The sequence below is a fragment of the Terrapene carolina genome, unplaced genomic scaffold (genome assembly GCF_002925995.2).
Source record: "Terrapene carolina triunguis isolate 2854851 unplaced genomic scaffold, T_m_triunguis-2.0 Scaffold42, whole genome shotgun sequence".
NCBI lineage: Eukaryota > Metazoa > Chordata > Testudines > Emydidae > Terrapene > Terrapene triunguis.
Window position 1 is genome coordinate 46,332,404 of NW_020664393.1, and position 144,179 is coordinate 46,476,582.

The 144,179-nt window shown below is 40.1% G+C and overlaps 1 pseudogene; it reads right to left on the reverse strand.

Annotated features, from left to right (window-relative positions):
• Window positions 1–134,220: 134,220 nt before the first annotated feature.
• Window positions 134,221–135,677, reverse strand: LOC112126043 (annotated as a pseudogene).
• Window positions 135,678–144,179: the final 8,502 nt, after the last annotated feature.

The following is a 144,179-nucleotide window of genomic DNA, read 5'->3' on the forward strand; positions in this document are numbered from 1 at the left end:
AGACAGACTCTTTCCAGGGATGGTCTAGATAATACTTAGTCCTGCTCTAAGTGCAGGGGACTGAACTAGATGACATCACAAAGTCCCTTCCAGTCCAACAATTATATGATTCTATGAACAAAAAGAAGGGCTTTATTTGCTGAATAAATGGTTCACAGTGAGTAATGCAACTAGATCTAAATAAGATACACCAATAAAAGGCAGTAAAGATGGGCCAGATGGCCTTTTCTTAGTCCAAAAGTTTTGTACATTCTTATTTGCATTCTCAAGAAATAGCCATCCATTGAGTCTAATTTCTCTGGGAAATAGCATATGGTGTATGACACATCTTCTCAGTGGTCAGTACTGTGTTTTTGCAGCTTACTAATATTTTTCTCTTATATAATACTGTATGCAATGGATTCCCAGAACAAATGTTTCTTGTATAATTCATATGATCCTCCCTAGATTATAAATAGCACTGGTAGGATACAGTTGTCTGCAAAAGAGTGGTTTGCATAATTCATTCCCATAGAAAATGTAATTAAAATATTATGCAATAGAATAGAATTTTTGTGCATGTGTCCTATTGACTATAATGGCAATGTAAGGCATCTTTTTATTTATTAGAGAAATGTGCTGAACTATGATCTTTGTGATAATGTACATGGGAATAATGGATATTTTGCTACCTATGTCATCTGCTGTTTAGAAAGTAAAATAACTTATTTCAGTTTTACTGGAATGTAATGCAGAGCCAGAGTACTTTAGTTTGTGTTGACTCATTGCAGACAGCATACTGTATGATGGGAAGTGTTAAATTATCCAACATAATGTACACATACTTTAGAAGCATAAGAAAGTTCAAGGCATTCCCTTCATTTTTTTACGAAAAGTAATAAAATAAATTTTTTGCATTTACTACTTGATTGCAGGACCTAACATTTTTTAAGTATTTTTTTTTTTTACATAATTGTCTTGAAAATCAGAGTTAATACTTTATATACAATATACATTATTGCGGGTGATGAAACTCATTTTTGCACTTTGGTTACAGTGCTGAGAAAAGGCCAGGGTTTTGAAGTTATATGGAACTCGGGGGGAAAAAAACTGTGTGTTTGCACCTGTATGATACGGGGAGAAAGGGCAGGGGGGATGCAGTGATTGCTAGGCATGACATTACAGGCATTAAGTCATTAGGTGACAGGCATTAAGATTACAATCTGATTTTATACCAAATTATAGATTTAAAGTTTATAGAGATAAAGTATGGGAGGGAAATTTTATTCTCCATATACCATACTGTATGTCATTTTTATGGGAAAAAATTCTAATACCTCTGATTTCAGCATTGTAGCTAAATAAAATCTGTTGGCGTCTCCCGAACTGCACTGTTACCTGTAATCAGGCCCTATTCGTCTATTTCTGCTGGGTATCAGGGAGGCCACTGGTTTGCTATCCTCTTCCAGTGTCGGTCTTTCCCTCTGCCTTTCAACATAGGCTTGAGTCTTAGTCATCTTGAGAGGTAAGACAAGTAACTGGCTCCTATGTTTTGTTGCAGCAGGACTGAGTAACTCCTCCACTAGTTCTCCTTAGCTTAAAATCCACACTACAATGAGTAGACCATCTGAGGTGATTTGCTGAAGGGGAACGAGGCATGAGCTGAAAAGAATGTGTTGCCCAGCCACCTCCTGAAAACTAACACTGGAAGGGTAGCAGAGTGCCACCGTGTGTGTGTGTGTGTGTGTGTGTGTGTGTGTGTGTGTGTAAAGATTCATTGCCTCTCTCCATCATCATGTAACCCTAAGGCACTGCACTGGAATACCTGACCATCTTTACTTCTCATCTCTTGGATTTTAATTTTGACAGTTAAATTTATGCTGTGACTGAAGTCCAGCTTCTCCTTTGGACACTTAGTAAAATCATCCAATGTACAGTGATGCACAAATCAGATTAAAGATCAAAATAACATCATTTGTATAATTTTGTACTGTTGGGTCCACTAAGCACTCATATTAGGCCATGTTCATTCTGGGATTTTGCCAAGGAATTTGCAATGTTTTGGGCAAAAGAGAAAACAGATGGTCTCAGCAAAACTATAATTTTTAAGCACTGAATAGATCGAGAGAATGAAATTCCCACCTGTGTGTAGAGAAGATCCAAATGATTGCAGGGTCAGTGCCTCACATACCATAACAGTGAGGAATGTGTTTTAAAGCAGGCACAAGCATGGTTTGGCCACTTGAGCTGTGCTAGTGAAATCATGTGATTAGGGTGGGTTCTCTCACTTTGGCTGTGTGTGTACAACAACAACAAAGAAGTTTTATTTCAGAGGACTGAGTCAATTAAAAGAACACCTGGTCATTTGGATGGCATATTAATGCAATTTAAATAGATGTGCTCTATGACAGCTCCAGTGAGTGTCAAATATGGAATTAAAATTATTCACAGATAATGGAGAAAACTTCAGAGCAGGTATGACATATCTGTAGAGTGCAGAAGTTTGGCTAGAACTGTCAGTGAAAGGGAGGTTTTAAAAATATTGCTATTCTTAGCTGGACTTGATTAAATGTGATATACTTGAAAAACACACACAAATTAAGATTCTGGGTTGGATCAGATCTTCATTATCATGATTCTGGTCTCATCCAGCATCCAGACCATTATTTGTTTTGGAGAATCCAGCTCCAATTACTGGTGCATGTTCTTGTAACTTATCTTGTGATTTCAGCATTGTATTTGTTGTTTGGGGGAAGTTGGAGAGAAAAATCAGTATAAGTTCTTTCAAGGTCAGAAATTGGATGATAGTATAAATAATTTGTGGAGACTCATTCTCGGTGGAGAATTCTCAACAGAGGAGCTCCACTTGTAAAACTCACTCTTTGCCCCTCCATCAGGTTGTTAGCTCTCAGAGTGCAGTGCAGGTCCCAAACAAAGCTATTGTGCTTCTTCTCAGACTTTTCTCTATCTGTCTTTCTCCTCTGAGTTGTATATGGAAATGAGGCTTTGCAGTTATGCACCCAAATATCACAGTGCGGGAGGGGGGGAAGAGGGGAACTCTCTGGCTGCTGACATTCTCCAGAAACAACCAAACCTGCCATGGCAGCTTTATATTCACACTGGACGAGGGGGCGGGGGTAATTGAACAGAATCCTGTGGCACCTTGCATGGGAAAAATCTTGTGGAAGATGAGCCTTCACCCAAGACTACAACCTGCATCTTCTCAGGGAGGAGAGAATAGAAGAGAATTCAGAGTTGAGACACTAACTTTCAGTGTCCCCCCTTCGGTGTCTGTGTGGCTGAGGTGCCACTTTTCTATTAGTAATTGAACTAAGATCACCCTCTTATTCCACATAGGCACCAAGAGAAGCTGTTAGATGGTAACTGTTCCCTGATAATAAGGACAAGATGCAGAAACTGGAATGGAGAAACAGTACAGGGTGATGGTGAAATCTTAAAATCCCCTTCTCCTATTGCATCCTTCCCATCCAGTTCTGGCCCATTGGAGAATACAGAGAGAATAGTATTTGTGTCTTTGGAAGTTTGTCTACTGTATTCTAGTTTTCTCCACAAGACTTCAACATAATTAGGCATAATGGGATGAAAGTAAGGAAAGAAAATGTAGACTCAGTATCAGAAAGCTACATCCCTGTGATGATTCTATTAGAGTATGGAAAAAAGTTCAGAGGGAAGTCATAGAACCTAGACATTAAGTTACTTAGAATAAAACTGTTCAGAACACTAGAAAATATAATGTCAGGAACAATCCTCCCTTAGCAAGGGATGTATGAGATGACCCTGTCTTCAGCTGTAATAGCTATACATTTCCAGTTGTCATTTTTTGTGTGTCTACCTATCTTTCTTGATACATAACTGTCACTGCCAACATTTCCTCTGCTTATTGCGCACAGCCATGAAAATGTCAGGTTAATTTGTGATGAAGAAATCTATTTAAACAATTTTTAGTGTTCTGTAATATATAATAGATGTCCAAGTTCATCATGAAATACATAATTTAGTCGTTCCCATTTTCTTCTACCCCCCAATTAGATTTTAATTTCTTACCTGCTTGCATATCCTTTAGGCATGCTCACAAAAACATTTATTTGTTACGCAGCAGATGCCCAAATTCAGATAGCCTTTTATCTTTGCTTGATCAAGAGCTTTGTTCTGTATTTGTACTACCATCTTCAAAGCATATGAAAAAAATTGGTGATAATATAAATGGTGGTGTAAATGGTTTGGAAAATAGGTGTAAGTAACCGTAAATGGTAAAGACAGTGTAAATTACACTAGTAAGCTATGCTATTCAATAGACACGCAACACAGGAATCTAACTATGCCTGCCTCAAAAGGGAGATAAATAACTACAGACCTCCATGAATTGCTTAAAATAGTTTTCTATACATGATTTTTAGCTATGATATTTTACAGCATCCAGTGCCAGAAATAAGTCATGTGTCACATTAGACAACTGTAGGAACTCCCCTTTCCAGTAGTATAAAGTTCCCTAAATCTTAAATCTGTCACTGGTTTGAGACTGCATATTATCCATCTTGGGCTTCTGGCCAGTGGAAGAGGTAACATTTTCATGCATGTCAAGTATCAGAGGGGTAGCCGTGTTAGTCTGGATCTGTAAAAAGCAACAGAGAATCCTGTGGCACCTATAAGACTAACCGATGTATTGGAGCATAAGCTTTCATGGGTGAATGCCCACTTTGTCGGATGCACTCACCCACGAAAGCTTATGCTCCAATACATCGGTTAGTCTTATAGGTGCCACAGGACTCTCTGTTGCATTTTCATGCATGTAGACTTTTAAAAAATTAATAAATAGAAAAGATTTATGATGGTAGCCAACAATTACAGAGCATGTTACACAAAAGAGAGTGGAAGGAGAAGCTTTGGCCATAATATTGAGGCAAACACATTCTTTTAGCAAAAGTGATATAAAATCTTTAATGTCCATGTAGAGGTGACAGGAACTTGATGTTTAATGGGTAATCTGAAAGACACTGACCAATAAAATGCAAAATAATCAATTTGCCAACTTCAAAAGGATAAAGAGTTTAGTTAAACTTGCATTTTCTATTAAAAATACTTTTCAGTGGATACAACAAGGAGTTCTTGTGGCACTTTAGAGACTAACAAATTTATTTGGGTATAAGCTTTCCTGGGCTAAAACATTACGGGGGGGGGGGGCAGTGCTAAAGAGCCAATTCAAAAGGAGTGGAAATCACATTTGTAGTGTTAATGAGGCAATGTAAACAAGGTTCACCTTGTTTACATTGCCTCATTACCACCACAAAAGTGATTTCCACTCCTTCTTGTCAACTGTTGAGAATTACCGACTTCCAACTTAAATTGAATTGGCTCATTAGCACTGACCCCCTACTTGGTAAGGCAACTCCCATGTTTTCATATGCTGTATATTTATACCTCCCTACTGTATGTTCCACTGCATGCATCTGATGAAGTGGGTTTTAGCCCATGAAAGCTTATGCCCAAATAAATTTGTTAGGCTCTAAAGTGCCAAAAGGACACCTTGGTTTTTTTGCTGATACAGACTAACACAACTACCACAGAAACTTTTCAGTGGATGTTTTTATTCCTTTGTAATTATTTTGTTTCCCTTTGATGTCTTTTACCTTGGTAGTCAACAAATTATCTAGTGTGTGACAGACTAAGACAACTGTTACCTGTTTTTTTTTCTGTCTCCAGTTCTTGTTTCCATATCACGGATACACATTTTTGCTATCCTGTTAATATTGATGCCATTTTTAAACTCTTCTTCATCAACTTACATTGATCTGTGACTTTCTTTCATCTAAGTACATAGTAAAACTCCCTTTAAATCTATTGCTACATTTTGTACAGGATAGGCCCAATCCTGCAGCCCTTACTCAAGTAAGTAGCCCTCATGAATTTAAGATAATTAGGTGTAATGAGAAGAAAGTCTCCATTGGCTACTTGAGTGAGGGCTGCGGCTTGTTCTATATGTTCTACACTGTGCTATTAAGAGTTACGCTCAGCAAGAACCTTTACATTGCCACAGGTCTTTTAGAACAATGGGCTTTCCTACACTTCCTGTTGACTCATTCAGATGCTCTCTGTTTTTTACACACATTCATTCATGAATTAGAAGAAAGGCCTTGGTGCTGTTATGGCAAAGTTCAAGTTATTTGTAGGGAGAGCTTTTAAATCAAAGTTTCTGAGAATATCATCATCTGAGATAACTATGTCCACTGGTTTAAAGATCGGGTTAGAAAACAAATTGCCTATATCTACCTATAAGTTTCTAAACAATTGCAGGTCTAAAGGTCTATCTGAAGTTCAATAAACCAATTCAAACTCATAATACAGAGGGGTAGTACCTTAGTCAATGATAAAACTGCCATAATCTGCAATGGCACCAGGATTTAGCCCTTAGGATTTTCTCCTGTGACTGGATGGTCCTACACCAGTTCAGTCAATAGTAGTTTTGTCATTAACTGCAATGGGATAAGGATTGGGCCCCTGATCTCCAGTTTGCAGCAATCTTTAGAATTCTACTTGTTGCCAAGTCCTATCATGAATAGTCTAGCTGATGTTTTTCCATCTCAAAGCAATTGTATTCTACACAATGCTTAGTTACAGAATGCTAGTTAGTATTTTTTGATAATTTCAGTTATACCTCAGGCAGTGAATTGTTAGTTCAAAGCATAATAACTTGTTAGCATTGTCTATTTCCAATAGGTTAATGATGGTATTAATTGGATGTAAAGCTGAAAATTCATTATGCATGTTGTTCTGCCAACTGGGGAACATAGAATTTGCATATGTGTATTTCTTTGTAATAACTAGAAAATGTGTAAAAGTGCAAAATAAGATTGACAGCATCTCCTCTTCAAAATTAAACATATAAGCCAACCACACAATTATTTTATGGCTATCATACTGAACATAAGAACGGCCATACTGGGTCAGACCAAAGGTCTATCAAGCCCAGTATCCTGTCCTCTGACAGTGGCCAATGGCAGGTGCCCCAAAGGGAATGAACAGACAGGTTATCATGAAGTGATCCATGCCCTTTCACCCAATCCCAGCTTCTGGCAAACAGAGGCTAGGGACACCATCCCTGCCCATAATAGCCATTGATGGACCTATCTTCCATGAATCTATCTAGCTCCCTTTTGAACCCCATTATAGTATTGGCCTTCACAACACCCTCTGGCAAGGAGTTCCAGAGGTTGACAGTGCATTGGGTGAAAAAATACTTTCTTGTATTTGTTTTAAACCTGCTACCTATTAAGTTTATTTGGTGGCTCCTTGTTCTTGTATTATGAGAAGGAGTAAATAACACTTTCTTATTTACTTTCTCTATACCACTCATGATATTATAGTCCTCTATCATATCCCCCCTTAGTCACCTCTTTTCCAAGCTGAAAAGTCCCAGATTTACTAATCTCTCCTCATACGGAAGCCGTTCTATACCCCTAATCATTTTTGTTGCCCTTTTCTGAACCTTTTCCAATTCCAATGTATCTTTTTTGAGATGGGATGACCACATCTGCATGCAGTAATCAAGATGTGAGTGTACCATGGATTTATATATAGGCAATATGATATTTTCTGTCTTATTATCTATCCCTTTCTTGATGATTGCCAACATTCTATTCGTTTTTTTGTCTGCCGCTGCACATTGAGTGGATGATTTCAGAGAACTATCCACAATGACTCCAAGATCTCTTTCTTGAGTGGTAACAGCTAATTTAGACCCCATCATTGTATATGTATAGTTAGGATTGTGTTTTCCAATGTGCATTACTTTGCATTTATCAACATTAAATTTCATCTGCCATTTTGTTGCCCAGTCACCCAGTTTTGTGAGATCCTTTTGTAGCTCTTCACAGTCTGCCTGGGATTTAACTATCTTGAGTAGTTTTATATCATCTGCAAATTTTGCCACCTCACTGTTTACCCCTTTTTCCAGATCGTTTATGAATATGTTAAATAGGACTGGACCCAGTACAGATCCCTGGGGGACACCACTGTTTACCTCTTTCCATTCTGAAAACTGACCATTTATTCCTACCCTTTGTTTCCTATCTTTTAATTTAACCAGTTACCAATCCATGAGAGAACCTTACCACTTATCCCATGACTGCTTATTTTGCTTAAGAGCCTTTGGTGATGGACCTTATCAAAGGCTTTCTGAAAATCTAAATACACTATATCCACTGGATCTCCTTTTTCCGCATGCTTGTTGACCCCCTCAAAGAACTCTAGTAGATTGGTGAGGCATGATTTCCCTTTACAAAAACCATGTTGACTATTTCCCAACAAATTATGTTCATCTATGTGTCTGACAATTTAGTTCTTTACGATAGTTTCAACCAATTTGCCCAGTACTGAAGTGAGGCTGACTGGCCTGTAGTTGCCAGGGTCACCTCTGGAGCCCTTTTTAAAAATTGGTGTCACATTAGCTGTCCTCCAGTCATTTGGTACAGAAGCTGATTTAAATGATGACAGTTAGTAGTCCTGCAATTTCACATTTGAGTTCCTTCAGAACTCTTGGGTGAATACCATCAGGTCCTGGAGACTTATTACTGTTTAGTTTATAAATTTGTTCCAAAACCTCCTCTAATGACACCTCAATTAGGGACAGTTCCTCAGATCTGTCATCCAAAAAGAATGGCTCAGGTTTGGGAATCTCCCTCACATCCTGAACTGTGAAGACCAATGTAAAGAATTCATTTAGTTTCTCCGCAATGGCCTTATCGTCTTTGATTGCTCCTTTAGCATCTCGATCGTCCAGTGGATCATCCACTGAATGACCTTTACTTTTCAGCACTGGATTATATGTGAAATATTTTTATCTGGTGGTTGTTTTTACTAGTTTGTCTTTTTAGAATTTTATTGCAGCTTTTCTGTGAAGACGCAAGTAGCCCAACTGTAGATTGTACATATTTCAGCATTATGGATTAAGAATCACCATCTAGTACAGCTTGTGCTGGAGGCATCAGCGTAGTGATAAACCTGTAATATATTATTTTCTCTGTCACAAGTTGTGCATGAGTGTGTTAGAGCATCAAAGTGTTGGAAAATAACTAAAAAGAAGGGGAACAAGTAGGCTTGCTACAATGAGAAAAAAAACCAGGACTTCTACACAATACCAAAACTGGTGACAATAAGGACAAGGCTACAAGAATAGATAAATATAACAAAAACAGGACCATGGCTAGGACGATAACAATATGAGTGGAAGAATGTGTGACCAAGTGTGCTAAGAAAATGTAATCCAATCAGGAAAAGTGTTTTGTGTGATTATGAAAATGCAGCAGGTATATAGCACGAAATATACCAAATATAGGTCAAGGTATAAAAAGAGTGCTAATTACTGACCATAAGTGGAGCAAAACGGGATCTACACAGCTGCACCAGTGTGGACCTGATATGACAAAAACAGTCTATCTGTGCCCCAGGACTGGGTAACTGATTGCTATCCTATCCTGCTCTACCTGTTTTACTTATGCTTTATGCTTGATTAAGGTGATGAAATATTGTCTTGAAAATGATCAGTAAAGCTTTAAAATTCATTAAGCTCAATAATGGGGTGTGGACTATGCACTTTGCCTACTAGCAGGGAGGAGAATTTGAAAGTGGCCAAGTAACACTGGTGTTCAATTATAGACACCTCATCAGTAATTAAGGGGCAACAGATTGTTCTTTAAGTTTAGAGTACACTATAACTTATTTATACATGATATAGATTTATTATAACAAATTAAAACAAGACTATGTACAGAGTTTATATTAATTAGCATGTCAACACTAAACTGTAAGTTGTAAATCTAAAATATATCTAAGTGCTATATGTTAGGGCTCTGATGCAACATTGTATAATATATGTACATTTCTGTTTTGCATGGATTTTCTTCACAGCAGACTGGCTTTGCTTGTTGCCCGCCATTCAACTCTTAGCTTTTAAAGTTCTTGACTGGATATGGTCAAAAGTGGAAGAATCACTCCATATTTTTAAGTGGGGTCACTCAATATCAAATCAACTGTCTCTCCAGCTGACAGGGCCAACAACATAGGCACAGTTCCTGTGAGGATCCTGGTTACTCCTTCATGGGGTATAAGGTGAATTAAAGTGCCTGCTAGTTTTCCTGTTCTCCTACCCTAAATATGATTTATGTGCAGGCACCCTGAATCAGGTGTGCGTGATTCAAATGGAAAGAGGTAGACGCATCTTGAAAGTATTAGATCTGGAAGACAATATTTCCAGGAATAATGTCTTAAGGACTAATTCTGTGCCCATTGAAATCAAAATAACGAAGCTTCCAATTACTTTAATAGTGCAGGATCAAGTCCATTGTATCTAGGATAGTAGATTCTATGGGGATTAGCAATTTATAAATGAGGTTACGATCTGTAAACCAGAAGCTTCCTACCCTGCTTATTCTCTCCAGAGGAATCATTTTTGTAATGGAATGCTAAACTGTATTATACTGTTCTGCCAGTAGGTGGCGATGTGCCTGTAAAATGCCCTATTTAAAGTTAACCTCAGCCATACCTGGCAGAGCATTAAAGGATCTCATGATGAACACATCTGGTGTGTATAAGCAAGCTCTGTGACCAGTACATATAATTTTCAGCGATTCAGAGATAGGGAAGATACAAAAATATGCAGCTCACCCTTTCAGCGCTTTGGTCACACCTGTATTCTAAGGTACCCTATATGGATGAACCATTTTAACATTTATCCGTAAGTAATGTTTATCTTAAACAACTGTAATACTGTAAAAATGTATAGGTATGGAGGCATTTGCATTTCCAGAGGTGCCGACTTTCCCAGTTCCTGGGGGATGCTCGACCCCTGCTGCGCCCCATGCCCCGCCCCCACTCCACCCCTTCCCCCAAGCTCTCGCCCCCACCCTGCCTCTTCCTGCCCCTGCCTCACCCCTGCCTCTTCTTACCCCTGCCCCAATTGTTCCCACCTCCACTCTGCCCCCTCACACTGCCTCTTCCTGCCCCTGCTCCTCCCTCTCCTCCCCCAGTACTTCCTGCATGCCACTGAACAGCTGATCGTGGTGGGCGGAAGGCACTGGGAAGAAAGGGGAGGAGCCGATGTGTGGGGCTCACTGGCGGGTGGGAGGGGCTGATCCAAGTGGCTGCCAGTGGGTGTTGAGCACCCACTATTTTCTTTTTTCCAGCCCCAGAGCACCCATGGAGTCGGGGCCTATGTTCATTTCCTAAAGATGATTGGAAGATTTTTACATCATACACTTGATTGTTGAGAGTCATTTTGTCAGACAAACAACCACCATAAATACCAAATATTAAACTGAAGGGAAGAAAGATAGTCAAGTACAAAGAGAGAGTTTGCTGTAGAAATGATGTGATGTATTAGCGTAAGTATGTGACTTATGTAATCTGCCCTTGTCAAAGGGGTTGTATAGGCATACTCAAGGCTAATTTTGGCCATTATGAAGTTAACAGTGCAGTTGCATCAGTGATGAATTTGTCCGTCGACTTTGTGTCTAAGCAGAAACATAGTTAGTAGAGTGGAAGGAAAATTTTAATTAAATCTTTTTTTCAAAACTGCAAATTTGTTGAAACAAAAAACATTTTTCAGGAACATATCAGTTTGATAAAACTTTTGTCGAGATGGTTTCTTAGGCCCAGGATGGAATTTCTGGTTAAAACCTGAAAAAGGGAATGAGAAAAAGACTCATGACAGGAGAGCTGATGAGGAAGAAAAAAATTCTGAAACCTCAAAATTTTTCGTGAAACAATACTTTTGTTTTCCAGCCAACCCTACCCTAAGTTGTATGATGTAATTTCCTTAACATTTAAAGAAACATTGCATAAATTATAAATTGTAAAAATTGCATAAATTACACCATAAATCCTAGCCTTTTCTTCCATGCTGCTGACAATAACTCAGTCTGTACATCTACTCGAAATTGTCAGGTTTGTTTAATCTATTCTACCACTGTTCCCACAGAGACATTTTTCTTGTACTGTTTGTCTCATGAACATGATGCCTCATATATAAATACAGTACCAGGTTTAAAAAGTTTGACTTTTCTTCTAGAAACTTTAGGCCCTGTTACAGTCAAGGTTTCTTTCTCCTTTGAGAAATCATGTATGTCTTAAAATCAATACCAAATAGGAATTCACTTAAGTATACTGTTGAGAATCATCACAGATGAATTAAAGATTATCTGCTTTTACACTCTGCCTGCACACCTAAATTTTCACCCAAGTTTCTGTTGCCCTTTCTTGTTTCCAATATGTCCCTGTCAAATAAAAGGTAATTGAAGTTCTTTTTGCAGGAAAGCTGCTTCATTTATTAAGGTGTTTAGCAGCTCTGATTATGCCTTTTCATTTGCTAAAGGAAAGCTTAGACTTCTAAGAGATGGTTTGCTTGTTTACAAAGCAAACTTCAAGCTGTACTGGTTGCTCATTGTCTCATAATGAACAGTATTTTCAGTACTGAAGTCTAAGTATTGAATCACACATTAACAAGTATATGAAATAAAAGTGTTATATGATGCTGCGATGATGGTAAATATTTTGCTGTCAAGTGCAAACAAAAATCTGACTGAGCTTAGTTTACAGTATGCTTGTAAGGGACCAGAGCATAGGCAGTCTGGGCTAGCAGTCACAACTGGACTGGGGTCTGCACATCAGAGAAGGTAGTTGCTGAGCAGGAGTCAGAGGAATCCCAAGACCAGGTTTAGTAAGCAAGCGACAGGGTCAGAGTCAAAGAGGGTTGCCAACTGTCTAATCGCAAAAATCCAAACACCCTTGCCCCGCATCCTGCCCCACCCCTTCTCCAAGCCCCCACCCCCCGCTCACTCCATCCCCCCTCTCTCTGTCACTCGCTGTCCCCCACCCTCACTCACTTTCACTGGGCTGGTGCATGGGGAAAGATGGCAGGCTCTGGGTTGGGAGGTGTGGCTGAGGGGTACGGAGTGTAGGAGATGGCTCTGGGCTGAGCCTGGGGCACGGGGTTGGGGTGAGGGAGGGCATGCGGGCTCTGGGAGGGAGGTTGAGTGTGGGATGGGGCTAAGGGCTGGGGCAGGAGATGGGGGTGAGGGGTGCAAGCTCCTGGTGGTGCTAACCTCGAGCGGTTCCCAAAAGCAACTGGCATGTCTGTCTCCTAGGCTGAAGGGTGGCCAGGTGGCTCTGCGCGCTGCCCCTGCCTGCAGGCACTGCCCCCAGGCACTGCCCCCGCAGCTCTCATTGGCCGCAGTTCCCGGAGTTGGCGCTTGGGGCAGAGTGCGGGGGAGCGCATAGAGACCCCCTATTCACCCCTGTGCCTAGGAGCTGGATGTGCCGGCAGCTTCCAGAAGCCACATGGAGCCAGGGTAGGCAGGGAGCCTGCCTTAGCCCCGCTGTACCACCGACTGGACTTTTGGCCTATTAAAATCTCCTGGATTGCTTTTAATAGTCACTAGGAGACTGAGGCTGATTCTGGTAGACTCCTGGCCAATATGGGAGGGTTGGCAACCCTAGAGTCAAACAGGGGTGAGAAACCAGATGTAGTACCTGGCTGGAATCAAGAGGCAGAAATCAGAGTCAGAATCCGGCTGGAGTCAGAGGCCAGAGACTACAGGTAGTACCAGGCTGGAATCAGAGTCTGATTCAGGTGGGAGTTGAAGACCAGAGATAATACCAAGCCAGAGAAAGAACGCAAGAATCCAGGTCAAAGTCAAGCTGGGATCAGAGACCGGAAAACAGGATACAAGACAAAGTCTGGTGTCACAGCAGACCAAAGTTTGTGTAGTTGTCCATACACCTTCCTGGGTTAAATAGGGTGCTTAGACAATCAGAAAGCCACAGAGTACTGTCACCGTGGCTCCCTTGGATAATACTTCCTGCAGCACCTACATGCTCCCTGGAAGTAGCTCGGCATGGCATTGGAAGAACATCAGGTGTCCCAGGCTCTGCAGGTCCAAACTCTAGTCCATGGGCTTTTAAAAAGCCATATTATCTCTTCCTTTCTTTCCTTGCCTATTTCCAGTCCATGTCCTCCTCTTTTATCTAGTTTAACCAACCTACTATACTCATCCATATGCTATTCTTTGCTACTCATTCATTTTTCCATACTGGCATACTAACACTTTTGAACAGAGTTAAATATTATTGTGATTGACTTTAGGCCAAATTTTGCTCTTAGTTAGAATGACATCAATGGCCTTGCCTGGGTATAAGTGAGAAAAGAAATTGACCCTACATGTCTGAGGTATTAATAAAACTTGTATCTGTTCTGTTTATGTATACAGTACATGTAGAGGACAATGTGTTTCTTGTATTATTTTTTCTCTATTCATAACTGTAGGTCAACATTGTGTAAAAAAAAAAAAGTCAGTGTATAAACTTGTAAATAAAGTTATACTTCCCTGAGATTGTATTCTCTAGTGTGCAGAGCATAGATCAAGGAAAATAAGTGCTAGGAGTTTTTTATGTATGTTTGTTTTTGTGGCAGGACCATCAGGTGGATGGAAAAAACAGCTGGTGAGTTATTGTTCTCTGCTTTACTGCCTGCCAATATACTGCAAACAGATTATAATGTACTGCGCCAAATTAGTAAGGATGTTAGAAATGAGTTTCTGGGGAATTACACAAACCCACATGTGCATTGAACTGTCTTTAATCTGTTTGTACATTTAATGCTAAAGGAAGGAAGAGGCTTTTTTCCTACCTCCAACATTTTAAGGATATCCATGTAATTGATATGAAGAAATGTGGAGTGTGAAAAGGACTGGGAGTTGCTGTAAGCTATAGTGGCATCAGAACATGAAACGTTCTTAGAACAACCATAGTTCTGACAGTAGCATAAGTAACATAGCCTGATGTTGAGATCATTAATACAGAGGGTCCTAAAGGAGAAAGCTGGGCCTGAAGGATGGGAAAGGGCCTATTGCCCGGGTCTTGATGTGAAAAAGGATAAAAACAACTACACAAGAGATGGCAAACAGATGAAAACTTTGAGTGGACATAGACGAGGCAATTGAGTTCATCAGACTACGGACATAATGCAGCAGTGCTTCTTCAGATAAAGCTTCAACTGATATGACTGGGAGGTTGCTTTTTAAACAGGCAAGATCTTCAGGAGTAGGCACAAAGAGCAATGGCTGAAAGGAGTAAAAGAGTATTTAAATGATAAAAGCAAAGAACAAGGATAATGTATGCAACCCTGAGAGGTCCAGAAAGAGCTGCTGAAATTAGAAAACGTTATGGGCTAGGGTCCCAGTTCAGAGAAGTACTTATTCATGTGCCCAAGTTTGATAATGTGGGTAATCCCATCTCTATTCAGCAAAATATTTAAGTATCTGCTTAACTTTTTATCAATGGAATTTAAGCATGTGCTTTGAATATGGATAGGGTTGTTTGTGCACTTCAATTTAGAGATGTGATTAACTACCTTGTTCCCTGGTTAAAAGACAGGGAACAAAGGGTAGGAATAAATTGTAATTCTCAGAATAGAGAGGGGTAACTAGTGGTGTTCCCCAAGGGTCAGTCCTAGGACCAATCCTATTCAACTTATTCATAAATGATCTGGAGAAAGGGGTAAAATGTGAGGTGGCAAAGTTTGCAGATGATACTAAACTGCTCAAGATAGTTAAGACCAAAGCAGACTGTGAAGAACTTCAAAAAGATCTCACAAAACTAAGTGATTGGGCAACAAAATGGCAAATGAAATTTAATGTGGATAAATGTAAAGTAATGCACATTGGAAAAAATAACCCCAACCGTACATATAATATGATGGGGGGCTAATTTAGCTACAACGAATCAGGAAAAAGATCTTGGAGTCATTGTGGATAGTTCTCTGAAGACGTCCACGCAGTGTGCAGAGGCAGTCAAAAAAGCAAACAGGATGTTAGGAATCATTAAAAAGGGGATAGAGAATAAGACGGAGAATATCTTATTGCCCTTATATAAATCTATGGTACGCCCACATCTTGAATACTGTGTACAAATGTGGTCTCCTCATCTCAAAAAAGATATACTGGCACTAGAAAAGATTCAGAGAAGGGCAACTAAAATGATTAGAGGTTTGGAATGGGTCCCATATGAGGAGAGATTAAAGAGACTAGGACTTTTCAGCTTGGAAAAGAGGAGACTAAGGGGGGATATGATAGAGGTATAGAAAATCATGAGTGATGTGGAGAAAGTAGATAAGGAAAAGTTATTTACTTATTCCCATAATACAAGAATTAGGGGCCACCAAATGAAACGAATGGGCAGCAGGTTTAAAACAAATAAAAGGAAGTTCTTCTTCACGCAGCGCACAGTCAACCTTTGGAACTCCTTACCTGAGGAGGTTGTGAAGGCTAGGACTATAATAGCGTTTAAAAGAGAACTAGATAAATTCATGGAGGTTAAGTCCATTAATGGCTATTAGCCAGGATGGGTAAGGAATGGTGTCCCTAGCCTCTGTTTGTCAGAGGGTGGAGATGGATGGCAGGAGAGAGATCACTTGATTAGGTTCACTCCCTCTTGGGCACCTGGCATTGGCCACTGTCGGTAGACAGGATACTGGGCTAGATGGACCTTTGGTCTGACCCAGTATGGCCGTTCTTATGTTCTTATGTACCTTGCTGAACCAGAGCCTAGATCCTCAGAACAATTCCAACAGTTTCAAATCTAAAATATTGAGAATGTGAAAACTATTAAAATTATTACAATATTTTGTAAGTATTGGAAACATTTTATTAAACAACTCTGGGTTCTCAGTTCTGAAAAGACAACTAATTTGTTAAAGTGCAATTTAAGGAAATTGTCACACAGAGAAAAATAATATTGACTGGGGGAGAGGGAGAGGCAGGGAAGATACATTTTTCTTCTAGAGCAATTTTATTTATTTTACCAGCAAAAAAAACCTACTTTTCAATTTTAGAAACCAAAAACTGTTGTGGAAAAATTGGGAGAGTACCTTGATCAAGCTGAGATTGCTCTGTCAGTTGATCTCTCTCTCTTTTTCCTATATGGGTAAGGACAACATTTGAAAGGAAAGGCAGAAGTAAGAAACAAAATAAGGTCTAAACAGTTAATGCTTGATAGGCTAATCTACCTTTAAATCATTCAAAATTCAGGGAATAGAGAAGGAAGGAGTTCAGTTAGTCTAACCAGAATTTTTCTTTCTTCGTTTTCTTTAAAATTAAAGACTAGGAAGGTGAACATTGTGAGGAGGAAAGTGCAGGCTTTAGAAATCATGGGGAGAAGAAAAAGGCTTACAAAATAAAAGCTGTATGCAAAGAAAGACAAACAAGTTAAAGGTGTCAAAGAAAAATCAAAGAGCCCAAATCTACAACTGATGAATCTGATAATGTTGCTGGCAGGCTGCACTGGAGAACTGAGCCCAGTTTGCCAGTACATTCCCAAAGTGTCTCTGCAAGGGGAAAAGAGTACTAATGGGAAGAGGTAATGGCAGCAATTGTATCACATTAAGAGGAAAAAGGCATTAAGTATGATGATTCTTAAAGAATAAAATCCTCCTGGATTTACTGGAACCCACCAATATTTCATTGCATTTGCCCTAGCAATAGAGGAGTATAGGCCAAGTTAGAAGCCAAAACAACAGACCCCTCATGTGAAGTTGGGAAAAATAAATACTTCATTTTAGCTTGCAGAAAAACCAGACAACAGCGAGCAGCGGTCAGTCCTCCAAAACACCCTAGTCCATAGTTCTTTCCCCGGAGAACCATAATCAGCCTCATCCTATCACCCAGTGGTCAGTCTATAGAAGTGAAAACCCAGAAAGAGTTTGTCCTCAGGTTTTCTCTCACCTCTGGGACACCTGGACAGTCTTTCCCATTCCTTATGTAGTTAAAGATGCCGTAGAATGAGTCTTCCCTTCACTAGGCAAGAGCCCCGCCTTGCCCACTGGCAGAAATATCCAGAAGGACTTAGCAGGGGAGTAGACCTAGTGGCTTTACCTCCTGTTCCTGTCCCAACTATTCTTTCTTAATCATGGGTCCTCTCTGTAGTATGTCTACAGCCCCTGTTTGCAAGCCAGACCCATTCCATCTCTTGTATTATATATGTAACTCACTGTTCAGTGTGTGCAACACACTTCTCTCTGTGCGTGATCCACACAGGATATGAATCTGTTACATCTTCCAGCGACAGCATCTAGTCATTCAGTAACTTAGTCATCAGAGTTGGGGTTGGTGCCTCTTCGCAGTTTAATAATTTCCCAAAATAAATATATTGTTGAAGTGGGTATAACAATGCAGTTAGCCAAACTGCTGTTAGAATTAATACAACACAAGTGTGTCTTACCTTTTAGAGAGGAAGAATAGTCTTATAGTGGTGCCAGCCTGAGAAGCTCTGGGTTCAGTTCCTAATTCTGCCAGAGGCTTCCTGAGTGACGTTGGACAAGTTGCTTAATTTTCTGTGCTTTAGTTCCCCCTCTGTTAGATGTGGATAATAATCCTTCCTTTGACTTTTTTATCTGATTTATTTAGTTCTTTGGGGCAAGAACTGTGTCTATATATCAAGTGAACTGGGACCCAAATCTCTAGGCTCTACTATAATACAAATAATTAATAATAGCAGTTTACCTCTAGCTGTGGTGTCTCATGCTTTTAACTCTGGAGGTCCCCAGTCACAGCCACAATAACAGTTGTCACCTGTACATTCCATCATACTTTCATGTGAAAGTTAACTATGCTATACATCAACAATGGCAAAGGAAACCATAAAAATATTTATATCAACTGGTGTGCTGAGCACACCTTGTAAGGTTCTGATTGCTTTTATCTTAGCTCCATTCACTTCAACAGAAATTCAGGACATTCTGCACTTTGAAAGATTGGGCCTTTAAATTACTCAATTATAAATTCTTGAATCAAAATGAATACATAAATAAGAAACAGAACAAATGTGGTCATATTTTGGCTGCATATTTCTCCATCTGTAAAATACTCATTAAAATTAGTTTTAGTATGTGATTAGAGTACAAAAACAACAACTAAGAATAAAGTTCGACTTTATATCATTGCCATTGAGTTACTTTGGAATTTTCATCCTGTATGCAGTGATCTTTTATTAATTTCTACCTTGACCCTGAAAAGATTCACTCATCTGCTTAACATTACTAATGCATACTGTCCCAGTGAAGTCAAGCTAAGGACATGCATATGTCTTTACAATTTTGGTGCCTTGGCTACAAATTTGATTTTCATATAGAATTGCTACCAACATTCTTGGTGAAAACTGAAACAAAGAAGTCATTAAGCACCTCTACATATCAAGTGGAGTCCCACAGGGATCAGTTCAGGGTCCGGTTCTGTTCAGTATCTTCATCAATGATTTAGATATTGGCGTAGAGAGTACACTTATAAAGTTTGCGGATAATACCAAGCTGGGAGGGGTTGCAAGTGCTTTGGAGGATAGGATTAAAATTCAAAATGATCTGGATAAATGGTCTGAAGTAAATAGGATGAAATTCAATAAGGACAAATGCAAAGTACTCCATTTAGGAAGGAACAATCAATTGCACAAATACAAAATGGGAAATGACTGCCTAGGAAGGAGCACTGAGGAAAGGGATCTGGAGGTCATAGTGGACCACAAGCTAAATATGAATCAACAGTGTAACACTGTTGCAAAAAAAATGAATATCATTCTGGGATGTATTAGCAGGATTGTTGTAAGCAAGATACGAGAAGTAATTCTTCTGCTCCACTCTGCACTGATTAGGCCTCAACTGGAATACTGTGTCCAGTTCTGGGTGCCGCATTTCAGGAAAGATGTGGACAAACTGGAGAAAGTCCAGAGAAGTGCAACAAAAATTACTAATGCTCTAGAAAACGTGACCTATGAGGGAAGATTGAAAAAAATGGATTTCTTTAGTCTGGAAAAGAGAAGACTGGGAGGGCACATGATAACAGTTTTCAAGTACATAAAAGGTTGTTACAAGGAGGAGGAAGAAAAATTGTTCTCCTTAATCTCTGAGGCAAGGACAAGAAGCAATGGGCTTAAATTGCAGCAAACAAGGTTTAGGTTGGACATTAGGAAAAACTTCCTAACTGTCAGGGTGGTTAAGTACTGGAATAAATTGCCTAGGGAGGTTGTGGAATCTCCATCTTTGGAGATTTTAAAGAGCAGCTTAGACAAATACCTGTCAGGAATGGTTTAGATAATACTTAGTCCTGCCATGAGTGCAGGGGACTGGACTAGATGACCTCTCGAGGTCCTTTCCAGTCTTATGATTCTATGATTCTATAATTCTGTGCCCTTCCAGCTTGATTGTGTACCATTGATACCTACTCTCTGGGAACCAGTTGAGCACCCACCTTTTAGTAGCCCTACCTGGGCTGTATTTCCCTAGTTTATCAGAAGCTCATACAAGACAGTATCAAAAGCCTTACTTTTATATACCGCATCTACCACTTCTCTCCTATCACAGACAGGAAATGTGGAATGTGTTATTATGAAAAATTGATTTTTACAGTACCACTAAACAGTCATTAGGCCTATATGTTTGTGTAATTCTGGCATGTTAGTAAAACTGATTATGTTCAATGGGCCTTAAACTCACTTTTGAAGCTTTCTGATGGTTAGTATTGGTATGCTGCTGGATTGTAACTTGCAATGTGAGTGACCTTAGGCTGCCTAAAGACTTGCTAACAATTATGTAGACTATGGGTGTGATTTTTAGTTACGTTACCTATAATTCATACAAATTTTTTGTCCCTTCATGTCTATTGAAATTAAGGTTATAAAGTGATTTCCATTTAAGAAAAAAGTCCCCTAGTATAAATCACCTGCCTACATTAATAATATATTTTTGATCCTTGTTTTGGATCTTTGTCACATATTCTGTGCCATATTTGGACCTTGGCAATTTTAGAGAGATCTATCTATATTATTTCTTACCACCTGCTGCAGCTTCAATAAAAAATATGGACAAATACCGGTAATTACATATGTCTTTATTTTTCAACCTGAGCAGCATTTGTTGTATAATCTAATTCAGTGCTTCTCAAAGTCGGGCCGCCAATGGGGGCTGCGGGAAGAGCGGCCAGTACATCCCTCAGCCCACGCCGCTTCCCACAGCCCCCCTTGGCCTGGGACGGCGAACCGCGGCCAATGGGAGATGTGATCAGCCGAACCTGCGGACCCGGCAGGTAAACAAACTGGCCTGGACCGCCAGGGGCTTTCCCTGAACAAGCGGCAGACCGGCTTTGAGAAGCACTGATCTAATTCACTTTTGCTTGCAGGTCAGCTAATGAAATTGTCTATCCCTACATATATCCTTTAATTGGTTGTCAGCTTGGCCATTAGCTTTCTTCTACTTGTAGTCAAATACCTGCTAGACAGCCGCATGTAACTGATAGATATTTTCAGGCTGAGAGTAAGATGGCAACAAAGAGCAGTCCAAACACCTATTGTCTAGAGATTAAGACTAGAACATTTTCAATCAAATGAAATTTCATCAATGCCTAAATGCTTCACAGAGATGTGTCAGTTTCTACACATTTTCATCGAGAGTTTGAGGGAGGCTCTTTTGCACTCTTTGGCCCAGTGATGTGCGATGCAGATTCAAGTCTGTGTTCTATATGATTCAGAGTCACTTGCAATGAAAAACCCTAGTCTGATTCTAGCACAGCAGGAACTTGAAACCAGGTTTCCCACCTTGTAAGTTAGCACCCTCACCATTGAGCTAGAGAGTGACACACAGACACATATGTGCATGTTTTGGCTTTGTTCCTGTGTGTAATTTAACCAATTTGAAAACTTCAACATTGCTTCAAAACAGAATCATTGTCCTCCAGTCAACCCCACTGAAATCAGTGGCAAAACTCTTATTTACATCAGTGGAGCCAGGATTTTACTCAGTAAATTTTACACTCAAAATCCAACTTTTTTTTTAATTAGGGAAATGTTAGGTTAAACAACCAAAAACAAAAACAAGCAAGCAAACAGTTTGTTTATTAATGATTTTCAATATTAAGAAAATAAGAACATGTTGAAGTTGGTAAAAACGCATACAGTAAATATCTGTTAACAAGAGGTCAGTGCATGTTAAAAATAAATGAGATTATGTAACTGAAACTATGACCCTTACAAAAACAGAAATAATTAATAACACACATTTGTTATGTAAAAAATTGAACAAATGGTTACGATATAATATATATGTAATTTAGAAATTGCTTTCTTCCAAAAATTTGTCTATATTTTATGTATATTAGATTCTAGGGACCATCAATGAACTATATGTATTGTAGAAACATATTTGCTAATTCATCAAAGTGACCTCCAATTGACCTCATTTAATTTTGTGTTTTCATCAGGAGGTGATGGGAGACGACATTATGTTTTAAAACTCAATGGAAATGGAGATACAGATAGATTAGTGATATTATTGACATTTCAACTCTTCCATCAAAAAAGTCAGATATAAAATAGGGCTGTCGATCAATCGCAGTTAACTCACACAATTAACTCAAAAAAAATCATGATTTAAAAAATTAATCGTGATTAATCACAGTTTTAATTGCACTGTTAAACAATGGAATACCAATTGAAATTTATTAAATATGTTGGATGTTTTTCGACATTTTCATGTATATTGTATTCTGTGTTGTAACTGAAATCAAAGTGTATATTATTTTTATTACAAATATTTGCAGTGTAAAATGATAAACAAAAGAAATAGTATTTTTCAATTCACCTCATACAAGTACTGTAGTGCAATCTCTTTGTCGCAAAAGTGCAACTTTCAAATGTAGATTTGTTTTGGTTAAATAACTGCACTCAAAAACAAAACAATGTAATACTTCAGAGCCTACAAGTCTATTCAGTCCTACTTCTTGTTCAACCAATCACTAAGACAAACAAGTTTGTTTATATTTACAGGAGATAATGCTGCCCTCTTCTTATTTACAATGTCATGAGGAAGTGAGAACAGACATTTGCATGGCACTTTGGTAGCTGGCATTGTGCAAGTGCCAGATATGCTAAACATTTGTATGCCCCTTCATGCTTTGGCCACCATTCCAGAGGACATCCTGATGACGCTCATTAAAAATGTGACTGAACTCCTTTGGAGAGAATGGTATGTCCCCTGCTCTGTTTTACCCGCATTCTGCCATATATTTCATGTTATAGCAGTCTCGGATGAGGACCCAGCACATGTTCATTTTAAGAACACTTTCATTCAGATTTCACAAAATGCAAGGAAGGTACCAATGTGAGATTTCTAAAGATAGCTACAGCACTCAACCCAAGATTTAAGAATCTGAAGTGCCATCCAAAATCTGAGAGGGATGAGGTGTGGCGCATGCTTTCAGAAGTCTGAAAAGAGCAACACTCCAATGCGGAAACTACAGAACCAGAGACACCAAAAAAGAAAATCAACCAGTCTGCTGGTGGCATCTGACTCAGATAATCAAAAAGGAACATGTGTCGGTTCGCAGTGCTTTGGACTGTTATCGAGCAAAACCCATCATCAGTATGGACACATGTCCCCTGGAATGGTGGTTGAAGCATGAAGGGGCATATGAATTTTTAGTGCATCTGGCACATAAATATCTTGCGATGCCAGCTACAAGAGTGCCATGCAAACACCTGTTCTCACTTTTGGGTGGCATTGTAAACAAGAAGCAGGCAGCATTATCTCCTGCAAATGTAAACAAACTTGTTTGTCTGAACGATTGGCTGAACAAGAAGTAGGACTGAGTGGACTGATAGGCTCTAAAATTTTACATTGTTTTATTTTTAATGCATTTTTTTACATAATTCTACATTTGTAAGTTCAACTTTCATGATAAAGAGGTTGCACTACAGTACGTGTATTAGGTGAACTGAAAAATACTATTTCTTTTGCTTTTTTACAGTGCAAATACTTGTAATCAAAAATAAATATAACGTGACCATTGTACATTTTGTATTCTGTGTTGTAATGGAAACCAATATATTTTAAAATGTAGAAAACATCCAAAAATATTTAAATAAATGGTATTCTTTTATTAACAGTGAGATTAATCGCGATTAATTTTTTTAATCAAGCAATTACTTGTGATTAATTTTTTTAATCACTTGACAGCCCTAATATAAAATAAAACTAATGTGAAAGAAGATTAGTGGAAACATTCCCTGCATCTTTTTGAACAATCTTTTCCATGTTTAAACTCTAGGGGCCCAATCCTAAGGTCTCTTATTCAATTTTTACCCAAGCAAACTCCAGTGCAAGTTACGACTCGAGCACACCATGTATACTGTATGCAATAGTACAAAGTGCTATATGATACATATAAGGATATGAGAAAAGTTGCAGGTTGTACATAAATCACAACAATAAACACATTATTTATACAGCCCTCTTGGAGGAGTATACAGCTTTAGGCACATACGATCTGGGGTGACCAGTTCAGCACCTTAACAACAAGACAATCGTTCCTGCTTTCACCAGGTTCCTCCTCCACCAAATTAAGTTCCAGCTTCTCACCTTTGAGTCTGATTCTCCATATTTACCCACCCTTCATTCTTGTCATTGCATGCTCTTGTTTCCTCCACTCAATCAATGATGAAAATCTTGACATGCAGTTTTCCACTTCTCACACAACCAATGCTTTGTTTTTCTTCCACACTGCTCCTTATGCAAAGTTTCCCTCTTGAGCGGGTCCCAAAGGACATCAACCTCTTCACAGCCAAGACCATCTTGAAAACCCAGTTCTATCATGATATCTACAATAAATTAGCTGACTAACTGTAATAGTGCAAGGCTGAGGGCCATTGTTAAAAATCATCATGAAGACATGGCTATTCACCACCTTGACAACTTTACTTCCTGCAGCACATGGATGTTCCTTGGGTCATCAAAAGCATGATGAGGCAAACACACACTTCAGTGGGTCTAGTCACATGCCTAAAGTTAAGTGTATCAGAGAGACAAGGTGGGTGAGGTAATATCTTTGATTGGCCCAACTTCTGTTGGTGAAAGAGACAAGTTAAGTGTGTGCATTAGTGTTTGCAAGATCAGACTTGCCAAATCCTCCTCTTCTTACTCATATGAGTAGCCTACTGCATTCAAGTACCTGAGCAGTCTATCTGAATTTTTAAAAGGTTTGATCTTGTTCGGAAAGCTATAGGTGGACTATTATGTACCAGACAATGTGTCTGACTACTTGCTACTCTTACTAAAATAAATAGTTATACATACTTGCTCTCCAAATTTACAATGCATTAACATATGAATATTCACATGCATTGACAAACAAAACAAAAAAATACCATATACATCATGTTGGGACCATTTTGTTTTTAAGTAAATATAATCTATTGGTAGATTGCTAGTTAAATTTTAACAGCAATTACTCTGGTGAATAAAATATGCAATAATTACATGTTGATATAAATTACTTGGTAATTATACTTAAAGCTACCAAGTAATTTAAAAATTAAGTACTAAGTTACTTTTAGTTAGATCTGATAACCATGCTGCCTAAAAGACTGTAAATTGTCATTTCCAAGACTGTTCTTTTGAAATTTGAAAATTTGAAGTAGATTTGCATCTGTGAACACCCAGTTGTCATTAGCTGACCCTCTTTTGGATGGGAAAATGTTTTCTGGCAGCAAAATATCTCTATCACTGCATTTTTGTTCTAGACATTCTTTGTAAAACTCATTACTGTGCAAATGATATCCCAATTATTAGTTTGAATTATCAAAGTTCTGTAATAACCTGAGATTGAATTGGATTTATATGGTCCTAAACCAAGTGTTGAGGTCTTCCTGGAATATATACACATGCATCTTTGCACCTGCATTTATGCCTGCAGGGTATCAAGTCTGCAAATATATTGGATGTCTGCATATGAAATAACTCCTAATAACAATCACCAAAACTCATGAGCTCCCCGCCCTGTTTAATCCACCTTTTAAATCCTATTTTAAGGCATTTATTAAGAGAATTAATCTGTGTTTACTGTACTATATTATACAATTAGCAGTTCTCTATCCCAGCTATGCACTCAATGCTGAACATCTTTTTAAAAAATCCCTACTTTTCATTACATTTTTGCAATATAAACAGCAGATTTTTCCTCAAGGACATTCAGTATTTACCAAATAACTGGAAGAAAAGAAAATATGCTTGAAAATATGTAGTATATTAAGCACTGTCACCTATTCTGCAAAAGGCTGAGTTTAATTACAATTTTGCTTTCCATTCCCAGCTCTGTGCGAGATTAATAGAGATGAGGAGGAGAAATTATGGGGAAGCATTGCTCTCCCAGGCCAGGGCAAGTAGAGGGAGCCTGTCCTCTGCTTTTGGAAGAGGAGGGACCATGTCAACAGGTGAGGGAGTAGCCCCATGGGTACTGGCATACCAATTTTATCACTTTTCAGCTCTATACACTGTGTATGAGGTGAGTAACTATTTTTTAGATTATTTTCCTTTGGCTATACAGTGCAACATGCTCTTTGGCATCTTTACATGGCCTCTAGTATGATCTATAATCAGAAATGAATCTTGTATTTGTAAGGTATTCTCATGTAGCTAAAGGCATTTTTTGCTAAATAGTAAGACTGTACTAAATCAAGTTCCACCATATCATAAAGAGTAGGAAAGAAAGAGTAAGAAGGCAGTATTATATATAACATTTTTGTATCTTTTAAGAGTGTTTAACTCGCGGTCTTTTTCACTTTCTACAGTCTTCACTTTTTTTGGAAACACTATAAAATATTCATCAAATCATTTCTGCAATTATACCATAGAATTAATTGATATGCATTAAGTGTGTGGTCTAGCAAAAAATATATCCATACAGATTCAGGCATTTTCTCTGATCACTCTTTCAATTTCTATTGGGATTTTACTTACAATGTCAAAAACTACCAAACCCAGAGTGCAGGATAAGAACCTGTCTTTTAACATTTTCTCTAAGATTAAACTCTCCTTGACTTCAATGGCGTTTGAATCAGGCACATGTGCCAAGGCTTTCATGAAAGGACAATATAAATTGTAATAGTTAGGCACAACACAGTATAGAATTTTATTTTGCATTTCTCTGGGGTTTGTTATTTCAAGCCACAATCATATGCCTATATTTGTAGTTATGTGTGGAGTTTTAATGGCTTAATGTTCATTAAAGTCAATGGGAATCATGCAGCTTACTTACCCTGTGAAAATCATTTAAAAAGCAAGGGTTATTGTCCAGCTATATCGAAAGAAGGACAGGAGACACCTGATATGGATTTAATCAGGCCACAACTTTATTATTAGATGTCTGGCACTACCTAGCCGATAAAAGTGTACAGTGCAGGTAACCCCCTGTTTATTCCATAATTACCCAGGGAGCTTCCCCCAGCTCCCTCTCATTTTTCCATCCTGGTCCCTCCAGCAAATCCATTGCCGGGACCTTACCATACTTGGCAGGCTTCCACCAGCACCCCCTCTTTTTCCATCCAGGTCCCTCCAGCAAATCCATTGCCGGGACCTTACCATCCACACCACCCTCATAGGAGGGGTAAGGTGGGCTATAAGAAAGGGGGGTTGGCTCCCTGCCATTCCAACCATAGGAGCCCCAAACCCCACATCATTTTTTCCTGTAACCAGTACCTCCTTTTTAAGTCCTTTACCAGGCTATTTATCTGGTCACTGGATGCCTTCCCTATGGAGTACCTGCACTGGACATCTGCCTCACACTTACAAAATAAGTTGTGACATATAGCCTACCACCTTTTGTGCTCATCATAATAGATTTTCCCTGACACCCGCTGTGGGAAAGGTGAAAAAAAAACACTCCACCAAAGCCAATATGATGGTGAGGGAAAAATTCCTTCCCAGCCCCCCTAAAAAGGAGCGACTAGCACAATGCCCACAGCAGGTTCAAACCCTACCTGATAACCACACCTCAATGAGAGGGAGGGTGGATGCTGCCTTGCCTGCTGTGTGGAGAAAGGGGTTTCCAATGTCAGGGCTTGCACCGTTATAGCCTTCCATCCTTACATTCCCAGGGGGTGAGTCAGCGCTGCAAAGCTGACCACCGCCCACCTTTTGCAGCAGTTTCTGACCTTGTTCCCTCACACACACACATCCAACCCTCACTTTAGGTGACGTGTGGTCAATGTTGTTATAATTTATTTTTGTTTTATGAACTTACCTTGTTTTTAGTGTTTAAGAAATCTATAACTTGAGGAACATATCAGGCTGACAATGTCAGAAATTGAGGTTTTCTTTATCCATAGACCCGATATAGCAAAGAAAAGCATAAGATAAATATTCTTGCACTGCTCTATCAACATCCTTCAGTCCTCTGTTAGAAAGACCACAATTTATGAGGCTAGTTCAGTCTTCAACTCCAAACGAATTTAGTCACTGGGTTCTATTGACACTAGCCATAAGGATTAGTGCCAAAGATGAGACTGGGTTTTGTCATATGACCTGTCCAACAGGGAACTGGACTGAGACCACCAACTTATTTCACATAAACCACTGAATAGGCATTAGATGTAGTTTAGAACATTGTCACTACTGCCCGGTTCTGAAAATGAATTTATTTTATTATTTTCTAAATTTGTCATTGGTAAGCATCTGTGACACTGTACAATATTAGAAGAGTAATTAAAATAACACTGCCAGTGCAAATTGCAGAGAGTTGGCTCTGTACAAAGAAGCAAGCAGACAGCTGCATTTTATGGCAAATTCTGCATCAGTTTCTGGAAACATTATGTAGGAGCAAACACAAATAATATAAAGATAATGACAGTATGGATTACTAAAATATGGTCACACATGTTTTCTCATGGACTTCCTGGCTAAAAGAGTAACTCAGAGTACCTCCAAGTTCTAGACTTGTGTCACAAGTGACAGCCTGAAAAGTAGGGATGCATATGTGCCTTGGAAGTGCTCTGAAGAACTGTCCCCAAGCTATGGTCATTACCTGTGCCAGGCTAAACTAAAGTCAGCTGTCTCTTATCCAAACAAAAATACACCTCTACCCCAATGTAACGCTGTCCTCGGGAGCCAAAAAATCTTACTGCATTATAGGTGAAACCGCGTTATATCGAACTTGCTTTGATCCGCCGGAGTGCGCAGCCCCGCCACCCCGGAGCACTGCTTTACCGCGTTATATCCGAATTCGTGTTACATTGGGTTGCATTATATCGGGGTAGAGGTGTATTGTCTGACTCTCAGACAGCCAGGAGACAATGCACAACAGGTTAACAGTACAAGCTGTGTTGCTCCCCGGGCTCCCATGAAGGCTGCCACACAGCCAATGAGTCCCAGAAGCTCAGACCATTACATTTTTGAAACATTTCATTTTGGTTCTTTCAAAAATGAATTTTTTGAGAATGCCGGTCTGCATTTTTGCATATTTGACATTTCATACTGATACAGATTTTTTTTTTAACATGCAAAATGTTTCACAGGATGTAGATTCCCATTTCTGCACATCTCTGGGATTCATGATCCTTGATAGACCAGTGAAAAGAAGCTTGACCTAATGCCCTTTTGTGGATAAAGAGGACATCTATTTCCATCCTGGCAATCCTGGAGCTATGACCTCACTGGCCAACAAATACACTGTCTGTCTTGCACATTAGGAATACGCTGAAGTCTTCCACTTGGCAACATTACCACTGAATGAGACAACAGCTCTCACTTTTTCATGAGGAAGTTTGTAAAGTACTAAAATGACCTGTAAGCTAACTGAATTCTGATACAAATCATTATAAGTAAGGTAGCAAAAAGGAGTAGCATCCTCAAAATAACTATTCTTAGGTCTTATATAGCAGTTTTCATCCCCAGAATTTAAAGCACTTTCCAAAGAAAGGTAAACATCATTATGCTCATTTTACAGAAGAGGGAAATGAATCAAAGACAGGATAAGTGACTTGTTAATGGTCACTATTAAACCCAAGAATAGAGTCCTCATCTCCTGACTCCATGGTGAGTGCTCTAGCCACTGGACCACACTATCATTTTTGAGGGAAAACGTCTCGTTAGATAAAACACTACGATCATCCCACTTCTCTGAGGCAGACTCTCTATGATGTTCTGCAGTAGCAAAAATGCAAGTGAGATGAACTGAGCCTTCATATCAGTCAGTCCAATACCAATTATAAATGCAAACAAGATCAGAAGGCATTAGGACTGGTGACCAAAAGGTAAAATACCTGTTGTTGTGTGAGGACATAAGCACAAAAGAGTCATGTCTTAAGCAGTAATTAGAGAGCTCCCTGACTGGGAAGTCCCTCTTTTTATTAAGCTCTCCCTGCAACACTTCCTGATCTCTCTACAAGGCAGTCCAGCTCTACACCAGCCCTTGCTCAGTCCAGAGGCAAAATGCCACAGCTTGGCCCTAAGATAGGAGCTAGTGAGGAACAGTCAAACCTAGAAGAGTCCTATCTAAAGATAACACATGAAGGCAAGCAACTGAATATTGGGAAAAGGTACAAGTACTTATATACAAATGCTAGAAGTCTAAATACTAAGATAGGTGAACTAGATTGCCTGACATTAAATGAGGATATTGTTATAATAGGCATCATGGAAACGCAGTGAAATGAGGAAAATTAATGGTACATAGTAATACCAGCATACAAAATATATAGCAATGACAGAATAGATTGCACTTGTGGAAAAGAGGCACTATATGTGAAAGAAAGTCAAAGGAAGTAAAAAATATTAAATGAATCAAACTGTACCATAGAATTTCTGTAGATAGAAATCTCTCTATGCATTTTTACACTCAGTGTTTCCATCCTGGTCAGATGGTTGGTAGTATATTCCTTCTGCTATTCTCTTATTCTCAAACATAGAATTTTCTGAATATGTTTCTGAATTGTCAGTTTTATAACTCACTCAGAGAGATCAATAGTGGGGTCCCCCCAAAATCTGTACTGGGACCAATATTGTTCAATCTATTCATAAATTATCTGAAAAAGTCAGTAAACAGTGTTCTGGCAAAATTGCAAATGGTACAAAATTACTCAAGACATTTAAGTCCAAAACTGACTGAGAAGAGGTACAAAGAGATCTCATTAAACTCAGTGAATGGGCAACAAAATTGCAGATGAAATTCAATGTTCATGAATTCAAAGTAATGCACACTGGAAAACATAATCCCAATTATACATAAAAAGATGGAGTCTAAATTAACTGTTACCACTCAAGAAAGAGATCTTGTAGTCATTGTGGATAGTTCTCTGAAAACATCGCTTAATGTGTAGTGGCAGTCAGAAAAGCTACCAGTATGTTAGGGACCATTAGGAAAAGGATAGATAATAAAATGGAAAATATCATAATGCCTCTATATAAATCCATGGTGTGTCCACACCTTGACTACTACATCCAGTTGTGATCATCCCATCTCAAAAAGGAAAAGTTCAAAGAAGAGTAACAAAAATGATTAGGGGGCTGCAACAGCTTCCATATGAAGAGAAATAAAAAATAATGGGATTGTTCATCTTAGAAGAGAGATGACTAAGTAGAGAATATGATAGAGGTCTACAAAATCATGAATGATAAGGAGAAAGTGATTAAGGAAGGATTATTTACCTCTTCACATAATATAAGAGCTAAGTGTTACTGATTAAATTAATAGGCAGAAGTTTTAAAAGAAACAAAAGAAATTACTTCTTCACACAGCACAGAGTCAATTGGTGGAATTTGTTGCCAAGGGATGTTGTAAAGGCCAAAACTATAATTGGATTAAAAAAAGAATGAGATATTAGCCAAAATAGTCAGGGACACAACCACATGCTTTAGGTGTCCCTAAACCTCTAACTACCAGAAACTCTGACTGGACGACCAGGGATGGATCACTTGAAAATTGCCCTATTCTGTTCATTCCCCCTGAACATCTACCACTGATCACAGTGGGGAGACAGGGTACTGGGCTAGATGGACTATTGGCTTGACCCAATATGGTCGTTCTTATGTTCCTGAGAATATCAAAGCAGCACAAGTTTGCTTGAAACTGTACTAACTGACCTGCACATCTCATTAAAAAAACATCATTGTGGTGCCTGGGAGTGTCCTCTATCATTGCAATTACAGTTAAAGTTTCACCTTTGAGCAATTACAATCTACATAATATTGCATTTTATAGATGGTAGTGGGGTGTTGTATTTATTCTATATTAAGCCTTCTGGGTCAGAAATAGCCCGGAATGAGGTAGATAGGGAAAAGATATTTCTTTAGAAGACAAGTATTCTGGGAAATACTTAACTGTGGGTTAAGGAGTGGAGTTAATGAGGAATAATCAGTGGTATGCTTGCTAACTATTTGTAGGCCTTGACATTTCCTTTTAAAAGTTCTAACCACTCAGTTGAGAGTATTCTTAAACTGAAATAGTAACCATGAGAGTAAATCTGTTTATGCAAGCATACTTTATCTCTTTATACAAGAAAAGGATAGTAGAGAATGAAGGGTACATTTTTGAAAGCACATAAGTCACTTAGGAATCATAGAATATCAGGGTTGGAAGGGACTTCAAGAGGTCATCTAGTCCAACCCCCTGCTTAAAGCAGGGCAAATCCCCAGGCAGATTTTTGCCCCAGTTCCCTAAATGGCCCCCTCAAGGATTGAGCTCACAACCCTGGGATTAGTAGGCCAATGCTCAAACCACTGAGCTCTCCCTCCCCCCTGAGGGCCCTAAGTCTGGTTTGCAAAAGTGACTTAGGTTCAGATTTTCAAAGATATTTAGGCACCTTCAAATTGCCAGTAGGTGCCTAGTTGGATTTTCAAAAGCACTTAAACAGATTGTGAATCTAAATTGAATTGAACTCAATGGGAGTTAGGTGCCTAATCTGTTTAGGTGCTTTTGAAAATCCCACAAGGTGTTTAATACATTTAGAAATCTGGCACTAAGACAGTCAACAAAAATGTAACTAACTTGAAAAATCTAACTAATTTAGGAGCCTAACACTAATCCTCAAAACAGAGTTAGGCATTTGAGAACCACAGTCCCATTAACAGTCAATGAGATTTAGGCTCTTAAGTGCAATAATCTTCTGAAATGAGTTTGAGGCTCCTAAAGCAGTTAGGCATGTCAAACCTGAGCACAACAATGCCTAAATACTTCTAAAAATCTGGGCCTAAATGCCTAAATCACATTTGAAAATGAGATTTATGATCTTACGTCACTTAGATGTTTTTGAAAAATTTTACCCATATAAATCATGTGCAATTTTAACAATACTTATGTAAAGAGCTAGAGGCCTCCTCCGTTCCAAAAAGCTCAGTCAGATCATTTTCCTGTTCTGATTTCCATTTCTGGACCCTGAACTCTCTATCTAGTTCATAAAAAATACAACTAATATCTGGAATCACTCATCTATTCTATTGCTTTTTGAACTCTCCTGTAAATTATGCTGTGAAATAGATTTTTTTTTTTTTTTAGTTTTATTAAAAAAGTTTTAAAAGATTTTTTTCCAGGAGGAGACATCTGTGCTAAGCTTCATCCTATAAAGAAGTTTTACGGATAGGTCATACACCACTGGAAATAAGAGCTTTTAACAGAAATGCTGACAGACCCCAAACTTTTAGAAGCTCTAGTGAGCACCACTCTAATCATGTTCTCCCAGAGGATGGAAAAAAAACTTTCTTCAAAGTAAATTGTAGACTGGAAAATTGTTGTTTTGTCACATGAAGCTCTGGATGTACTGTAAAGAAATGTACAGTAAGGAGGAAATACCCAGTTGCTATAGAAACTAGCATTTTTTAAAAAGGGGATTTGAAAAAGATTATTGCTTTCAATCTATAGCTTTATGCAGCATTTCCTAAACTTCTCTAGTTATGCTGTGTGATATAATTTTTCCACCAAATAGCTGGCATATATCTCCATTGTAGTCAATAGAACTAAGTTGATTTACACCAGACAATGGTTTCCCCCCAAGTTTCCCTTATATTTTTCTTAACATTAAAAATGTTACATAACATTAAGAACAATAAAAGCACAGACTTTAAATACAGAAAATTGAATCTCTTTTACAGTCTTTGTTTAAGAAAGAGTCAATTAGTTTTAAAAAACTTTTCAAAAGCTGTCAAGATAATCTTGCCCTTTGTATGAAATGATGTGCATTTGATAGACTAATTTGACAGAAAAGAAAACAGAAGACATTGCATTGTATTTTGTAGAAACTATTTATATATTTATTGAATTTCAGCTGCCATCATTTATATCTTGTCTAGAGAAAAAATAAGTATAAAATTGATCCTAGACAAATTAATCAATTTTTGTCCATCTCCATCTCAACCTAAAGTTGCCAGAAAACAGAGGACCCAAAATTCCATTTGTATTAGTTTTAAATAAGAAAAAAAAATAGATTAGATAATCATGTTGTGCAGAAGAATGGTAACATGAAGGCAACAAGAAAGACAGATTAGTAAAAGGTCATGGATGGTATTTTTCTATTTCAACCTCTGCAATAGACGTGACAGTTTTCCTGTGATCTACTGATTATTGCTACAGTGCAGCTGCATTACCATGGGGTTGGCAGTTTTGTTTTGTACCTCAGTGAGAAAGCAAGCAACTTTTAAAAAATCCACTTTTTTCACCCAGGTCTTCTCAGAAGCTTTTTAATAAGTAAAAAGCAGATAACCTAGGAGGCTTTTATTGTGCACTCTCTTCTGTTAGGAATATGGGATTTCAAACTTCTTTTGTGTGTGTATTGTTCTATATTCCCTCTAACCTTCCTATTTCCATCCTATCCTTGAAACACTCCCACTGAATTTAATGGACTTTGGATCAGTCCTTATGTAAGCTTCTGTATTAGTCACCTAACATTTTAGTGGGTTTTAAATGCACATATTTAACATTGAATATGCATATTCACAATCAATTACAGTACATATATTTGACTGAATCATGCCATCTAGTTTCAAAGTTTCACTTAGATTATCAGGCTTGAATACAGTGGAACTGGACTAAACATTGCCTACCCATAATTCCTATTCCCTGTCCACCAATATTTAATCAATCACTAGCAATTAGTTGGGTGACTAGACAAATACCTGCCCTGTAAAGGATCTATAGATACCCTAGCTGCCTGCATACTGTAGCCAAAAACAGCCAAGTTTATATGGTCACAATAACTCTTTTTGTTTTCCTCCTCACAGTGTACAAGATGATAATATACAATGATTGCTTTTAAAAGACTTTCCAGTTGCCTTTCTGTAGGTATTTGGAGCCAAAGCATTCCAGCACTTAGGAGCCATGTTGTCACAAACCCTCTTCCTTGTAGCTATGCATTATATACGCTCTCTGAAGATGGCAGAAGCTATGAATGCTATGAACAATGAGTGGCATTAACTTTCTCACTGATTTCTGCCTCAAGGTTGCTGAGTTGCCAAGGAAACAAGTTTCATAGAATGGCCAGTTATTGGCTGTGCCATTTGTTCCTCTGGCTCAACATTTCCTATCCCCTAATCCCTAGAACCCCACTCATGTGGAACGTGCAAAGAGGGGCTGGTTCGTTGAAGGGAATAAAGGCTGCAACAGAACCACCACTCTCCTATCCATGTAGCTTGAGTCATTTCCCCCATGACTTTGTTTTTTGTTGCCCCCACACACACACAAGTGGAGAGGAGCACTTGAGACAGCAAGTTTAAAATTATAATGAATAACCAGCCCTCTGTTGTATTTTTCTTATCTCCAAAAAGAAATGTATTTAATTTTCATGCTAAATATTGAATAAAATTACCCCACATGGCTAAAGTTAAAATAAAAAGCATTTGACTTTTTCCCTAGTAAACGTCAGGAAGTCCCAAGGTCAGACAAAATAGGTAATAGTAATATGTAGCTCTTCTACTGGAGAAATTTAAATGAACTTCAGTGCCAATCTTTTAGCAATCCCTTGTTAATATTAGAGAACAATTTCCATTACTTACAGTCGGTACAGACTCCACATAGTCATTCCGGAACATTCAAGACAGCAAACAAGACCAACCATTGAAGAGCACAAGAAGAACGAATTCAATGTGTATTTTGGCCACAGACAATTAAAATTTGTAATTTCTCAGGCTGCCAATCATCTCCTTCAGTCCTGTTTATTCACTGCTTTAAGGATTTAATTCTGATTGCATACTCTTATATTCCAATTATCTGTTTTATTTTACTTACTTTTTTCCCTATCCACATTATCACCCCTCACCGGACATAAATATATGATTATTATGCTATTAGAAAAAGGTACATGCACTGCTCATCAAAGAATAATGGGAGATACATAATAAATGAAACATTTTCTCATTCCTGTTGTGTGGTTTCTAGTATTCAGTATTATAAATACTTCTGATTATTAGCTGTGTGTTGCAGTTCCTATAGTGAGCTGCGTGCAAAGCTTCTGATAGGGAGAAAAGTGTTTAGGTACTGTAACTATTCAAAAGAGTGAGAAGACACAGCATGGATACAACTAGCAAGTTGCAAATAAAAATAAAAAGCTCTCAAGAAATAAAGGATGTAGTAATTTTAGATATACCAGGAAAAAAACAGCTGTGGGAAGTTAGCACATATATTAATTAAGACAAATGTATTTCTTTACAGTAGCACCTTAAAGGCTATTACATATATCTTCTAGATGGAGTGTCTTATGCATAAATTATTTCCATAATACACTAAATAGGATGAATTTAAAGATATCTTAAATTATAATAAGGCATAAAACTGGAAATGCCAACAGGATAAAATGTTCCAAAAGTTAGATGTAGCAAGCTTGCCATCTATTGATCAACACTAGATATCTTTGTTTGCAAGAAGCTTTTGTATATGATAATATTTGGTATGAAATTCCCTTTGTCTGATGAATCAAAACATTGTGTATTTACATAGGGCTGTATACAAAGCCCTTTCAACTTAATGGAAAGACTCCCATTGATTTCACTGAGTGGTAGATCCGGCCCAGGAAGAATTTCTGAATTGGGATTTATTGTGTATGAAGGAGAATTTTATTAAGAGGTGCACAATTTTGAAATAGTATTTGGAGAACCCAAGAGGTTTTTATGCTTGAAAAGGGGTTTTCAGAAGTCAGTGAAGTTCTGATGAAATGAAAAACATTACATTACGAACAGATTGGCCAAAACAATACATAAATAAATATAATCCTGCTTTGCCTAATTCTCTTTCTGTTTCACAAAGAGATCTTCATTTTGTCCCCTACCATCTGCCAGTTTCGCCTGCAGACAAAGCTTGTCAGTGCATAGTGGGCAAGTACAGGAAATCCACATGTCTAATGTATTTGGTGCTGTATACCCTGCTGTTCCACTCAAATACTTTTAGATGTACAAGTTGAAAATTGCTGCTGTATCATGTGCACAGCAGAGAAGTGGCTCACTCTACCCCTTTCAGCACTTTCCCTCCTCTCCACAGGATAGTACCACTTATAATAATTATTATTTATTAATTATTATCATTATTTTATTCTTTATTGCCATTGATTTATTTCCTCCTTTGTAGGCTTACCAAGATAAGGATAATACCACATGCAAGTGGATGAACTGTGACCTTGAGCTACACAGTAATGGATTTTTTTTAAAAAAACTAGATCTTTACGATGATTCTGACATTGAGATCCTTATAATTTTCTATGCATTAACATGCATGCAGTACATCAGAAACATCATACCTTAGCTGTTATGATGAATAGTGGGCACACATACTGTGTCCCTTACAGCACATAACACCTTCAGAATGAGTTGGTAAGACTATTGCATGTTGGAAATTGATTAAAGTAAGATGGGGAGGACACAATGTGCTCTTTTCAAGTGCACAAGAAACCTGGACTACACTTCTCCATCAGTGCACCTCAAGTTTATGAAGGGCAGGACTCAGCTGCAAGATTTTTAACCCATTACAATATTACACCATTGTCCTATTGTTGGGATGAATGGGTTTTGTTTTATGGAATCTTTCTTTTCCCTTCAATGGGCTTAACTTCCTGTCTCTTCATTTTCTTCCAATTTGATTCTGAGCTCATTTACACCAATGTAAAACTGGAATAACTTCACAGACTTCACCAGTTTAAAGCCAACTCTATTTACATCAATAGAATGAATGTGTGCTGCTGGAGAACTTCCTTTAAATGAGACAACAAGATTCCCTGGCAATCTTGCTAAGAGGAAGCTGAAGTTGGAGGACAGGAGGTCCCAGAGCCAGTGTGGAGGCATATGGGAGGAAGGGATTTAGCCACAGAAATTAATGGATATTGTAGGCTGAATCCCCCAGTGGGTGTTTGAAAATCTCACCAAGAGTCTCCACATGGATGGCACTAAGAAATCCGGCAGGTGTGAGATCTGTGCAGTTTTATCTGTTTAGTGATAAAGTAAAATTCAAATAATAATGAGCTGAGGAGAGAGAAACTCAGGAGACATATATACATACAATAAGAGAAAGAGAGAGAGAGTAAGACTGGCTGAAATTTTTATGACAAATAGTAAATTTGCTGAAAAATGCATTTTGGGGGCATCAGAACTATTCATGAATTTGGGTTGAATTCAGCAAATAGTTTTTGCTGAAAGAAACTCCCCGAGAACCATACATTTTGGAAACGTTGAAATTGTTCATTTCCAAAAAATCAAAATAAAACATTTAAATATTTTTGTTTGGAAATGATATTTTCAAATTAAAAGGTCGATTCAAATATACATTTTCAAAATGAAATGTTGACTCAAGATGACATTTTCTAAACAGAAAGTGTCAAATGTCATTTTGAATCAACATTTCATTTCAAAAATGTCTTTTTTGAGTTGACATTTGAAACGCTTAGTTTCAGTTTTTCATTTTGCGAAAAACAATTAAAAAAATCAGTTTTGGTTCAAAATTAACTGATTTTTTTTCAGATTTTTTTGGATTGGCCCACAAACTGAAGACTCAATTATTCCCTTATCTTTCTCTCTTTATGTACAATTTGACATTGCAGAGAAAGTTACTAAAAAGTGCAGCTTTATGATGATAGCAAAACACTGAGAGAGATAGCTAAGCTAGAACACTGAAGACAGAGATAGTATATATCTACAATGTATAAATATGAGGCTGGGTAAATGTGCTTTTCAGTTCTCTTTAAAATTTTATTAACATTACACTACAGTAAACTTTTAGATTCATATCATTTTAATTTGCCTAATGACTCTAGAGCGTTGCATTCCAAATATACATATTCAAACCTATTCAGTAAAAACTTTTGCGCAGAAGTAGCTTTTTAAGCTTGCCTTAGCCTTATCCCATCTTAAAGTTGTTTCCTTCATGACACTGAGCATATTTTACAAAGGGATTTTCAAAACCTTGGACAATCTGTTCCTATCTCTGAAAAAAAAAGAGCCAAATTCAGACAGGGTGTAAGCGGGTGAAGCTTTGTTGAAGTATTCTTATGCCATGTCTGATTTTGGCCCAGTGTGTCTTGAGTGCTAATACATTATTCTTCAAATCAAACATGTCAAAGTACTTTGAATTTTTGAATTTATTTTGGGCAACGTACTGTAAGTCAGGGAAAAGCAGCATTTGTCTGTGCTGGATTTTTTAATGGTACTACACTGTGAATCTTAATGGAATGGCATTAAAACATTAAAATATGTATTAAAATAGACTCCATTATGCTTGATCATAACATTCCACTTTTTATGTCTTCCACTATAAATTCTGTTCCTAAAACTTTCACGACTTATCTATTAAGAACAACTATAGCTCAGCTAGAGCAGGTAGTTTGAAAGAAGTCAGTATTTTTACTTTCTTAAACATGATTTTTAAACATCTGCATTTAGTGTCCTTCATGTTTTCATTCAGGGCTGGCGTTAGGGAAAATGGCAACCTGGGTGAACTTGTATTTTGGTGCCCCGGCCCCTGCTGCCTCCCCAGGCTCCCCATCCATCCCACCATCACCCCTGGCCCCTGCTGCCTCCCTGGCCCTTCCCATCCCCCGGTCCCTGCTGCCTCCCCGGGCTCCCCACACATCCTCCTATCACCCCTGGCCTCCAGTGCCTCCCGTGGGCACCCCACCCATCCCTCCATTGCCCCTGGGTCCCACTGTCTCCCCCCGCCCCCATTGCCCTGAACTGCTTTCCACAGCCTCACACCCCAGGCCCGCCCCGCTCCTTGCCTCTTGACCACGGTGCCCCCCTGACCATGGCGCTCTGGGCAGTTGGCCACATTGCCTACCCATAAGGCCGGCCCTGTTTTCATTTCTTTCACATATAATTTGAAGGACTCATGACTGCTGCTGATACCTTTGCAATGCTATCCTGTTGTTGAGTGGGGACGGTTTATACAGTCTCCCTTCCATGCTCCTCCAGCCTTATTCATAATGCGAAGTCCAGAATTTTATGTTAGCCCTTCTATGGTTTTGCAAATGTAGTGAGATCACATTTATTCAATACAGTGGGCCAAATTCACCACTGTGTTACACCAGTTTTACATTTCTTTATCTCCACTGATCAGAACAGAATGACAATGATATAAAAATAGAGTAACTGAGTAGTAAATCAGGGCCAGTATGTGGGGTCACTGTGACATTACCCAAGGTAGAATCTGAACTGTTGAACAGTTGTGTCTCCAACCGGGGGTGCCTTTTACACTGCTTTACTATGAGAGCAACCACTCCTTCTCTGCTTACACACATCCTCCAGCATATAAATTACTCCCAGCTATACTGTTTGAATGCTATGGCCAGCCACGCTTGCATTACACTACAGAGCAACAACATCAAATACCCAGTCCAAGATTTTCCCCAGAAATATGTGTCTTGTACTGCCCAGGACTCTCCTGGACAATACAAGCTTACATAAATTCCATCATTTTATAGAGAATGATATATACAAATCCTGTTATCTCAGATGGAGTTTCTCAAACACTTCAATCGAAACACACTGGTTTAGATAAAACTATAAAACAAGTTTATTAACTACAGAAAGATAGATTTTCAATTATTACAAGTAATGAGGCAGAATTGGTTACAATGAAATACTAGGTAAAAAGCAAGTAATACCTAACTTAACAAGTTAAGAGAGTTTAAAGCAAAAGTCTTTCTCACCACATGCCTCAGCAGTCTTACTGGCTCGATTCCTTTCAGACAGGATCCCTCCCTCAGTCCAAAGCTCTTTCTTTATTCCTCACGTATTGTGGCTGCCATGGGTAGAGAGAAAGGGAGGAACCATTAGGTACAACTGTTCCCCATTCTTATACCTTTCCTCTTCTTTGAGAGTCATCTCTAGCTGGGGTTCAGGAGACAGAAAGTCTGTGGGAATGGGAACCTCCAGCTGTTTCTTTGCCAAGATGTAAATTTCTCGCTTGCACCTTCTTTCCTGCCAAAGAATGGATGATTAACCAGGTTCAATTGATTTTGTTGACACCTGACAGAGGGGTCAGTTTGCTTTTTGTCTCTGAGGAACTGGTTTGTGGCTGCTTCCCCAGATCTGGCATATGTCTTAGTAACATCATAGAGTTCCTATTGAAAAGCCAGAAGGCAGGCAGGTATGTCAACAACAAGAAGGTCAGGGAAAATGTGGGCCCCTTACTGAATGGGGGAGGTTGAGTGATAGAGGATGTGGAAAAAGCTAATGTACTCAATGGTTTTTTCGCCTCTGTCTTCACGAACAGGGTCAGCTCCCAGACTACTGCACTGGGCAGCACAGTATGGGGAGGAGGTGACCAGCCCTCTGTGGAGAAAGAAGTGGTTCAGGACTATTTAGAAAAGCTGGACAAGCACAAGTCCATGGGGCCAGATGCTCTGCATCCGAGGGTGCTAAAGGAGTTGGTGGGTGTGATTGCAGAGCCATTGGTAATTATCTTTGAAAACTCATGGAGATTGTGGGAGGTCCCAGATGACTGGAAAAAGACTAATGTAGTGTCCATCTTTAAAAAAGGGAAGGAGAAGGATCCAGGAAACTACAGGCCAGTCAGCCTCACCTGTAAAAAATCATGGAGCAGGTCCTCAAGGAATAAATTCTGAAGCACTTAGAGGAGAGGAAAGTGATCAGGAACAGTCAGCATTGATTCACCAAGGGCAAGTCATGCCTGACTAACCTAATTGCCTTCTATGACAAGATAACTGGCTCTGTGGATGAGGGGAAAGCAGTGGATGTGTTATTCCTTGACTTTAGCAAAGCTTTTGATACGGTCTCCCACAGTATTCTTGCCAGCAAGTTAAAGAAGTATGGGCTCGATGAATGGACTATAAGGTGGATAGAAAGCTGGCTAGATGGTTGGGCTCAATGGGTAGTGATCAATGGCTCCATGTCTAGTTGGCAGCCGGTATCAAGCGGAGTGCCTCAAGGGTCGGTCCTGGGGCCAGTTTTGTTCAATATCTTCATTAATGATCTGGAGGATGGCACCTTCAGCAAGTTTGCAGATAACACTAAACTGGGAGGAGTGGTAGATACGCTGGAGGGTAGGGATAGGATACAGAGGGACCTAGACAAATTAGAGGAATGGGCCAAAAGAAATCTGATGAGGTTCAACAAGGACAACAAGGACAAGTGCAGAGTCCTGCACTTAGGAAGGAAGAATCCCATGCACTGCTACAGACTCGGGACCGAGTGGCTAGGCAGCATTTCTGCAGAAAAGGACCTAGGGGTTACGGTGGACAAGAAGCTGGATATGAGTCAAGCTGGATATGTTGCCAAGAAGGCTAATGGCATTTTGGGCTGTATAAGTAGGGGCATTTCCAGCAGATTGAGGGACGTGATCATTCCCCTGTTCTCAGTGGTACCAGATGATAGAACAAGGAGTAATGGTCTAAAGTTCCAGTGGGGGAGGTTTAGGTTGGATATTAAGAAAAATCTTTTCACTAGGAGGGTGGTGAAGCACTGGATTGGGTTACCTAGGGAGGTGGGGGAATCTCCTTCCTTAGAGGTTTTTAAGGTCAGGCTTGACAAAGCCTGGCTGGGATGATTTAGTTGGGGATTAGGTCCTGCTTTGAGCAGGGGTTTGGACTAGATGACCTCCTGAGTCCCTTCCAACCCTGATATTCTATGATTCTAAGCCTGCCTGCATCTGAAAACATCATACAGTAGATTCATATAACTTTACATACAATGTTGACATGCATATTTTACCAGGACAATAATGATCAGTAAATCATGAGTTTTCAGATGATACCTTACAAGACATAGTTTGTACAAAATTTATCAGAGTCTTGAAACAATTACAACTCTTTCAACTGACATATTTAGGATTTAAAAGTAGGATGTGAAAATCTGTCCTCTGAAGATGTCTAGCATGTTTGAGAGTAAGAAACTTTAGATAAATCTGGATAAACTTTAAATAAACATAAATTAGACATTTTTAGCCAAATCTTTTGAGCAGAGGTGGACCTATGCCACAGAGTTTGGATTCCGGTCCCAATCTGAATTATACAAAAATTGCGGGGATTTATATCCAGGGTTTTGAGTCAGCCTCTTGTATAGAGAGAGACCATTCCCAAAGTTCACTTCTGATTGTCTTCTAAATTCAGGGCTTGTTCAGCTCTCAAATGTTAATGTTTGTTTAAGCTGCATTGACTATGCCTCACTAGGAGTATAGCAGGTCCACTTGGGCCTCGCAAGGCGAGTGAGCAGGACATAGCTCAATTGTCTCCCACAATATTGGGATGGCCTTGCCAGGCAATCTGTGGGCCTGGTGGCCAAGTTACAGTCCGCCATCCACCAGTGTTCCCCAGGTTTCCCTGGTCAGTAAGAGGAGGGGAGATAGTAGGTTAACCTGGGCCCTCCTTCTCCCAGGAAGGGGTGAGGGGAATCTCAGTTCCCACTAGCTAGTCCAATAGGCTAAGCCAAAATGCTGGATATGAATCCCCTCAATAGACTAACCTTCCCATTCTCTCTTCAGTTTGGGGCATAGTCCCAACACTCAGCTTCTCATACCGTCTTAATAATTCAGACAATCAGTTGGGGTTTCCCACCTCATTTTTCAGTCTCCAATTGCTCTCCTTTGTCAGGGAGAAGGAAGGAGGGGAGGTAGAAGAGGGGCCCAGGCCATTAGCCTCCCAGTCCTGTCTTAACCACAGTCTGAACCCTTCCCCTGTAGATCCCTCTTTCCAGAAGCTACAGTCTGGCTGCCTTCCTGCAAACAGTCTCTCAGTCACTCTCCCCCTGCTTGCTTGTCAAAACCGCCTTTTAAGTAGGCTCTCCATTTGGAACATGCTCTGCAAGAGGCTGAGGGGCAAAACCTTTTTGGCCTAATACTGCTCCGCAACTCCCTTAGCCTTAGTGTGAGGTCTTTAAGCCTCAAGAGAGCAGAATCTTTTGATAAATATGAACAACTTTTACCCATTTTTCAGTGCACTGAGTTCAAACATGATTTTCTTCAAAACCAGGCAAGCATTTCCTCATGTCATCTATGTTCTTGACTCTTACTCCCAGTCTTGTTTACATTTCTTATTCCGAGGTAGTGATGCAGTGAAGGATCTGGTTTCAAGCCTGTATGTAACTTTCACAGCCATCCTATAAGATGCCAGTGCCATAGAAGAGAGAGGTATTAGTATCCTATAACATCAGTGCCATCCATTGGGATTTGGAATTGATTTTATAGTTCTTAACTGCAGGTGATTCATTCAGCCTGTGGTCCTTCACACATCACTTAAAAATGTACCCAGTGCCCTACTGTTTAAATGTGAGCAGTGGCAGAAAAACAGGTTAGGCAGCAGCTTTTCAGGCAGCAGTAGCAGCCGGTATATTATGACCTATATTATGAAGCTAACCAGCTGTTCTGCCCTCATGGAGGGTTCTTTATTATCAGATACCGTGTAAAGTGAACAGTTAGTTTGCTTATAATTTCCAAAAAGAGGCTATGTGTATATGATGGAGAAACTGTATGTTCCTCTGATGGCATGTATCAACCCCACACCAGTCCTGAACACTACACCTGCCATAAAGGTTAAACCCAGAGGGAGACATTAAAAAGGGCTGAACCTGTCTCAGGTAGGGCCTGACCACTAGAGAGCAAATCTCTGGCTCTTAGTGACAGAAGCCTAGCTGGAGTCAGACTGTTGAGCTGGACTGCTGGCAGATACAGCCTCCCAGAAGGATGGCACATCTGCAACAGGTATTCCAAGGCAGTTGGGAAGGAAAGCAGCAGGAAGTGAGTCTGCCCAGGATTTCCCATGCTGGTGGAGGGTCCTGCAAGGAGACATTTGCTGAGTCAGGGACTGCACCGTGAAGGGAGTGGGGAAAAAATGCTTCTGCAGCAGAACCAGCTGGGAGGCAGAAATTGCTAAGCTCTGCAATGAGCTTGTGGAAGAGGCTTAGAGAGAGCAGAGCCAATATATTGTGAACCTGGGAAGAGGCCTAAGCAAAGGCCCACAACAGAGCAATGTAGCAAATGATTCAGGAAAGCAGAAGGGGGTCTATGTAGCCAGAATTTGATTGCCTATTAAGGGTCCCTGGACTGGAACTCAGTGGAGAGGAAGAGCATGGGTTCCTCTACCAGTCCACCCAGTGAGTCTAGACTTAGACTGTGGGTCCAACATGAAGTTGAAGGACTATTAGTTATTGGACTACTGGTAGGGTTGCCACCTTTCTAATTGATGCTAACCAGACACCTGAGGCCCCTCTCCTGCTCCACCTCTTCCCTCAAAGCCCACCCCCAACACTCATTCCTCTCCGCCTGTTACTCTCTTGATTGGTTCAAGGAGCCTGCCTGCGGCTAGGAGGTGACTCTTGCTGAGCAGGGGCTGGTGCGGGTTAATGACCCAGCACCTCCCCATGCCCTGCAGTAACCAGACTTCTGGTTCAGATGCCATTTAGCATTGCCAGGTCCCCTTTTCAACCAAACATTCAGGTTGAAAACCAGGCACCTGGCAGCCCTAAATGGCACCCGGACACAGAAGCCAAAAAACAGATTGTCCGGGTAAAACCTGCATGGGTGGCAACCCTAACTATTGGTTTACTCCCAAAAGGATGGGACTCTCTGTGACCTGGCCAGAAGGCCATGTTGCAAGAAGAAGCAGAACACCTCAGGGCTGGAATGGCTGTCAGCAGGGGCACTAAACAGAAAGAGCCTGCTATGTCACACCCCAGCCACCAGGGAGCATGCTGGCTAGGTGAGTCACATGGTGAATCACTCCCAAATTTACAACAGTGCCAAATCCTTTCCCCCGCACTTAGGAGGTCTCCGGCAGGAGTCAGATGGTTGTGCTGCCTAGGACAGAGTGTGAGAGAGAGAGGCTGCCAAGGCCCCATAATATCATACCCCTGCAAACTGTGGAGCTGTATTTGATGGGTATTTCTTGTTCCCAATATACTCCCAAAGTTTGGAAGTGGGAAGGGGCAGGGGCAAGGTAGGTGAAACCATGCATATCTGGTACCACTGGCCATTCTCATCCTCCTTCCTCCAGCAGGGGACTGCAACACTTGCAGAGGCTACAGCAATTTGGAGAATTCAAGAAGATTCCTTCCTCCTGTTCTCTTGTGGAGCTCCCCAAACACATTTCAGTTACTTGATCTATGTGCAGGAGTGAACATTTGGCCATAAATACAAACCCACAACCTAGTTTCCAGTGAATAATCTTCTATTTTGAATATTTTTTGCATCTAGACCTGCTGCTGGGGAAAGAGCCACAAGATAAAATTAGTTGCACATGCCAGAAAAAAAAAATGAATAGGAATACAATCCAAACAGAGGTGACAGCTGAAAACATTACAATAGTACCAACTTCTATACAACACTGTGACCAAGTTTCCAGTGTTAAATTCAGTACTAGCTTAGCTGTAGTGCGTTTTTCTTGACAAGGAGGAAAATTTACTGGGAAACAAGTTTTCTTAATGCTTCCTATGATATATCTCCCAATTTTATTTAGAAATGCAGAGGAAAGGGAAAAAGAAAAGTAAATCTGACAGTTAAATATAGAAATGATCAGTGTGTTTTGGGTTGATAGAAAGGTCATAGCTGAAGGAAGCAATACTTCTCAAATACGAAAGAGCCTGAGCTGAAACCCAAATTTAATTCCAACCCCAAACAAGAACTGCCTTAATTAATACAGGACTGATCCTCAGCTGATGTAAGTCAATGTAACTCCATTAACTTCATTGGAGCTACACTGATTTACACAACTAACTACCTGACCCATTGTACTCATCAGACATACACAGATGTTTGTTTTTGTTGTTTTGTAAAACATATTGAGGTGAATACAAAGGACATAGAAAATGCACAAAGGCCAAAAATGCATTGTGCTGCAGAGGGACTGCACAAGATATTTAATGGGGCTTAAGTGGTGCAAGAATCCTTTTGCTGGACTCTCTGCACTGATGTGAATGTACTCAAGGTTTGCAAGTTCTTTCTCCCAACACTTCACAAAAAATAAAAACCTTTACCAAACCCTTGTGTAGAATATGTGATATTGCAGTATTTACTTGTGCTGCCTACTGTTGCAAAGGAAATTCTAAGTGCTGTTGGCTCATTTTAAATAATACTACTTTGCATTTTCTATTGTTCTATGGTTTCAAAGTGCTTTACAAGAGGCTCTGGCCCCGGCGTCTCCCACCCGGCTCGGCTCAGGCCCTGGGGCGCTGGCCCAGCTCGGCTTGGGCCCCGGTTCCAGCCCAGCGGCCCCGGCCCGGCCCTGGCCGAGCACCTCCGGCCCCAGTGGCTCTGGCCCCCAGCCGAGCACCACGACCCCTCCCTCTCTATTTTCCCGGACATGTCCGGCTTTTGGGGATTTCCTCCCGGACGGGGATTTGAGGCCCAAAAAGCTGGACATGTCCGGGAAAATCCGGACGTATGGTAACCCTAATTTGAGATGTTCCTTCTGTAGTTTCAGCTTCAAAACTTGTGCTCATTTTCACCTCATGAGGAACAGAATGTTAAGGATGGAGATGTGAAGGGAAATATTAAAGGGTGTGTTTAAGTAAGTGAACTTCCCCACACCACCGCAATGTAGATTTTTTTTTTTACATTAACCCTTTTGCTGCTAGTCCACCATACCAATTCAGCCAGCAATGTTCATTGGAAATCAAAGTAAATTAGGTCATACTTGAGCAGCAGAGAAGGTGGAAATTCCTGAAACATCTGAAAGTACTAAAGGGATTAAAAATATCCCCCTACCTCCACTTAGCTTTGGATATTAAAAGTTTATAAAAGAATAATAGTTTTGGATGCAAAAAGCTTGACCACTGGGTAACTTGAGTTGTTCTCTACTGATGAGAAGATAGTATTGAAGAGTACGGTTATAAAAAGACATGATGATATTGCTGTACTTTGCAATACCTTGGGATGCTTTTAACTATTCTCTATTGCCACGTGATAAATCAAGAGAACAAGTAAAAAAGTTTTAAAACTACTGCAGCTTGAGGAACTGTGTATTAAGAATGGCCAAATTATCATAAGGGGCAAATCTGAGACTTTGGCACAACCTTCATCTTCCAGTAGTCTAGGAGGACATGGCACTGAATAACATGACCAGAGAAAGCATATGAGCATCTTTTTCTGCTTAAGTACGATTGTTTGATGCGATGATTGCTAGATTGTAGGTTAGTATGATTGCTAGAAAGGTACAAACTATTGCTCTGGTCACTATAGACACAGCCAAGCTATATACAAAATCAGTTTATAGTCATATGTTTTGAAAACAGGTTTTGTGGTACTGTTATGCCATTTCTTCTGATTTGTGGGTTGGGGAAACATGGATCTGATCCAGCCAACCCTTACTCACTGGAGAAACACTTTCTCAAGATAAGACACGATATGAGGCAAGGGAGAGAGAATTCTTAACTTCACAAGGTATTCACTATATTGCCATCCCCAAGCATTCAAAATCTTGCATCAGGATCCTTAATGCTCATATATCAGCAAGGAGTTGAGAGAGAACAACAGTGTAATATCTACAAGGCCAATATAAAAAACACTGGACTTATCAAATTATATTTTTATTTCTATAATAACATAGGTGTACAGAGTGTTTTACAGATAAATTAAGGAGGTAGGTCCCTGCCTCAAGGACCTAATAATCTAAGTTAGAATTCTTAGATTTGAAGACCAAAAGGGACAATGAAGTTTAACCTCCTGCATAACAGAAGACAAAGAACCTAAACCAATATTTAGGATAGGTGGAGCGAATTCAAATGTGTATGAAGAAAGCTGATCACATTTTTTTTCCTGTGAAAATTTTCAAAGAAAGTGAACAATTTTCATTGTTATAGAAAGTTTTGTTTTGCTTTTTTCACAAAAAGCCTGTTGTGGATTTTTTTTTTCTTCTCCCACTTTTTTACCTTACCATGGTGGTTAAAAAGTTGCTATAAAACATGGCTTTCAGGTAAAAAAATAAGCAAATAAATAAATAAAATAAACTTTTCAATAAGTTTTGATTATCATTGTGATATTTTTAAACAAGAAAATGGATCCGTTTCAAACCCTGCAAACATTTGAAATTTTTACCATTTTTTCCTAATCTTTTAAAAAAAAATTCAACCACCTCCATTTTTAATGTTTAGATTGTATGTGGGCAAAGCATCCTTGATAGTCACTGCTTTTTATAACAAAACACACAGTTTAAACTCTCAGAATTCTTTGTTCACTGCTTAGTTATGGAAGTTGGTGAAGTGTTTATATCCAGCATCCATCGAGTAAGAGCTAGTAAAGACCAAAAAACATTGCTCCCAAACAAACAACAAGGGCAAAACAATTGAAATCCAATATTTTCATTTTATTTTTCATGGATCAGGAGTAGTTTGGGGCAAATTAAGTTAGGTACACATGGTTGTTAGGCTAATCTCTATGGGGGAGGTGAAATTTCAATTCAGCAGAAAAAGCATGGACGATGTTCCGTTTAAAGGGCAGTGATTAAGCCTTATTAATAAACTACATTATTTTGTCAAGAGCAGGAACACTAGTTTGATGTTTTCTAAACTGGCCATTTTCATTCTGCAAAACGAATGAAAAGTTGTTAAGTTTTCACTCTTGTAGATTTTATTTCTTATGTTGGTTGGCTACAATTTTCTGTTTTCACCACTGTATATTTGGATTTGTCATGATAGGCACTTCTAAAAACTACTTAAAACCATCTTCATTTTGGAACTTTGGAGAAAATTGTTCCTTGAACGATCCAACTTTCAGCTCTGTGTTTAGATGTTGAGTACATGACACATCTGGGTCACTAGAAGAATGACGACAGCTAAAAACGATGCAGCTCTATCCTCACATCTTTCATCCACTGAAAAGAATCCTCTTATTTGCTTATTTTTATTCAAATATGTTGGGGGAGGAGTCCCATGTTCCACAGCATTGTTCTGATGTCTTATGTAATATCAGCATTATAGTCTCCTAAGTCAGTATACAGTTTGTTGTTTTGAATTATGATATTTAAGATTTCATATCTAAATAAAAAGTTTATCTTTACCTCAATCCATTTCCCTTTATCAAAAGTATTCAGTAATGTATATAATAGAATGTAATACTTAATTTAAGTAGACACACAACTCGTTGAGCTATATGAATATGTATGCTGGTTAGAAATATTAGGTTTGGGGTTTTTTAAGCACAATTGTTTTACAGAAGGTGCCATTTTGAATTTTCTTAACTGACATATCAGTGATATGATGTTACTCAAGTAACTGAGTGAAGACTGATATGTCAGCTCAGGAAATTAAAAAAGGTTTCTGAACTTCATTGAAAAGTCTAGTTTAATCAATAGTTCTTTCAAGATATTTTGATGGACTGGCTGGCTCAGGGAGATGGGAATTAGGCTATATAGGCAAGGGATCATTTCAGCTCTAGATCACTGGTTCAAATCTGCTGCTAGAAATGTAAAGTTATTACTTTTTTTTTTTTTTTTTTACGATTGCTAGGCAGTGTTAGTAGAAAGGCACAGAATTCAAAAACCCCTACTTACAGCTGGAAATGTCTTTAAAGTCAATGTAAGGGGTATGATAAGTTTTCTGCTAGCACATTGGGAAGTTAATTGGCACACAGTTCTATCTTTAAGGGGGCACATTCAACTTTTGTAATGACTTGCAGGAAACCCCACAGAGAACCCTTGTAAACATCCAGGGTGAAGTCCACCCCTGAGCTGCAATGTTGGTGAAAGTCCTGTACATCACTTAAGATACACTTAAGGCTTAATATGGAAGTGAAATTGGATGGAATAGTTGTCTAAGAAGCACATAGGTGTCAAGATAGACCCTTTATTATGAAGAGGAAATATGTACAGAAATGAAGTAACATTTCCTACTACTCTGTGTATTTACAGCCTGCAACTGCCTTGTCCTGGGCTTCTTTGTTTCTGCCCCAGCAAGAAATGTATCACAGAAAAACAAAGACTACATCTTGAGTGTACAGGAAGTGTGGCATATCTACACTTCTTTCAGGACTTACTCAAGTCTATAGCAAATCTTCCCTTTTAAAATTTCCTGGCTTAACTAAAACACTATTAAGTTAGACTATCACAAACACAATAACTGACATAACTTCAGGTTGCTTCAACACAACCCTAACATCTGTAGCAGACTGTTCAGTCTCACAGTCAATAATAGGGTCAGTTGGTGAATTGTTTTCACCTTGTATTTTGTCTGTTTTTATTTCACTTTCTCGGCCAAGTTGTCAGGCATCTTGAGTAGATGCTTATGTTTCCTTCAAAAGATATTTGCCTTCATCTGTGATCACTAAATATGAGCAAGGTGACTCCTCTTTGATCACTGTAGCTTTGACTGGCCAATGCCAATCTTGCCAAATTCTACAGTCTCTGTTTTTTTAATTGTGGAAGAGGTGTTGCTCCTTTATTGTAATATTTTGTCCGGTTATACTTTCCCAGTCTTTTCCTCACTATCACAGATTTCTTAATCATCCTTTGCTTTTGTCCCATATCTGATAATTGAATATTTATTTGTCTGTTTTACAGGAGTTCAGCTGGTGATTTTCCACATTGCAGGAATGTATTTCCTTAGTTGCATAGTGCTAAATATGGATCTTCTATTCCATCAATTGCTTTTTTGAGCAAGTTCTTCACTATACATACTCCACATACAGTTAATCCATTGGCTTGAAGATATCTGGGACTTGATGTCTCATGATGAAAGTTGTATATTTTAACAAAGTCCAGGAATTCCCTATTCTTGAGCTGTGGTCAGTTGCAAGTCATTACTTCTCTTGGAATTACAGACAATGCAAAATAGAGATAACTGTTACTGATGTGGTATCTTCAAGTGTGAGCACTTCTGGGAAATTGATAAAGTAGTCCATTATAAACAGGTGATCATGTCTTCCCATGTTGAACATGTCAGTTCCAACTTTGCAAAAGTGAGTTGTATGCGAAGTATCATATGTTTTTATCTGCTGAGACTCTTTCTATTTCTGACATGTTCCATATCTGCTCCTCATTATTTCTTTAATGTCATGATTCATCTGTGGCCAAACTATAACTTTTCTAGCTCTCCTTTTTCATTTGGTCATTCCCAAGTGTCCTTTGTATGTTTCTTCCGATATTTTCCTTCTCATCACTGTGGTAACCATGACCTGTGTCCCCTTCAATAGCCCTCCTGTGATCACTGAAAGCTTATTTTTATAATGGGAATATCCAGGTGGGAAATGTTGATTTCCCTCCTTTACTTATAATTTGTATCACTGCTTGCAGCATTTCATATTTAGCTGTTTCTGTCTCCAAATAATCCCATATGCCTGGAGATACATCACATGACATCGGGGTGAATAGTTAGATGGAACACAGGTTCTAGAGATTGTGTCTGCCATTACTAAGTGACATCCAAATTGAAATTCGAGGGTAATATCCTACTTCTGTATTTTCAAAAGTTGTCATTTTATCCTTGGTGGTGCTTCTCCAAGCCCCGTATTTGCAGTCAGTGGTTTGTGATAACTTTCTGCTTTGAAGCTATGATCATAGAGAAAGTCATCCATTTTGTATCTCCATGTGCCACAGATAGTGACTCTTTTTTAATTTGTGCATACATTTTCTCTGCAGCTATCGTAGCCCTAGATACATAAGAGACTGGCAACCAATCAGCTCCATGACACTGTAATAGTACTGCTACCACCCTTCCATTCAAGGTATCTTGTGGAATGTTTGACTTCTTTCAGTGGGTCAAAAAAGTGCCACACTGGAGCTGATGTCAGAATGTGCTTAAAATCATTAAACTCTTTCATGCTCTGGCCTCCATGTCCATTCAGTGACCTTGTAGAGGAGATGTCTTAGGTGAGTTGTGCAAGCTGTAAAGTTAGGTATGAATTTGCTGACACATTTCTATGTGCCTAGCAGCTTTTGAATTCCTTTTTTATATTCGGGTCTTGTCAAGTTCAGTATTGCCTGAATCTTTGTTTTGTTGGGCAAGATTCCCTTGGAAGTCAGTCTCTTTTCCAAGTATGTTATTTCAGTTGTGTGAAATTGACATTTGGCCTTATTCAGTTTAAGGTTATTAGCACTCATAATTTCCAGCACTCTCCTTAGTCATTCCTGATGTTCAGTGGCAGTGCTGCACCAAATTATTATGTCATTAATGTATGCTTTCATGCCTGCTAGTCTCTCTAGCATCTGGCTCATTGTATAGTGAAATACTTCTGGAGTTGAATATATTCCAAAAGGCAGTCTTAGGAAGCAGCATCTGCCAAATGGTGTTTTGAAAGTGCAGATCCTGGAGTTTTCCATGTCCAAGAGGATCTTGCCAAAATCCAGCTGATGTATCTAATTTACTGAAGAATGTGTCTCCTACCATCGAGGACAAAAGTTCCCTCCTTATGGGCAAGTGAAAATTTCTCTTTTTATGTTTTTGTTCAACTCCTTAGGATCCATGCCAAGACAAATGTACATGGCTCCTGTTTTTCTGTACAATTACTATGGACAGGGCCGGCTCCAGGCACCAGCAAAACAAGCAGGTGCTTGGGGTGGCACATTTCTAGGGGCGGCATTCTGGCACCAGCCATCATAGGCGCCGACTCCGGGGCATGGAGAAAAAGTGCCCCCACTGCCCCAGCTCGCCGCCCCAGCTCGCCTCTGCCTGCTCCCTTGAGTGCGCTGCCGCCGCTCCACTTCTCCCCCCTCCCTCCCAGGCTTGCCGCGTGAAACAGCTGTTTCGCGCAGCAAGGCTGGGAGGGAGGAGAAGCCAAGCTGCGGGGCACTCGGGGGAGGCGGCGGTGGTGGAGCGGAGGCGAGCTGGAGCGGGGAGTGGTTCCTCTACCCCCCGTTACTTCCTGCGCCCACCGCCCTAGCTCACCTCTGCTCCGTCTGCTCCCCTGAACACGCCGCTGCTCCGCTTCTCCCCCCTCCCTCGCCTGAGAGGGAGGGGGGGAGAAGCGGAGCGGCGGTGCGCCCGGGGGAGCAGGCGGAGCGGAGGTGAGCTAGGGCGAGAGGTCGTGGGGGGCCTGCAGGAAGCAATGGGGGGGGAGAATGCGTCATGCCCGGGGGAGGAGGCAGGGCTGGGGATTTGGGGAAGGGGATCAGAAGGGGTGGAGTTGGGGCAGGGCCGGGGGCAGGGGGGGCACAAAAAAAGGGGGGGGCGGCCAAAAAATTTTTTGCTTGGGGCAGCAAAAATCCTAGAGCCGGCCCTGACTATGGAGTGAATCCAATCTATTGGTTCTTCTATTCGCTGGATGATACCATTTGCTATCGTTTTTTGCAATGTTCTTCCAACCTCTTTCTTAAGGCTTGTGGAACTGTTTGTGTAGCATGTACCACAAGTTCTGAATCTTCTCTCAACCATATCTTGTATGTTCTGGGAGGCACCCATTTCCTATCTTTATATAATGCTAAATATACTTTATATCTAATTCTAAGTTGTCTTTATGTCTCTCTGTGGTATTAGGGTTGCCAACTTTCTACTCACACAAAACCAAACACCCTTGCCCTGCCCCCGTCCCACCCCTCCTCCAAGGGCCCATGCATGTCCTACACCTTCTCCAAGGCCTCACCCCCACTCACTGCATCACCCCTCTCTCTGTCGCTCACTCTCCCCACCCTCCCTCACTCACTCACTCATTTTCACCGGGCTGGCTCAGGGAGTTGGGGTGTGGGAGGGGATGAGGGCTCCAGATGGGGCCGCAGGCTCTGGGGTGAGGCCAGGGATGAGCGGTTTGGGGTGCAGGAGGACTGGGAGGGTGGAGCTGTGGAGTTCAAAGTATGGTAGGGGGCTCCAGGCTGAGGCAGGGGGTTGTGGTGTGGGAGGGGGTACGGGCTCTGAGGTGTGGGTTCCAGGGTGGGGCCTGAACTAAGGGGTTCATGGTGTAGAAGATGACTCCAGGCTGGGATCAAGGGGTTCAGAGGGCAGGAGGAGGATCAGGGCTAGGGCAGGGGGTTGGGGTGCGGGGGGAGGTGAAGTCTCCGTCTGGGGTTGCGGGCTCTGCTGTGCAGCTGGGGATCTGGGGTTTGGGGTGCAGGAGAGTTGTCCAGGCTGGGATAGAGGGGTTCAGAGGGCAGGAGGGGGATCAGGACTGGGGCTGGGCATTGGGGCACAGTAGGAGGTCACCGGTGCAGCCTTCAGGTGGCGCTTACCTCAAGCAGCTCCCGGAAGTACAAGCATGTCCCTCCTCTGGTTCCTACTTCCAGGCATAGCCAGGTGGCTTTGTGCGCTGCTGCGTCCGCAGGCGCAGCCCCCACAGCTCCCATTGTCCGTGGTTCCTGGCCAATGAGAGCTGCAGAGCCGGTGCTTGGGGTAGGGGCAGCTTGCAGAGCCCCCTGGCTGCCCCTACATGTAAGAGCTGGACGGGGGGACATGCCGCTGCTTCCAGGAGCTGCGCAGAGCCATGGCAGGCAGCCTGCCTTAGCCCCACTGCGCCGCCAACCGGAGTTTGAACGGCCCAGTCAGCAGTGCTCACTGGAGCCACCAGGGTCCCTTTTTTGACCAGGCATTCTGGTTGAAAACCAGACACCTAGCAACCCTATAGTGGTATACATCATCTTATCAAGACCAAGCACCTACATGTGTAGGCCCAAGACTGATTGCTTGCCTCTGCATACCACCACAGACTCTTGTTTCATCATTTTCCCTTTGTATTTAAGTGTCAGTGTGTACTCTCCTAACAATGGAATTGTTCCTAAATTATAGCCTTTCACAGGCACTTTTAACTTTTCCACTTTTATAGGCTCTTTACATCTTTCTATTTCAGTTTTTGTTATTTACATTTACTTGTGCCATAGTGTCTATCTTGTATGTCACATAAGTGCCATTTGTGCACATTTTAATTAGCCAATCTCAAGTTTTCAACCTCCTCCATTGCTGTGCTTAAGAACAAATCTTCCACTTCACTTGAGGAATCCCTTTCTACACTTACTATATGCACTTTCCTGCTTTTATGTACATTGTAGAATATGGTAGTGTTTCTTAGAATTTCTACTTATTTTCTGAATGCTGAGCATTTCTTATACTCACGTTGGCTGCCACATCACTGGCATTGTTTCCTGCTTTCCATGCTACTGTCCTTGGCCAATTTAATTTCTGTGAACTTTTCCTTTGCTGATTTAGTTACAGTACTCCCTGTCATGTGTCTGTGCCTTTTTCTGGGCTTTTAATTTGTGTTTCTGTTTGTTCTGCTGCTTCGCATATGCATATTTCCCTCTCTAGTATCAGATCCATCTCCCTTAGTAATTGTTCATTTATTTTTTTATTGTTACACCCCAGGACAATCTGGTCTTTAATGAAAGAGTTGTTTAACATGTCATTATCGTAGAACTGACTTTTTAGTTTTAAGTCTCTGACAACGTCCTCTATTGTTTCATCTTCATTCTGTGTTCTCATCCTGAACATCTCTCTCTTGCAAATAACTTTTTTTTTTTTAGGGACACAATGGTCCTCAAATATTTTCATTACTTCTGCAAAGTTTTCCTCTTTCTCCCCACTACTATCAGTATGGAATGCACTGCATACATCTAGGGCTACTGTTCCTCCTATTGTTGTTAAGAACAGAGCAATCTTTTGCTCATCTTCCAGTTTATTTGTCCCAATGACTTTCATATACAGCTCAAATTGCTGATGAGCCATTTCCAGGAATCATCAGCATTTCCCCCAATTTTCAGAAGTGGTGGCAAGTTACTTGCAGTTTCAAGGCTCTATAGCAACCAATTCAATGTATCTCTCACTGGGTCTTCCAGCATGCTTTTGCCTCCCCTCTACTCCCCATCCCCCCACTGGTACCATGTAGGATATTAGTGATGAGCAGGGATCCTAGTTTTCTGTGACAATCCTCCCCACCAAAAAAAATTCTGATTAAAAAATCATAAACATACACATTTTTCTGTGATTAAAATGAAATGCAGAACTTTAGTTTCCCTAGCCACTATATAGCTATCTAATTATATATATATATGTTGAACACAATGTTTTACTGATATACAGTAGAACCTCATTTATCCGAGCCTCTGTTGTCCAGCTCTCCATATTAACCGAACCACCAGTCATCTGTTGCTGACAGTGGATGGAACTTGGGCTGTCAGCCCTGGGAGGCAGGGGCTCAAGCTGTCAGCCCCGGGTGGCTGGGACCAACCAGGGCTGACTGCCCAAGCCACTGCCACCTGGGACTGACCACCTGAGTCCTCTCCCCACCCAAAAATAAGGGCTAGAAAGCTCTTTGCTGGGTTTCCTGATTATCTAAATTTTTGATGAGCTGATCTGGCCCCGGTCCCAATTAGATTGGATGAATGAGGTTCCACTGTAAATTTAAAGCGCATTCAAAAATCAACCACAAGCGGGGGAAGTTGCATGCATTGAATAAGTGACATGGGTACTTTTAGTAAAATTTAGTTAATAGTTAATATAGGTTTTTATTTTTTCACAAAATGTAAAAACGAAAGATTATCTGTAAAAACGCAAATTCTACGTTTTTCTGTGGCAAACAGATTTCTAGGATCTGCTGAAGAGCAGACCATTGTCCACAGAACCCGATGTTATCAACAGAACTATGTACAGAAATTATGCAGCAAACTTTCTACTACTCTTTGTAGCTTCAGTCCGTGGATGCTGGAACTAGGGGTGCTGGAGGTGCGGCAGCACCACCTGGCTTGAAGTGGTTTCCATCATATACAGGGTTTGCAGTTTTGTTCAATGGCTGTCAGCACCTCCACTATAAAAACTGTTCCAGTGCCACTGCTTCAGTCTGCAGCTGCCCTGCCCTGGGCGTCTTTGTTTCTGCACCACCGAGAAGTTTGTCAATGGGGAAACCAAAGACTGCATCTAGAGTATACAAGAAGCATAGCATCTCTACACTTCCTGGAGGACTTATTCTATAGCACCACAGCTAGGCTGTTGCATTCCCATCCATTAATTAAGAAAAAAATAACTTTTTTGTTCAATAATATATATTCCTGCCCCAAATCTTGCAATATTATCAACCTTTTTATGCTGGCTTCAAAGTAAGTATGAATGGTTGCAGGGTCAGAATCCATCCAGTGAATTGAGCATTCCTGTATTTCATTTGAATTATCTAATTTAGTCACTGATAAACTGACAACTGCAGACAATAACAGAGGGTTTTAAATGCTAGGCATTCCTTCTCCATGGCTGCACATTCCACCTGTACATTTCTCCCTCTTGATGACCAAAACAGCATGCTCTATACCAGGGATCTCAAACTCAAATCACCATGAGGACCACATGAAGACTAGTACATTGGCCCGAGGGCTGCATCACTGAAACCTTTTCATACAACAATACAAAAGTATAGTAAAAAATGAAGAGTAATCTAGTATGCTATTAAAAGTCAATGTATTAACTTTTTTAAAACTGTAATGCAAAACGTCAGTGCTAATTTTTACAGTCATTTCATTTTTGGCCACTTAGCTGGCAGCGTTTTGCATCAACCAGAGCATCAATATTAGGTTTGATATCCTGAGACGAAACCAATCTCAGCGTTGCTTGCAAATGTTCATCAGTGAGCCTTGACCTTAACACAGATTTGTTAATCTTCATGGAAGAGAAAAACTGTTCACATATATATGTACTTCCAAACATTGCCATTACCCTTGCAGAAGCAGAGGGAGCTCTCATGGGGTCTGATGGGGACTGATGGGCTAAGAGCCATTGGCCGTGAGCATGCGCTGAAGCTCACAGAAGGCAGCTGACAGCACCTTTCAGCCTCAGGTCACAGCCCAGAACAGCAAGGGGCTGGGACGCAGGCTTTGAATTCTGCCCCCTCACCCCGTCATCGCTCTGTTAGAACTTCCTTTGTGCAGAGCTGAGGTGCCTTCTCCTCCCACTGAGACCAGTGGGATCTCTGGGTGCTTAGCACCTTTCAGAACAGGCTCTGATAGCATGTGCTTTGCAACAAAGCGCTGAAGCCAAGGGGAATGACAGGTATGATTCAAATCACGCCACAGATGCCCAAATAAACAATCCCCTCTCCCAGACAGCTCCAAGTTAATCCCCTCCCCTCTGGGTCTTCCTGTGCATCCTGGCTTCTGTGTATCCCTGCTAGACTGTAAGCAGTTTGAGGTCTTACCAAGCAAATTGCTGGCACCTAATGAAAAGAGGGGTGTTACTATAGCCACAAGAGGTATCTAGCTGCACAGGGCTTGTGTAACGAGGGAGCACAAGGAAGCAGAGGGGCAGGGAAGCGCGTGACTTGGAAAGCTCCCCCCCCCCTAGTTTGCAAATCGTGCTTGTTTCCAGGGGAGGAGTGAGGAGTTGGGGGCTGGCTGTTTTCAAATGTGAAAACTCGGTGATGCCCCAAGAAACAAGCGAGGGGCTGGCTGAGAAAAAACACAACACCCCCACCCCGTCAGCCCAGCGCGATAATACAGCCTAGGCGGCCCCCGCGGATCCCCTGCCCAGCCTGTTGCTCTCCCTCCCTTCTGCTGCTCGCGGCTCTACAGCGCCAGGCTCTGCTTAGCCCCTCTGCAGCCCACGGGCATTTGGGTGTGGCTGGGGGAGGGGCCAGGCTTGCACTGCCCCATGCTCCCGACGCTCCACTTGCACGGCTTGGCATGAGTTGATAGCCTGGCGCTGGGCAGGTGGAGGAGGAAGCCCCCAGGACTGGGTGGGGGAGAGCCTGAGCTTGTCCTGCCCTCTGGTTTCTTCGCCTCTAGCGACACTTCAGTACATGCCCCACCATTTCCCTGCCCCCAAAGTCCCCGCCCCAGCCCCGCCTCCTCCCCTGAGCGTGCCGCATCCCCGCTCCTCCCCCCTCCCTCCTGGAAAGGCCTAAGCACCGCCAAACAGCTGTTTGGCAGCGGGAAGTGCTGGGAGGTAGGCGAAGGAGCGGGGATGCGGTGTGCTGGGGGGGGGGAAAGCGGGGTGGGAGTCGGTGCCTATGGCGGGCTGCAGGAGATAACTCCATGGGCCACATGCGGCCCGCAGACCGCATCTTTGAGACCCCTGCTCTATACCATGTGATAACAGGTTTGTAACTATCTCTACACTTGCTGGAGGACTTTCTCTATAGCACACCCCACACGGGTGAATTTCACTGCCACACAGAATGTAGTTGTCCCTTGCTTAGTTAATATTGGAGCTTAAACAACATGTAAGGGAGAAAAAGGCAAACCACAAATAGCCACACACCACTGAGATCCCTTAACATCAGCAATTAAAGCCTTAAAAAAGATATATTCAGTAAGGATAGAACAAGAAGCAGAAGAAGAAAGATAGATGAACAAAGAGACAAAAGGTCCTAGTACTGCAAAGCACTTAGAACCCAATCACTTGAATTTGCTTCTGGAATCTGGTAACCTGATAAGAAAGACACTTCAATTAAGCAAAGTCACCTTAGGCAGTGAACATTCTGACTGGGTGAGTTGGTATTTTTGGTGCTCCTCCAAACAGCCCTTAAAGGGGGTGGCTCCTCCCAGAGGTGGGAGGGACCTTTGTCTCAGGCAATGACTCTCTGATGATGTTCAGGAGTGGGTGTATGCTTCCTACATGGGAATATGGGGAGAAAGCAAAACTGTCTGGTAACAGCAACCCCAGCAGCAGGAGGGCAACTGCTTCTGTACCTGCTTTCAATAATGAATAAATGAGTCAGTTGTATACTGAGTTCTTGCCTATGCCACTATTTCAAGGACTTGATGTGGATCTGCTAATGCACAGAAAATAGACTGCAAGGTCATGTAATGGTTTTGGGGGGGAAACCTGAGATATTGATAATATAAAACTGTTTTAGTGAAGCAATTCTTTGAGGAGTGCAAAATATTGTGTTTTTTTCAATGATGAAAATGATCCTATAACATTTACTGGGAATCCTGAATTCAAACACCCAAGAAAGTATCTAAAGGAAAAGTGTGTCATCCAGTACCAAGAGTGAAAACCAAACAACATAGGGAGAGAAACTGATATGGGATAAGTCATGTGAATCTATTAGTATTGTACTGAGAGGCCCAGAACCACACATTATAAACAGAGACTGTCCTGCCGAATAAGGAACATACTCAAATTTCATCTCACATTGGATATCAACAACCACATTGCAAGTAGGGAGAAAAAGCCTGCAAAGGACCCCAAAAGTATTTGCTGACTTTAAACTTTGAGTTTTAACTCATCCTTAGAGAATTTGTGATGGGGGATCCTGTCCTAGATTAGGTGGTATAGTTCTGACACAGGGGTGAAATTAAGACACTTTTTGGGACATTAATTTTATTGCAAACATGTAAATGCTTGGGTCTGAGTGAAGCTGAATGTGTGGTCCAAAGGAAATGTTTTTACAAATTTGTCCGGGGGAAAATTCTCCATTTTGATTGAACTGTGAACACTCATTAACTTTGTAACATAAAGAGTGAGTTGGGAAATGTTAGCACTAGATGTGGTTGAAATGTTTCGGATGGAACACTTTTCCATCGGAGAATGTTGAAGCTACAGAATTAAAACTTTCTGCAGCAATGTGTTGATTCTGCCAACTTTCAACGGAAACTGGGCTAATTAGCTGGGGTGCTTGTCTACCTCATTTCCTGACAGCCTGGGCTTCCTGAACTCCCCAGATAGCTGCCTGCTGCGGCTGCCCAACAATCCAGGTGGAGAATCAGGCAGCCCTAAGAGGCAGCTCTCTGGGCAGCTGGGAGCAGGCTGAAAATTTTGATTTCAGTTCTTCCAAAATGGAATTCTTCAGAATTATTTCCCCACCGCCTTGAAATGTCTGATTTTATTTTTTTACTATCTATCTTGATTCCAGGCATTTTTCCCCTTAAAAATTGAAAATTTTCACAGGAGAAAACATTGTTTGCTGGCCAGCTCTAGTTAACATCTGCCTTCATATGCATATTTGTACTTTCAGTTTTACAAAGACTTTTGTCAGAGGATCTCAACCTGCTTTACAAACATTAGCTTTCTCTCATCACATCTCTAGGAGGTAGATATTTTCCTATTTTTCTGTGAGACACAGGGAATAATGACTATATTTTTTTAAATATCCTCCACTTTTGAGTGACTTAATTTTGGGCTCCTCAACTAGACCTGACTTTTAGAGGCTCAGAGAACCAAAAGAACTTATTGACTCCAACTAGAGTTGTTTTGCACCTCTGAAAGTTAAGCCATTGCTGATCAACTAAAAATATAGGCACAGGAACATAAGAATTGCAATAATGAATCAATCCAGGGGTCCATCTAGTCTAGAAACCTGTCTCTGACAACGGCCAGTACTAGCTGCTTCAGAGAATGCTGTAAGAACCCTGCAGTAGACAGTTGGGGGATAATTGCCCCCCTCACTAGGTCTTATTCTGATCTCTAATAGTTAGAAATTGTCTTAGCTCCCAAAGCATAAGGTTTAATATCCCTTCCAAAAATGTATCAGGGATTATGATAAATCTGGATATTTTTGCTATGCTTATAAATGTCCAATCCCTTTCTGAATCCCACTAAAGTCTTAACTTCTACAACTGTGATACTGAGTTCCAAAATTTAATTATTTGCTGTGTGGAAAAAAAGGATTTCCTTTTATCGGTTTTAAATTTGCCATCTTCCAGTTTCAGTGAATGTTACAAAGAATGTTTGCATAATAGCCAGAAAGAGAACAAAGGTCTTTTGATGGCCAGTCCTGTACTTTAACTACAAAACCACCTATTCACCATGTTAATGCTCCATTTTTCTTTGTGAACATCTGCTTCTTGTAATTATTTTCTCAAGTTGTCTGAGTCAAAAATCTGAATCTTTATAGTTTATTAATTCTCAACAATAGTGTGCTTATATTTCAACGCTATATTCTCTGCTTTTCCTTAATTATTATTATTATTTCTTTCATCTTTCATCTTCACGAGGATTTATTTTGTAATCCAGAAGTCTAGGAGTAGTGAATTAAATGCAAATTAGAATAGTATTTATGATAGCATCAGGGCATGTGGTTGTGTGATCTTTCTTGTTTTAACAAAAGGAACAGTCTGATAAAAGATGCATGATAAAACATAACACCTTGAATTATTTTTGTACATGTTAGTGGAAGCAATTGGGATTTAAGCATGTTGTGAAATCTACACATGAAACAGTTTGTCAATGACATTCGATCTTAACTGAAAATAAAGATAATTCTGAAGATAAGCCCTAAATCACAATATCTTCAACATTTGGTAAATTTCCGATGTTAAACTGTACAACTTGGGCCCATCTCTAATTGGAACCCACATTTAATTTTAAAAATTGAGAAACATCACACTCTTAATGAAATCCAGTAAACTTCAAGAAAGTTACACAAAGAAAGAAAAAAGTAATCTAAAAATCCTTTGAGGCAGACTTACATGGTATTGTCAACTCTTCTGATTATTTCATAAGTGAACCCCAGAAGGAGCCAGGGGAAAGCTAAACTGAGGGAATGGGAGCTGATGGCAGGGGCTGAATTAAGGTATGTTGGGGCTGGATGAGGAAAAAACTGGTGGGAGGGCTGAGAGATATGATTAATTGCTAGCCAGGGAACAGGCAGATGTGGGGACGAGAGCTTCTGCAACAGGCACTAAAATCATCTAACCCAATAAAACTGGCAGAGTGGGCAAAACTAATTGTCACGCACACAATGGGAATGGACAAGGAGAGTTGAAAAATAAAAAGACAGACCAAAAAACCACACGATATATTTTCTTTTTTTTAAATCTCATTATTTTTGATCTCATGAGATTGGCAATACTACTTATAGCTAAATAATTAATTACAAGCTTAATTCACAAGGGTATAGTAAATACTTTGATTAATTAAATGTAGCCCCAAATCATTTTGTGCTGATATCTTGAGTAAGAAGTAATTTAAAAAGTGAGGATTGTGAATAAACTTCAGCGTGTTGCTTAGAAGTCTTACTGTGAAGACATTCCTGTTAGCTGGCTAATGTAAAACAGTTATCTGGAGTGAAATAAGTGATTGGCAGTGATTTAAAACTATGTGATGTTGGAAGTAAAAGAAAATGTAAACAACATATTTAAATAGCCACTTATGGCATTTCAGAGGAACCTGCATGGACTTTCCTATGGTGAACTCTCCTTTCCCATCAGCAATAGTGGCTGGTAATGAAGGGCTAAAGGTGCTAGAGCCCACCAGTTAAATTCTTTCTCCTTTATTTCTTTAAGCAGACAAACCATGCCTTTCTCTTCCTCTTCCCAGATGCAAAATGGAGAGAACAACAACTCCATGTGGGTAAATGAGAGGACTGGCCATGGCTAGCCCTTTCAGTGCATAGCACCATTGAGTGTAGCTAGGGGAAGGAGAGGCAGGTGGCACTGCCAACTTCTAGCCATTGCTGCTCTCTCCATTGAAAGCACAGAGTGAGGCTGAAATGAGAACATTCTCTCAGATTGCTTTTTCAGTCCTTTTTGAGGCAGCAGCTCCAGAATTTGAGCAGCCACAGTCTTGATGCAGAGCTCCACTCGCACCTCAGGAGCTGCAGCAGGGGCTCCAGTGGGGGGAAAATGAGAAAGAGGAAGAGACGATCTGGCCAGCCTGTGATTTGAAGGAGGCAACAGGTAGGGGCCTGTGACTGGGGAGCATCCATAGAGAGGGATAAGAGGGTCAAAGAACCTTGGAACCTGGCAGGAGAGTGGGTAGTGGCCTGGTGAGGGAGAGGTTAAAGGGGGAGCACAGAAGGGCTGCCTATTAATTTTTGGAAGGAGTAGGGGAACAATGGTGGGTTTAGTAGCAGAGGATCTATTGGGGAGAAAGGGGCAAAAGTGTTGGGAGAGTGAATCCCAGTTTAGTTAGTTGGCTGATTATACTTGGAAGATTAGAAATGATTGTGTGTGTGTACTAAATTGGTCAAATTAAAGTTAAGGGGTGAGGGTCTAGGCTTTAACCTGACCATTTTACCATGTGGCAGTGGGTAAAATCCTGGCCCCCAATAAAGAGAAATGGGAGTTTTGCCACTAACTTGGGGGGGGGCAGGGAGGAGGATTTCAACCAGTGTGGCTTATCTACATTAGACCTTTAGGATGTGTTAGTTAACATACCTTAACTAACATCACATCTTAAATCTTAGTCTAAATAACACGAGTGTAATCTGCCTATCTTTTTAATGGGAGGAGGAAGAGTAAGAGGAACTTTGTGCCTTCTTCACTTCTTCTGTGCCCATGTACAACACAGGGTAAGATTTCAATCTGTATGTTTTTTACTATATTTTATACAGTCAGTACTAGAATATTTACATTTGGAACAAAACAGTGCTACTATCTATGGGGTGTGATTATCCATTAAGTGATGTCATTAGTTTATTATTCACAGTGTGATAATCAGAGACTAATCATACTGGAATTATGAACTCTAATTGCAATTAAGGGGATGTAAATAAAGAACGGTATAATGTGGTACATTTCTAAAGAAGGAAATGAACATTGTACACATTATATATTTTAGTTTGAGTTTTGCTGACATTCAAATATCAAAGACGCAGTCAGTTTCATATTGACCTTTCATATTATACCAAAATGTAAGTCATTATAAAAATCAGGCTTTGTTACGTTTAAAAGTAAGGCTTTGATTACACAAATGTTTATGCACATAGCATCTGTACATGTGAGTAGTTCCACTGACTTACTTGCAAGCCACTTTTCCAGAGTTGGAGACCTATTTTCCATCTACAGTAAGAAATCTAAAAATAACTGACAAAAATATGCAATCCTTTATCTGATGTGAGCAGACAATGTCATCAGCTATGTTTCCAAACAGCAGTACATGTTAATTAAATTTGATTACTGTAGTAGATAAACCTTTAAAGACACATCTTAGGTCTGCCCAGTTCCCTATGTTTCATTAGTACAGTTAAGGCCCTGGTCATACAGATACACACATGTTTAACTTTATACATGTAGGTAGTCCCATTGACTTTAATGGGACTATGCACCTCCTAAAAGTTAAGCAAGTGTGTAAGTGTATGCAGGATCCAGGACTTAGAATGTTGTTACTGGAGCTGCTGACCATCTTCTCATAATCTTAACAGAGGAGGCAGTGCTTTTACCATTGATGGCCCATGAGTCTGCAAATGTCCTTTCTCTCTTTGTGTGCTGGAGTAGTTTAGGGTATTCATCTGGCTGAGATTCAAGACCTAATTTCAGATAGATTGTGGGAGGTTTTATTGTTTGCTAGCTATACTGTATGGATTTTGTAATTATTTAGCTCTTGTTTGTTTAGTTTAGAGTCTTCTGTTTAGTCATCCAGAAGTATATACATTACATTGATTTTCTATTATTACAACCATCAGTAGTAGTACTAATGGAGTTGGAGCATTTATTAGATCTAATAGAAGTATTATAGTTTAAATATCAAGATAAAGATAGGGGTGTGTGTGTGTATATATATATATATATATATATATATATATATATAAATTATTGTAACCTAGTATATGGGGTCCGATCTGGCAAAAACATATCTCCACAAGAAATCTCATTATGTACAATGCTATTCCTCACACGTGTAAAACTAATCCAGAGAGTAATGCTTTCTGTGACTGAGTCCTGTGTTTATATAAATTAAGAAATATACAAAATGCTTGTCTGATAAACAGTTTCTGGTGAGGCCATTCTAAGATGAGTCATCTTATGAGTAATTAAAAGAGCAGGAGCAAAATACATGCAGTGCTTTCAGGTGAGTATTCCCAGGTTCACTCAACGAGTATCTGGGGTGTTGCTTCATCTTTTGCACAATTTCTTTTCCTTAATTACTTCTGACAGGCCCCAAAACAGGTAGCAGCTCTGAGGAGGATCTATTTATCATGCAGAATAATTATTGCTTTCACTTCTAACAATGTCTTGAGATTTAAATTAAATCTTTTCCAATACCAGTGTATGATAACACATTCAAATTATAAGTGAAAAAAATCTTAATGCTCTGATTTGCTAAAATTCTATTAAACTATGCTTAGAGTGATAGGGTCTGATCCCAATACATGTGACATTCTACTTTAGGTGTCTGATTATACTATATGCAATTGCAGATTTTTTCTCTTCCATAGCTGTGTGTTTGGAGTGCCACAACTTGGTATACTAAAAAGATGACCTGAAAGGAGGAGCAGCTTATGCCATTGTTTGGTTTTTTTTGCTATAGTAAGTCAGTCTGATAAGCTTTTTTACTGTGGGGTCAGATGGGGGCAAAATGGCATGGGTTTTCCCCTCTTCTTTCCCCCCAGTATATCAGGAATTTCAGATCTTATCTTCATGATCTTGGGGTTCATTGGGGGGAAAGGGATATAATTTACTATTAAATTCCATAAGATGGTTAAAAAAAAAATCTGTAGAAAGCTTGACATTTTCTTTTAAATTCTAGAGGACTCTAGGACGAGGGACCTCACTTCTAACTAAACTAAATGCTTTTCCGTTCTCCAACCAGTGCTCCAGCTGTGACTTTTCTCCAGCCTAACCCTAGGAATCATTGATTGAGGATCAGCAGCTTGACCTGAAGAGACGGAGGGGCTCTCTTTAACAAAAAGAGCTTTTCTCCCATGTGTGTGAATTAAATTGGTGTTAAATTAAAAACACCAAAAAACCAAAACTGAACAAAAAACCCATTTTAATCGGCCAGGTTTTACTATAATTCTGTCATAAACATACCTGGTTTTCTAGTTGTCCATAAAGTCTTCTAATAAGCTGGGTAGATATGGCCTGAATATCTTTAATAATAAAAAAAAGACTTCATGCTGTGATTGGGCAGACAATCGCAGTAAGGGTAGTGAGGGCTAGAGTGCTGCCCACCCTCATTTTGTCATATGGCCCTTTAAGCTTTTAGGAGGTCTGATATATATTATCAGTGGTGACAGATGACAGAAAAAGGAGCAATGGTCTGAAGTTGCAGTGGGGGAGGTCTAGATTGGCTATTAGGAAACACTATTTCACTAGGAGGGTGGTGAAGCACTGGTATGAGTTACCTAGGGAGGTGGTGGAATCTCCATCCTTAGAGGTTTTTAAGGCCCGGCTTGACAAAGCCCTGGCTGGGATGATTTAGATGGTGTTGGCCCTGCTTTGAGCAGGGGGTTGGACTAGATGACCTCCTGAAGTCTCTTCCAAACCTAAACTTCTATGATTCTATGGTATATAAGGATTTCAGAGATATTGGGAATTAAGAAAAAGTACTGTGAAGAAGTCATGTTCTGAACATGGGGAACAGGTATCATAAGCCGGAGGAGGCTGAGCCTCCCCAAACAGACAGGCGTGGCCCCACCCCACCCCTGCCACACTCCCAGGCCTTCTCCTGCTTCCTGCTCTGTGGCTCTTCCCTTGTGTCATGACTTGGGCTGGGACTGGGGCTGGGGCTGGGGCTGCACTGCCTGCCAGGCTGTCTGGGGCCGGGGGTCAGCGGTTGCAGTGGGGGGACTTCTGGGCTCTGGCAGGGAGGCCCGAAAGGGCGGGGCTATAGACTAGTCTCCCCAAATGGATTCACGCACTGCCCATAGTTCTGAAGGAAATCCTATTACTGTTTCTTTAAAGCCCAGGAGCCTTGTAGAGTACGTGGGGCAAGTCTACCCTCTCTCCCAGCCAATTGGAATGAGTTGTAGGTAGGGGAACAGCATATATACTGCCTCCTTTCTCATAGGAATGAGACACTATATGCAGAAGGCTGCCTGCTGAAACCTCTGAGGACTAAATGGGGAGGGGAGATAAGGAAGGGCCCAGCTGAAGTAGAAGCTTCCTAAGGCATGACAACTGGTCTAAGTTACAATCCAGGTTTGAGAGGTGAGAGACAGAGGGACTGTCTGAAATACAATCCATGCTCCAGAAGAAAGACGGGGGAGTCTCCTGCTTGAAGGAGGGAGTTATTGACTACCTGAACCACAACTCAGGCTCAAGGAAGAGTGTTGGGGAGTGTGTGAGCAGAACTCCTGTCTTAAGGAGGGAAACCAGAAGGACTGTTTGAAATACAGCTCAACTACTGTCAGAGAAGCTGGGAGGAAACTGAGCAATGACATGCCTCAAATGCATGGTGAGAATAGGGGTATTCACAGACCTGTGGAAGATTCTGACAAGCAGGGCAAGGGTAGGAACAACCCAGGGAAGTCGTGAGGGATTGAAGGAAGAATATTTAGTTGCCTGAAACAGGGTCCTTGGGCTGCAACCCAGAGGAGAAGATGGACCTGAGTTCCCCAGCTCTCCCCCAGATCAAGAGGGGGACATATAGGTTTTAAAACTGAAAGAGGCCAAAAACAATGAGTGTCAGATGAGGGCGAAGGGCCTGGCTGAGAGACCACTAGACTTTGGATTGTCCTGTTTTTGGACTTTTCTGTTAACATCAGAAGGGGACTGGAGTGAGCGATGACCTGGAGAGAGACGGGAGCAGGACAGACAAAGGAGCACTAGAGAGGAAGAACCTCAGCAATGCCACATCTGGACACAAAGGGGTGCTCTGATTGTGCATGCACACAATAACACACTCCTCTATGTACAGCATAAAGAAGCAAAATGAGTTTCGACCCCTTTTGTAGGTCCTTTGCAAAGAACCTTTAAACTATTAGTAGAAAATAGTTATAATGTCATTATTTTTAACTAAAAATCAATGCATATGTGCCAAGGACATGTCTGCTGTCTGCGGACTATCAGTGGCAATTTGCTTTAAAAATGTTTCTTTTAATGATTTGAGCACAAACAAAACAACATTTTAAAGAAAGAAAATTCATTTGTGCAAAATAATTTTGTTAGGTTTAATATTTTCAAAAATGGTACATATCTAAATGTAATGTTGCCACTTTCTACAGAATTGACTTTTCAGCTATCTTATCCATCTGTGGGCTTTATATTGCCATCCATCATGGTAGTGTTTTCTATGTAAAATGGCTAGCAATAGCTACATCCCTTGTAGACTTGTGGATTCTAAGGCACTTTTCTTTTTAAGCTAAAAACCTCAGCATAGGGTAGGGATTTTTTTTTCCATTTTATTCACTATTTTAGTTTTGTTTCAAGGGTTTGTTTTGCGTGTTTGCTTTTTGATGGGTGGGGACTGAGAACAAGCATGAGAAATTTAACCCAAAAGGGCTTCAGAGACGTTAAATTCATAAATGCTTTGAAAAAAGAGAGGAATATAAACATGTTGCCTCAACCTGGAGCCAGTGAGTTGCTGTAAACTCCCTTCATATGACAAGAACAATTCACTTCTAGATTCAACTATTTCTATTTTAAATTTAAAATTGATGGAAAGATATACAAATATACTGAATTAAGGTATTTAAAAAAATAGCCAGATGGTGCAACCACAAGGAAAATCTTAAGTTCACTGCACCATCTGGCCAAATAATTCTTCTATTTAATTTACTTTTAAAAGTAGTATCTGACACCCCAACAAGTGATTCTCTATAAATACTATTAAATCATATTTGGTTTTAGTTTCTTTTTGACAAAAGGGATGGCATAGAGGCCAACCCACAGTGTACAGGTAGAAAGCTTTGGGGAAGTGAGGTCGTGTGGTGAAACCATGAGCATAGAATGCCGAAGATCTGAGTTCAGTTATTTGGCTTTATCAGAGACTGCCTGTGTGTTCTTGGTCAAATTACTTGATCTCTATGTAGCTCAGTGCTCCATCTGTAAAATAGGGAACAACAATCCTTATTTTGTCTGTCTTGTCTGTTTAGATTATAAACTCTTCAAAGGGGGGACACTCTTACCATATTGTTTGTACAGTGTCTGTCACAATGAGGCCGTGATCTCATTGGGGTCTCTATAATTAATTTCTGGTGGGTCTTCACTGTAGAACATATTAACTGTTAAAACATCTCCTATGTTCTGATCTGAAGATTTGTTCTCAGCTTCTCTTTCACTCACAGCAATGCCACCTCTCCAATGAGATTTATTTCCAATCCCATCTGCCTCCCTGATTCTACTGTTTCTATGCCAGTTCCTTACCAAACCACCAGCCTGTGGTACTGCTACAAGCTGCTTCCCTTGCAGAAGCCTAATGAGAGGGTTAGGTAAGAAACTCTAAGTATATTATATCTGGAGTACAAGCTGTGGAATAAAAAAGGACCGTGGGAAATGAGGTATGAGGAAGTCATATAGATTAATAGTTTTCTATGAGTTTTTTAAACATTTTGTATTAGTAAGTTATATTCCCTGCCACAATTCTATGTTATCTCTATTAAATGCCATGGATTTTTTCCATAAGGGTTGTTTTGAACTTGTTCCACTCAAGTTTTGAAAATACACTTTTAGCTGGAGAGCTAACCATAGTTCACACCTCCCTACCCCACTATGCCTTTAAAAATTACCACTGTCCGTTTACACTCTGACATGTTCAATTCAAACATTTATTCTCCAACAACACAATGTTCCAGTAAAAAACATAGATTGGGCCAACATGTTTTGTTCAGGTATATGGTTATTAAAAAACCCTTTTTTTACTTATATGGCTCTTATAACTGTAGTGTTTGAAGGCAATATTTTCAGAAGTCCTGGATCTACACATGGACTTGAGTGTTGCAATGCTCTGGATTGCAACACCTAACTTCTAGCAGCTGGAAAATCACTAGAATAACAATGGGATCTACAAAGCCTGAGCTAGGTTCCTAAACTCCCTATACAATGGGTGGGGACAGGAGCCTAAGAGTGGGATCCACAAAAGCCAGCATACTAGGTGAGGTGCCACCTAAACTAATCACTGGTTAATGGAGTGTAACCTAAGTCTTTCCCTATCACAGGGATTTCAATAGGGGTGTTCCACCTCTCAGGGGAGTTTCCTAACCACTGAACTATGGGGACATTATGATATGAGTCTCTCAGTCTCTCTTATTGAAGCTGTTCCAATGTAATTAAATAATATTTGGGCCTGAAGGAGTGAGAATCACTCTATAGCCCAGTGGCTAGGGCACTCTCCTAAGAAGTGGGTGTGACAATCAAGGTCCAAACACCCCAAGGGGCGAATAGGCGGGCTGAACCCCAAAGAAGAAGCAGTTGAATCAACTGGGTGTTGTGATGGAATGTACCCATTCCACACCCTACACACTATTGTAATAACCTTTGTACAAAGTATGCCTTGTGAGGTATCATTTGAAAACTCAATTTGCTGGTCATTGTCCTGATAAAATGTATGTGGCAACACGGTATGTGAGGTTGTAAGATTCCACTTATGGTGTTGTTAACACATGTTCCAAACTAAGGTTGGCAAACAGGTCTGTGTCAAAGGAATGTGTGCTCTGCTTAATTTGCATTTAAGTAGTAAACTGTCATCAAGCAGAAAAGGGAGACAAAGGAAGCTCAAAACAGGTGGGGAAAAAAGCAGCAGGGAACATCTTTCCATGTAGACTTTTTGTCTCCTGGTACCCAGGTGGAAATATTTTTCAAAATAAGGACACTCTTTCTGCCCAGCACTTTCACAGCACCTGAAGAACAAGAAGATAGTGTTTGACTGGGGGAGGGGTCCTGACCTAAGAAGTTTGGTCAGTAAGACTGCTGAGAGCATATGGCGAGAAAACTTTGATTTGAATTTAATAGCTTAATTTAGGCACCAGTTGTATTTTATCTTTATTTTTCTTGCAACCATTTCTGACTCTTATGCCACCTTACTTGTACTAATTTAAATTCTCTCTCTCTCTTTGTAATTAAACTTGTTTTATCTAATCCAGTGTGTTTATATTGAAGTATCTTGGAAACTCCATTTGGGTGGCAAGTTAAGAAATAAGATTTTGTATTGTCCAGGAGAGATCTGGGCAGATCAGGACATACATTTCTGGGGGAGATCTAAGACTGGGAGTGTGTTGGAGTCATCCTGCAGTATAACAGAGGCAAGTAAGAGCCAAAGTGTGGCTGGTTGTAGGCACACACACACACACACACACCTGGGAGTGACTTGCATACTCCAGGCTACAGCAGCAAAACATTGTAAAGGAGCACCCATGTCAAGGGCAGGGGTTACACACCCACTAATTAGTATGGATTGTACCCTGGTATGTTACATTCGTATACAAGATTGTTGTATATAAAAATGTCAACTAAGTCTTATGAAATACTGTAGTGTTCTGAACTTGACATTTATTATGAAATGTACATAGCCTGGTTATGAATTTACATATATAGAGAATTGGGTTAATAAATCTTTACCTCCACTTTACAGCAGGGCAGTAGTCAGCCAGACAGGGAGGGCCTGTCTCCTCAACCAGATGAGACTATCTCTACGCACATAACATCATACAACCCAGGAAAACAGAAATGTTGGGTCATTAGGGTTAATGGGAAAACACTAAAACATCCTGGCTAGAATTTCCCCACTCTAAAGAACCATGAGTCACCGTGCCAGGAGAGAGAAAGAAGGTGACCAGGGTAGGAAGAAAATGAAAGGAAAAAGGCCCTTTTAAAAAGGAGCACTGAAATGGAAGTCTTCATCCAGAACTTGAACAACAGCCTCAATGGCAGGAGACTGTATGAATGCTGGACCCCCCCCCACCCCCAGGCTAGGAAGCATGCTGGAAAACTGTTCAGAGGTAATAGGTAACTTATATTAGAAGGGAATTTATCTAATATAAAATGCTAATCTTTAAGTTGCATTTTTCTTATATTTTCTTGGGTAACTTGCATGTGTTTGCTTTTCCTTACTATTTCATCTTTGAATCTGATTTTCCTATTAAAATCAATCTTTTGTTTATTTTTACCCCACCCAGGTCTCTGGTGTGCAAACTGTGTGGAGTGTGCATGCCAAAGTAAGCGGGTTAGGGGGACAGATTTCTTGCCTTTAGGGGTGACAAAGCACAGGGGAAAAGTCCAAGTGTCTGGTAGTTCAGAACTCTGTAGATTTGGGGAGGTGTAGAACAGGAAAGGCTGAAAGGAGAAAGTATGCTGCTGGAAGCCAGGGTAAGACTTTGGGCTTGTAGGATGGCTACTGGTGTCAGTGCTCTGAGCCATAGTATAAGACACCTTAGGCTGACCAGATGTCCCAATTTTATAGGGACAGTCCCGATATTTGAGGCTTTGTCTTATATAGGTGCCTATTACCCCCAACACCTGTCCCGATTTTTCAGCCTTGCTATCTGGTCACCCTAAGTCACCTCTAGTTACAAGGCAGGCAGTGACAGGACTCTTTCCTGGTATGGGTGATCCCCAAAATGTCACAATGGGTAACCCCTATTCAAATCCCTTCTCAGCAGGCAAAGAGGGGACTTGATCCAAGGTTTTCCCCCATCCCTGATGAGAATCCTAGCTGCTGGGCTAAAAGTTATAAGGAGTTCTTCCTCAGAGCATGACTGGTGGATCAGGCCCTGTAGGAAAGAAAGGCAGAGGAACACCCATGTTCTCCTTGTTTATGGAGTGTGGTGGAGCATAGGTCTGAAAGTGTCTGGGCACCTGGCTGAAGCATCAGTGCACATGCCCAGAAACAGGAACTTAAGTGCTTAGGGAACTTTTTTCAGCAAAAGTGTAGGTGCTGAGTGAGTTTAGGCACCTAGACCGTTAGGTGGCAACTGAAAGCGGGGTTTTGTGGATTACAGTGGCACCTAAACCTGGGGGTTTGGTGCCTAAATCCCTTTGTGGATCTGACCCTTAGTGACTTAGTCCCATTTTCAAAAGTGATATAGGCACTTAGCAGCGTAAGTCTCATTGATAGTCGCTTTGAAAAGAGGGCTGGAGGCGGTTAAGCCAGTTAGGTGCTTTTGAATGTTTTACCTTGCATGTCTCAGAACCTTTTATCCTCACAATGCCCAATAAGGTAAGGGCATAATATTCCAATTTTACAGATGTGGCATAGCAGCACAGGATAGATAAGAGACTTTTCCAAAGTCACACAGAAGGTCTGTGGCTGAGACAGGAAGGGAACCCAAAGCTCTTGAGTTCCAGCCCAGTGCCTTGTCCACTAGACCACATCTCATACTTTCATCCGGATCCTTTGCCCTCGTTGTCACTTTGTAAATGTTCAGCAAATATACTTAGAACTACCGGACTATGATATTGTGTATAAAACCCATATCAGGGTTAACGAACTTCTCTGGGCTTGAACAACTCCACTCCATTGCACTACAAAACATGTCAGGCCTGAAGGAAAGAAGTAAAAGGGAGATGTCCACACCAGCTGGTGGCAGACCTGAGAGGAGAACAGATCTTCAATCCTCAACCCCTGGAGTGGAGCTTATCTGACTTCAGGGACTGCTTGCATGGCCACCACTTGTCAGATCAGGCCTACTTTCCCCTCAGAGAAGGTGAGCCTGATACTGGATGATTACTTTGGAATTGTTACCAGGACTCCCCTGTATGTTCTAAACAGCACTAGGGCCTACTGAAGGCTCCTTGAAAAAAGGGAGGCCTGCTGCAGGCCTCTGGTGTTTTCTTTCCTTTTGGATCTTTGATAGCTGGGGGCTGAGTCCTCCACAATCAGACCTAAGATGTCAATTGGCTGGAGACTGACGACAAAAGGGTAGTGAGTGCAGAACCCTAGGGGTTGCCCTGGCTACCGGTCCTGTAACAATAAAATACACAAAAATAATTGTCATTAATCTAGGTGAACCATACATTTATAAAACTCAAGAGACAGGCAAACATCAGTAAAATTTGATAGTTATGAAAAGAGATCCAGGGTTCATTTTCTTGTTTGTCTTCTTGTGGAGTGTGCCCAGTTAAATCTCAGGGGGCATCCATAATATTTAATACAACAAATAGCTTTTTCAAAACAATTAAAAAAAACCTCACTCCTCCATTAACAGTTAGAGAAGTGTATTGCATTTTAGTGCCAATGGCCCTCTGCTGAGAACAAGCAACATCTTAATCTCCCAATGTTTAAATATGAAAACACTTAGTAATAGTAATAAATTATTTTATGGCAGCAAACAAAAGCCTAAGCTCAGGCATAAATATTCACCCATCTGTGCCTGGGGAAGACCCTGAACATTTCCTAAGAAATGAATTATTAACCTAGTAAATGATAATTGCAAAGGGATAAATTCTGATATTACCTGCATTAACAATAGTCCCACTAAAGTAAATGGGATCACTTCTACAATGAGACTCTTAGACCAGGTTCACACTAAGAAATTAGGCTGGTATAACTACATCACTCAGGGGTGTGAAAAATCCATACCCCTGAGTGAGATAGCACTAAGTCAACAGGAAAATTCTCCTGTCAACATAACTAGTGCCTCTCGGGGAGGAGGAGTACGTATGCCAATGGGAGAAGCCTCCCACTGGCATAGGTAGCATCTTCACTGAAGTGCTACAGCGGTGCTACTGCAGTATTTTAAGTGTAGACCTACCCTTTCTCATGCTGACTAGCACAGCAGACAAAATCTAGGCCTAATACTTTATGGTGCTTCCATTCAAAGGTCTCAAAATGCTTCACAAATGTTAATTAAGCCCCTTATACTTAAACAACCCTGTGAAGTCAAGGGAAATAGGTAAATAAAACAAAAAGGAGTAATCTTATTTCAGGGAATGCTGGAAATTACCATTGGTGTGCTGTGGCATGTGGGCTGGTGGGCCATGATCAAGTATCCTCCAATATTAGGTGGGCATATTCTTCAAAATTAGGTGCATGGTCCTACCTTTCATCTACATCCATATTTCTGTGCTACTTCTAGCAGTTGGCAAGATAGTCACTGCCAATTTGCAAAAAAATTATATCAACACAAAGAATCCCATTGTGTTCCAGGTCTTACTTCATGCTATGTTGTACTGTATGTCATCATAAGCAGCTGTCACATAAATGCAGTATAGCTCAACGATAAACTCAAAATTGAATCAATTAGAAAAAAAATGAATGAGATTAAAATGAATCCTCACTTTTCCTGAATAATAAGTGTATGGAACGTAGTCCCAGCTTTTCCCCGAAGGGACGGAGAATGCAACTTTAAAAGAGGAAAGTACTATGTAAGAAATGTGTCTATAACTTGCTGGGGGGACTTGAGATGTGGGATGCATTTTATTTGGTTGCAGCAGATATGTTATACCCCATTATATATAATATAAGTGATGACCTGTGTTACCATAAGTGCTGTATTATTGCAAGTGTGTTTTTTGACAGACAGTTTGGTCTATTAGATTTTCCCTGTGGCTAGGAAGTATGAACATCTGAACTCTGCTTTTGTGCAAAATCCTTAATGTCACTCCACTGAGGTAAACAGAATTTGGACTACTGTTTGCTTTCCCATCTGCAAAAGTGAATAATAAATCCACATCACAGGTATGAAAGGAGGATTAATTATTTATTTGTATGGAACTCTTACTTATTACTGTTGTGTTCTCATGTAGTAACGAAGTGTGACATTTCCAGTTTCCCCATTGCATCTAGCTGCTGGTGGGGGAGGGAAAGCATCTAGCTAAGTGCCAGCATAACAAACTTGCTGTACATCATGCTTGCTGTGGAAATAATGGGTCATCACAGCAGTAACTAAGCAACTTAAAATGAAGTCTTTGGCCTAGTCTACACTTAAAGTTAGGTTGACATAGTACATCAGTGAGGGGAGTGAAAAAAAACCATCATAGCTATGCCATCCTAACCTCCAGTGTGGATGTAATTATGTCAACAGAAGAATGCTTCTTTCAACATAGCCACTGTTCAGGAGGGGGTGTCCCTACACTAACAGGAAAAAACCCTTTCATTGATTTAGGCTGTGTCTATGCTATGGGGTTATGCTGGCATAGCTACAGCAACACAGTTAAGCCAATATAGTCTCCGCACAGTCAACATACAGTAAGACTTTCTGCACAGATCAGTTAAGCTAGCTGTGTGAAGGAAGCTCAGTAAAGGTGAGAGGAGCGGTTAAGGTCACACACTGTGGAATAGCGGCAGAGCTGCTTTACAGCTGCTGTTCCAATAGACACCACACCTGCTGCATCCCCTTTTTGGGAGTGTTTGCAAGGGAGGCAGAAATCAGAGGATTTGTTGGTGGGTCATGTCATCTGACTTTTCTTCATGGGATCTCTAAGGACTGGATATCAGATTGCCATAAGGTAGGAAAAAAACAGAAACTACCCCTCTGATACTTGGAAAAAAAAACCCAGGGTTTAAAATGTACCTTTTCCATCATTGACTTCTATAGTACAAATCCTAGATTAGTGCTAGATAGACATTACCCTGGAACGTATGTACATATTTCAGTGTACTATATTCCTCCACTGATGCATGAGGTATTTATATAATATCCATGATTATGTTAATAGAATTCCACAGAAATCATAGGCCATAGTCCAGTGAGAGACTCAAGTCCTCTGAATCTAAATCACTTACATGAAAGATATCAGAATGTAACATTTTTTAAACAGATAAGATAAAATTATGAGTAACTTTTTACTTAGTCTTTTGCTAAAGGCCTAATACCTTATATGAAATGTTATTCCATTTCACTCATAGTGTGTTAGTACAGGATTCTTCTCAGCACTGGAGGATTTTCTTTTGTGTTTCATAGAGTTAATCTCTTGGTTACTGTCAACAACATTTTGGGGCTTGTTGCTGTTTGTTCAGGAAGGCTGCTTCAAGAATACTTTTTGCAAATCAGCCTCTTATGCTTTCATGATGAATATGGCCAAGAAAATCCTTTGATATGATTTAATTAAGGTATATTAAATTTCTTTGGTTCATCTATGTGTCAGATGAAATTTAAGAGTGAAGAGGTTCAATTATTTCCTCTTGTCCTACTAATCCCCTCCCCCACAAATTGTCATGATATGAAAGCTTTAACACAATTGGAAATTTAAGTCTGTTTAATCCTGGATACTAAAAGTTTCAAACCCTTTTCTGTCTGATGCTGGAGGAGAAAACTCGGACAGTTGAAAATGAATCTTCTGTTCCAGAAATCCTGCTGGATAGGAAAGGAATCCACTAGTAAGGGAAGCCTGAAGAATGACCAGTGTAGGTCACAGATGATACTGCTTTGAAAACAAGCAGTGTGTGCTGCTAAAGCAGTTGGCTGGATAGCTGGGACTGCATACCCTTTGTTCATAAGAAAATGGTGTATAGGACCAAGTTGCATGAACCAGCATATTAGCCATGTTTCCATTTCACTTCTTTTGAATGCTAGGGAGAGATCCTGTTCTGCTGCTTGTGTGGTGGTAAAAAGGCTCACTCTATTCTCATTCTTTTGTGTTCCTGTGCCGCAGAAAGTAGCATTTAGCTCTTGCAATACTGTATTATGTTGTTATCTGATACTAGACTTTCTTTAGTGGATCTGGACTGTGGGACACTCAAATTTTCATTAGACACCCCTGTAGACAAGGTTGCAGGATTTGTCCCCCACATGATCCTTCCTGATAAGTCAGAATGCTCCCTAGGAATTTGATTATTCCTTGCAGACCAGCCTGTTCTATGAATAAATCAAACTACTCTGATAGAGATCAACCTTACCTACACCCCTAGATGTATAACTAAACAGGCACACTCATGTAGCACAACAGTAACACAGCTCAATGAATTAGATGTTGAGTAAGTGTTATAGCCACTATCAAACATATCCATCCACCATCAAGATGATAAACAGAGCACTCCCCTCTGGTATGCTGTTTGTCTTGAGCTCCATAGGAGTAGAAGCGGGAGGTCAAGAAGCCCCAGTGGTAAAGATGTAGATTAAACTGCCTATGACTACAACATATCTTGTTGTAACAGTCAGATATTTTTTGGTTCATATGGCTGTTCTGAGGGGCATGTGAGAACTGATCAGGAGGGACTAGGGGATGCATATGTGAGTTGTCTATTGCCAAAAAAAAAGAGTTGCTTGGTACAAAATGAATACCCACATTAGCATGACATACAATTAAAATAGATGTTACCTTTAAGTAATAAATCTTAATGCAGCTGATGTAAGAGTTCAGGCTTTGTATCTGAGTGAGAAAGTAAAGATCTATAAGTGAGTATTGTGGTTACCTATATACTGAAAAGGGGAAGGAGATTGTTGTGGAATGATGGAACTTGAGCATCTATGAATATATGCTGTTTTAGGGTAAGACATGTTTGGGGTAAGACATGAGCTGAGGTTGATCTGGGTATTAATGTGGGCTTGGGTGAGTGCCTTTATTTTTAGTGATAAGGAATGCAGTAGAGCAATCTAAATTCTAAGGCAGTGAAGTTTACAGTGTGGGGTATATTAATGAACCCAATGCTAACACTTATACATGGAAAATGAGTTAATGAGGCTGTCTCCATGTCATGCCCTCAGTCCACACTCTTCCCTCTATGAAAATCTAGAAGAGGGGAGTCAATACCTAGTAGACTTTAGTAGTACTATCAGCTTCCAAAAGTGCCTGCACATCAGAGATCAGAGCCTTCCCTTTCTCCCAGATCCTCTCATTCAGTACTTCCCCATAACCCACACAATTCTGCCTCCCCCAAGTCCTGGGATGCAGTTTAGCATTTAAAAGGCTAACGTTTCTTTGGAAGCTGCCTAGGTGATTCAGGTTAAAAAATCCCATTGACATTCATGTGGAACTGGGCATCTAACACCACATACCCCCCCAGGCAGCTTTGAAAATCTCAGGCATAGGACCAGCCTCTGGATCAAGTGTGTCTTCGATTGTTGGGAGCCTAACAAAATAAAAATTTACACTCATAAAAACTTTATAAATTGGGCAGAAAATCAATCATCCTTATCAGCATTTTCCCCAAAGTCCCCTTGCTGTCCATTCTTGGAAGTTCATACTTGTTTGCAAATCTGTTTCCTGAGGGATATAATTCACCTTCCTACAACAGACAAAACAAATAAAAGGATCTTTCTTTGAAACCTGTGGTGTTTTGAATTTATCCTAGAATTTTTACACTCTTAGATATTTTAAACTCTCTGTCATCTCACTGACCTCTTGACCCAAAGAGAAGAGATCAGAAAAACATAGAGCCTCTAGAGTTTTCCTTATGCAAATTTATAGGACTTTCAGTTAGCTGGCACATCTTATTTAAATCAATTTTATCCCTAGGTGAATCGTTAGTTTTAGAAGATGAATATAGTACTGATTCATAGATATTCCACACATCAGAGGGTAGTCCTCATTGTAACATAGCTTGTGCATGTCCACATTCAACTCAGTCTTGTGGCAGCTGAGCATAGACATCAATACTGATATAGAATTTTTCCAAAGGAGAACAATCTCAATACAGCTGTAACTTTCCCTAAATAATGTCAGCCAAACATGCTTTTAGGCACACCATTGATTCAGAATAATTACCTTATCACTATCTTCAGTTTTAGTTTGTGGAATTGTTATATTTTCACATGTTGATAGAAAGAGATACTCATCTTCACCTGGAATTGCTTGCATTTGTTTTTTGATAAGTTATTTCTCTCAGTCTAAAAGGAATTTTTTTTTTAAATTTTAATAGTATGAATTGATGTTCTTGTACAGATTCAGATCTTTAATGTCAGGAGGTATCTCATTTACCACCATCCTATTAAAGACATGTCAACAGAGCAATTTTTTAGGTTGTAATTTGTTAAGGCAAACATATAGCTGAAATTTTGCTTTTACACCATGTTCATGCTGAATTACCCAATATGCAATGAGCTGTTACCAAGTCACGTAACTCTTTGTCACATGTACTATTAATGATTTAATCTCACTTTTTTGGTCATATGGCTTCTGATGGGATAAACAATGAATTAGATGTTGGGTAAATGATATAGCCGCTATCAAACACATCCATCCACCATCAAGATGATAAAGAGAGTGCTCCCATCTGGTATGCTGTTTGTCTTGATCTCCATAGGAGTAGGAGGGGGAGCTCAAAAAGCCCCAGTGAAAAGATGTAAATTAAACTGCCTGTGACTACAACATATCTTGTTGTAACAGCCAGTGATTTTTTGGTTCATATGGCTGTTCTGAGGGGCATGCAAGAACTGATCAGGAGGGACTAGGGGATGCAGATGTGAGTTGTCTTTTGCCAAAAACAAAACAAAAACAAAATAAGCACCATGAATCCAAAATATAGTCTCCTTTTGACTGAATCATCAAACACATGACAACATTTTTCACACTTTAACATCAAAATTTCTGGCTGTATCTTTCAATATCAGCAAATTATGTATGAGAACCAGCCTTATAACTTTGGTCTCTATCTGCAGGAGCTACCAGGTCATCCAGACAAAGCAAATATTTTATTATCTGACCCAGGAAATGGGATGAGGCCTGATTTAGATGTCAAGTCAGTTTTATGTTGGTGTTATTTCATTAACTTCTCTGAAATTATTGCTGATTTACACTGGAGTAAATTAGATCCGAATCAGGCCCAGAAATGACTAATGCTTCAAAATCCATACGATCTAATATCATGAAACACATATACAACAATAGGAGTTCTTGTCAGTGGTGTCTCGAAGACTTCATAACAACTCTGACTTCATAAACCCCGACCAGACAATCCTGATGTTAGGGTGCCAATGCCTGAGATGATGGGGCGTCCAGGATTTCCAGGTTTATGGATCTTGGGTAGCAAATAGAATACCCCTGGTCGGGGTTCTAGGCATGTGTCTGTACAGATTTCTTCCTGTGCTTTGTATTTTTAGCAGATGGTGTAGTTTCTTTAGGTAATCCTCAGTGGGATCAGAGGATAATGGCCTGTAGAATGTGGTGTTAGAGAGCTGTCTAGCAGGCTCTTGGTCATATTCCAATTTATTCATGATGACGACAGCACCTCCTTTGTCAGCCTTTTTGATTATGAAGTCAGAGTTGTTCCTGAGGCTCTAGATGGCATTGTGTTCAGCATGGCTGAGGTTATGGGGCAAGTGATGTTGCTTTTCCAGCCATCTCAGGCATTGGCACCCTAACATCAGGATTGTCTGGCTATGTGGACTCTCTCCTCAGGCCCTACGCTACCAGCACTCCCAGCTATCTTCGAGACACCACTGACTTCCTGAGGAAACTACAATCCATCGGTGATCTTCCAGAAAACACCATCCTGGCCACTATGGATGTAGAAGCCTTCTACACCAATATTCCACACAAAGATGGACTACAAGCTATCAGGAACAGTATCCCCGATAATGTCACAGCTAACCTGGTGGCTGAACTTTGTGACTTTGTCCTCACCCACAACTATTTCACATTTGGGGACAATATATACCTTTAAGTCAGCGGCACTGCTATGGGTACCCGCATGGCCCCACAGTATGCCAACATATTTATGGCTGACTTAAACAACGCTTCCTTAGCTCTCGTCCCCTAACACCCCTACTCTACTTGCGCTAATTGATGACATCTTCATTATCTGGACCCATGGAAAAGAAGCCCTGGAGGAATTCCACCATTATTTCAATAATTTCCATCCCACCATCCACCTCAGCCTAGATCAATCCACACAAGCGGTCCATTTCCTGGACACTAGTGTGCTAAAAAGCGATGGTCACATAAATACCACCCTATACCGGAAACCTACTGACCGCTATACTTACCTATAACTTGCCTCCAGCTTCCATCCAGGACACACCACATGATCCATTGTCTACGGCTAAGCTCTAAGATACAACCGCATTTGCTCCAATCCCTCAGACAGAGACAAGCACCTACAAGATCTCTATCAAGCATTCTTAAAACTACAATACCCAACGATACCCACCTGCTGAAGTGAAAAAACAGATTGATAGAGCCAGACGAGTACCCAGAAATCACCTTCTACAAGACAGGCCCAACAAAGAAAATAACAGAACACCACTAGCTATCACCTTCAGCCCCCAACTAAAACCTCTCCAGTGCATCATCAAAGATCTACAACCTATCCTGAAAGATGATCCCTCACTCTCACAGATCTTGGGAGACAGACCTGTCCTCGCTTACAGATAGCCCCCCAACCTGAAGCAAATACTCACCAGCAACCACACACCACTGAATAAAAACACTAACCCAGGAACCTATCCTTGCAACAAAGCCCGATGCCAACTCTTTCCACATATCTATTCAAGCGACATCATTATAGGACCTAATCACATCAGCCATGCCATCAGGGGCTCGTTCACCTGCACATCTACCAATGTGATATATGCCATCATGTGCCAGCAATGCCCTTCTGCCATGTACATTGGCCAAACCGGACAGTCTCTACGCAAAAGAATAACTGGACACAAATCTGACATCAGGAATCATAACATTCAAAAACCAGTAGGAGGACACTTTAACCTGGCTGGTCACTCAATAACAGACCTGAGGGTGGCAATTTTGCAAAAGAAAAGCTTCAAAAACAGACTCCAACGAGAAACTGCTGAACTTGAATTGATATGCAAACTAGATACAATCAACTTAGGCTTGAATAGAGACTGGGAATGGCTGAGCCATTACAAACATTGAATCTATCTCCCCATGTAAGTATTCTCACACTTCTTATCAAACTGTCTGTACTGGGCTATCTTTATTATCACTTCAAAAGTTTTTTCTCTTACTTAATTGGCCTCTCAGAGTTGGTAAGACAACTCCCACCTTTTCATGCTCTCTGTATGTGTATATATATCTCCTCAATATATGTTCCATTCTATGCATCCGAAGAAGTGGGCTGTAGCCTACGAAAGCTTATGCTCAAATAAATGTGTTAGTCTCTAAGGTGCCACAAGTACTCCTGTTCTTTTTGCAGATACAGACTAACACAGCTGCTACTCTGAAACCTGTCAATATACAACAATGTTTGTATATTAGGCTATATAGTAGCATGATAGTGATAGAAAGTCACAAAGCACCGTTAAGAACTCAGTGCTCTAAAAAGTGTCCAAATACCATGCTATGTTTCTGTTTGGCCAGTGATCAAACAGTTGTTTCCCAGCATGAAATAATGCTTCTAGGAGAGTTCACAACAGGTTACATAGCCTCTTTCTACAAGCTAATATAGTTTCTGAATTCTGTCTCTGAGCTTCACACATCTCATGTTCTTGTGAAGTGGCATGAGGTTGTTTGTCACCCTGAGAACTGTGCACCTTAATGTCATTTTCACACTCATTAAAGTTATGATGTGGAATCTCATACCTCAACACAAAAACATTACATGACACTAGCACCAGCAAGTCTCTTCCAAAACAAATCTTTACTTATTGTACTATGTGCCCATTGCCCACAGAAAATTCTCTGGAATCAGTGAGTCATTATGACATAGCTGCTTAAAAAGAGGAGAGAGATATTTTGTACATTTTAATGTATAGTTCTTAAGCAAATGGTATAATTTCTGTTTCATGCTTTCTGCACAAATTTCCTATCATTAAATCCTGTGGGTTTTTTTTTAAATACTTTCTTGAAAGTGGAACTGACACCCTTTATATATGCACACACTTCCCCACACCACACACACACACAACTGCTTTCTTCAACATTCACAGTAACTTGAGAAGTAGAAGATGATCATGTCATCATTTTTTTACATTTACTTCTTGATATGGAATAACAGCTGTACAATCTGTGCTACTATTTTGCACTGCCTGCCTATATTTACTTTTTTCCTGTTCTATTGTTTCAACCGATTTCTGAATCAATTTCAGGGTGACACTATGTTTTGAACAATGATATCCACTAACTTTATTTCAAACACATTTGTTACTGACTATTTCCCTTTGATGTCTTGTAATTTTTTTTCTTCTGAAATTTTCTTTCATGCGGCACTCAGCATGGTACCAAGTGAATGTTGATGTCCTCCAAAGAAGCTACGTTAGAAGGAAAAAAAAAATCTGCATTAGTGATGCACTGCAATCTACAAAATCAAATATTCAGCTCCACTAACCACAACATTTACATTTATCATAACATCCAAAAGCAAGAAGAATTTCTAAGCTCCCTTAAAGAACATAAACTGACAAGAACCTCTAAACACACAGATACAACATGAAGACAGAAAAATTCTTCACTAATAAATCGAAGACATCACTGTATACCTTTCAAAACATGTCAAACTCGTCATTTATCTATAATTCATTTCGTAGCTGAAGTGATCAGTCCACAGCCATAATACATCAAGGGTACATGTAAGTTCAAGACACCGTACATAGGATGATAGGTTATATTGCAGATACTGTCTTGGTTAACGTCAACTGATTAAATGCAATATCAAAGTATAAGTGCAGTCTTAAAATCAGCACACTATATCAAATGGTATACTTATAAATCATTCTGAGCCTCAGACAAAAGTATTAACCCTTTCCTCGAGCTGGGTCTCACTCTGAGTCCTACTGCTTTCATTTTCCTCGATTAGTTTGCATGTTTATTATGGTAGTGCCTAAAGGCCAGATGAGAAGAGGCCCTTATTGTGCTAAGCACCTTATAAACAGAGCAAGTGACCCTGCTCCAAGAGCTTTCAATCTAAACAGTCAAAGGTTAAGGAAAAGAGGTATAGCGTACAAGAAGAGAGATCAGTGTGATGGCTGCAGAGGTCACGGTCCATGTATTTTTTTTCTTTTGTTTTGTCATTTTAAATTCTCTCAGTGGGATTATATTAGACGGAAAGACAAAGGAAGGGAGGAGAGGGTGGGAGCAAAACAGCTAACCAGCACAGAGGAGGGAATGTTCAGAGTGAAAAATTGCAGAAGACAATCTGATGGCATCATCAACATGCATCAGTCCCTGTTTGGACTGCTTTTTGCAGCTGCTGTGCCAGCTCTAGTCTCTGGCTGGCTCCTCCTTGCAGTTTCTTTCCCAAAGGCCAAATTTCTGAGGGGAGGGAGATGTCTCATGGGTCATAAGCAACAGAGGGTCCTGTACATAAGAACATAAGAACGGCCGTTCCGGGTCAGACCAAAGGTCCATCTAGACCAGTATCCTGTCTACCGACAGCGGCCAATGCCAGGTGCCCCAGAGGGAGTGGACCAACAGGCAATGATCAAGTGATCTCTCTCCTGCCATCCATCTCCATCCTCTGACAAACAGAGGCTAGGGACACCATTCCTTACCCATCCTGGCTAATAGCCATTAATGGACTTCACCACCATGAATTTATCCAGTTCTCTTTTAAATGCTGTTATAGTCCTAGCCTTCACAACCTCCTCAGGTAAGGAGTTCCACAAGTTGACTGTGCGCTGCGTGAAGAAGAACTTCCTTGTATTTGTTTTAAACCTGCTGCCTATTAATTTCATTTGGTGACCCCTAGTTCTTGTATTATGGGAATAAGTAAATAACTTTTCCTTATCCACTTTCTCTACATCACTCATGATGCACCTTTAAGACTAACAGAAGTATTGGAGCATACGCTTTCGTGGGTGAATGCCCACTTCATCAGACGCAACTCCCCTCCAGAGGAGTCTTCCTTGCAAAATTCATAGTTCTGGGTCCAGGGAGTGCTGTGGGGGATGGATAGTCTTGCCTGGGCCCCATTTTGCTCACCTTCCCAACTCCAGTGCAGCAGTACCTGCTTGAAATTCTTCTGCATCTATTCTGCCTAGAAGCTAGGGCTAATTGGACTACCTACCTGTGCTACTACAATCCTGCAGAGCCACCAGGGTAACGATGATTTTAGCAAGGCTTGTCCTGTTGCATCTAAAATCAACCTACCCTGAAGTTTGACAATATAATAAAAGTATTTTTGTAAATATACAATACAATATACAAATATACAATTGATGCTTAAAATAGTTCTTGCAGCATCTAAAAGTCAGTTAGAGAATAAATATCCCCCCATAGATTGCATACAGTAGTTGAGCTTCAAAATTCCAATTTTTACATAGTATACATATGTCTAGATAGGGAATACAGTATATACTGAGATCACATTACTGAGGCTGACTGCAGTGGGATTCTACATGCACACAAGGGTTTGCCCATGTGGAACAAGTTGTAGCATTGGGGACCATAGATGCACGAGGCAATAGGTAAGCTTTTAAATATGACCACTGCTTATATTTGCAATTTGAGACAGACATGTTGATCCCTATCACATGATGAAATCCAGGTAACCAAGATATAGATTAGATAAGTAAATATAATTGTTACATTTAAAAACAGTTTCTGTTTTAGTTCCTCTATGCCCTCCAGATAGCTGCCTGCTCAAAACTTAGCCTGGAAAATCATTTATATCCTTTATTATAATTAATTGTCTTATGTTGAAGTTACAGTGCTGACAGTGTCATAGCCAGAAGCCAACTAAGAAAGCTAAAATGAACTATGTGATGACTGTATATTTTAGATGAAGTGAGTTATGATGAAAAACAATCCTTTATGTTGAAGTGACCCTTTATCCTTGTGTATATTTCTAGTTTGGTTAAGTAGTTCCAGAGGACCTAAACACCAAACAGACTGAATACCACCCTCTGTGCAGAATCTCCTGAATCTTGCCAGAGGTATACAGAGAAATCAGACATAGCAGCTTCTTTCAGGTGACAGTAGTGGCAAACAGCCTTAGACTCTTGTTATTAAAGAGCCAAACACTGCTTACAAAGTCACAAATTATTAATTTGCATTCTCTCAAAATATCTGATATCCCCTGCAACTCCCTTGTCACCTGAGCTTTCACAACAAATGTTCTGTGTTCTACTGGTATGAATCCCAGAACTCAGAATATTCTGTCTCTTTTCCCTAAGCTGTCAGCCAATATCATCTACAGAAAAGCAGCAAGAGGCTATACCCTAGAGATTTTAACTCAGATGAACAAATCTCTGTAGACTCACTTGGAAAAGCTCATATACTCAATGACATTTGCTTAGTAGACTTGGGATAAAAAGCAAGCCTGAAAACTGCCAATATTTATGAAATTATATTTGATGGTTTGGTTCTTTTAACCAGACAATGGAACTACTCAAGGAGAAAGAGTGTGAGCTAAAAACAGCAAAATATAGCATCTATGTGCTATTGTTGCAGTACGGTATATTGCTTTGCCTTGCAGGGGAATCTGTTTTATTCTATTCAAGTTCTCATACTGTGCCCATCACCATGGTATTTGAGCATCTTCCAGAAGAACATTAAGCTATATGACTAGGAACTGCTACATGCAGTTCTCCCATCCTTTATTTCTGTGCCCCAGAGGAAAATCATGTGAGGATTTTTTTTTAAAAAGTCTACTGTTTTTATTACTGAAGGCAAGGTCAAAGAACAGACGTGGCTTTTTAAAACGTAATCTAGGTCTTTTACTTCCAAGGCTGGCTGGAGGAAGGAACATAGGAGTATAGATTATTAATAGAAGTTTTAGAGTGGGGTGCAGGAGGGGGAAACAGTTTTGCTACCATGCTAACCAATCATTCCAACAAGCCTGTCTCACCAATGATTTATCATCACTCCAGGTCATATACAAGCCCACACTGGATAAAAAAGATCATTGAAAGCAAACTTGTTCCTGTACTCAGCTGAAAATTGAAGGGTCTGAAGAGTGATGGATGAGTGCTCTGGTGGTATACCTTGTCAGGCACAATCAGTCTTTGTTGCAAGGAGTCACAAAAATGCTATAACTATAAGATCAAAGAGCTGAAAGCTTCTTTTCATGAAAAGAAAAAAAATCTATCTCCACTGGCTGGATCATAGATATGAATATTATTCTGATTAATCTAGCATTATAATTCAACATTACAATTTACAAAACAAATAAGGCAGGTTCCCTGTCTTGAAGATCTTCCAGTCTAAAACAGACCAGGGATAAAATTTTCCAAAAAGTGCTTAAATGTCTCAGAAGCCTAAGTCACATTTTCAAAATGACACAAGTCCTTAGACTCCTAAAATCCTGTCTACACAATACATTAGCCTGCACCAGAGGGATGCAACATGGATCTCAAGGTACCCACAGATTAGTGTCACCTTATTACTCCCTGCCTGTGGTAACTAGGTGTTAACTCCCTGACACCACCAGACTTTCAGCTACTCAAGCACTTTCCTCTGGGCTATGCCAGGCCTTTCTTTGCCTTGCAGGTTAACAATAGGTGCACCCCATTCCTTGAGTCCCTTTGCATTGTTCCTCTATGATACCTAGCTTCTGACACTTTTTACTCACAAAAATTTCTAGATCCTCTACCCCAAGGGAGCAGCATTCCCCAGTTCCCTGGTTTTACATAAAAGCACTGCTTAAAAAAATACACACACAGCACTTGTGAGGACCTATAATAAAAACAAAACTAGATTTATTTAAGAAAGAGTGGTGGGGAAAATGGTTATAAAAATCATAAGATGCAAAGCTGAGTCTACACTTAATAGTTACCTTTCCTATCTAATAAAGTAGTTTTTTCCACCGAAAGTTCAGTCTCTTGCAGAGCTAGTTGACTACAGGGGAACCAGGAACAAATGTTTCATGAGAACATCCCCTAAGATGTCTCCTCGGTGAAAGGATACAGAGTGCGTCTCCCCACTGTGTTATACTAAAACAGTCTTTTTGTTCCTATTCACAGGCCAGATGAACCCCTGTCTTCTTGTAATGTTCCTTTTTTTACCCCCAAGTGCTTTTGATTATTTGAAGTTGTCTCAGATGGTTTTCCATTAAGAGTCTTGGGATGGATCAGCTAGGTCAATGAGACTTGCATTACATCACTGACTAACCAGGGAGGAGTGACAACTCCCTTCTGCTTGAATGGGTTATCACAGAGACATCATATCCCCGATGACTAACTATTACTCCAAGTCCATAAAGCACACTTTCAAGATAAATACATTATTCCATAAATATTACCCATACATACCATGATTATAAATCCTGACAAGTTACGAGCTTTCTGTAGATACAAGTTACTCTGTGTGGATAAGTATCATGAAAGGCATGTGTTTGTTGTAGTGAGTTTGTCAGGTCTGAAGTGAGAGTTGTTTGCAAAGAACAGGGGATCCTTTGCAAATTCCTTTATACAGCATATAAATTCTAGGGCACGCTAGCATGTCAGACACCAGCTCGCCCATATGGACCCTACTGGCATGCACTAAAAGTTTCCTAGTGTGCATTAATGTAGTGTTATTTCAAGAAGTACTAAACAAGGTTTAGGCCATTCCTTTACATTCTTTTTCCCTTTATTTCCCCAAGGATAGGTCCTTTCACGAACTCATCTTATAAACAGGACTTTTTCTGTCACACTATGATGGTTGGAAGGATCCGCCCCTTCATCCTTTAATTTCCTCTGTAACAATTTTGAACAATGCATATCACCAGACAAGGGTAGGGCTATCAATGGAATAAAATAAAATCCTGCAACCAAATAGCCTAGCTCACAAAGCAGAAACCTGAAGATGCCCCAGTTCATCTTTTTGCTACAACCTCTTTATATTGGTATATTAAGCTACAGCAGATCTGGCCACTAGTGAAGTCACCCAGTGTGGAGTCTCCATGTAGCACTGAGCTGAAGCAAGAGCTCTAGGCCAGTCCTTGCAGCCCCAGATTAGGGGACACAGCAGGGAAAAGGGCATTATTCCCACTGCTGTCGATGGCATATTGGAGGTAAAGATAGCCAGGGGGAAGGTAGGGTAGCCCTAAGGTTGCTTTTACATGCACTGCAATTGAAGTGGTCTCCAACTTGCCCTGAAATAAGCGAGACACACAGGTGACATAAAGTCACCTTTCCCCAGATTTCAGGTCCACATGAAAATTGGGCCTTGAGTATCTAATCATGTATGGACTGGAAGAGTGGATGTGAGACTCCTGTTTTTCAAATTGGAAAAGCAGCAGCTATGTGTAGTTATATCAAGCTTATTTTTGCCTGAAAGTATCCACTTTTGCTATTTAAAAAGGAACATTAATGCTTAATTCAAATAACTGTGATCCAAACACTATTTGGGAGTGATGATTAAACTTTGTTTTCTTTCACGAAAACTCAACAACAAATAAACCCATTAAAAAAAATCAAGAAAATCTTCAATTTTTTGCAAGTGGGCCACAGGACCTGCTATATCAGAATAGACCATATTGTACAATAGCCTGCCTTCAACAATTGCTTAAATTAGATACTTTAGTGGAGGACATACTGGACTTGGACAGTTGTGCAATATGATACCATAGGAGGCGATCTGAAATGACTTAGATTAATGTTCTTACTGATGGTCCCTGTAATTTTTATCGAAGCTTGTATAAACACAGATGCTATTCTTAAACATGTGTCTGCTAAGCCTTTAAAAATGTAAAAATTTGCTAAGCTATAACATTTGCATCAGTCCTTTTCCCTACCCCCAATCTCTGGTTATTAGTATTTTTCTACTTCTTGTAATATTTGAATTCCTTTTCTTCCCTGTTTTTGTTTTAGCTGTACATGATCTTCATTACTTTCATTTCATTTTTATAAGAACACTTCTTTTCGTTAACATTTTATTGCCCATGTTTGGTAACTACTGTTGAGCTTTTCCCATCTTAATATGTTCTATCACCAAGGCAAAAAGGGAAATAGGAATTAATTTGTATTTCTTTAAAAGGCTCACTTTACTGTAAAACATGCAGGCTCCCTTACTAGAATGTTTATATCTGCTGATCTGATCTAAGGCCCTCATTGTTAATGCCATATTCTCTGAGGCTTACATTTTTTTCATAGTGAATATGTAACCATTATTGTACTTTTATAAAAGAGTCTATAGTCAGTATTATTCTTGATCTGTACTCTCCCTCTGAAGCATCTTGCACTGGCCACTATTGGAAAATAGGATACTGAGCCATTGGTCTAACCCAGTATGGCCATTTTACATTCTTATTATATTATATGTTGTTGTTCATTGTCACATTATATTTCTCTTACTAGATGGTTTTCAGGTGAGGTGACTCAACAAACACCATGTTATATATCATATACATCTCCACAGCCACGCTCTGTCATTCCCACCTTCCCTACAGCATCATCTTCATTCTCACTCTTGAGATTCTTGTCTTCAGGGCAGCTGAAGATCTCCTCTCCCTTTCCCCTCATGTGATGAGGGGGGGAATGGCACCCAGGAGCCATTCCTCCACAGCTTCTCTTCCTCCTTACAGGCCAAGCTACCTCTCTTCCTGGGGAGCACAAAAGTTCAGTCTGGTGGCTCAATATAGAAATATATGGTAGAAATATAAAAATCAGCAGCACTTCCTTCCCAGGTCTGCCTAGATGTCCTTCCGCTTATGGAATACATGTGAAGGGTAGGGCCCAAGGAAAAGACACATGGAGGGGCAAGTGCCAAAGATGGCTTTGGACTCAAATGAGCAGTATACAAACTCAATAACATTCATAGCACATTCTGGCCCTGAACTAAATCTAGGTCACTGTTTCCGTCTATTTCCACACTGCCAATGGGTCTGGAAACACTATGTAGGAATTGGAATGCTAAGAGGAGAAAAAGAAGTTAAATTTAATACAGATAGAATAATCTGAAAAAAATAAAATGTTAACAATTCAGCATAACCCTCCATACAGATTTATGACCTGGTAACAAAAATCAATGTCAAATGACACCCAAAGTAAGAGAAAATCCATGCAATTTTATCTCAGAAAATTGCAATAGATGGAAAAACTGATGAGATGACATTTAGACATAGGTTAAAAAACAAGTTGCCCAGATCAGAAAATGTCCATTATCCCTTATGGATTACGTACACAATATTTGATCTACTTAGCATTCGTGTTATTGATGTCCCATTTTTTATTTAGCTTTTTGGGGGGGCAGGGGAAATAGTGGTTTCTGTCTAGTTACTGTCAACACATAACATTATTTAGATTCTTTGTACCAGTTTTATCTCATTTAGTCAAGGACAACAAATGTAAAACTTGACCATGCCTAAAACAAAGCTCTACGAGCTTTGTAGATTAAAAAACTGTCATTATTACTAGGCAACCCAAAAGGGAAATAAAATGACCCTGAAGATTAAAGAGAAATAGATATACCTCTGGGTCCTGCTTAGTCTTTGCCACAGTATCTATTGCCATTCTGAATATACCTACTGTCATTGCTGAAATACTAAGTTAGACATCTGCTAAACAGCATTACCGAATCTCACATCAGCTTTGTCAACAATGAATAATCTTTTGGAGGCAACAGCAGACTAACGTGAATCTAGATGATATAACAAGCACAATGTAAATATTACTATGGGTGACATTACATATTACCATATATAAACCATACTGCAACATATTTGAATGGGATTGGTTCCAAATGAATATATTTTTGCACTTACTGGGTCACACAATGGTTCAACAGCTCCTTACCTTTCCTGACCTGTGTTACTTCATTAGGCTCTACTACTGATACCTTGTCTGCTCCTGCAGTTTAATATATAAACAGTAAAACAATGCTGTTATCCAAAGAAACAAGACAAAAAATGAAAATTATGTAATCATTTCTCTCTTCTCTTTCTGTGATGGGGAGCAAGTGAGGCATAAATATTTCAGGGTGTTATAGGTCTGACCAAGAGATTACTGACCATAGGCAAGTTTGGATAATGAGATCAAGTCTGCCAATGTCCCTGGAAAGGCTGCCCCTTCTAAGACCTTTTTACAGTATGCTGAATGCACCCCTTCCAAGCAGAGATGAACCATGTCTGCAGATGAGGGGGGGGGGGGCACCAGTAAGGGCAGTGGCTTCAGCAGATGTTACTGAGCATGCTCAATCCATGTATGCTTGCTCACTACAAGCCAAGCAGTTAAATATGAGGGGCAGGTGACCACCTGTCCCTCCCCCTCCAACCCCCCCCAGCGTCACCTCTGCTTTCAAGTGACAGGCTTGTGCAGCCACTTCTATTTGGGGTGGGATCACAGAATCCAACCATTTTCCAATTGGGTGTCTAGGTTACACCTCCCTAATTGCCAGCTGTGGGCCTGCTAGGTAACAATGGGCTTGTCACCTCACCTGCGAGAATTTCCCTCCAGCAGCCTGTAGACAGTAACAGTACATAGTGACACACAAGTAGCTTCTCCAAAACACAGTATGATTTATTTTACCTAAAGTGCTCAAAATTCAGAGAAATGGGTTTAAAAACTGAGATCTATGCTTGGCATTATCCTCCAGCTCCTGGGTTTAGCTTTGGTGTCCACATTTCTCTTAGGGACCAAGTTACTCTTTGCCTGCTACAGACCCTGACTCTCAGGCAGTGTCTTTGTCAGCCTGCAGCCACTGATAGCCACCCTCTTTCTATAGGGGAGATTTTAGCCTTGGCAAACAACCCTGTCACTTCTTGTGGTTATAAACCTGGCTATCGTCTTTGTGGGGATGCTGCTTTCCTAGGCCGTTGTTTTCCCTTTCCTACCTAGTTTCTTTAATGATCCCTAGGACTGGGGTCTGAACCCCAAGAAATAAGCAATTGGACCAACTAGTTGTATACAATATTATTGTGTATAAAATATGCTAAGTAAGGCTTTTTTATGAAAGCTTGTAATATTCTGAACTTGGTCACTGAGATATGTATACAGACTGATTATTAATCTGTGTATTTATGTATTTAGAATACTATGCTTATGACCTGTACTACAATTTTAAGTACACCTCAAAGCAGGGAGGGGCTGCACCAGTTTTTGTGTTAAAATCCCACCAATCAACCAATCACCAACTTCTTCAAGTACCCATCCATCGTCCATCAAGGAAGAGGCAAGGGTGGATCATTCAAGTTAATGCAAAGACATTGAAAGTGAAAAGAAAGCCTTAGTTTTCCAAGGATGGGGTTATGTCTACATTATGGACCTTACAGAGGCACAGCTGTACCACTGCAGTTGTGCCGCCCTAAGGTCTCTTGTGTAGCTGTTCTATGCTTGCAGGAGAGAGCTCTCCTGCTGGCATAATTAAACCACTCCCAACGAGCGACGGTAGCTGACATAGCACTGTCCACACAGGCGCTTTTGTCAGTGAAACTTATTTCGCTCAGGGGGGTATTTTTTCACACCCCGATCAACAAAAGTTTTGCTGACAAAAGTGCTAGTGTCGACAAAGCCTAAAACAGGAGGGAGTTTCCCCCCTTCTGAGTCATAATCCCAGCAGAAATTTTAGAGAGAGATAGAGAGGGAGAGAGAATCTTTTATAAACAGGCTTTGTTCTTTAAAAAAAAAAAAATCCAGAAACTGAGGACTGTGTGATGCAGTCTGTTAAACACTGGATCTCCTTTAGGACAGAAGGCACACTGCGAAACTGTTCAGAGGCAATAGCTAATTTCTATGAGAAAAGGGAATTTAGATAATATAGAAGTGTAAAGCCTGAGGTTGTGTCTTTTATGTCTATTTTCTGTGTAACTTTTATGTGTTTGCTTTTCCTTACCACTTCATCTTTCAATCTGTGATTTTTTTTTATTAAAACACACTGTTTATTTTTACACTAAGCAGGTCTCTATTTTGGAACCTGTTTGGTGCGTGTATCCCACCGTGAAGTGATAATGGGTGCAGGGGCAGTTTTCATTTCTTGAGGGATGATGAAAAGTCTGAGTTAAGAACTCAGGGTAGCAGATCTGTGGAGATTTGGAAGTGGAAGGATTGTTGGTGTCACTCTGCCAAGAGTAACTAGGGTAACTAGGAAGCCAGCATCAGACATTTATGTTTTTAGGCTGGCTACTAATATCAGAGCTCTGAGCCATAGGACCATTAAGCTTCCCGCAGGCAGTGAGAAAACCCCTCATTGGTCTGCGTGATCCCCAAAATGTCACACCATCTCTTTGCATGCTTTTGACACAGAGCTAAGGGCCTTATTTGAAGCCCACTGAAGTCAACAGAAAGGCTGCTCATGATTTCAGTGGTCTTTGGATCACGCCCTAGGCTGGTAAAATGCAGAGGTGAAAGCACACTGGTTTTAGTTGACGTTGTTTTTTAAAAAGTTCTGTGTAATGCTACATTTTGTATGTGCACACATTCTTTGCTAGTGGGCTCATTTTAAAAAGTAGTAAAAAAAATGTTAGTGATTGGCTAAAAAAAAAAAAACATTATTGCCCAGGTACACATAAGAAGGGGAAGCGTAGTGAGTTTGCAAGGAGTTCCTGGTCATGTAAAAGTTGCAAGTCCCTTTGGGAATTTCAATAGGTGCCAGTGCAATATCTGGAGAAATTATTTGTTGTGAATTGCATGGGCATGTGGGCGGGGGGGAATACTCAGTGAATTTTGAGATTCCGCAGAATAGGGACAACAGTATGGTGGCACAATTCATGAAAAATATCAAACCACAAGAATAAAAATGGAAGAAATTCAAATGTATGGAATTCCACCATAAGATCAGTACACATAGTATGTAAACAGGATGAAATTCAGTAAGGACAAATGCAAAGTACTACACTTAAGAAGGAATAATCAGTTGCACAAATACAAAATGGGAAATGACTGCCTAGGAAGGAGTACTGCAGAAAAGGATCTGGGGATTATGGTGAATCAAAAACCAAATGAGTCAACAACATAACACTGTTGCAAAATAAGCAAACAGCATTTTGGGCTGTCTTAGTAGGAGTGTTGTAGTAAGACAAGAAATATTTTTCAATCCAATCAGCACTGAAAAGACCTCATCAGGATTATTGTGTCCACTTTGGGGAACCACACTTCAGGAAAGATGTGGCCAAGTTGGCGAAAGTCCAGAGGAGTGTGTCACAGGGTGCTTTGTTCACCACTGCGGTGCCTCCTACTGGGAGGCGCTCTTCCCAGTTCAGCATCCTCTTTCTTCTTTTTCTCCATTGCAGCTCTCTTCCCACTCAGATTTGCAGTACAGCTGCTTTGTGACACCACATTCCAGACTGGTCATATTAAAAGACTCCCCCAGAAGGGGAAAAAAAAAAATCACAAAAGCAGTCAAGGTCTGCCTACACAGACCCCTTGCTGTATCCCTGGAATACTTCCTGCCATGCCCTGTCTTAGGTTTTTCTAGTCCCACAGCCGCTTCATAAGCTCCCAGTGGATCAGCTCCTTTCTCCAAGTCTCCTCCCCAAGCTCACTACAGAGCTTGTTGGTACTTTCTACCTCCCACACAGTTCTGCTGCAGGAAAGTTTTCTCTTTTCCCCTGGCAGGACAGTGCCTGACTCAGCAGGAGTCATCCTGCTCCCTCACAAGAGTCCTGGGCAGATTTCCTCCATATCTGCTTTGGGCTCCCTGTTGTAGGCTTGCCTGCTTCTTTCAGGGAGGCTCTGTCTACCAACAGACCACCTCAACACCCTAGCTGTAGCCAGGCTTCTCTCACTGAGTGACAGCCAGCAATCAGTTCTCCTTCCCAGTCAGCCCTTCTAATGCCTCTCTCCAGGCTTGATGTCTACTGGAGGTGCTGCATGGCAAGGCTGTGTGAGCCCCCATGTTCTTATTTACCCCTTCCCTCTTAGGCCTGCAAGGTAAACCCCTCCTCGGGGGGGTTCCTGTTCCCACCATCCCTTACCTCAGGGGAAGAGAGTACATGCTCATTCCCTGCCACTTCCCACACTGTTGTCACCTCCTGGCTTTATAGAAGCCTTACCTGTTCCCTCACAGATGAGTTTCCTTCTAATTAGCACCCTCCACTCAGATTACTTCTCCTCTATTTGATTTTAATTGACTGATTGGATCTCCTGGGCCTAATTCAAATCTTTCAGGGCCAGTGTGGGGAGTGGATCCCATCACAGAGAGCAACACAAATGATTATAGTTCCAGAAAATATGACCTGAAAGATGGAAATTGGGTTTGTTTAGTCTGGAGATGAGAAAGACTGAAGGGAGACATGATAACTATTTTCAAATACTTAAAGATTGTTATAAAGAGGAGTTGTTATAAATTGTTCTCTTTAACTACTGAGGACAGGGCAAGAAGTAATGGGCTTAAATTGCAGCATGGGACATTTAGGATACAGAATAGGAAAAACTTGCTAACTGTAGGGATAGTTAGCACTGGAAGAAATTACCTGTCAAGATTGGGGAATTTCTGTCATTAAAAGTTTTTTAAGAACAGGTTAGACAAACACTTGTCAGGGATGGTCTAGATAATACTTAGTCCTGCCTCAGCACAGGGGCTAGATTAAATGACCCATGGAGGTCCCTTCCAGTCCTACATTTCTGTGATTCTATGATATATAAACAGGTGAATAGATATTGGGAGCGCATTTCATTTTTTTGTTATCGCTTAGTATTGTGTATATGGGGTCCTACTATGGCCCTTATTCATGGTGTAAATGGTTGAGGTTTTCAATTCTACTCTTGTTTACATTGGAATGTAGTCATGTCATCTCTTATTTTAAAATTTTGTCCTTAAATAATTTAGCTGGAAAGGCATTATTATTTATGTATGACAATGTACTCAGTGCTGGATAAGCACATATCAAGCCAGTCCCCATCCTGGAGAATTTACAGAGTAGAAAACAGGCATAGGAGAAAAACATAAAATAACAAGATGTGCTGAAATATCCAGAGGAAGGATTTACCTTACTTTTTTTCCCCCTTCCCTTCTTTTAAACTGATTTTTCCCCAATAAAGAACTAATGAGAAAGAAACAAATTATATATAACACACCATCCAATATGAAGTCCTCATTAAGGAGTCTAATTCTTCCCAGGTGTACCTTCATTGACTGTATTGGATTTACACTAGAGATGAATGTGGTCCACTGAGAATAATTAATGAAGAGATAATTGAGCTGGGTATATGAAAAACAAAATCAGTAGCTCAAATGAAACTGAGCAAGAGAATAAACTGTTGGGTGATTATGGTACCTGCTAGTATATAACAATCCTAACTCCCAAAATCCTCCAAGGGTTAGCCTAAAAATAAACACAGCATAGGCACTAGTTGTAATCAGAAACACTAGAGCTTTATAACGTATCGTCATTGGAGTCAAACAAGTTCCCCTTTTCCTAATCTTTGCCTACTTTTAATGGTGCAATACATGAACCAAGCCTGATATAATCAGTAATAGGAACTATTTTCTTCCCAAATTATCAGAAATTTAGTAGGGAACAAAATGTAGTATCAAATCCCTTAAAAAACAAAACAAAACAAAACAAAAACTGTTCTCCAGTACAATGGTTTTATTCTCCATAAGCTTGTGTTGTTCAAGCCATGTCTAGAGAACCATTATTTAACATTTATATTGTGCTAGCATTTTAGGCTGCCATTTTTGGCTGAGTGAAGGTGGTAGTGAATAGTCTGATAAGCTAGTGGATCTCTATAGGTAGCATGGGAATAACTGAAGAAGTCTTAAAAACAACAAACTTGTATGTGATGTGGGGATAGTAGGGAACAACTGAGGGATGCAAAGAGGTAGATGATGCAGTCAGAGTGATGAAACAGGAAAGTCATAAGTATGGACTAAGTAGGACTTTAAGGTCAGAGAGAAAGATATGATATGGTAGCAGGCAGAAGATGAGGAAGCTCCAAACAAGAGACTTAGCAATTTGTATGGAAGGAGATGGGTCTTTAGTGGAGAAGTAGATTTGTAAATTGTCACACACACACACACACATGGCTGCTGTGTTGGGTCCCACCATGCTGGATCCATGTCTGTGCTTTAAGCTTCTCTTGGTCTAAATTGGGTGCAGCACTGTCTTTTTTCTTTAGCCTCACTGACACATTTCTTGGGCACAGGTGCTCTGCTTGTTACCATTCCGCGGACATGGGACCATGCCGCCCAGCTGCCCTAGGCCATCTGGGCCCAGTAGCTTAAGCATACCATCTCCCAGAGCTTCCAACCTTGTGGGCACTCTAAGTTAAAGTTCACTCTTCAGGGTGCTGTGATAATGAAATGTGAACAGACACACAGGCTTTGTAAAGGCTTCTAAATCCAGTTACTCTTTGCTGAGATAGCACAGAAGATCTACAGTTGCAGAAAAAAATAATAAACACTCCTGTACACATTTCCCTGCCTCTTTTCCTTTACACTCTGGACAGTCCTTTGGGCTTAGGGCAGAGTCCTCTGCAGAGTTCAGGATATACTTCTCCAGCACATGGCGTCTGCTCTGAACGATAGAGTCTGAGTCTCTCTCTCTCTCTTCTCCAGATCAGTTTCTTTGACCTTGGCTGGTCAGGCACCTACACATGACCACCCTGCAAGTTAAGCATGCCCCTCTGATCCTCCCAAAGCTTCCTCTTCCCTGCTCTGTGAGTCTCTCAAGTTTATAAGTCCCACCACCACCTGGATCGTTTGTTCTTCTACTGGGGATTTTCTATGCTCCAAACTCCAACCCCCTACAAAGAAGTTGGAGTAAACTGGCTTCTCCCCACCTTCAGCTATCCTATCCTATTGTTCTGTCTGACCCAGGTCTATTCACTACTTAATAGCCATTAACCACTGCCTCTTCCAAAGAGACTTGTAGGCCCTATTCCCCTCTGTCCCCATAGAATGTACATCACTTGTCTAAGGGTCACACATCTGTAAGATTTCAAGTCCTGTGTCAAACTATGGAGGCACTACAGTTTCTCAACTAAACAATTTTAATAATTTGACATAGAGAAAACAACTGATTTTTCTCTAACCCCATTTTCAGAGATGGCTGTACTTTTCAAAAAAATCAGCGAGAGGCAGAAACTCAGCATGAAAAATTTCAGCTCAAACAGTTAACATTTGGTAAAGTTATAAGCAACTACGAATGGGGTCTTATAATGGAAAGTTTTAGGCTACCTTGACCACAGGTATTGCTGACATATCTACTAAGGCTGTCGATTAATCGCAGTTAACCCACGCGATTAACTCAAAAAAATTAATCGCACTGTTAAACAATAAAATACCAATTGAAATTCATATAGTATTCTGTGTTGTAATTGAAATCAAAGCGTATATTTAGTACAAATATTTGCACTGTAAAAATGATAAACAAAAGAAATAGTATTTTTCAATTCACTTCATACAAGTACTGGAGTGCAATCTCTTCATCGTGAAAGTGCAATTTACAAATGTAGATTTTTTTTGTTACATAACTGCACTCAAAAACAAAACAATGTAAAACTTCAGAGCCTACAAGTCCACTCAGTCCTACTTCTTGTTCAGCCAATCGCTCAGACAAACAAGTTTGTTCACATTTACGGGAGATAATGCTGCCCACTTCTTATTTAGGTCACCAGAAAGTGAGTAGCCAGCATTGCAAGGTATTTACGTGCTAGATATGCTAAACATTCGTAGGCCCTTTCATGCTTCGGCCACCATTCCAGAGGACATGCTTCCATGCTGATGACGCTCGTTGAAAAAATAATACATTAATTAAATTTGTGACTGAACTCCTTGGGGGAGAATTGTATGTCCCTTGTTCTATTTTACCTGCATTTTGCCACATATTTCATGTTATAGCAGTCTTGAATGATGACCCAGCACATGTTCATTTTAAGAACACTTTCACTGCAGATTTGACAAAACGCAAAGAAGGTATATGAGATTTCTAAAGATAGCTTCAGCCCTTGACCCAAGGTTTAAGAATCTGAAGTGTCTTCCAAAATCTGATAGGGACAAGGTGTAGAGCATGTTTTCAGAAATCTTAAAAGAGCAGAAAGAACAGGAGTACTCGTGGCACCTTAGAGACTAACAAATTTATTTGAGCATAAGCTTTCGTGGGCTACAGCCCACTTCATCGGATGCATGTAGTGGAAAATACAGTAGGAAGATAGATATATATACACAGAGAACATGAAACAATGGGTGTTACCATACACACTATAAGGAGAGTGATCAGTTAAGGTGAGCTTTTCCTTATACTGTGTATGGTAACACCCATTGTTTCATGTTCTCTGTGTATATATATATCTTCCTACAGTATTTTCCACTACATGCATTCGATGAAGTGGGCTGTAGCCCACGAAAGCTTATGCTCAAATAAATATGATAGTCTCTAAGGTGCCACAAGTACTCCTGTTCTTTTTGCGGATACAGACTAACACGGCTGCTACTTAAAAGAGCAGCACTCTGATGGAGAAACTACAGAACCCAAACGACCAAAAAAGAAAATCAACTTTCTGCTGGTGGCATCTGACTCAGATAATGAAAATGAACATGCATCGGTCCACATTGCTTTGGATTGTTATTGAGCAGAATCTGTCATCAGCATTGATGCATATCCCCTGGAATGGTGGTTGACGCATGAAGGGACATATGAATCTTTACCGCATCTGGCACATAAATATCTTGCGATGCCTGCTACAACAGTGCCATGAAAACCCCTATTCTTACTTTCAGGTGACATTGTAAACAAGAAGCAGGCAGCATTATCTTCTGCAAATGTAAACAAACTTGTCTCTCTGAGTGATTGGCTGAATAAGAAGTAGGACTAAGTAGACTTGCAGGCTCTAAAATTTTACATTGTTTTATTGTTTAATGCAGTTTTTTTGTACATAATTCTACATTTGTAAGTTCAACTTTCATGATAAAGAGATTGCACTACAATACTTGTATTAGGTGAACTGAAAAATACTATTTCTTTTGTTTTTATGCGGTGCAAATACTTGTAATCAAAAATAAATATAAAGTGAGCACTGTACACTTTGTATTCTGTGTTGTAATTGAAATCCATATATTTGAAAAATGTAGAAAATATCCAAAAAATTTAAATAAATGGTATTCTATTGTTGTTTAAAAGTGCGATTAATTGCGCAATTAATCGTGATTATTTTTTTAATCGCTTGATAGCCCTAATATCTACCTATAATTAGAAGTAGAGCTGATCAGAAAATGGAACTTCAGTTCTGCAGGAAATTCAGACATTTTGAAATGTGATTTCATTCCTAATTGGAAGAAAAAGCTGAAATTTCAAAGTCTCTCACGGAACAGAAAAAAAAAAAAAAAAAAAATAAAAAAGATTGAGGAACACTGAAACATTTTGTTTCAATAATGTCAAAACATTTGTTTCAAGAAGAAAAAAATATTGTTTTACTACTGTTGAAACAGTCTAAAATATATACAAATGAAACATTTTAATTATCAAAGTCGAAATAAAATTAAAATGAGTAAGTCTAATTGTAATGTTTTTACCTTACTGAAACAAAATGGAAAGTCAAAATGATTTGTTTAAACTTTTTCCTATTGAAAATGGTCAAAATCATGTTCCTATGAAACATTTAGATTTTGACAAAACTGCATTTTCTGACAGAAAATTTCCCATGTCCATTTTTTTCCCCAGACAGCTCTAATCACAAATATAATCACAAAATATATTTTCAAACATCTACAAATGTATCCCAGAGTGACTTTCTGTCACAGGTCTGAGCAAAAATTCCTCCTTAATATCTATTATATTTTTTCTTGCTCAGTTTATGCCTTTTGATTTCTGACTATTTTCTCCCAATATTAATGATTTAGGATGAATTTTATCTAAGGATTATTTATTTTAGATTAAGGCGGAGGAGGGCTAAAATTGTTGATGTACTCAGAATTTCCAATAAAATGATGTAGCTCATTTCCCTTTGATTGACAAAAGTGCCAAAATGAAGAGTCTCCTATTTTTCATACTGCCTGTGGGTTGCCCTTATAGCCAGGGAAGTGCGTGTGTGTATATATATATATATACTCTCCATTCTATGTCACTCAGCCCGTCACCTATTGAGTGAGTAGTAAAGAGTCTGCTATAAGAAGAATCTATAAATATGACAGTCATGATGTGAAATTACTAAGAAAAAGTGAATTATCATTTAGCATTTTTCCCAAAGGATCCTGCTGTTCTAGAAACACTCTCTTAAAATTATTGAAGCATTTCTGACCTGGATTTCTAAGAAATCTAATAATGGTTATGACTGACATTTATTTAACCTTTTAGCCAAATGTCCCGAAGTGCTCAGCAGTCTTTACAAACTGACTTAACAATTATTAGGGAATTATTGGAGTTCTACTCTGAAAAACTGCATCATGGGATATCACATGTATTACATCTCAGTAACTCCCATATCAAATGTGATTGGTCTACAAGTAAAAAGATTGGGTTTTTTGTAATCAACAGCTCTGTATATTCATCTATGGGCCTGAAAGTTAAGCTTTTTTTCTGTCTGCATTATCCATCAGTATTGTAATATATAAATAAATATTATTTGCATCGCAGTAACATTCAAAGATTCCATTCAGGATTGGGGGGGCCATATTATATATACTTTGCTATACGCTGTTCAAATAAGATTCTCAGTCAAATCTGTGCAAGCTAATTCTCCTCGGATTATGGCATTAGTTTACTCAGGGGGGTTATACTAGAGTAACTTAAGATGGTAGATTTTATAAATGACTCTGCAAGAGGAATTTAATTAATAATTCTACTGATGATGTCCAAGGCAGATGAAAATGCAGTTCACTCATCTCACAGCTGTGTTGGGTCTGTGGGAAGAAAAACATAAGTTTTATTTTTGATTTTTTTACTAAAGAAAGCACATATAACTGAATAAATATAGTGTGTGAAATTCACCCCTCTGTAGAGGCCAGAGCAAACACTAGGCATCTCTTCAGTGCAGCTCAGACTCTTATCTACCCTATGAGCATAATTGTGCCCATAAGCCTTGTGCTTGAAGCCTTTGCTCAGGAGCAAATTTCACCCAAGAAACAGATCTTAATCAGAATATCATTTTACATAGTCCTTTTTTAGAGTAGAAAAAACAATTTAAGGCTGTTGATGAATTCCATTCTAAATCGTATATTTGGAACCATTCTGACTTTCTCAAAAACATACTCCTTTGGAACTGATCTTTGTAATAGTTTCAGCTCAGTGATGAAACGTATTATTGTGGAGACAAGGTGGGTGAGGTAATATCTTTTACTGGACCAACTTCTGTTGGCGAGAGAGACAAGCTTTCGAGCTTACACAGAGCTCACCTGAAGAAGAGGGGACAAGGGAGAAAACTCAGATATCCACGCCTAACACATTGCCAAACTCATACATTTCATCCTCACCCATAACAATTTTATATTCAACAACAAACACTTGGGAACAGTCCAAACCATGGGAACAGACATGGACACTAAGATGGCTCCCCAACATACCAACCTTTTCATGGGCTGCCTAGAAGAAAAATTTCTGGACAAATGCCCCATGAATCCAATGATATATCTGAGAGTCATTGATGATATTTTCATCCTCTGGAGTCCTGGACAGATATCCTAAACTCTCTCACAGATTTCCACCACAACTTCAGCAACCACCACCCATCCATCAAACTCTCTACAAAACTCTCACAAGAGCATCAACTTCCTGAACACCATCAGCTTCAACAATGGAACCTTACAGACAACTATTTACAAGAAACACAAGGTTCACCACACTTACATTCACAGATGCCGTAACCACCACAAACACACCAAGAAATCTGTTATCTACAGCCAGGCACTCAGATAACACAGAATATGCTCAAAGGAGAAAGTCCAGGATACATGCCTTAACACACTTAAAACTGCCTTCACCAAACAAGAATACTTCACCAGAGGGGGGCCACCCAAATACACTGGCAGAACCTGCTTCAGTACTGGACAAAACCCCAACCCTCTGACCGCACACACCTAGTTGTCACCTAACATCCCACACTAGAACCCATATGAGGTATCATTAAACAATTGCACCCATACTCCATGGGGATCACACCCTGAAAGAAATCTTTCCTGAACCCTCTCTTCCAGCCTTCAAACAACCCCCTCCAAACTCTCCAAGCTCATCATCAGAAGCAAGCTCCCCATAGACCAGGACACATCAACTCAAAGCAGCACAATATCCTGCCATAACAGATGCAAAACCTGAGATATATGTCCACTGCTATGATAATCAATACCTTCCACAACACATATTTCAAGATCCATGGGTCCTACACATGCCTATTACAATGTGTGATATACCTCATCCGGTGCACTAAATGCTCCAATAATAACTATGTCTGTGAAACAAGATAATCACTACTCTCTCGAATGAACTCACAGAGGCAAATGATGAAAGACAAAAACACCATATCACCAATGGGCTAACACTTTTCACAAAATGATTACTCCATATCTGATCTCTCAGACCTCCTCCTCCATGGAAACCTGCATATCACCTTCAAAAGAGGAGACTGGGAGCTTAAATTCATAACTCTGCTAGACCAAAAATTATGGACTTAATAAAGACACTGGATTTATAGCTCATTACAACAATCTGTAACCCACTAATCCTCCTTTGTCCTACGACTGTAGAGATGTTATCTGTCCAATTCACCTTGAATTGTTGCTTGCAACATGTATCTGTTCCACCTTGTATTTAGCTGTGACACTGTAAGTACTTTTCCCAGACCTGAAGAAGAGCTGTGTGTAAGCTCAAAAGCTTGTCTCTTTCACCAACAGAAGATGGTCCAATAGAAGATATTACCTCTCTCTAAAATCCTAGGACCAACGTGACTACAACAACACTGCAAACAATAAAAAAGTGGGTGTAATTTGATTAGATTCTGAGTAGGTACCTACAGGTGTAAAGGTCTACAGAAGGTGCAGGGCAATGGATATCAAGACCATCATCTTTATGAGAAGGACAGGAAGGGTGAACTAGCTTGTAATAGGATTTTCACCATGTCTTGTAATTTAAACATTTTCTCTAATAGTTGCAATTTCAAATGGTTTCAGGCATCTGACTGTCATTAAAGTCAATAGGAATCAAGTGGTTTAAATACCACACAACACTTTGTAAATGTAGGGGTAATAATTACAGACAGTGTAATTATACAAGAAGAGACTCAAATTGCCTCTATTAGATATCCCAATTGTTTTGCTTATGTATGCAACCACGTATTTAAAATTTGGTTGGTATCAAATTTCATTAGTATCAAATAAAAGAAAGTGCAAGTTTTATACACCCTGAACAAGTACGGATGCAATTTTTGATGCTGCAAGAGTAGTGGCTACAGGAGTAGTCTAATAAAACGGCAATAAAAAGAAGCAGTAAAATGTCCTGTTTTCTAATTAAGTGATAATCATACTATTGCACTATTTTATGAGACAATAATGCAGTTCCCAAGTGAATAAACTATGAGGCTGAAGGCCGAGTACTTTAGCCCAAGAATGGAACTAGATTATTGCCTTATAAAACAGCGCACAGTCCCATTATGGCCATTATGTGAATAGAATTAGTGTTGCTGGATCTTTTTGTACTTTTAAAAATGTTTACATAGTCCAGTGAAAATCTGATTAGAATTATTTGTCCCTGATTACGTATATAGAGTGAGAAAATGTTAGGGACGGGGATGGTGTAGGAGAAAAAAAAAACAAAAAAAATAGGCACTAGTTGAAGCTGCTATTTCAGATAGTGACCACTTCCCAAATATATTCACGTTGCTTTTAAATTAATGGGTAAAACCATGGGAATAATTAAACTAGTTTTAGTCTGTAAAATCTTAGGGAACTGCTGACTCAAGTTGAGCAATTAGTTTTTCAAAGAGAAACAAAAAAGCCAAGAATGCAAACTTAGGGCTCTGCAAACACTCACACACTTGCTCAGTAGTCCTACTGAAATCAATTGGGCTACATATATCTGTAAAGTTACTCATGTGCATTAGTGTTTTCAGGATTAGGAGCTCTTGATGCCTCTCTTCTGGGAGTCCAGCTGGAGTCATCTGAGTACTGTAAACAAGAACAGGTTAAATTATCTGAGGATTTTTTCCACTGATTCATGTGCCAGCACATGTATGAGAAGTATTGCAAAACTTAATACATTTAACCAATTTTATTTACTCTTTTAGGTATTATGAACTAATAGTAATTAGGGCGGGTCATGAAAAGTTTTGAAGTTCTTGAAACATCTCATTTTGACACTTTCTAAATTAAATGTTTTCATTATTGAACCTTGTGGATAGAGCACCAGACAGGGACTCAAGAAATCCAGGTTCTATACCGGGCTTGGCCACTCACCTGCTAAGAGAAAAATACTTCCCCTTGATATGCCTCAGTTTCCCCATCTAGGGATAATGATAATGACCTCCTTTGTAAAGTGATTAGTGTTCTACTGATACAAAGGGCTATGTAAAAGCTAGGGGGGGTTGTTTCAAATTTTTAGTTAGCTTATATTTAAAAAGTTTAAAAAAAGATTGAAATTGAGATGAAACATTTTAATTAACTAGATTTACAAGAAAAGATAAGAAAAGATTATTAGTTTGTGAAAAAATTCAAGATTTCAATTATGTTCCTGATTTGGGGCAAGAAAAAATCTTCATATCTCAAAAATTTTCATGAGAGATAAGAAAACCATTTCCTGCCTAGGCCTAGTAATAATCCCCAAAAGGTTTAGCACAGGGCCCCATTAGCTTTTTATAGGAATGTAAGGTTCTTTTTGTTCAGTGACTATTTACTTTCCAACAAAAAGATTAGAACAAGAGAATTTTCTACTTTTATTTACAGCTGAACAGAAAAATCTAAGTAAAAATACTTCAAATATTCAAAGAAGAAGGGAAAAGAGTGATAGAAAAAATATGTTAAAAATACCAAATAATAGTTATGCTCATTATTATTATCTCTATTTTTAATTTATCAGGATTCTTTTACACAAGCTCTTCTAATCTTTTAACAGAAGAAACTTTTAAGACAAAAGTACTTCTGTGGCAAATCTACAACAGTAGCCTTCAGACAGCAGAACAACTATAGGAAGTGATTCTGAATATACTAGATCAGCATATAAGTAGAGTAATTAGCTTAAAATAAAATGTGGAAAGATCTCATTTACTGATCAACTCAGTTGAGTTATTTCCATTAAGAACACATCCTTTGTCTGGAAAAAAGATTCTGTCAGATCAAACAGAATGGTCTGTTAGGTCTATTAGGCCTGCTCGTTAAGACAAGTATTTATCTGGTCCTGTAATAGTGAAAGGCTAACCCTGAATAAAGAAGGTTACATTTGTGAAATAGTTATGAAACTATCTATTAGTGACTAATAATTGACCTAAGTGAAATGGCTCACAACCATGTATGTATAGTTGGAAGGGAATTAGGTAGCTACTTAAAAAAATCAATCAATTTTTAAATCAGGTTACACTAGTATTTTCTTTAGGTCATAATTCCAGGTTCAGAATATACCATCTAATCCTTGCTACAATGGGATAAAACAGCACTAGGTAGTTTACATAGTTTTTAGCTGAGGTCACAAATTAAGGGTCCTGCAACTTCTTAACTGGACTCACTACTCAGTGATACGTGCAGCTTCTTAACCATGCTTCTGCCTTTAAGGCCTTGTCTAAACTATGCAAAAATGCTGCTCAGTAAGGGATAACACTGATCAACTAACCTGAGTTTAAAGATGAGGTCCAAAGTCATATTTCAAATTGCCTTAGCTAACAAGATATCTTGGTTCTAAAATAAGCTGTACCTTTCACCGCTCATTCAATCTTTCTGGGGGCACACTTCCATTTGACAGACTCATTGCCTACAATTCTCTCAGGCTTTATCTACACTGGCAACTGAACAACAAAACTTTTGTCTTTCAGAAGTGTTAAAAAACACACACACACACCTGAAAGACAAAAGTTTTGCCGACGACAAGTGCCGGTGTGAACAGCGCTTTGTTGGCAGGAGAGCGCTCCACTAACAAACAGCAGCTACACTGCATGCCTTTTAGCTGCATGGTGTAGCAACACAGCTGTGTCACTAAAAGCGTGGTGTAGACATTGCCTCACTGTGAAATCCCACCATTCAATCCACTTTTACTTTGGGGTTCCAGGCTTCCTGTTTACCACCTATGTTTCTTCAGCAAGTCCAACTTATTCTGGCCTTCTATAGAATTCCCTCCAGGAGCCATAAGCAGTATGAACACAGTGATAGCTTCTTCAGAAAGAAGGTACTATTCATTTATCCATAGAAACATAAACAGAAAAGGGTTAAAACAACAAAAAGGTTGTCTTAGCTGAAGCTTAGAATTTGCCTTGAGGCTTTACTTAATCCTATCATTTATAAATACCAGGTTACTATCTGCAGACCCTTCCTCTCCATCTCATCTATAGGGCTGGGGCTTTTTTCTGGTTTGGTCTTCTCCCTGTAGAGGGCACATCTCCATTTCAAAGCCATTTTTAACACCTTGTCTCTTCTTGTATTTCCCCAGGAAAGAAGTTGGTAAGTTGGGGGGTTGGGGAGGGGGAGTCCATTCTCCAACCCTCTGTGGGATATCCTTTTAACTCTCTGTGTGCTGAGCATAGAGCATCACTAACTGTTAATGTCTCCACCAGCAGTCTCCATTGTCCTCCCAAATCAAGGGTTATTCCCTCCCATTCAGTGCCAGACACCTTGGTACCAAAGCCCCTCCCCCTAACACAGGAGGGATAATACGATCTAACATGACAGCATACATTGAAGGACATCATTAAGGAGATAATCATATAGAGAGATCATAAAATCAAACTGGAAGTTAACATAGAGAAATTCCAAAAACGGTCACATTAGGTTTTTTTTCCCCTTAACCCCTCCCCCCCCCACTCCACTTGGTCCACACAATGCCTATGTAGGCTCACCACTCTGTTCTTCAGGTTCAGATTCAGAATGTGTTGATGACTCCCATACTAGAGGAGAGGCAAAAGAAACTACTCTGGTTAATTCACAGCTCTACTTACCCTCACTCATACTGTAGCTGGGCTCAGCCAAGGGCATCTTTTATAGAGGTTTCTTCATTTTCTAAAATTCCTTAGTGTAGGTCTTAGTCACAGGCCTTTATCTGTGAGAAGTGTTGAGGATAAACCTCACTTTTGTATTCTTATTGTTTTTTTTTTTGTCTGTTAAGTCATTGTATTGAAAAGCAAATATAAATTCAATTACTCCTAACTATTTTTTCTGACATTTTGGTTCCTGGGATCACTTAATCTGGTTTCATTTGAAAACTAAAAAGTTATCTTTGCAGCAAAGTGAAGGAATCACCACAGGATAAATTTTTACCCATGCTTCAATTAGCTAATCAGCACATTGTTTTTAGATAAGAAACAAATCAGTTAATCAACCCAAGACATAATTCTGGAGCATGGGAGGGTCAAAAGGGAAAAAGAATCTTTATCCTTCAGAAATGAAGTATGGATTATTTATTTTAAATTATACTGTTAATGGCATGTTTCACTTTAAGGATAAAGAATGTGCTCTGCAGGAGATATGAAATATTTGTCCACACAAAGTCTAGATTCTAGGCTTTGGAAGGCTGGAATAAGATTCCGTCATGGAGTGTGACAGCAGTTGTTTGGCTTTCAAGAACAAATGTATAAGGGAAATCTGCTGCTGGTAAGTATATTTTTATGTAAATAGATTTAAGTTATTTGAACCATACAAGGCATTGTGGAGGAGAAACCCAGACAATGCACTTCTTACATCCCAGTCAGATACATACTATCCAAATAGATCAGATTATTTAGGTAACATCTGCATGTATGAAATTGTTACAATGGTACAATTACAAGGCTGACAAAAAATATTTTAACATTTAAATACTGATGGATATCTCCTTAAAAATAGTAAATATATTTATGAATCTTCTGAAATCACAGACCTAATCTGCAGAAAAAATAAAGTTGCACTTTTTCTCCACACTTCTCAATTTTTTGTCAGAGGTGAGGATTCATTGCTGGGAGGGTGGGGGGTAGGATTATCCAGCCTTTGAAGTCAACTTTAATAAGTGTGGTCATGCAATGGTTTATTTCAACTTATAAATTGCATTGAAAATCTGCATAAGTTAGGAAGTGAAAAAAACAGAAACAAACCCTTATATTTATTTGGAAAATTTAAAAGGTCTTTAAAAAAGTGTGTGGGTGAGTGATTTTGACCTCAAACTAATTTTCAAATTGGTGTTACTGGATTTGCTGGAGTTGTACCAGTGCAAATAAGTATCAGAGGGGTAGCCGTGTTAGTCTGAATCTGTAAAAAGCAACAGAGGGTCCTGTGGCACCTTTAAGACTAACAGAAGTATTGGAGCATAAGCTTTCATGGGTGAATGCCCACTTCATCAGACGCAAGTGTATATTGTTAGATATAATAGATACAGAATCCGTTGTTATCACCTATCTGTGAGTCTGAAACAATAAGATACATTCCATCCACTGGCATAACTAAATAGAGATAATAGTGTGGTACAGAATGATAAGGTCTTCTGAAAATTATTTAAATGTCTTAGAGAAATCATCAAGCTGCTTTGTCACAATGCCAAAGTTCTATTTACCTACTTGTTTTGTTTAATTCACTTCTCTTTAGCATTGCATGAAAGAAAACACTTTGAAACCTTTCAGTACTTATTTAACTTTATTGGTAAGTGTACTGAGGAGAATGTATGCAAGACAATTTTACAAATTCATACCAAGGATCTCGCCATGGTAAAGACTTACCTATTTACGGTAAAATCAGAACAGCAGAAAAACTGGGAAATGGCTTGTGAACACCAGCAATAGGATCATACATATTATAGCCTTAAGGGGAGTGTGTTTTTCCCCTCTTTGTGGTCACACTGCAGTAGAAGAGCTACAATGTATCATAAATGTACATAAATATTTGAATTTTTAGAAGATCTGAAATAAACCAATCCACCCAAAGCTTCTCTAAGGATCACTTGAACCTTCTACATAGCTGAGCTCTCGTTATAAACTTCACCCTTGGATCTCATTTTCACTTCCATTTGCCTCTTCTCCCCTCCTGTGTGCCTTCTTATTCCTTTCTCTTTTCAGAGCTCTTTCCCTTCTCTCATTTTCTTCTTTCGCCATTGCTCCTGGTCTCCCTTCTCATCATCCCTCTTCTTTTTCTTTTTAACTGTGTTCTTGTTTCCTGCAACTGGTAGTGGCATCACATTTTTAAATGTGCTGAGCAATGTACAAACACAACAAAAAAGCCAGTCCTTGCCCTAAAATGTGGTGTTCATTTTCACTTCCCTATGGGATAGCTCTGTAACAAGAGCAATGTTCATCCGAATATGTAGTTATAGTCAATACCTCTAGTCTTGATAGAGTACAATCTTATTTTAAGACTTACTCTGTGGTAACCTTAAGAAGTCTCCGTCAAGTTAGGGATTCATTTTGCTAAATAGTGTAAAGTAAACACCCCAAAGATCTTACAGTGCCTGGAGTGTCTTTCCTCCAGCAAAGTTTTCATCATGAAAATATTTTTCTTTAGTGCAGTGGCAGATGTATTTGATCTAATTGCTTATTCATCCTTGAGTGTTGATGAGAAAAAGATTGTGGTGTATGCTTAGTTGCACCCAGGAATGGTATGGCTGAATTAAAGCTACTGTTGTTGCCCTCGTATTGGAATCCACTGTCCTAACAATGAAGCTTTCGGGAACTGGAGATGCAGGCCTGCTACCAAACAGCATGTCTCAGTGGGTAAATGATTATGTGCAAACATAGTTATTGTCAGAAAGAGTTGCAAAACTCATTCCCCAGGCTTTCACCGGACTGAAATTATGCTGAATGTTACTTTTTCTGTAGTCTTGTTTGGCACTCCTTTGATAATCTGAATACACATTTAGTTTCATGATATAATTTTTGTTTTAAATTTTGAAAACAATAAGTTAGGAGACAACTTGCCTTTGACATCTTGAGCTGATCCTTCTTCCACGGAGGTAAGGGGGAAATTTGTCACTGGACCTTCCTGCATATGAAATCATTTCCCTGTTGATAACATGTGGAATATAGTATATTTAATCTGAGATTTAGGTCATCAAATGTGCCCAATATGTATTCCTTCTCTTTGGCACATGCAAAGTTTTGGAACAGCCTAAGCTTACAGTGAGTTATTTATTCTATTTGAAGCCTTTTCATTAACAATGTAATCACTGTTGCAATGCCAAAAGCTGTATATTGGGATGTCTGAAAAAAATCTACAATATGTGTGCGGGGTTATCTGTACCACTACTTACAAAGGAGTCAGAGAAAGGGAGAGGGTGGATACCTGGGAATGTCTGAATGCCACAGGGTTGCTGTCCCCTTTAAGGGGAGTCGAGGCCCAGGCTTCCCACAAGACACTGTTTTAAGGGAATGAGCCCATCTAGACAGTTATTTGAACAACAAAGGCCTTGATAAAAGGCCATCAGAGTTCAGTTGCAGAGAGGTGTTCACAGAGACAGAAGCTCTCATAAGGGAGAGGAGCTCCCAGAGACCACAAGCCCCAAAGAGGAATATTGTGCAATCCCCTAAGCTCAAAGGGGGAGACTTTCTTTCAAGTTTATTGCTATTTATTAAAGTAGAATCCATCAGGGGAATTTTGTCCTACATCCATTTGGACTTAGTGGAGTTCTCAAGTAGCCCCGAGAGAAGGGAAACTGAGGTAGGGAGTGCCTGCAGGACCACACTAGGTATCCAGGGGTGCTACAGGACAGGCCCATCCCGTTGACACTGATTTAAAATGGCAGTTAAAGGAGAGACTTCCTTAAGGAAGTGCCATGACTGGGTGAGATCACAACAGAAAAAACAGAATAGCAAAAGAGACCATGAAATATATTATCTGCTCAAAATGTTGTTTGGAGTAAGAGCTGTAAAACTTGTTATGAGATGGAGCCATCTGCAATATGCATTTCTTCATACATGTACTTAATGTATTCAGTTTTTAAAAATCATTCTGATATTTCAATAAAATATACTTTCATATGTCAAACTGTGAAGAGGAAAATACTGGAATTGAAAATGCATGGGTAAGCAGAAGCAGATGGGGAGTTTTGAAGAACAGTTTACAGCTATGAGAATAAATATAATCAAAGTATATGGATTTAGGTCCTGATACTGCAGGTTGATCTACCGGGGGTAAGCCCTTGCATGAATGTGAAGCCCGTTGACTTCAAATAGGCCCCAATCCTGCAAGGTGCTCAGCATCCTCCCAAAGGTTCTGAGCACTGTCAACTCCCATTAATGCCAGCTGGACTTGAGGTAGCTCACCACCTTGCAGAAGAATCTAGCCCACAGATCACAAAGTTCATAAGAGTCTAAGTCCATCCCTAATTAATAACAATTGTGCTGTTAGGTGAAAGTTGATGCCATATTCACCTCTGGAGCAATGGCATTGGCTACAATGGGATTTAGTCCAGGGATTAATTTGGCCCTCATTTTATTTGTGATGCTTTCTGGAATTTGCAATTATTTTTGGGACTAGTGATGTTCATTCTAGCTTGATCAAAATGTTAGCACTGCCTGATGAACGGTGATATTTTACTTGAGATTGGAAGTCATTAATCTGGATTCTGGTTTGTGAAGTCTGTTTGGAGCTTGTTTGGTTGATGATTGATTTTATTAATAAAAATAAATATGGAGTATTCTGGAAATGTTGAAGTACAGTTTATATGTAAAATTTCAGCTTGCCTCTTAATTTAAATGTTACATTAAAATCAAAGACCAGACTCTCAATTTATGAAAATCATCTTAGCTCCGTTGACGTCACTGGAACTAAATCAATTTACATCATCTGAAGATCTTGCCCCAAATGTTTAATATACAGTGTATTCTTTCACCATTCTATTCCATTCTTCCCCCACAGTAAAGAGAACTTTTAAAAGGCTGCATAAATGTTTATTCTCTCCCGCATTCCTAAATGCACGGCTGTAGTTTCTGTCTCCCCTCCCCCTCTCCACCCCAGATTGTACAAGCTTTATGAATAATTTATTCTTCACTTATCTTAAAGAGAGTTCCTTCCTATTAAAATGAATAATCCCAAAATAGTATTCTATTTTCCTTTTATTTTCTATCAGTTATGGATTAACAGAATTTACAAAACAACAGAATTCACATCTTTAGATTACATTAAAATATTTTTTTCCAATATGAATCATGAACAGAACTGCAGTTACAAGTCACCCTTGTAAGTCGAGTTTCTTTTGCTTTTGTCTAAAGTACCTGTGGATTGAATCTGAATCCTGGATTATGAGGAACTGCATGCAATATAATTGTGTTAATAGTCTGTTCCTGTTGTAGAAATTGCTGGTAGGTTCTTGTAAGCTTCCAAGATCCCTACTACATTTCTGGCTTCCCTGAAAGCTTCCAATTACTATACTGTTGCTTGGCAAATCCTTGGGTGAGCTTCAGTCACATTGAAGGCCTCAATTTAGTTATAAATGGACATCTCTCAATTGCCAATGGAACAGTGCTTATGAGTTGCACAAAGCTTTTAACTCAGAAAGCTTCTTTCTTTCTTTCTTTCTTTCTTTCTTTCTTTCTTTCTTTCTTTCTTTCTTTCTTTCAGAAATAAAAGCAACCCAAGCTAAGCTCTTTGCCAAATTGATTTTAGGAGAATTTAACTTCTTAGTTCACTAGGTTTTAATCAGAAAAATTAAAAGGATGTTCTCAGTTACAGCTGACATGATATAAAGTAAATTCGTAGGCCCAAACTTTTGACAGGGAAAATCACTTTTAGTTTCGATACTTTCCCTTTGGAGGAAGACCAGTTGAAAAAAAATTTCCAGGCAATCTTTAAAACTAGATTTGTGCCCTCTCTTACAGGGCAGGCTATTGGGCTGGATGTATTATTAGTCTGACCCAGTGTGGCCATTCTTATGTTAAATCTCCATATAGACAAAGCTCTAAGTGCCATTTTCAAAAATGACTTAGGTACTGATGAGATGTAGGGTATGTCTACACTTAAACACTACCGTGGCATAACTGCAGCTGCACTGCTGTAGTGCTTCAGAGTAGACACTACCTATGTCAACTGGAGGGGTTCTCCCATCTGCACAGGCAATCCACCTTCCTGAGATGCGGTAGTTCAATCAATGGAAGAATTTTTCTGTCGACCTAGCTCTGTATACATCAGGGGTTAAGTCAGTATAGGTACGTCTCTTAGGGCTGTGAAAAATCCACACACCTGGGAGAGGTAGCTATACCAATGTAAGTCCCTAGAGTAGACCAGGGCTTAGGCGTCTAAGAGCTACAGTCACAAAAAAGATGTTGCATCGATGAGTCTATCTTTTAGGTGTCATGCTGCTCATAGAATCCACAGCCCTTGACTTAGGCACACAGGCTCCCTATAGAATGTGTGAGGGAGAGTTGGTGTCTGAGAATGGAATTCACAAAACCCAGCATGCTGCTCAGGGAGCCACATAAACTAGCCCAGTATGAAATGCTGAAGACAGTCTTATGCCTTCGCCTCAAAGGGAGTTAGGTGCCTAATGGGATCTACTTCCCTCTGCTTGGGATTCATAGCTGTGACCCTGTCCTGGAATTAGGTGCCTAAGCAAGGCCAGAACTTGCTGTAAAATAAAAAATGAGGAGGAAGATGTGCTGTCACTTTTTACCCAATAGGCCATTGGTTAGAACACTCACCTAGGATTTGGGAGACCTGGGTTCAAATCCTCATGCTGCCTAATGTGGAGCAGGGACTTGAAGCCAGGCCTCCCCTCTTCCAGGTGAGTGTCCCAACTACCAGGTGCCTCTATCTCTCTCCCTCTGAATATTAAGTATTTTATACAAAGTGGAAGAAACTGAGCTCTGAGCATGCATACCAGACCAGACCCCACATGTGAAATAGGCAGGGGACACCTAATTTGAGGATCCTACTAGGGCTTAAGTGTGAGTTAGACACTAAGCATCAGGACTGAGGCCGCTGTGCATATGCCCATCAGCATAAATTTTGGGGACTCTTTTGGTGGAAACTCAGCTGCCTATGGGCTTTAGGCATCTACAGCCTTAGGAGGCAGCTCAACAGGAGTTTTGAGAATTAATGTTTTAGATTTAGCCCTAAGGGCCTAAGTCACTTCTGAAAATGCAACCTAGGCACTTTTGAATTTCTAATGCAAACAAAAAAAAAAATGACAAAAACACAAGCCATCCACTTGCATGTGATACAAATAATTAAACGTAATAGTTTTCTATTTCAGACTTTTATGACGACATTGTATCAAACTCCAAAAAAGGGGATTTATTTCCAGACTTCTGTTGTGGCCACAATCCTTTATTCTCTGTGATTCATTTTAATCTTTCTTAGTTACAGCAGTGTAAATCTAAATGGAGTTATATTTGATTTATATTAGTGTAAGCAAAGTCAGGGCTCACTGATTCTGACTCTGCACAGAGAAAGCATTCCCATCCCCCGGCGATAGGAATACAGCATCTCTTGCAAGGATGGAAGGTACAGATTGCACTGGGAGAAAAGATAGCATGCTATGTGGACCAGGTGGGCACGTTTTGAGGAGACCATACACAATTCTATGCATCAAAGAGGTTCCATGGGGTTTCCCTATGCCCATGTTGGACGACTAGAGGGATAGGGCAGTACCAGTGAATTCTTCACTGGTGACTATATGATGGTTGCCCTAAAAATGCTTATATACGATAATAGGGAGATAGGCAAATAGGAGACATATTGTTGCAGATTCTATTTTATATGTCTTATAAGGTATCTATCTTACTTTCAAATGATTTATTTCTGCAGTCAAATCTACCAGAATATTCTGTATAGCTAGTAAATCAAGCAAGAAGAAACTGCCAGAATAGCATACGAGCTCCAGTTGATACCTTTTCCTGTGGTGGATACAGGTATCTGAATGTAAGTCAGTATTCTGCTGCTGACCTTACTGACTTAGGTTCTTCATAAAATTAGTTACTGAGTTGAACTTGGTAAATAGTGAAATAGTTTTCTAAGTGCATCTATCAAAGTTTGGATCATTAACTGAATTAATATACCCTTTGACAATTAATGGATAATGCTCTTATCTGATTAAAACAGAAGTTTGATGCACACATGTCAACAAATCATAGTATATCTGTTCCAATTCAGAGCTTAATTATGAGTTTGAGTACAATGGAGTTTCATCTGTTTGTACTATATCTGAATTAGACCCAGAATTGAAAATAAATCAAACTGTTATTAATCTCTGTTATGAATACATGTTAGATTATTAGTTCAAAGATTTTAAACTAATTACTTTTCCCCTATATATTTTAATTGCTACACATTTATATTGTTTTCCAATTGCTCATATTATAGTAGTAAATCTTGGTAAAATTCAATTTAATGTTGATTCATAGTCCATTTCCACTTAATTTCATTTTCAGGTTCAACATAACAATCTTTAAAAAAAAAAACATTTCTAATGAAATTTTTCAAAGGGAAATTTTGGAAACATTTGTATTAGTTGTACCAGTAGATCGGTAGGTTTTGTAAAAGCTTTTCTTTTACAAAATCTATATTGTGGACGAAATCTGAATAGACTTCTTTAAAGTTACAAGTTGTCCTAATTTGTAATCTTTTCATCTGTTACTTAAAATTCTTCCCATCTGTTTTCTTAATGAATAACTCTGAATGAATATATATAATGGACTGGATGTAAAGAATATCCAATACATCTGTCATTATTATCTACTGTCTAAACCAGGGGTGGCTAAAGTGGCTGCGGGGCCACATGTGGCTTTTCAGAAGTTTATATGCGGCTCCTTGTATAGGCACCGACTCTGGAGATGGAGCTACAGGCACCAACTTTCCAATGTGCTAGGGGGTGCTCACTGCTCAACCCCTGGCTCTGCCACAGGCTCTGCCTCCACTCCACTCCTTCCTGCCCCCTCCAGTGAGCCAGGGCCACCCAGAGGATTCAGGGGGCCTGGGGCAAAGCAGGGGAGCTTGTACTCACCGGGCGGCACTCCGAGTTTGCGGCGGCGGCAGCAGCATTTCGGCGGCGGGGGTCCCTTCAGTTGCTCTGTGTCTTCGGCAGCACTGAAGGGCCCCCTGCCACCGAAATGCCGCCGAAGACCCAGACCGCCGCCAGGTGAGGAAAGGGATTCTCGACCAGGGCTCGTGGGGCCCCTGTGGGGCCCGGGGCCTGGGGCAAATTGCCCCACTTGCCACCCCCTCTGGGCGGCCCTGCCCTGAGCCTGCCATGCCCTTGCTCCGCCCCCTCCACCCCCAGAGCCTCCTGCATGCCATGAAACAGCTGATCTGGAGCTGCAGGGAGGGAGGGGGAGGTGCTGATCGGCGGGGCTGCTGGTGTGTGGGAGGCGCTGGGTGCGGGGGGGGGGATGAGCCACTGGCGGGCTGCTGACATATTATTGTGGCTCTTTGGCAATGTACATTGGTAAATTCTGGTTCCTTGTCAGGCTCAGGTTGGCCACTCCTGTTCTAAACCATGTTGCCTTTCAAGTCATCTTTATAGCCAGAGGGACCTGATGCTCCTTTCAAAAGAGATAGGTAGAAATGGAGTGCTCAGAGCCCAGTTACAGGTGAGGGTGCAGTAAAATATGACTTCAAAATGGTAGAAAAAGCTTACTTTGCCTACTTAAGGGGCTTCAGTTCACTTGCTCCTGAGAGGATGTTCAGCAGCACTTTGGAAGATGTTCTTAATTTATTCAGTTTTGGGCTTTGGGCAAGGTTGACATTTGGTCTTATGTTTGTAGGTTTTTTGTGAACAAGTGTTGATATCTTTTGGGTGCTTTGTTTGTGCTTTACATTTCCTTTTGAATATATATATATATATATATAATTAATAAAGAGCAGGGCTGCCCAGTTCCTGTTCACTTTAACAAATTTATTTGGGCATAAGCTTTCGATGTTTTTTGATGTTGTGAGTGATAAATGAATCCAGGTGGGGAGAATCAAAATCTAAGTAGTACCTAGGAAATGTTAGTCTCTAAAACTGAATAAATATGAACAGTGGAAATAGTGCATCTCTTCCATCAGTTTATCAGTTAAATGAATATATGTACAGCTTATTTTTTTCATATCTATGTAGACATTTTAAAGTATTGTTTAAATTGTGGTATATGTAATGATACAGATGCTATATCATGTTTTTATTATGTTTGAGGTTTTTAAAGGCAAAACCAAAATGAAAAGAATCAGTAATGTTGGCTACTACCCACTCTAACTGCCAAGGTAGAAATCTTATGTTGTTTTTAACTTGTGTAGCTCATTGACAATGTGAATAGAAGAAGGGGAAAACTGCACCTTTGTCATTGTACTCTGACCATCATCCCACATCTTACTTCCCATCAGGACAGTGGGTCTATTCACTCATATACTCTTAGAAATTACTGGACCCAAATCATTTTCAGAAAAATAGCATCATTCAACCAGTGGTAGTTCACCCTATTGGGTCTTTTGGCCTTCTGGGCATGGTCAAAAGCCCATTTGTTCTCTCAGTGTTTGCCTTCTATGAATTAACTGTGAAGTAAATGGATTACTAGTGTACATAAGATCTATTTGCCTGAGTAACAGCTGCAGGATTGAGTTCTAAATTTGGAGTCTAGGCAGATTGATACTGCCCCTTTAATAAACACTTACATACCATATCCATAGTATTTCAGCATAGTGCAAACACATTGTCATGGTCCATACAGATTTGTACTATGACAGAAAAATCTTAGATGAGTATAAAAGTGTGTTACTTGTATCTTTATGACTCCAGTTAAAAATCTTACTTAGAATGAAAAATAAAGTGGAGAAAAGCTTTTTTTAGTGTTACTGAAGGCAGTTGGGGCAGTTGTTAGTGGGTTATAGATTGTTGTAATAAGCCATAAATCCAGTGTCTGTTTTCAGTCCATGATTTTTAGTATCCAGGAAACTTATGAATTTAAGCTCCTGGGCTCGTCTTTTGAAAAAGAGTTGTCCAGGTTTCCTTTAAGGATAAGGACTAATAGGTCAAATATAGAGTGATCATTTTGTGAAAAGTGTTCACCCACAGGTGATATGGTATTTTTGTCTTTTATCATCCTCCTGTGTGTGAGTTCATTAAAAGCGTAGTGATTGTCTGGTTTCACCCACATAGTTGTTATTGGGGCACTCACTGCACTGGTTGAGGTACACCACATATTATGATAGCTATGTGTCAGCCCCATGGATCTTGAAAGGTGTATTGTGAAGGGTGTTGATCATTGTAGCAGTGGAGACATGTCTGCAGGTTTTGCATCTGTTGTTCTGGCAGGGTCTGGTGCAGCTTTGAGTTGGTGGGTCCTGATCTGTGGGGAACTTGCTTCTGATGATGAGCTTGGAGAGGTCGGGGGGGGAGGGGTGTTTGAAGTCCAGAAAAGGGGGTTCCTGAAAGATTTCTTTCAGGATGGGATCCTCATCTAGAATGGGTTGTAGTTGTTTGATGCCCCATATCGGTTCCACTGTGGGGTGGTAGGTGTCAACTTGGGATGTGTGCTCAGAGGGTGTTTTATTTCTGTACTGAAGCAGGTTCTCTTGGGCTATTTGGGTGGCCTGGTCAATTACGTGAGCTACTTCTCTGTGGAGTGTCCTTCTTTGAAGATGTTTTAAGTGTGTTAAGATGCATATCTCGGACTGCCTGGCTGCAGATAACAGATTTCTTGTTTTTTGAAGTGGTTACTGGATGTATGAAGGTAGATGTGGTGATCCGTGGGTTTCTTGTATAAAGTTGTCTGTAAGGTTCCATTGTTGAAGCTGTTGTGGTGTCCAGGACATTGATGGTGGTGTGGGAGTGTTCCAGAGAGAGTTTAATGGACAGGTGGTGGATGTAGAAGTTGTGGTGGAAATCTATGAGGGTGTTTAAGTAGTCTGTCCAGAGGATGAACATATCATTGATGAATCTCAGGTATATCATTTGTTTCATGGCACATTTGTCCAGAAATTCTTCTTCAAGGTGGCTCATGAAGAGGTTGGAATATGGGGGAGCCACCCTAGTACCCATGGCAATTCCCATGGTTTGGACAATTTTTTTGTTGTTGAATGTAAAATTGTTATGGGTGAGGATGAAATGGATGGGTTAGGTGATGTGTTTGGGGTGGATATCTGAGGGTTGTCCATTGTCTTGTAAATATTTGAGGCAGGCAGCTATGCAGTCATTTTGAAGGATGTTGGTGTACAGGGAAGTGACATCCATGGTGGCAAGGATGGTGTTCTGAGGAAGGTTGCTAATGTTGCAGAGTTTGTGGGGGAAGTCTGTTGTGTCCCGGAGGAAGCTAGTAGAGTGTTTTGAAGATGTTTTCTATGAATCCTGATATTCCTTCAGTAAGAGTGTCATAGCCAGATATGATGTTTGTGTATCTTGAGGAAAACGTAGAAGGTCTCTGGGGTGGGTTCTCGGGGGATGAGTTTGTAGAGTTTCTTTTGGAGTTGTTTGGGAAAGTGTAGCAGGTGGTCACCCCGCTTCTGCCCTGAAGGGCTTAAAAGAGCCCTGGGAGAGGGCTGTGGCTGGAAAAAGGCTAGGCTGATTGGGGGAAGCAGCCACAGGTGGGTCCATGCCCCAACCAGGCCACAGCTGGACCTATAAAAGAACTGTGAGCCAGGAGCTCAAAAACAGATTCTCTCTCTAGCCTTTGGAGAGGGAGGGACCTGGCTGCCTGGGAAGCTGAGGAGGGTACCTAGGGTGGAGAAGTGCTGGGGAAGGGCCAGGGAGCTCGGGAGCTCCAGCCTAGCAAAGCCCCAGGCTGCAGGCAGAAGTAAGGGCCCACTAGAGGATACTAGGGCTGCAGAGGTGCAGCCCAGATATAGGCCAGAGGCAGCTGGTCCAAACCCCCCCTTGCCGATAATGAGTGGCAATTATACTGAAGTCCTCCCCAGTGAACGGGGCTTGATGGTGACTGGCAGTAGCCAAAGACTGAGGCGAGGTGGGGATAGGGGACTGGGGGTTCCCCGGGGAGGGGAGACCCAGAGAGACTGTGGGGTACTGCAGGGGAAGAACCCCTGATGTAAAGGGGCACCGGGGTCTGGGAGGGACATGGGGGCAATGACAGGCGAGACATTGGCCAGCAGAGGGCCCTCCACAGCTGATGAGCTAATTCCCTGGATGACCAGCAGGAGGCACCGTGCCGGTGAGTCGTCGCCCCGCCACAGGAAGGCTTTGATGATATCCTTAAATTACTGGGTAAATTGTGGTACGGGGTCTTTTTTGAGTTCTTTATATCTTTGGCAATTTCAACCGCTCTCACAACCCCATACGTAGTATAGCTTCTCTCTCTATCTCTCTGCAGCTTCTTCCTCATTGCCACTTACTGGTGCTCTTAAGTGGAACCACCTGATACCAACCAGGGTTAGCTCCTTCATAATCAGAGTTGGCTAGCCCTAGGCTCTCCAGCTCTTAAGGCCAAGCCACCCTGTTACAGAGAGGTGGGTTTGGATATCCACTATTCTCTTTCCAACCTCTCTTCAAAACTCCTCTCTGCCATTATGCCTACAAAACACTAAACAATGGCTAGGCAGTTGATCTAAAATGACTGCTGCTTATTTCATTTACTATAATCATTTCACTGTTACCTTGGGCTCCCCTGTCTGTTTACTGTGTCCACCTGTTATTGTTCATCATGCCTTATATTGTAAGCTCTTGGAGGCCTGAACCCATTTTTTGTTATGCTTATGAACAGTACCTATTATAATGGGGCTCTGATCCTGATTTGGTGCTACCATGATATAAATAAAAATATATTTGTCCTTTCCTTTTATCTTTATGTACTCTTCAGTGGTAACCACTGTGAGACCAGGAATATGGATTTAAGTTCCACACACCAGTATGACAGAAGGAAGAGCTGTCTTCTTTCACTTTTCTGTCAAACTCTGTACAAATTCAAATTTCACAAGATTTCTGTTATAGCAATGGAATCCTTATAATAACATTAGTAGACTTCTGAATTTTGTCTTTAAATTCTTATTACTTTGCATTCTAATTAGCATACAAACTACAGCATATTTTAATTCCCTGGGTTTCTGTTTTGCTTATATCAATTTAACATTTTTGCACTGGTTCTGACAAAGGACCTCAGTTTATTCTAATCTTTAAATCAAGTAAAGTTGCCCCAGTATGATAATCACTTTGTATTTAATTCTTTTCCCATACTCACTATATTCAAAAATATATGATTTTTGTCTGCCAACTACATTAAAATCCAATCGAGATTCTGAAAATAAAATGAATATATTTGCATATCTGAATTGGCTTTTTACAAAACATTATCACTGAAATATAATATATTGATAGGTTAAAAATGAACAGTCTTAGAATGGTTTTCATTAGACAATGACATCAGTTATTTAAAGTCCATTAGTAATGTATGAAATAAAAAGATCTATATAAACAAGTATTATCGGGCAGTCTTCTCAATGGTATTAGCATTATAGCATTAAGGCCAGTGACATTGCCAGAAGACGCTGTTATAAAAACAAAATTCAGGAAAAGCTGAGTGAATATTCCCCAATCATATTGTGTCTTTGTCTGATGCTGAAATATCTTGCAGTTTGTAATAAAGCAAACATTTTATAAAACTAATATCCAGGAGAGACATTCTGTCTCAGGTCCATTTCTGCCCCTTTTCTCTGTGCATGTATCACATTCTGGGTGCAATCTGGACCAGTGAGGGGTTGTCACACCTGCCCTGCAACCTTGGGTGCCTCTCAATGTTTTGCTGTTGTAGCTCCCAACCTGGGAAGCTCACAAACAGCAAAACAGCATACAGGTCACACCCTGAATGTCTGAGTGTAGCTGCAGTCCTGGTCCAGAAACTCTGACCCCAGCAACCTGTCAGCAACACACCAGCCACACTGATTTATACCTGCCTCTGGAGATTTCCATTACTTGCATCTGAAGAAGTGAGGTTCTTACCCACGAAAGCTTATGCTCCCGATACTTCTGTTAGTCTTAAAGGTGCCACAGGACCCTCTGTTGCTTTCTAAAACTGAGATTGTCAGAATTCTATCATTCTTGATAAACTGTAGGTTTCAAATTCCCTTCACAAATTGTTTCCTATAATATCATAGGAGTGTTTTGAAGTTTAATTAATACTTTGCTGATCAAATGTGCTATTAAAAGGTGAGATCAGACCTGCTTCTACATGGGTGTGTCAGGAACTTGAGGAAAGATGGATTCTCACCTTTGTGCCCCTGATAGAGGGGCACAGGTGCAGTCCTGCTGCTTCTCTGGAATTGCTTTCTCATGTGCCCCCTTCTATGGCTCTGATCTCTTATGAACCTACCAACAGTGCTGGTTGGGCACTTACGGTAGGGAATATGCCCCTTCCTACCCCAAGGCTTAGTAGTGGGCATGTTTCCTCTGCATGCTGGAGAGCTCGGGGAGGAATTCTGTTTTCCTAAGACACTATCTATATTGGAATTTCCTCAGTAGCTATGTGGTACTGCAGCCACTTCAATTCAGGGCTGTGCCTTAGAGGAACAATTGAATCCTAAGTGCTGCAATCTTGCTAAACATACCATGCAGAGCCCCCACTGAAACCAATGGAGCACTCAGTGGAGCTCTGTAGAGGTGGTTGTGACAATGGAAACTGCCAACAAACTCTGTTCTTAGGGGGGAAAAAGACTGCAGTGCCTGGTTGGTGAATCTTGCTGGATTGGGGCCTGAGATAGCACCATCACTTCTCCATTTGAATCCCTATGCCATTTTGGTCTCATTTTTCTTGTTATCCAGTAATATTTTGCTGTCATTTTTTTTCATTTATTGGTCTTTCAAGTGCTGTTTTGTCTTTTTATACAATACTGTATACTGCCTAGTGCTGGTGACTAAGTGTCCTAAAATGTACTTCAAAGTACTACCTCTGGAGGGTACTGTTTCTTCAGTAAATGATATAAAGAATAAAAAGTGCCCATCAAAATACCTTGCCCTTTTGTCAATAAGTAGTCAATGTTTGTACAGTACATTGAAGACTGAAGTACCATGTAGTTCACCTTGATCACCTTGATCGATTGGTCCTTCAGCCCTTGTGTAGATTGCACCAACCACAACACGTCTTCCATTCTTCTCATATCCTGTCCTTCCTTCTCCATGTGCAGCCATGTCTTTTCACGATAAAATCTTCCCATCTCTTTGGAGGTTGACCGAGTGGTTGTTTCAGTTCCCGTGGCTACCACTCGGCAACAGCTGCAGGCCATCGATTGTCAGTGAGCCTTGCTATATGCCTGGCCCATTGCATTTTACTATGCCTGCTCTCAACAACAATGTCCTGCAGTCCACTCTGTGGTCTGATCACTTCATTGGGGACTTGGTCGTGGATTGAAATTCCCAGAATTCTTCTTTACATCGCCCTCTCCATGACAGACAGATGTTGCTCCTCTGTCTTCGTCAGCACCCATGTTTCGCTGCCGTACAACATTGCTGGCAATACTGTTGAGTTGAAGAGGCTGGCGCATGTTGCCTTGTTGATTTTTCCTTGGAGGACATCCTTGATAGAATTGAATGCGCACCAACCTACTTGCTTTCTTCACGAGAGTTCACCTTCCTGATCGTGTCACATGTTAATTTCTTGGCCCAAATAGACATATTGTTCAACTTCTTCTATTTTTTTTCTCCCTTGATTGTTATTGGGCTTTTGGCAAGATATCAGACCACATACATTTTGTTTTGGAGTAGTTAATTTCAGTTACCAAGTGATAACTTTATAATCCATAGTCTTCAAACTCTTCAGAACTAGTTTGATATGAGAATGTGTACTTTTTCTCATTTCTGAAGAAATGGTAAGTGCTCACAGGGGAAAACATAATAGAATTTTCTAGCTGGAAGAGAGAGCAAGCTACAACTAATTATAAAATGGTCACTCTAGCGATACAGCTGTTTCTCACTCTCAGAAAATAAAGAGCCTGGAGCCTGGAGAAAAGCATTTGGGAAAAATGTCCTGTAAGAGGGCAACCTAAACAAAAGAGACACAAAAGGATTCAGGGAGTCACCAGGAAGATCCAACCAAGGAAAGGACTCTTTCTCTGTCACATCTGACTCTTAGATTGCAGCTGTTGTTTCATAAGAGCTACTGGTTTGTATAGTGCCCAGAGGTCTCAATTGAGATTGGTGCTCCATCACACTAAGTCCCTAACAAATATGCACAAAGACACAGTCCTATCCTAAGGCCTATAACAAATTCACGTTGTTGGGCTCAACACAGGGGTAACTGGGTGATATTTAATAGCCTGTTATATGCAGGATGTCAGACTAGCTAATCTAATGGTCCCTTTTGGCCTTAAACTCTCTGAATCTATGCAGTTAGATGTGAAAGGGTTTAGTGGGAGGGATAAAATCATGCATATCACACACTCCTGTCTTTAATATTTTGGATATATACTTAAAACAAGTCACTAGCTGAATGTAACCATCATTAGTAACGGTCTGACTGCTTATAAGCTTCTTCTAGTAATGGTGGTAATAACTCTTCTGTTTCTTATTATTTGTCTTTAAAGAATCAGATTTGTATTAGCATACTAATCTGCCAATTGACCTGTTCAAGCACTCAACTAGAAACAGAGTCAGGGAAATGAAGAAGTAATATATAAAATGCATTTTCACTACTTCGTTGCATGTTTGTCATATAGACCTAAAGTCTTTGTAAAGAACAAAAGGCAACTCACTATCCTAGATTGGAGAAGGTCATAAATATTCCAGATGCTAAAAGAGAAAACGGGCACAGCCCAAATACTGTAACTGTCTAAAGAAGCAAGCTGGTGCCTTCACTTAGTCACAGATGCCCTTTCCTTTGCCATATGACTCTGCTCTGTCTCTTACATGCCCTCTTTATAGGTGCATATAGGGTCACACCCCACACTCTACCTTCTCATGGCATTCAGGGGGATACCAATTTCCTGCCTGGGCTCTCTAAATCCTTCCCCACTAAAGTGTGTTCATATCCATTGGCCACCAATGTTTTCGCAAGTTTCAGCATTGGTCTCAGGCTAGTCCTTGTTCAGAAAAATGACTATGATGTAGTTTGGCACTGCTGCTAGACTCTAATCCAGCCCTGGGACTATTCTGAGCACAAACGTGGTATTAGAACAGCAGGGCTGGGATTGACTTACATGGCAGCACTGCATGTGGAGCTATGCTGTACAAAGCTTTAACTAAGCCTAGCCTGCTTAGTGCTATTATTTCTTTACTCACAAGCTCCAAATACAAACCTGTAAAAATGTGGCAGCTTCTCAGGAATGAGAGAAGTCAGGGTAAAAACAATAGGCACTAAAATGCTAGCTGGAAGGAAGAGAGGTTCTGTATGATCTGCAGCTGTCTACTATAAAATGCCCACTTTAGGGGTGCAGACTGTTTGTCTCCTAGATTTAAAGGGCCAGCTACTAGGAAACACCGTACACCATGTTTGGAAGAGTGGTTTAAAAATTGGGTGAATCCAAAGAAGAGAAAAGACTGAGCCCATTCTTTGTGTACTGGATTCAACTGACTATTTGGGTTGGGGGTAGCCGCAATGGCAATGTCTTGAGCCTTTTCAGTATAAAGTTGCACCATGAGGTTATTTATATACACATCTAGAAGATTTCTAAAATAACTTTAATTAAAATTAAATTTCTTGGGACAAATTCATCTTTGGTGTAATCCTTCTGGTCTCACTGTAAGCCAGCAGCAAATTCATCCCATGGTTTTGTAAATACAAAAATATAGTCCAAAAGCACATATGGAGATGCAATGTGGGAGAACAAATTGGCATTTATCACACAAACTAGATATTTTAAAGCATTAGTGATATGTGCATCTAGATACTTGTTTCAGAGAACTTTTTTGTTCCAGTTATAGTACATAGCATTATCACACTTTCACTGTGTGATTTTCATCTGTATATTTTCCTCTTTAGACATCACTGTCTTCATCTACAAAGTCAAACATCCATGTACTGTAGGTAGGTGAGGGAAATTGATCTCTCCCCTCCCCACCTGGCAGGACCATCACTCAGCTGACAATGATCTGAGGGTGTTTTTCTTTAAGAGTCCAAGAAACTGTCCATTTAGTTCCTTTCAGGGTAGGGGACGGTGGCAAAAGGGGTCCCAACACAAACTTTTAAAAAGGAATTTCCTTAAGCACTAAATCAAAAAAATATGTCTCCAGGGTATGGCTGTTACCTCAGAGCCTGGATAATGGAAAAAGTTTCTTTTACAGGAGTCTCTTTATCAGTTTGCAGCTACCCTACCCAAGCTAAGTCCCTTGCAGCTTCCCAGTCAATGCACTTCCCAACCCACTTCCCCAGCTGCTTCAGATCTCTTATAAGGAATCATCTGCTTAAGGTTCCTCCCCTGTGCCAGGTGTGTCTGGCTGGCTCATTTAGCAAGTCTACTCCAAGCTTCCATTCTGCAGGGCAGCTCCCTCCCCCTCCTCTGCTTGTGAGCAACTATAAATCTATAATTCTTTGTGTGAATCACTTTGTCCTAAGGCAAAATAATCCTTAACCACTGAATACAATGAATGTTCTACAAGAATGCAACTTCTTTGTTGATCACTGTTTATATAGAAAATCTTAACAACTAGGTTTTACTTAAAATGCCCTCTTGGCCTGATGCGGAGAACCTTTTAATCAGTGGAGTTTGGGTTGGCCCTAGTTATCCAAACTGCAAATTTACTCTGTCATGTACATCCCTCAACAAAGACTGTTTCCCATTAGCTCTTCTATTAATTATAATAAAATGTTTCAGAGTTAATAATTACTGAAGCAAATATACCAAAACTTGCCTAAGATCTAAGAAATGTGGTGGTGATCTTTTTGATCTGCTTCCTGTAGTAATTCACTATACCTATTCCAACAACTTTTATGCACCTAATTATCAGGGTGAAGGCTAGGGAGTAGAATATAGGCTTTTAAAAAGTCTATTTGTAGCTAGTGAGGAGAACTGTAATTTCTAAGGAACACAATAGGTCTTTTCATGGCTACTGGATCATTACTGAGATTGCTAATTTTGGGGTAGAAGAGGCTGAAGAAACAAGTGTATATATGAGCATCAAAAAGCTGCAAAGCCACTCTTTTAGCCACAATTTATCACATACCTCTTTAAAAACTACATATTACAACTAGAAGTGTTACATAAATAGATATTCATTTCTAGTCTTTTTTCATATAAGGCTAATGTGAAATGCTATATCATTTACTATTTGTGTAACCCTTCTCCCAGGTGGAGCCAGCAGCAACAAGAGCCAGGTTCAGTATCTAGGGGTTCCTTTTTAACAATACAACACAAAACTGGCTCGAGCTCCCACCCAGTGACCTGGGACAATTACACACCAGCCCCTGGGTGCCTCTAAGAGGCAATACTTCCCCTCTCACAAGCACAGAGTCTGAGTGTAGCAAAAACTTTAATAAAAGGAGGGAATTAACTTGGCATTAATTTGGGAAAACACCGCAACTAGGGTTCAAAGGACCCACCCCCAAGTAAGCTGGGCAGTGTCCTTTTCCCCTCACAGTCCTAAGTCCAGCAACCCAAAAGTCCATTTAATGTGCCCGTGCCTTCTCTGTTCCCCACTCACAGCTGCTGTCCCTGGCAAGTGCCGCCCCAGAGTCCAGAGGTCCATCCACAGAATTCACCCCCCACGCTATGTGGAAGGCAGGGCAGGTAAGGAGGCACCTTACATGCTACACTGCTAGGGCCCTTGCTCATCGCCCCAATGGCCGATTGCCACGCCTCTGCGGGCTCTGCTCTGGCCCTCTCCACCAGCTTCTCTGCTGGCCGCTTGCTACCCCTCTCCACCAGGGTCCCTGCTGGCCGCATCTCTCTGCCAATCACGCTGCTGGCTGCTTGCCATGCCTCTCCACCAACCACCCTGCTGGCCGCTTGCCACACCTCTCCACCAGCCACCCTTCTGGCCACTGACCAAGATATCTTCAGGGCCCCCCCACACTTAACACAGCTCTCAGTGATTTCAGCTGTTAGTGGGGGAGTCTCACTGCTGGTGCACACTGGATAGTCTCTTGAAATAGAGACACTGTCCCAAAGTAGGTCTAATACTTAGACCTAGGTAGCAGTGATGTCAGCTCTGCAGCATGTAACAAGACTCTCAATTGAGTCTAAATTAGCTCTTTTATTATACCATGGAGAGAAGAAGGGTCAAATGGTGTCTAGAACTCTTAAACAGAGCACACCCACCAGGTACAAATACCTGTCCCCACCCTCTCTCAACTCATTGGGCTTTGGAACCCATGTCTCCTGCCTAGCAAGTGCCGTCAGTTGAGGGTGAGTCCCTCCATTGGAGTATGCTAGGTACAGTGCTGCTGCCCTCAGTTCACACAACAAGGATAACAACCTTTATTACTCCTGCCCCAATAACAAGGATACTGGGGATCCAACACCAGCCACATGTGATCATTTGGGCAAGCAATTCCACCACGCTGAGAACCTAGGCAGGGTCCATGCAAACAAGATCAACTTATGAAGTCTTTTTCCACAGCTCACCACTAGATGTCAGTGGAGAGCTCATCCAGACTCTGCTTATATCTGCATGCCTTTATTACTGAAAATATGTCAGCTGTTCAACGTTTCATATATCATAACTAGGAATTCCTGGACATCAGGGCAGTTCTAGCCTCTCTAGTGCACCTTTGAACACTTATCAATAGTCTTAAAATAAAGAGTAAATTAATCCTTCTTGCCTCGCTCATGTAAGTAGTCCCATTTGAGACTAGTCAAGTGAGTAAAGTGAGAGGGATTTAGTAACTGGTAAATATCTTGCTCATCTTTTAGATTCTGTGGTCATACATTGTATAAGCACATCTTAAAGAGTGCAGATATGAGCTAATAAGTTACAGGAACCAAAATGGCTGGTTTCAGAGACTATAACTACTAGATAGAACCCCTTACCTAACCTCAGCACCTCCTGCATGCTGCTGAACCGCTGATGGTGGTGGGCAAGAGGCACTGAGAAAGGAGGAGGACCTGATTGGTGGAGCCACTGGTGGGTGTGAGGCACTTGGGGGGAGGAGGAGGAGCAGCGACTAGTTAGTGCTGAGCACCCACTGTCTTTTTCCTGTGAGTGCTCCAGCCCCGGAGCACCCGCAGAGTCAGCACCTGTGCAACTACATGTAAACATATGCATGTAGGAACAAAGAATGTAGACTACTTACAGTATGGGAGATTCTATCCTGAGAAGCAGTGGCTTTGAAAGATTTTTGGGTCGTGGTGGATAATCAGCTGAACATGAGTTCCAAGCAGGGCCGGATTAAGACCTTTAGAGGCCCTAAGCACTGAAAAGATTATGGTGCCCCCCACCATATGTAATTCAAAATAAAAACAATACTACACCGTAAAATAAAATTTTATTTTTCTAAATGACACAAAACTTACATGTATGCTGAAATTAAAATAGCTTCTTTCTAAATTTGCTGATTGCAAAATTCTGGATAAGTTCATCGATGCTGACTCGACAAAGCACGTCCACTTCCATACACAATAGGGAAAGTGAATCAAGTCTGTCCTGACACATTGTTGTTCTCTGAGGATTTTTTATTCTTTTCAGTTGAGAAAAAGAGCATTCTGCGAATCAGTTAGTAATCATCAATGTTAGAAAAATACGTAGTGCGATCTCTACATTTGGAAATACACATTGTATTCCATCTTTAAATATTGTGTCATGAAGATCAATGTGACTGAATTTCATTTTTCCTGTTTCATTAAACTTTGCACGCATATAACAGTGGAACTGCCATACTTCTCCACAGAGATTCATGTTCAAGTCAACAGGGTATGAGTCAACTAGATTTTGGGAACTTTGTGAATATTGTTCGTCAGATAAGTCCATAACATTTAGAAAAGAAAATCTACTTGATACTTCTTTGTACACTTCACCTCTCCTCTTCATATGAGCTTCAAGTGTATCAATTATAGCATAGTAAGTAGATACGCAAAATTTGTCTCTAGGATTTAATGCTGTTTCTGTTGCATGATATCATTTGCTTGTTTTTTCCTGATTCGCTTGCGGGACTGGGCTTCTTTGTAGTTAGTATCAGGCAAGATATCTTTTGATATGTCTTCAAACCTTTCGAAATCATTCCTCAAAGTGTGTAAGTGATCTGCTAATGATTGACAGAGGTTTGCACATGTTTTCAAATCCAGTTCTTTTTCTTGGAGAGTTTGACTTGAGGGGTAAAAGTGTTGTAAAATTTCATTCCACATGGTCAACATGAATACAAACTCTAGTTCTTGCATCTTGTTTGCAATGTTTTCTGCCTCTCGTATAGTTTCTCCCTTTTGTGATTGGTCTTCAGCTATACTTTCTAATGCATCCACAATGTTTGAGTAGGACTCCAGAATTGCACTTGTTGCCACTGCATGTGCCTCCCAGCGAGTATTAGAAAGAGATTTCAGCACATGATCATTACCCAAATATGTTTTAAGAACTGCCCATCGGTGTGTTGAGGCAGAGAAAAATGTATAAAATAACTGGACTGTTGAGAAAAACCTTACTGCCACCTGACAACAATCAACAGCACTGCGGCCAACAAGACTGAGAGAGTGTGCAGCACATGGTATGAATATGGCATATTTTTTCTGTTCTAAAAGCTTCTTCTGCATTCCTTGATAATGCCCTGACATGTTGGCAGCGCTGTCATAAGATTGACCTCTGCACTTTGAGAGATCTATTTTGTAAACTTGGCACAGATAATGCAGTACAGTACTTGAATTGCCATTTCTTCACTAGTGTGGCTTTTCAAATTGAGGAATGTTATAAATCGTTCAACTGGTTTTCCATCTGTGGGAGACGCATATCTTAGTACAATACTCAATTGATCAATATGTGAAAGATCAGGTGTAGAGTTGACAGATAAACTGAAGTACCCAGCAGTACTTATTTCATGCACAATAGCTGAACGAACTTTGTCACTCATTAGACCAATGAGTTCATCACATATTGTCTTAGATAAGTATGATGGGTTACCTTTGCCAGCATTCCCATATTTTGAGATATCGCCTGCTAAAAATGGGTCAAACTCAGACACAAGCTCCAACAATCCCATGAAATTTCCATTCTGCAATGATCCAAAAGTGTCATTTGATCCCCGGAAAGGCAGACCACGTTCAGCTAATGTTTGAATAACAGCTATAACACGCTGCAACACATGTTGCCGTTTAATTTGTTCTTCCAATTTTTGTGTCAATCCAAAGCCCTGTCTTCGATTTAAATATGTCAACATTGAATCTCTGTGAGTAGTGCTATTTTCATGTTGTTCAATTAAAACAGTATTTTGCCAGTCACTAAATCCATCTACAGCAAACCGGGATGTTGAAGGTTTATATGCAAAAAGTTTGCAAACAAAAACAGTACACAGAACCTGTTGATGGTGAATACAGTAGCCATTCTCGAGTGTATTTCTCACCATTCGCTTTCATGCCAAAAATATTTTTTGTGGACAATATCTTGTTTGTTTGCCATTGGTAAAAGTCCGACGTGATTTCTCAAATGGCCCAGTGTGGTGTTGACAGTCATTTGGTCCACGATCTATCCAGTAAGCTCATCGGTACTGAAATCAACCCACATACCAGGATCTTTTCTCCTATTATTTACAGCATGAGCAGGTTCAGTCTCTGACACATCCACACCTTCTAGAACAATGTCTGTTTTACCACCAGGAGTAGGATGATCAGTTACAGTCTCTGATTTCCTTGCATTATTTCGATCTACGTTAGTAGGACGCCCCCCTGGTTTAGGTGGGGATAAGTAATAAAAAGAGAACAGAAAAATGGGGGAAGAGTGTGTAGTGGAGTGTAAGGAAGTCTAACAAAGTTCTGATTTTTCCCATGATGACTACTTCGATGCTTTTTTGAAATATCAAATATCAATTTTTTTCAAAAAAAAAAAATCTCATTTTTTTGGTGCCCCCTGCTTTGCTGGTGCCCTAAGCACATGCTTAGTCTGCCTATTGGGTAATCCGGCCATGGTTCCAAGTGTCATGCTATGGCCAAAAGTGCTAATGTGAATCTAGAATGCAAAAACAGGGGAATCTTGAGTAGGAGTAAAGACGTTATTTTACTTCTATATTTGGCACTGGTACAATTGCTGCTGGAATACTATGTCCAGTTCTGGTATCCATAATTCAGGAAGGATGTTGATAAATTGGAGAAAGTTCAGAGAAGAGTACTGAGAATGATAAAAGGGTTAGAAAGTATGCCTATAGTGATAGATTGAACTCTGAGTTCATTTAACTTAACAAAGAAAAGGTTAAAAGGTGACTTGATTAGTCTATAACTACCTACATGGAGAATAAATATTTTAATAGTGGGTTCTTCTGTCTAGAGGAGAAAGATGTAACTTCCAATGGCTGGAAGTTGAAGGTGGACAATTTCAGGCTGGAAATAAGGTGTAAATCTTTAATAGTGAGAGCAATTAACCTTTGCAACAATTTATCAAGGGTCATGGTGGATACTATCACTGGTGATTTTTAAATCCAGATTGAATGTTTTTCTAAAAAATATGCTCTAGGGATTATGGGGAAAGTTCTATGGCCTGTGTTATACAGGAAGCCAGACTAAATGATCCCAGTGGTCCCTTCTGGCTTTGAAAATTATGAATCTGAGGTAAGAATTTCCCAGTAATGGCCCACCTACGGTTTTCTTACTCCTTTGAAGTTGTTTACCCTCAGACTTCTTATCTATGGCCTTTGTTTTGTTTCCTTCTGGCTCTTCCTAATGGTTCCTTTTGATTTAACTCCATGTAGTTGGACAGAATAATAGAAAGCAGACAAAATAAGATATTCATAATAATAATAATAATAATAATTAATAATAATACAGGTATCTCATTTGTTCTCTGTAACAGGCTTTTGGAGAGGGGAAGAGAGTTTGGATTTGTACATTGAGGATGGGGATTCATCTCTGAAATGCCTACTTCCACCTCCCTTTTATTATTTTCAGTGGTTTCTGTGAGGTAACTGTGTTCAGTTTTGTTGTACTGTACACTACCATTGATCCAAATGGCATGAGGAACAGGTGTTCAGATAAACAGAAATACTGTTTTTGAGCTAGGGTCTAGATTTGGGCTGGGAGGCAGTAAAGGTTTGCGTACAGCCTGGAGTGGCAGAATGAAGTCATCCAGGAGCATTGCTTTACCTGATTGGCTGCTGTTGTTGCCATTCTGGGCCAAGAGCCAATGAATGACTCTGTGTGTCAGCTGCTCCTCTGCACATACCACCCACCCTGTGGATATCCTGGTGCCTAGGTTGCCTGCCCCAGGCTGTGGCTTGACATGGCTGGTGTCAGTGAGATCCTGCCCTGCTGGTCGCTGGGAGGGGCTGGGTGGCCTTGTGATGGGAGAGGAGTGGTGACTACAGATGCCTGTGTGGATAAAACTAATTATATGGGTTTCACTTAAAACTGGTTGCAAAGTTGCAGCCATGGAACCACATTGTGAGTTGATCTATTATTGCACTGGTGTAGCATAAATTACACATATTGCTCTGAGCTACTTCCTTCAGCTCTACATTTCCCTGGCGGGTGGATGCTGTGCACAGAGGGGATTTTTAGGGCTACATAGGGGGCACCCTGGGTTCAGATAACTAGGATTTAAGGGAATTCAGACAGATGGAATTGTGTGTGTTTTATAATATATCGTAAAGGCACTTAAAACCCTAGATAAATGCTTATTGTATTTATGTATTAAAATTGTAGATACAAAAGACAAATTTCTAACTGTAACATTCCATTTTTACTCTGAAATAACTCAGGTGTTGACTCTAATAGCCCACTAATGGAGCCCAATATGTTAGCAAACAGTTTAAGCCAAAAAATGAACCATGCTGAACACGATAGGCACTTCTTACATGTTTGTGGGTGAAATTTCTTTGCCATCAGACTTTAGAAACAGTTGGAAGGTAGCCAGTGCACTGTCTCTACTAATATGTCTATGAAGGGAAGAGCCAAATCTTGGATTCTCCTCTCAACTCTGCAGTTGATTTAGGGCATGGCTTTAAAAAAAATCCTCCAATTTTTATGAACAAGTTTTTGCACCCCTAATTATTCTTCTATCATTTGTATATGATTTTGTTCCTCTCTGATTTTCAGTCACAGTCAGGTAATAAGGTGGCTAAATTGTATCAACTGCAAGTACAATTAATTGTGGTAGCAAAAATGTGGGTGCAATTAACTATGGGCACAAAAAGGGGCCTTCTGGATTACAGATAGGTTTGAGGAATATTTAAAATCTTAACCTTTCTAAGGACCCAATCCTGCTAACATTTATACCAGAGTTACACACCTGATTACTCCCATTGAAGTCAGTGTTTGCTGGATCAGGGCCTAACTCATTTCTCCCCCACCCCCAGTTTTTGCTATAAGGATAATAATCCTTAACCACCCTGGCAAAATGTCCTGAGCTCTTTGGATGAAAAGAGCTAAATGAGCAATATCCTGAAAGGTTCTGAGTGCCTTTGGCTGCCACTGAGGTCAATGTAACTGAGGGTGCTCAGAATGCTGCAGGATGAGGCCCTGGAAATGCAAAGTATTATATCTTTATTATAAACAATCCAGAGATATTACAAAAAGAGGTAATTCAGTTTGTTACATTTACTGAAAGAAATCCATTTACTCTGTAAAATCACTTACATATATTGTGAGAAATGTATGGATTTTTTATTTATATTGGCACATCTTAACATTTCAGGGAACCTCAGTGGTGTTACCAAGTTAATATTTTCTTCGCATGAGAAAATTTCTTCCAGGCATATACCATATTTTAAATAGAAAATGTCACTGAGAATGAATATAAATATATTTTTTTTAAAAGGAGTAAGTCCTTAAGGCAGCGATATACTATGCATGAAGAACAATATGCATTTGGTATGTCAGGGTCACATCTCCATTGACTTCTGTAAGCCTCCAGAGCACTCTTCATCTCAAGCCAGTGTATGAGTCAATAACCTGTTACTGGATTGTACAGTGTTACTGAAATCAGTTATAACTCATATCTTACAGCATTTTCTTGACAGCCTAAGGCTGCCCTCTTGACATTGTCACAGTAATTATAGCTATATTAAAAATTTTCACCAAATGCCGTTTTAAAAAATTGGCATCCTGTAACGCTTATACCATTTTATTAAGACAGAAAATTGACTATTTCAGTAACACTTGTGAAATGAATGATTTAGAGAAATAATCAAATAGGTTGTTGTTCACTTTACAAATATCAAAAATAATGCAGAAATTGGCAGCACAGAAAGTGTGTGTTTGATCTTAGAAATAATCAAAAGCTTTGGATTTGTGTAGTAATACACAATGTATTTTTCATATATCCTTTGTGTAGCCTACTATAACATGAGGCAAGAGGCTTATTATGGCTGAAATCTAATGAAATTATATGGTCTTAGCCAATAGACTTTTCTTACTTTCAGTAATAAGAAAATGAAACTGTACAAGGACACAATTTATTTTTCACCTAGCTTTAACCTTAAATTTCGTAACCAAAAGGAACAACCTTACCTACTATGTAGGCCTACTAAACCTAAGTATAGTTTGAATTAAAAAAAATATTTTGCTTATGATAAGACAATTCTGATGTTCAAATGTTAGATTTTATTATCGGCAGAGCTGACAGTTGCCTTAGAATCTCTTTTATAAGACACTATGTTCAATTGCTTATTACTTTGCCAATTTTTAAAAAAAAACAGGATGAAATTTTCAATAGCAGGTGTTTGCCTTTAGTTTCAGCAAAAGCTCAGCCATTTCCAAGAACAAGATTAAAGAAAATATGTTGCTTGGCCAATGTTTAAAAAAAAATGTTACAAAAGTTTTGCTGAGAAGCTATGTCCCTTGTGCTTTGGAGCAGGGACTTTAAATTTGCTGGGGGGGGTGGGGGGGGGGGGGCGAGGGGTAGGGTTGCTCTGCTGTCAGAGAAGTGCCATTTGCTGCTACCATGAAACTCCACTGAAATTTGGCTGGGTTATAAACTTGTTGTATGGCAAATAAGGCATAGGGCCACACATTGAGTGATGAGGATGGAAAAAATAAATATCTGAATAGTTACCTATTCAGGGATCATTTTTCATCCTGCTCACTGAATGAGGCAGAGGTCCTGTGGAAAAACATAGTATGATTCTAGTATTTCCTAACTTTTGAGTGCTCGACTTTGCAATCTTAATGTTCTTTTAATACAGTTTTTTCTTTAATAGAATGAGAATGATAGTTTTGGTATTTGGTTTTTTAACAATGCTATAGCATTTTGTACAAGGGTTTCTGAGGTGCAGGATGCTGTACTGGGGATTTTAATCATTCAGATATCTCATGGATAATAAAATGTATTCTCACAAGCTTCAATACAGAGATTTCCAAATTGCACAGAAGAGAAATTTATAATCCAAAAACTAGAGGCTCCAAAAGCGTTCCTTGGTCTGATTCTTGCTGATAGGGTAAAACTGTTTTTAAATGTCAGATTCATAGGAAAACATGAAAATGCTTACAAGTTTCTTGAATTGCACATAGTGAGCAATAGGTTTACAGAGAGCAGTAGTACAAGGGTATTAGATCTCAATTCAGTAAAATGGTGAATTATTGAGAATTCAAAGGTGAAGATACTGCCTCATATTAGAGGATGGTGCATAAGTGCAAGTCTTGGAGAACAGTGCCTGACACAGCACAATGACTCACAGAGCTCTGGGGAGCACAATTGCTGCTGTATATTTTGAAAGTGTGCAACATTTTACCTCTCCCTCTTGCAGACCACCTCTGCTTACTGATGCAAGAATTGCTGGGGGATGGTCCATGCACCTCATTATCACTCCATCCTCACGCCTTCTGGAACAGTTACTGTAGGCACTTATCTTGTGTAGTCCTTGTGCTCCCTCTGTACACTGATTGGTGCCAGGCCGCTTTGTAGGGATGCAAATTGGGAGAGTATCTTTGCACCTTTGCTGGGTGGGGCACAATCTTGACCCTAGTGTATAAGGTGAAATGAGAACCAATATTTTATTATTTACTATTTTTATTACAATATCACATTCAAACATAGAATAAAGAATTTACCTGCCCAAGAGAACTTACAATTCAAGTAGACAAGACATTAAAGACGGCAGAAAAGGATACAACATACTGCACGAACACAATAAAATTAAAATCTGCTACTTCGGAGGGGAGTTGACAGACCTAAGACATTGCCATTAACATGAAAGAGATGAGAATTCCTTGGGGGGGGGAAATTAAAATGAGAAATGGCCAATGTGGCTTCATGGGAGATTGTTCAATGACCTCATCTTAAAAACAAGAAGGAAATGGGTACTGGAAATAGAAAATAAAGGAGGGGCAATCGATTTAGTAAATACAATCCATAACTGTTGCTGAGTAACCAGAAAACCTTACTGATAGTATGCTGGCATCCCTCATGCATCCTCTCATTAAAAGCTTGTTTTTTCCATGTCTAATTTAGTTCATAAGCTCCTCATTGTAGGGATAATATCTATCTTCTGTTTTGGGAGGGATCTAGCATACTTTTTGGATGTCTACAGAATACTTAGTAGTAATTGGGCTAAGAGAAAATTCTGCACAGGTCCAGGCATGCCTCACCCATCACATGGGTAGAGCTTCCTTTGGGTACAGTAGATTACATGGTGTCTGAACCCCATAGTGTGAGGCCAGTGGAGTTTCAGCAGGGTGACGAGAACTGCACACAGTATTCAAGATGTGGCTGTACCATGGATTTATATAGTGGCACTATGATATTTTCTGTCTTACTATCTAACCCTTTCTGATTTCTTTTGGTGCCTCTCTCACATTATGTACCTCTGTTGCTAAGCCAGCCTTGACCACTATTTATGTGCAATGCCTTGCAGTGGTGTAAACATTCCAGCCAGGCATGAAGTATGCTTGCAGGCAGAACTCAGTTCCGTAATGTGCTGTCTGTGTCCAATGATGTAGTATGCCATCCTGCTGTGAATAACCAATGAGGCTTCTTGCAGTCTCGATGCCCCTAGTTAATTGTTTGTGCAAGTGCCAAGAAACAGAGCTGACACCTGTAAAAACTTGGCTTGGGTTTCTTTGTCAACACAAATGCACCATCCATAATGCCTTGTGGATGCTTAATGGAAGAATTGCATGTATGCTAACACTGTCATATGTACTATAAACTTGCCTATTATGTCCTTTAAAATAGAAATTGTAGCATGTACATGCCTTCTGAAGTCTAGTACATCCATTTTATGTTGCAGGAGAATAAAACTGGATATCTGTAACTGACTAGAGTGTTATTTCAGCTGCTTCAAACTTAAACCAAATAGCTCAAGCAAAAAAAAAAGAGAGAGAGAGAGAGAGAGAAAGAGAGAATTACCTGCCTGATCTGGACCAAAAAAATATCTTCCATGATTTTGGCTTCTCAACTCATTGTAATAGATTAATAAACTTGTTTTCCTTGTAACTTTTCATTATTTACCTTCTTTACTCTGTTAGGTATTGACTGAATTGCTTTCTTTTCCAGGAACCTATAGACTAATTTTCATGGCTATTTAGGAATAAATAAAAAACCCTAATACACTTATTAGGCACTGGGTAAAATAGGCTGAAAACTTGAAATCTTTAAAATTTCAGGACAAGAAACATTTTTTTCCTCACAGTGGGACAAGTGTGAGCTTCAAAACTCTCATGTATAAATTTTCTATTAAGATAAATAATATGAACATGTGAGTAGAATTCCTCAGGGAATAAGGAGAAGGAAAAGACCTCTACAGGGCCAAGACAAGAATTCCTTAGTGTTCTGCTTCTGCCACTGACTGGACTTAATAATGCTTTGCATTTTAAATATATTACACTTTATAAATACTTTATTGGGTATGAGTTCTTCTGGCTTGTCTACCAGGAGCAATGAAATAGTTCAAAGTGCCAGCAACTCCTCCTGGATGGCCTGGTGGAGTCAACCCACATATAGATGGAGCCAGCTTCAGAGAGAATGGGGCCAAGCTAGAGAAAAGGTGACATGAGTCAGTGCCTCTTCCAAGCAGATGCCTCCAACAAGGAGAACAAAATTTTAAATTTGCCCTCCCCTGGCAGTAGGATTGTGGTGACACTACTGCATTCCTTCTAAGTGACTTCCTTCAGCTGCCACTTTGGGCACAGAAGGGCACAGGGATGCATATTGTATGACATTTGCCTGAGTGTGAGATTCAGTCTGGCCTATTTAGTCATCATGAAGCAGTCAGCTGTAATTTACTTCATTTTGCAGATGGTGAAACTGAGGCTCTGGGAAGTTAGATAACTAACTGAAGGTTACAACGAATGAGCATCCCTCAGGAACAGAACTGAAGACTCCTGATTTCTAGGCTAATTTCTAATTCAGTAGGTAACAGTGCTTTGCAGGCAGGACACTTACACTTCTGATCTCAGTTTCTTCAACCTTGGGCCTTAAAAAAAGATGGGATTTTCAAAAGCTCCCAGCTTTGGCCTAGCTCTGTTTCCAGTGATGTCAATTGGATACTTACCATTGATTTTTATTTAAAAAAAGAAAAAAAGAAAAAAGAGTTGGACTGAAACTGATGTTCTTGAAAATTCCACTATGTGTCCATTTAGGAGTTCTTAACCTGTGGCTCATGAGCATGTTGCTTTTCTCCCTTTCTTACCTTTCCATTTTAAGTCCTGTTTCTACCTTTTATGGTTACAGGTGTGACACTGTCAGACCAGCCAACCTGTGTATGAGCCAGAACAACTTAACAAGAGGCATTACAATTGTATCAGGACAACTCACTTGTATGTGAATTTCAAAGAGATGTAAGAGACCAGCAATCATTAACCCATTCATTTGTAGTAATAGAAACAAGGGTAGATGCTAAATATATTTGTCTGTGTACCTGTATCCTGTTAGAAGTTTACTAATGTAACCAATTTAGCTTTCAGATGCTAAATCCTTTTCATGT